The sequence below is a fragment of the Abramis brama genome, assembly GCF_963993115.1.
Source record: "Abramis brama genome assembly, chromosome: 11".
Classification (NCBI taxonomy): domain Eukaryota; kingdom Metazoa; phylum Chordata; class Actinopteri; order Cypriniformes; family Leuciscidae; genus Abramis; species Abramis brama.
Window position 1 is genome coordinate 2,137,711 of NC_139973.1, and position 144,179 is coordinate 2,281,889.

The 144,179-nt window shown below is 36.4% G+C and overlaps 3 protein-coding genes and 2 long non-coding RNA genes across 6 annotated transcripts; 4 read left to right on the plus strand and 1 right to left on the minus strand.

Moving 5' to 3' along the window:
- Positions 1–1,547: 1,547 nt before the first annotated feature.
- Positions 1,548–46,206, minus strand: necab3 (N-terminal EF-hand calcium binding protein 3). Its single transcript, XM_084128354.1, has 13 exons — positions 45,929–46,206; positions 38,184–38,208; positions 23,513–23,621; positions 17,080–17,105; positions 15,436–15,533; positions 13,412–13,548; positions 9,348–9,469; positions 7,993–8,072; positions 7,841–7,894; positions 6,480–6,592; positions 3,970–4,047; positions 1,817–1,908; positions 1,548–1,676 (listed from the first exon to the last, which is right to left on the minus strand). Exons 1-13 carry the CDS (start codon positions 46,049–46,051, stop codon positions 1,648–1,650), a joined length of 1,086 nt encoding a protein of 361 aa, XP_083984480.1. The 5' UTR covers positions 46,052–46,206; the 3' UTR covers positions 1,548–1,647.
- Positions 46,207–47,858: 1,652 nt separating this feature from the next.
- Positions 47,859–71,913, plus strand: itcha (itchy E3 ubiquitin protein ligase a). 2 transcript variants are annotated; one of them, XM_084128995.1, is made up of 24 exons: positions 47,859–48,020; positions 50,399–50,459; positions 50,625–50,766; positions 51,742–51,866; positions 52,697–52,828; positions 53,637–53,685; positions 54,444–54,616; positions 56,045–56,234; positions 56,473–56,568; positions 57,626–57,800; positions 57,922–57,991; positions 58,116–58,200; positions 59,945–60,073; positions 60,341–60,413; positions 62,066–62,137; positions 62,239–62,327; positions 62,411–62,570; positions 62,686–62,819; positions 63,035–63,175; positions 64,077–64,197; positions 64,785–64,889; positions 65,001–65,097; positions 69,338–69,410; positions 70,226–71,913. In XM_084128995.1, exons 2-24 carry the CDS (start codon positions 50,435–50,437, stop codon positions 70,323–70,325), a joined length of 2,556 nt encoding a protein of 851 aa, XP_083985121.1. In that variant the 5' UTR covers positions 47,859–48,020; positions 50,399–50,434; the 3' UTR covers positions 70,326–71,913. The 2 variants fall into 2 exon arrangements, with proteins under 2 accessions (XP_083985121.1, XP_083985122.1); XM_084128996.1 differs by having other exon boundaries at positions 57,925–57,991.
- Positions 71,914–87,017: 15,104 nt separating this feature from the next.
- On the plus strand, positions 87,018–87,611 carry LOC311092782. The gene is made up of 3 exons (XR_014608293.1): positions 87,018–87,111; positions 87,280–87,374; positions 87,532–87,611. It is a non-coding gene; the product is annotated as an uncharacterized lncRNA (long non-coding RNA).
- Positions 87,612–97,617: 10,006 nt separating this feature from the next.
- On the plus strand, positions 97,618–99,462 carry LOC311092783. Its single transcript, XR_014608294.1, has 3 exons — positions 97,618–97,758; positions 98,272–98,396; positions 98,629–99,462. It is a non-coding gene; the product is annotated as an uncharacterized lncRNA (long non-coding RNA).
- A 6,700-nt stretch (positions 99,463–106,162) lies between these two features.
- On the plus strand, positions 106,163–129,709 carry LOC311092396 (tubulin polyglutamylase TTLL7-like). The gene is made up of 12 exons (XM_084129091.1): positions 106,163–106,385; positions 107,785–107,852; positions 107,972–108,130; positions 110,849–111,065; positions 112,185–112,349; positions 113,836–113,994; positions 117,661–117,755; positions 118,744–118,891; positions 119,896–119,960; positions 127,016–127,127; positions 127,863–127,949; positions 129,168–129,709. The coding sequence occupies exons 1-12, from the start codon at positions 106,284–106,286 to the stop codon at positions 129,213–129,215; spliced, it is 1,425 nt and encodes a 474-aa protein (XP_083985217.1). The 5' UTR covers positions 106,163–106,283; the 3' UTR covers positions 129,216–129,709.
- Positions 129,710–144,179: the final 14,470 nt, after the last annotated feature.

Consider the following 144,179-nt stretch of genomic DNA (forward strand, 5'->3'; position numbering starts at 1 on the left):
GATCGTACAGTGTCTATATGCAGTAAACTAAAGATAGATCACCCAGAATCATCATTCACTCACTCAAACACCAACGAATCAGAGTCGTTTTGTGTTTATCCAGGTTTAGAAGGACTCGAGCGAGTAAATGAGGCCAGAACGGGTGAAATAATTACAGTAACATCTCCAGGAAAGCTCTATTCTATTCACAGTCTGACTCCTATACTTCAAACTTCTCTTCAGAAATAAGTGTTTGTCTCAAATCAACTGACAAAACATCTCCTAATCTGCATGCGGTTTCATCATGTTTCAGAGAAGTAAAAGTGACTTTAAAGGTGTTCGACTCGAGCAGCAGATCATTTTGCGATAGTTATCGTAATTATTTATTTATTTATTTACAAGAACACGTGACTTCTTGCGTTTCTTCTTGTTAGTTAGCTCTGAGAGTCGCTGTATCTGCATCAAAGCTACTGGCTTGAAAAGCTTCATCACGGAATGGAGCAAAACACGCTTTGATTTTCTATACATGCGATTAGAGCATCACAGCGATGTCTGATAGCGGCGGGTTGAGCACTCATTCACAACCGAAGATTCGAGAATCGGTTCCTTTGAATCTGAATCAAACTGGTCAAGTGAGGCTGAATTGGGAATTCCAAAGAAATTCAAAACAGTCACACAGAGGAACTCCATTAGTCAACACAAGCTCTAAAACATAAATATTTACATCATTATTATTTTTGACTAATTATGCTTATTCATTCCCTGACACATAGATGCATTTTCTTCTCAGCTGAGCAGACATTTATCTAAACTAAGATAAATTGTCAAAACAATTAAAAGCCATCAAAACGGCCAAACAAAAAACTGTCCACCATTCAACTTAAAGATAAATACTACAATCAAAATATGAATCTAATATTAAATAATAATATATTAAGTAAATTCTAGGAAATATTCTTTCATGTGTTCAATAAAAAAATGAGCTTATTAAATATAATGTTATTTAAAATACTTTAGCATTTATATTAATTTCTTTGAATTTTTCAAATCAGGGTTATTGTCGTCAACTAAAACTATTAAAAAATGTTTGTTTTTTTTGTTAATTGAAATACCGCTAAAAAGACTTTGAACAAAAAATTGAAATGTTGACTTGGCAAGAAACTTTAAGTTTAAAGTTTAAGTTGAAGCACTAAAATTATTAACTTAGAAAGTAAAACTTAAACTGAAAAAAATAAAAATAAAAATAATTAAACCTCAACACCAATATTACAAAACGAAATGACAAAAAAATTACTAAATTTAACACGAAAACAAAACTAATTAAACATATTAATAAATATAATAAAAATAAAATAAAAACTAAACGCAGATTCAAATTCAATATTTCTGCATCCAATTTCCAACCTCAATTCAAATTCATCAATTAAACTTGAATGAGAAAAGCATCGGAATCCACTTCTGAATGATGCACAACCCTGATCGTTAACTATCAGACAGACATTATCTATAAAATGCAACACAAAAAAGGTGTGTGTGTGTGTGTCTGTGTCACAGGTACAGATGATTCATCTGATTTTTTTTTTTTTTTTTTTAGAGCTAGTCATTAATTCAAAGACACAATGGGGTCAATCTTTTCGGACGGGGGTTCAGTGGTGTTTCGGGTTGCTGTTAGTTGTTCGTCATGATCCACCAGGACGCTGTGAGAAACAAACAGGCAGATATTAAAGAGATGAAGCATCATAACTCCTCATTAAAGACTGTTTCATTTCTTTTTTCTTCCAGGCTGAGACAGATGCTTTGAGAAAGGGCTGATAAATGATGTGGCGCTCTCTCTCACCTGGCATGAGCATCGTGGACACGATCTCTGGGTCCTCCAGCATGTCTATGATGCAACGCTGGAACATCTTACTGGCGTCAGACTGCAAATAACTGCAGACAAACAAGCTCATGTTAGCAGAGGATATAATGAACAACATCCTCCAGATGAAAACGCTCAGGACACTAAACTGAGTTTTGAGTTACATTTCATTGACGTCTCTGTCATGCTTGGAAACCTGTTTGGAAATTAACATTATTTTTGCAGTCCCATTAGTTGCCACTAGTGGTGCAAGAGCGACACATTTCAGCTTTAAATGAGCCAATGAGTAATCGCTATTCGTCAAACAATCATGAAAAAAATATGTATCACGGTTTCCACAAAATCTGAAGCAGCACAACTGTTTTCAACATTGATAATAATCAGAAATGTTTCAGCAAATCATCATATTAGAATGATTTCTGAAGGATCATGTGACACTGAAGACTGGAGTAATGATGCTGAAAATTCAGGTTTGATCACAGAAATAAATTACATTTTTCTATATATTCACATAGAATACAGATATTTTGAATCATAATAATATATCACAATTTTTATTCTATTTTTGATTAAATAAATTTAGCCTTGGCATTAAAACATGAAATGTCAGAGCTTTTTATCTTTTTATTTCTCTGAAGGTGAAACGACATCTACAAACTTCCTCCACAGAAGATAATTACACTGTAGTATTATTCACTGCAAGTTAAAATTGATTTCTGAAATGATTTATCTCTTAAATTAGATCACTGTGTCTTTGAGGAGAAGATGAGATCCACGCGTGAGGTGTGTGTTCTTCACAACTCTGTCATGAGAAGCATCACACATGAGATTAGGTAACATGAGCCGTCACGTGTGAATCCTCTGGATCAGTGTGATCGTGACATTTGTGTTACTAGACGAGCCATCTGCAAATCTGGACCCTCGACAATCTGGCTGGAAAGCATTAGAGGAGCACACACACACACACACACACACACACACACACAAAATACACATACACACACACACACACACAAAATACACATACACACACACACACACACACACACAAAATACACATACACACACAAAATAAACACAGACACAAAATACACAAACACACACACACAAACACACACACATAATACACAGACACAAAATACACACACACTCACATACACACACACACACTCACATGCACACAAACACACACACACACAAAATACACACTCACATGCACACAAACACACACACACACACACACAAACACACACACTCACATACACACGCACACACACACACAAAATACACACACACACTCACATGCACACAAACACACATACACACTCACACACAAAATACACACACACAAAATACACACTCACATACACACACAAACAAACACACACACACTCACATGTGTGTGTGCACACTCACAACATACACAAACACACACACATAAACACACACACACTTACAGCATACACACATACACACACACACACATACACACACACACACACACTCACATACACACACATACACACACACTCACTCACAACACACACACACACACACACACACTCACAACATACACAAACACACCCACATAAACACACACACACTTACAGCATACACACACGCACACACACACACACACTTACAGCATACACACACACAACACACACACACACACACTCACATACACATACACACATAAACACACACACACACACACTCACAACAAACACACACACACACACATATTCAGGCATGAAAAGTAATTTGAGTCAAGCCCAAAAAAATCACATAGACTTTGTAACAAGGGCATAATCTGGCCTTAAATGGGAACGTTAGCAAAAGTGTTCTTAGAACATAATTTAGTTAGCAGGGAAATCGATGTTTTAGTGTGTAACTGTTGTGGACAGAGCAGAATCGTGGCGGATCACGTTCCCTGTCGGATGTAAGAGCCAGCGGGAGCTTCGGCACACGGAGGAGGACAGCAGGAGGCTGAGCAAACCAGACCAGAGCGTGCTCCACTCCAGCGCGCAAGAACACACTCCATTAGGATCTGATTTACAAAAACCCTTGAACCGACTCTCTAAATCATCACGCTGCTCAACACACACACACACACACACACACACACACACCTCATCCAGGAAATACGGTCCTCCCAGAACTCATAGATGATGTAGCAGCTCTTCTCAGGAAGCTTCTGGATGGACACACTGAACGAGAGACACAGAGAGACGACCAGTCAGTGCGAGCATCTTCTGGAGACACATTTCATCATCAGCACTAAAACTAGAATTAACTCTAAATGATCAAAACTCTGCTGATGAACCTGTCACACTCAATCTCCTCCAGTCCTTCTGTCTCTGATCGACTTAGAAATATATTTCAAAGACAATAGAAGTAAATATGAAATTAAATATAAAGATGTACTTAAGTGGGTCAAAAAAAGCACAACAAAGTTCAGCTAAATTCAAACTATAATACACTTTCATTTCATTCCAATTAACATGCAAATTAAGTGTCTGAAAAGTTTGCACTCATGTATATTCTCTCACAGTATATTATGTCCATAAGTAAGTACTCTTATTTTAAAGGATGCTAAAGTGTGCTTCTTTTCCACAAGGGGTCGAGCTCAAAAAAGGCAGACGAAAGATGCATAAACGCACATATATGACTTATATGTGCTTAATTCTGAAATTTAGGAACAGACTGGAAATGAAACTGTTATTCACTGATAATGTTCTGAGAGTGGAGCAACGAGAACCGAATCAACTCGTTCATTGAAAAGACTCAAAAGAACAAACATTTTTTTTAATTGGACTTTGCTACTTCATTACTTCATTATATACTTTCTCCGTTCACTCATTGCCTTCATCCATCACTGACTTTCATTAAACATATTGTATCGTTCATCATTGTGTTCTTCCAATCTGACTGCCGTTTAACGTGGGTAATTCTTGTATTATGATGGAGAATCTTGGAGCGTAAATTGACATAAAATACGGTCGCACTCAGTCTCCTCCAGTGCTTCTGTCTCTGATCGACACTTTAGACTGTTTTAGCGAGTAAAAGTCTTTAAGTTTAATGACCTCCTTCAGCTCGAGCTTCACAAGTCTTTATGATCTGAAATCTGCACTGATTTTTATCAAGTAAATGTGAGAATAACTATTATATTAATATTAATAATATTTCAAGATGAACGCTTACTGGACTGAAGCAACTTGGTTTACTTGAATATCCATACATAATTAAAATATATATATATATTCTGTATCAAATATGATCATGAGGCTTCTGAGGAAGGTTTATTTGTTCATCTCTCAATCATCATTGCATTACATTATATATTTTAAAACTACAGAGCTTTGATCATAAACTAAGCATTTAAATATCATCTTACTATGACATATTATTGGCAGATATTTATATTTATATGCTATTTGTGTAATGATCTGCTATACTATAAAGATTTCATTGATTTACATAACAAGCTTTCAGAATTTCATCTTACTTTTTGTCCATATAAATATCAGCTTCTGCACCAAATTGCATATTTTAAGCCCCTGAATAAAATCAAGCTGTTTTTCCTCCTCCATATTCTCACTATATCAGACTATATGAGCCATAAAAGCCTGATGTATCAAATATGAGTCTTTTTTTGTTGTGGTCTTTTTATCTAAAGGTTCAATTTAAAGGATTTCAGGCTTTACAGGGTTAATATTCTCTTGGAGCATTACGGTTCATACAGTATCTTGATAGTAACTTCATAATATGTGACCCTGGACCACAAAACCAGTCACATGTCGCACGGGTATATTTGTGGCAATAGCCAACAATACATTGTATGGGTCAAAATTATCGATTTTTCTTTTATGCCAAAAATCATTAGGATATTAAGTAAAGATCATGTTCCATGAAGATATTTTGTCAATTTCCTACCGTAAATATATAAAACATTTATTTTTGTGAGTGAATGCAGCACAATCGCCAACATAAATGCACAAGTTTAAAGGAGATTTTCTCAATGTTTTGATTTTTTTGCACCCTCAGATTCCAGATTTACAATAGTTGTATCTCGACCAAATATTGTCATATCTTAACATACCATACATGAATTGAAAGCTCATTTATTCAGCTTTCAGATGATCAATTAATCTCAATTTCATAAAATTGACCCATGTGACTGGTTTTGTGGTCCAGGGTCACATATGTGTCACATGGAGCAATTTTATGAAATTGAGATTTATGCATCAATGAATAAATAAGCTTTCCATTGATGTGTGGTTTGTTAGGATATGACAATATTTGGTCGAGATACAACTATTGTAAATCTGGAATCTGAGGGTGCAAAAAAATCAAAACATTGAGAAAATCTCCTTTAAACTTGTGCATTTATGTTGGCGATTGTGCTGCATTCACTCACAGAAATAAATGTTTTATATATTTACGGTAGGAAATTTACAAAATATCTTCATGGAACATGATCTTTACTTAATATCCTAATGATTTTTGGCATTAAAGAAAAATCAATCATTTTGACCCATGCAATGTATTGTTGGCTATAGCTACAAATATACCAGTGCGACTCGAGACTGGTTCTGTGATCCAGGGTCACAGATGGTGTGTGTGAGTGTGTTTTCCTCACTGAAGGTTGTCGTTCTGATTGGCAGTGGTGTCGGCGTACGTCTTCAGAGCCTTCTGGAACTCCTCGACATCACTCTCCGTCACGCTCATCTGTCTCTGCACCAGCAGAATGTTCTGGAGAAGGAAACACACACATCATAACACACACACACGGAGAAAGAAAACTAATGCTAGCTTCTGGTTTCATGCCGAACATCTGATCATAATGCAGAATCTGTGTATCATTACTCATTCACCCTCATGTCCTTGTGTATAATATAATATTTTATAATACACTGAAAGTGCTGGCACTGTCCCTTGTGAAAAAGAAGAGTGCTTAATTATACAGAATGTGCATATTTCTGCAGATAATATAATATTAATGAAATAAAAGTACTTGGAGAGTTCTCTTTCATGACTGTGGATCTTATCTCATTTTAATAACTTTGTGATAATGTCAAAAAGCCTTATCTTTGGCATGGCACAGAAGTACACTTAATTTAACATACGAAAGCACATCAAGTACTTGATTATAATTTTAACTGTAGTGTGTTATCTGATATTACATCTACAGTAAATATATTTTAAATTTATTTAAACTTCAACTTCATCACAAACATGTAATTACAAATATATATAATTACATGACATACAAGTTTCAAAAGAAATTACATTAAAGTATATTTTAGTTCACCATAAGTGCTTGTCAGAACATTCAGCAGTGCTTGATATTTCAAAGACAAAAGAAGTAAATATGAAATTAAATATAAAGATGTAATTAGGTCTTACTTAGGTGGGTCAACAAAAGCACAATAAAGTTCAGCTAAATGCAAACTCTAATGCATTTTCATTTAATTCAAGTGTCTGAAAAGTTTGCACTCATGTATATTCTCTCACAGTATATTATGTCCATAAGTAAGTACTCTTTTTTTAAAGGATGCTAAAGTGTGCTTCTTTTCCACAAGGGGTCGAGCTCAAAAAAGGCAGACGAAAGATGCATAAACGCACATATATGACTTATATGTGCTTAATTCTGAAATTTAGGAACAGACTGGAAATGAAACTGTTATTCACTGATAATGTTCTGAGAGTGGAGCAACGAGAACCGAATCAACTCGTTCATTGAAAAGACTCAAAAGAACAAAACATTTTTTTTAATTGGACTTCGCTACTTCATTACTTCATTATATACTTTCTCCGTTCACTCATTGCCTTCATCCATCACTGACTTTCATTAAACATATTGTATCGTTCATCATTGTGTTCTTCCAATCTGACTGCCGTTTAACGTGGGTAATTCTTGTATTATGATGGAGAATCTTGGAGCGTAAACTGACATAAAATCTGGACTGGACTTCTGAAGCGGTGGATCGGAGAACTCACTGATTTGTACGTGCTAGCCAGTGTATCTTCTTTCAGTGGCTCCAACTTTGGACTCTAGAAATGAAAAGCAAAACACATCTTGGTTTGTAAGACATGCAATCTCAATACAAAAGCTCAGATTAACGTGTGAATGGATATTTGGACTTATTCACCTGACACTCCAGTTTGTCGATGAGCTGCTGCAGTCTGTTGATCTGAGAGCACCAGTTTTCATCTGTATCTACGGTAACGCCTGAGACGCAACACACACCAACACTCAGTACACAACTCCACTCATCAGCAGCATTACTGTTAAAACTATTAAAAATGTTTTTGCTTATGAGACATTTAAAAGACACTTTAGATTTAGTAATATCAGTTTGACTGCACTTACACTATTGGGTGAGAACAAAACTTAAAATCAATTCTGTCGGATAATAACACTATTGCTGCTTTATCTGAACCGAATTCATTTAATAATGAATAAACTTTGCAACATCAACACTAATTGAACTGAATCGAATCAACACTGAACTGAATTGAGCTGAATAATGATACTATTGTCTTCTGTAGAGCTGCTTTGTATTTTAATAACTGAGTTTGCTTCATAATTAATAAACTTTGCAACATTTACACTGTTTCTGAACTACATTGAAATAATATTGAACACAATTACAAAATGTATGACTCTCATTATTTAAACATAAAAACATTTCTACAAAACAAATTATATAACTTATGAATTTTACATAATTTTAAACTAGCTTTAGACATCGGACTGGACGAAAGGCCTGATATAGAGCTGGCTGCAGTTACACAGTTACACCAGTAGGCGATACGTGACTGCATTACTGAATGTTGAATTAATAGTCTAATTCATTCTACCGATTCGCTTAACAACACTAAAACATTCAGTAACGAATGAACAAGCCTTTATGAGTGAGTCTTTGAATCATTCATTCAACCAATTCTTTCAACAACAAATTAATCATTCAGAAATGAAACAAGTCTTTATGAGTGAGTCATTGAATCATTCATTCAACCAATTCTTTCAACAACAATTGAATCATTCAGAAATGAAACAAGTCTTTATGAGTGAGTCATTGAATCATTCATTCAACCAATTCTTTCAACAACAAATTAATCATTCAGAAATGAAACAAGTCTTTATGAGTGAGTCATTGAATCATTCATTCAACCAATTCTTTCAACAACAATTGAATCATTCAGAAATTAAACAAGTCTTTATGAGTGAGTCACTGAATGGAAAAAACTGTATGGTTCAGGTGTGGTTTCGTTTGGAACTTTAGTCGCTAGTGGAGCAAAAACAGACATAACTTGTAATATTATGTCTAAAATGTAAGTCACTTCAAAATTAATAACCTTTACACTGTTCACACTGTTAATGAACTAAATAATATTGAACTAAATTGAGCTGAATAATAACACTATTGTCTTTTAAAAGCTGTGTGTGTGTGGGTGTGTGGGTGTGTGTGTGTGTGTGTGTGTGTGTGCGCGTGTGTGTTACCGGTAGTGAGAATGCCCGAGTACGGATCAGTAGGCGACAAGCACATGTTCTTCTGCACTCGACGGCCACATCTTCTGTTGTTCTTCTGTATGATAAGATGCTCCGGGACTTTAACTTCAACCCTACAGAGAAAAAGAGCCCAGATCCTCTGTTAATGTTCTGCATCATAGGAACATATAAATATATTTTGTGCTTACGTAAAATGATAATAGCGTGCTTAAAGTCCCCCTGTAGTCAAATCATCTTTGGTCACCAAAATGACACATTTAAAAAAAAATTCCTTTAAGAAAAATTCTTCATGGCTTAAAATATCTTGAATGTAACTCGACACCCTTGCCTCATTTAGTATTCGCGGTTCTATGAATATGCAAATGAGCCCCGCCTCCACTCACTCACTCAGCTCAGAGATCCACTGGTTGACGATCACACGTTGATCTGATTGGTTACAAGGTAGTTTGTGACGTCAGAAACACCAGCGATTTCAAAGCGTGTTTTTGAGACTGTCTTTGGTTCACTGCAGTTTTAAGGAGAAAATACTCAGCAATGGTGTCGACTTATGAATTTGCACATGGTTTGTCTTAAAGCATATTAAAAACACCACATAGACGGCATTAAAAGCTTGGTTTTCACCACAGAGGGACTTTAAAACTAGATGCATCCAGATGGTGTTGTTTTCAGTGAATATCCAGCAGAAAATGGCAGATTTGACAAAGCACAGCTGCAAGAACACAGCATCTGTGCATCTGCGTTCACTGCCAATAGTTGATGAGCATAAGCGAATAACATTGAATGTGAATAACCTCGTCAATGTTGTAACCCTGCTGATGTCACCCACATATGTTCACATGAGTCAGAAGTCTCTCTCAAGGCTGTTGTTGACCCACTTCTGCTATTATCATTGGATACACATATATCTGATGTAACAGACCACAGACTCAAAAACGTGTGGAAAATGCTAGAGATTTCTGAACGGGCTGTGTGTTTAGCTGGAGATCATCTGCATGTGTATTGATTCTCAGTATGAAACTGAAGCTTTGAGAACTCTTGAGCAGAACTGATTAATTCATGAGATCAGCTGCGTATCGAGAACCAAACAGCGCCAAACACAATTACAAAATGTATTACTCGTATTATTTAAACATAACGAAAAACATTTCTACAAAACAAATTATACAACTTACGAATATTACATAACTTTAGACTATCTTTACATCGGACTGGACGAAAGGCCTGATATAGGGCTGGCTGTAGTTACACAAGTGACTGCATTACTGAATGTTCAATTAATAGTCTGATTCATTCAACCGATTCGCTCAGCAACACTGAGACATTGTCTTTATGAGTGAGTCACTGAGTAATTCATTCAACCAATTATTTGAACAACGATTGAATCATTCCGAAACTAAACAAGTCTTGATGAGTGAGTCATTGAATCATTCACTCAACCAATTATTTCAACAATGACTGAATCATTCAGAAATGAAACAAGTCTTGATGAGTGAGTCATTGAATCATTCATTCAACCAATTATTTCAAAAATGACTGAATCATTCAGAAATGAAACGAGTCTTGATGAGTGAGTCATTGAAACATTTATTCAACCAATTATTTCAACAATGACTGAATCATTCAGAAACTAAACAAGTCTTGATGAGTAAGTCATTGAATCATTCACTCAACCAATTCTTTCAACAACGATTGAATCATTCAGAAATGAAACAAGTCTTAATGAGTGAGTCATTGAATCATTCACTCAACCAATTATTTCAACAATGACTGAATCATTCAGAAATGAAACAAGTCTTGATGAGTGAGTCATTGAATCATTCACTCAACCAATTATTTCAATAATGACTGAATCATTCAGAAACTAAACAAGTCTTGATGAGTGAGTCATTGAATCATTCACTCAACCAATTCTTTCAACAATGATTGAATCATTCAGAAATTAAACAAGTCTTAATGAGTGAGTCATTGAATCATTCACTCAACCAATTATTTCAATAATGACTGAATCATTCAGAAACTAAACAAGTCTTGATGAGTGAGTCATTGAATCATTCACTCAACCAATTATTTCAACAATGACTGAATCATTCAGAAATGAAACAAGTCTTGATGAGTGAGTCATTGAATCATTCACTCAACCAATTATTTCAACAATGACTGAATCATTCAGAAATGAAACAAGTCTTGATGAGTGAGTCATTGAATTATTCACTCAACCAATTCTTTCAACAATGACTGAATCATTCAGAATGAAACAAGTCTTGATGAGTGAGTCATTGAATCATTCACTCAACCAATTCTTTCAACAACGATTGAATCATTCAGAAATTAAACAAGTCTTAATGAGTGAGTCATTGAATTATTCATTCAACCAAATTTTTCAACAATGACTGAATCATTCAGAAATGAAACAAGTCTTTACGAGCGAGTCACTGAATTGTTCACTCAGACGAATCATTCAAAAACGCTTATTGAAAAACGTTAAAAATGGTTTCGTTTGGAACTATTGTCATTAGTGGAGCAAAAACAGATATAACTTGTAATATTATATCTAAAATGTAAGTCACTTTATATTAACTTCTTGCTTATTGAACTGCAGTATAAGCAATACCACACTCGCAATAAATAACATTTTACAACATAAATGTGTTTGTAAAAATGACACAATGAATCAGTCACCATTATTGATTGCAATTGTGCAATCCTGAAGCTATAACATCCAGAAACGAGTCTGACGTTCACCAGGACTAAACACATGCGCTCTCATTGTGTTTATGAGCATCTGCTGAACTGTACAGTTATGAAATGGTCCTAATGGGGCTTTTCTGTTCGACAAATGGGAATTACAGTCAGAGAGAAATAACAGCAGAAATGTTCTTTGACTTACTGAGCGATTATAGCGAACAAAAACATATGCAAACATGTTCCTGTTGTTTCCGTCGCATTACGAGCTCTTCTGAGAATACTGGCATGTTTCTGTGACATCTGCTTTGTGAGGAAGAAAACACCCCACGGATAAACAAGACAAATGTGCTTCATCATGAAGAATACATTACAATTACTTCTGCTGCACTCTGTTTATCGGTTTCTCCCTCTTTCTCTTGTCTCGTTTATGAAATGCTGAGACGAGCAGAGGCTTCATCCTAATAATACAAAGCATCTTCAGTGATTCTGTGCCTCACCTCAGGCTCACAGATCCATCTTCATATCAAACTATTTATGGGTTTCTAGAGGTTTCAGAAGAACTCTTTTAAGGTTCCTATAATGCCACCCTTCTTATGATGTCTAAACACATACAAGGTTCTTCTAAAACATCATAGGAATATAAAAATAGGTTCTTATAAGCAAATCAAGTACTACATTTAGGCTAATTGGGGTGGAATTTGTATGTAAGAAAGTAGAATTATATTGAACTGACATTTATTAAAAATCATATAACCTTTAGAGTTGATTCAGTAATTAGATTAGATTAAGGGATGGATGGATAGATAGTTATTCTCTATATCAGTGTCAGTGTTTCTGAACTCCCTGAAACGCATCCATTGTAGTCTTGAGTTTTCTTTCGTGAATGAACACGCCACAATATTCCTCATTTACATAATTCATTCGCAGAATAAAGGGGCGGGGCCTGGTTGAGTGAGTTAGTAGTGTGTTAAACTGGCGGTAATGGTAAGGGGCGGGACATTTCCCAAACACACTCGAAGCGCTTGACCAATCACAACACACTGCTCCAGCCGACCAATCAGAGCACAGTGTGCTTTTCAGAAGGAGGGGCTTCATAGAGACAGGAAGTAAACAGAGCGTTACTGACAGACTGGGAAGAGAGGAGCCGCAACAATGGAGAATATGAGGAAAATAATCAACATTCAAGCAGGAAAACCTGCTCTAGTCGAGCCTGAAACAACATCAAGACTTTAAAAGGCTCTCTCGAAGAGGTTTTCCTCTCTGAACTGTAAAAGTGTCAGGAACTCCTTTAATTTTAGGAGTGCAAGACAGAAAAAAAAGTGTTGCGTTTACAGTGTGTGTGTGTGTGTGTGTGTGTGTGTGTAACTCACGGAGCGGTGCTACTTTGCGCCTCCACGGCCTCCATCGCACACTGGAGAGACATCTGGAGCGACAGCAGCTGGCTGGACGTCTCCCTCAACATGAAGCGGGTCACAAACTGACCCAGAACCGATGAACCCTGGTACTCCTGCAGAAGAAGATGCTTACTGTATTACCTCACACGCAGCGTTTTCTTTACCTGCTGCATTAGTCGTCATTTACGACATTGGGCCCTATTTTAACGATCTGAAACGCAAGTATCAAACGTGAAACGCAAGTAACTTTGTGGGCGGATCTCGGGTGCTGTTGCTATTATACCGGCGGGATAAATGACTCTTGCGCCCGACGCAAATCTAAAATGTGTTGGTCTGAAGGAGCTTCATTACTCATTAGTAGTGTGTTAAACTGCCGGTTATGGTAAGGGGCGGGACATTTCCCACTACTCATTATAGGTGTGGTTTGGGCGTAACGTGAAATAAACCAATCAGAGCGTCATCTCACATTCCCTTTAAGAGCAGGCGCGCATATAATGGCGGATTGCTATTATAACGGCGGATTTGCCAGGAGCGGTTCACAGCCGAGGAGACCGACGTTCTCGTCAGGGCCGTAGAACACAGAGAAGTGACATTGGGGATGGAGAAACACACCCAAATTAGCTTCAGTTAAACAGGCGTATAATAATTTGGGTAAATGTGTAAGCTAGATTTATGCCTATTTTTTCACATCTTCATGGACACAACAATAATTTCCCTTGTGTGTTAATATTTTTCCTTGTAATAATGTATGATTTTCTAAAAATGAGAACTGCTGCGTCTGTGTAGATGAGAGAAGCAAAGTGTATGTGCGTTGTGCACACGCTACATTGATTATGGCCAAGCATGCGCCCTTAAAATAGCATCTGAATAACATGCGCAACGCGCCGCTGACTTTAGACGAGGTTTCTCCTGGTCTGTGGTGGAATTGTTTTCTGAAACTGCAAAATAGCACCAGGGAACGTTTGCGCCGGAACACGCCTCCTCTTTTCACTGAACCGCCCCCGGGAGCGCAAGTTAATTTCCTAATTTACCGACGTGCGTCTGTGGAGGGAAGAGTCCGCTGTGCGTCGGGTGCAAAATAGGAATGATACATGCGTTGGTGTACAAAGTCAATTGCGCTGGGTGCAAGATAGGGCCCATTCAGTGTTTAACATCCTGCAGTGGTTCCGTCATCAATGCAGAAATATCCTGATGAAGCGGCTCCTGCACGGAGGAAACCCTCCGCTGAGTTTACTGAGCATCCAGGACACATCTAGACAAGTAATGAGCGGTCTGAAAACAAAATTAAGGCCCACTTTCTCCTGCACTGACAGAGATCAGATACAATTACTGCCCTTGACACAGAACAGATCAGCGCTGGCGGACAGAAATAGTAGAGTGGATCATTTCTGAGTGTTTGCATTTATAGTTGCCCTCCTGAAAAATTCATTCCTAAAAATGTCTGATTGTCTTTGCATAAACAAAATATTAAAGCAATTGTCAATGTGATGCAGTGCAACAAAACAGATGTGCTGTTATTGTTATTTTAGCATTATTTGTTTGCTATTGTAGTTTTTATTAATATTTTGAATTTTGAATTTAATTTATATTAAATTTTTAGTATTTTTGTTATATGCTTTTGTCATTTTAATTTGTTGTTTTATATATATATATATATATATATTTTTTTTTTTTACAGGTTTGTTTCAATTTTAGTTTTTATTTATTTCCAGTTAGTCATTTTAGTGCTTCAATGTATTTCAGTTAGTTGCAAATGCAATACTTTTAATTTTCATTTAGTTTACGTTTTTCATCTAATATTAGATTTTATTTTACTGTAGTGCAGCTTTATTTTAGTTAACAAAATATTTTTAATAGTTTTAGTTACCAATAATAACCCTGGATATGATGTGACCTCATTTGAATCCTACGAATGTTTTGCTAATGTTCCCATTAAGTTATTTCTGAATGTTTTCTGAATATTCAAAGCGAAGGTTTTCAGTTTTAGTTAGGTAGTTTACCTCCTTCGTCTTGTCCATCGCCTTCAGGACGGCGACATTGAGTTTCTCTAACGCTGACAGAACATCCAGATATTCTCCAAGATGCTGAGAAAAGTAATCTGGAAAGAGAAAGAGGATGAATTATAGGGCAGAAACAAAATATGAGTCATATTCTTTCTCCGGTGGATTTTTTAGCCGTGCATTTATGCATGTTTACTGAGATAATATTAACCTCTTGCACACACTTTTTTAGTTATAAAAATGGTCAGTTTAAACTGAAAACAGTGAGGGAGAGAGAGAGAGAGAGAGAGAGAGAGAGAGAGAGAGAGAGAGGGAGAGGGAGAGGGAGAGGGAGAGGGAGAAGGAGAGGGAGAGGGAGAGAGGGGGAGAGGGAGAGAGGGGGAGGGGGAGAGGGAGAGAGAGAGAGAGAGAGAGAGGGAGAGGGAGAGAGAGAGAGAGAGAGAGAGAGGGAGAGGGAGAGGGAGAGGGAGAGAGGAGGAGAGGGAAAGAGGGAGAGAGAGAGGGAGAGAGAGAGAGAGAGGGAGAGGGAGAGGGAGAGGGAGAGAGGGGGAGAGGGAGAGAGGGGGAGGGGGAGAGGGAGAGAGAGAGAGAGGGAGAGAGAGAGAGAGAGAGAGAGAGAATTATAGGCCAAAATACAAAATTTGTTATGCTACAAAGTCATTTACTACATATGAAATGGAGAAGTTCAGGGTGATGATGTCAGAAACAATCAAGCTTTACAATCTGTTTTTATCACCAATCGTCCTCCATCACACACACACACACACGCACACACACACACAGGCGACTGTGGCTCTTCAGCGTTGCTGTCAATATCTATATCTGAGTATATGAGTCAGTGAATTATGTAGCTGCGCTGTTCTGAGGACGAGGTTTTCAGATTATTATTTGTCGTCTAATATGACCATCTTTACTCTTCTAACACAGAAGACTCAGGCTGCGTTTCAATTCATAGATTCATATTTTGTGTACTAAATGTACAATCAGCACACAGTTTTATAGCGGCCTTGGTGCTTTTTCCTAATCAGTTTCTCCACGGGGATCTCAGAAAATTCTATAATAAACAGTTTTGAGCCTTAAAACCGTAAATCCGGCAGCAAAAAACAACTCTTTTTAATATATAAAAATAATATCTCTGTAGAGACAATGCAATGAAGTAAACATTTTTTTTGCCATGTCATAATCTTATGCATTGATCTTACAGACCGCTTGGTTGCGTAATGTTTTGCATCAGAAACTAGCTTAACTAATTAACTTAAAATGTATTACTCTCAAAACATGCATGGATGCACACTTCAAAAATCCACCAGAAAATGTTTAACACCTTTGAAATAATATACCAGCTTTAGTACACAAATCAGGATGCATTAATCTTGCACACTATTCAAGACGGATAATATTCAAAACGTTCGGATTCTCAATATAGTTGAGATGCTATATAACTCAAAGGAGATATTAACAGATTATGACCTTGCAAAGTAATAACAAACACTTAAGATGCATTCTTACAGAGAATGTCAAATGTGTGAAGCTGTTTCCAACAGGTACATTTCTTTTTTAATTACTGCCACTTGAAGAAACACTTCTTCCATCTTTATTTTCTCTCCAGTAAGAGGATAATTTAAAGGAATTGTCCACACCTACCTGATAGCTTGTCTGTATCGAGGTTACTGGAAAAGGAAGAGGAGAGAGAATAAAATGAGTCATAAGATGAAAAGCCTTAATTGAATTGGAGAAGGGTCAAGGATTTGAGAGCGGTGTCATTAGAGGAAGATGTGTGGGCCGTCCACAGTTTTTTACAGTGTAAACAGTCCAATTATGCTTGGTTCTGCGAACATCGCAGGGCTGAGCTGATATTTCTCAGCAGATGGTAACTCGCAGAGATAATGATCTCGCTAATATAACCAGTACAACAAAAAATATCCTATACTTAAATGCCTTATGACTTTTACAAACTCAGATCTGCACTAAAATGATTTAAACCAATTTAAAATATCATGTGCAAACAGCGAGTCTCTATACCACTGACCCACAAAGATAAATATAGAAATAAATAAAACAAAGAACAACCACAATATTTTTTTCACACTCAAAATTGTCAGTATAATATTTATATTATGTGCATATTGTGTAAAGTTGATTGTATAGTGTCTATTTTCTCATTTTTATTTTAAAAATAAATAAAATAAAAACACATTACTTTTCTAACTCTAATGTGTTTTGCAAACTGTTGATTTGTTGCTATGAAAAATTCTATAATATAATATAATATAATATAATATAATATAATATAATATAATATAATATAATATAATATAATATAATATACAGTAATGTAATGTAATGTAATAAAATATAATATAAGTTCCAGCATCCCAGTGACCTTGTAGAGGATAGAGCAATTTTTTATTATTATTATTATTATTATTATATATTTATTTATTTATTTATAAAGGGACCATGTACAAATTTTAACAAAAATGTTTCCATTTCATGCATTGTACCGGATTTAGCCAAAGGCTAATTTTCATCTGTAGTCCCCAGGCAACTAACATAACATATAAAAACATACATACACACACATACTATATCAGGGCCACAAAAAATTAAAAAAATAAATAAATAAACAAAATTCTCAATGTTTACAGAGTTGGTTTGATTTAAAAAAAGATTTTAACTTCAATTTAAAAAGACCAAGAGCTTTACACCCTTTTATATCCTCTGGTAGAGCATTCCACTGATCACAGCTTTCACTGCGAAAGACGATAGTCCAAATGCAGAACGACGAAAGGGAAGCAGACAATTACTCATGGATGATAATCTGATAGATCTCTGATAGTTTTCAGAGCGAAAATCAACAAAGTCACATAATACAGAAGGAGCCAAGCCATTTAAGATTTTATAAACCATACACAAACTTGAAAAAAGTCTAAAATTGTCAAAGTTAAAAAAATTATGTTTCTCTATGATCCTACAATAATGAAAATGGTTAGGTTTTTTAACTTTATATAGATTTTAAGGGTTTAATCACAGTTTCACCAGCTTGACCCCAACATGTCAGACAGTAAGACGTGAGAAAGGATTGTAATATGAGACATTGTCTAATTTGTCTAAAATTTGCCAAGTTATATTTAATATTTTTTTTAAACTGAGATTTGAGTCCAATATTATGCCAAGATAATTGAACTCATTAACTATTTCTATCTTTTCACCATTAATAAACATATCAGGAGATTTAACATTTGTTTTTGAGAAAAAAATTCCTTTTGTTTTACTAATGTTCAAGCTAAGACATGATTGTTCCGGCCACTGTGTAATCCTTTCTGTAGCAGCTTTAACTTCTCAGCTGCTATAACTCTGCTGTTCTCGCATGTGTAAAACTACCAATATCATCAGCAAACATTTGCACTTGTATCCCGTCACACTGTTGCGGGAGATCATTAATATACAGACTAAATAATAAGGGACCTAACACTGATCCTTGGGGTACACCCATCGTATAATGTAAATTGCAGGACTTAACCCCTTTAATTTTTACACATTGTTCTCCATTTAATAAATATGAGGATACCCATGCCAAAGCTTCAGAAGAAAACTGAAATGTAGACAGTTTAGAAAGGAGAACTTCATGATTAACTGTATCAAAGGCTTTACGTAAATCTAAAAATATGCCACCAACAAATCCTCCTTTGTCAACTTTAAATTGTATTTGCTCTATTAAATGTAAAGTAGCTACAGTAGAATGACTCTGAAACCAAACTGCATACAATGTAAGACAGACTTAACTGTGTTAAGATGGGATGCCAGTTGTTCAAAAACAATCTTCTCTGCAACCTTTGAGAATTCTGGCAGTATGCTTATGGGTCTGCAATTACTAGCTTCATAACAATCTCCAGATTTAAAAATAGGAGTAATATTGGCTTGTTTCCACGCAGTAGGAAAAACACTAAATTCAAATGACAAGTTAATTAAATGAGTGATGACAGGGGTTAAAATATCTTTGTGAGTTTTAACAAACATAGTATCCAATTGATGAGCATCTCTACATGTAGCATTTTTCAACGAGCTAATAACTTTGTTGACTTGCATTTCATTTGTCTTGGTTCGATTAAAACCTTTACTTGCATAATCAATCGGACTAATATTTATTTCCCTTCTCGAAACATTTTCCCCTAATTCTTTCACTGAGTTAAATTAATAAAAAAACTATTAAAAGTAGTAGCAATGGCACAATCATCTTCAATTTGCTTTCTCTGAACTATAATATAATATAATATAATATAATATAATATAATATAATATAATATAATATAATATAATATAATATAATATAAATTACAGAAACGTCTGTCTGTCTGTGTGTGTGTGTGTCTGTTATTCGCATATCTCTCGAACCGTTAGTCAGATGGATTTCAAACTTGACAGGTGTCTTGCTACGGGCACGAGTAAGTGCAGTGCCAAGTTTGACGTTGTTTGGATGAGAAATGAAAAAGATACCATTAAAAATACCAGTAAAAGAAGCACTTAGAAGGTTGTGGTTTAAAAATAAACATTCTGACATAAACACTCAGTCAGCTGCACTGTTTACTTCTGAATATTATATTTTATTCACGGCCATCATTTGTAGTAACCTAGCCTGCTCCCTGAATTCAATGCGTTCACATTCTCTTTCACGGGCACCAAACCAACAATTACTAAAAACACACACAAAAACTGATTTTGCACGGGCATTTTGCACTAGTATAATATAATATTAGGTTCCAACATCCCAGTGACACTGCAGAGGATGAAGCAGTTAATATAATATAATATAAAATAATATAATATAATATAATATAATATAATATAATATAATATAATATAATATAATATAATATAATATAATATAATATAATATAATATTAGGTTCCAACATCCCAGTGACACTGCAGAGGATGAAGCGATTTATAATATAATATAATTAATATAATAAGTATTATATTATATTATATTATATTATATACTTTTATAATATATAATATAACATAAAATTTTGAATTTGAAAAATACATGCATTTATTTGGAAGTTATCACATAAGAATACTGTGAAGTACTGCATTCACATTATAAAATGAGATGACCCTAAAACCGAAGATGCAGATAATCTCCATGAGTTACTGGTATGGAGGAAACATGGCAAAGAATAAAGCCTCGCACAGTCACACCATCCCACACCTCTCGGATTGTGCATTTCATGCTGAACTCCACATTCATATTCTTATGCAGATGAAAACAAATCTACAAATACCCCAGTATGTGTTGTGTTGTGTTGTCACGTTAAATCACCATCGCAGCCAAAACACAATTATGTGTGAGGTGAAATAATTGGCTGAATTTGCTTTGAGTGGTCCCTGATAGCATTAATGGACTTTTAATATTTCGCTGAGACTGAGGGACGGAAAAAGCAAAAGGAGAAAAGGGACTAGTTGAATGAATTGGATAATTGAATTGCATTGTGTCCAAACTGGTGTCTATTAGCACACTACCATCCACAGACTAACGCTCTGACTACATGATATCAGCCGTATCCGTCTGGCATACGGTGTTGTGGTGATTCGTAAGCGACAATGGGCGTCAAGATGCAAGAATCTATGGAAAGCCATTAGGCCCAACATTTTGGCCCTGTTGGCCTTCCATAAGAATCGATCGTTTAATTTCGTATAGTGGACGACAACCAACGTGACGTCATGACAGAAAGGCTAGCATGTTGATTTATTTATTTTGGTCCCCCAAGACGGGTTCTGACACATCTGGGATGTCAAAATAAATAAAATCTGAGCTTTCCAAATACATTTCCATTTAAATTTCCAAATAAATGCATGTATTTTTCAAATTCTAAATTTAATATTATATATCATAAAAGTACAGAATATAATAAATATAATATACTTCTATTCTATTCTATTCTATTCTATTCTATTCTATTCTATTCTATTCTATTCTATTATAAACCGCTTCATCCTCTGCAGTGTCACTGGGATGTTGGAACCTAATATTATATTATATTATATTATATTATATTCATTATATTATATTATATTATATTATATTATATTATATTATATTATATTATATTATATTATTACATGCCGAAACGAAAGAGAGATGATGATATAGGTGGAATTATGCAATGAAAGACAGCCAGTGCAAAACACGTTGAAGACGGCATGTGATGATTGGGTGGGCATCGCATAATCTGGCACAGTGACTATCGTAAAAATATTCTGTAAACTGAACCCAGCATAAAACATTTGATCATATTTAATAAATGCCTATGGAATAGGGTCACTTTACTAATGCAAACTGGTGCATTTGGATGGATTTTATCCATCTGGAAATTGGCTGGATGGTGAAAAGTGTCTCTATATGACAGAAGGGTTTGGTTAATGAGAAGTCAGCTGAATCATTCATAACAAGACTTGCAATAATAATGTAAAAAGTGTCACATAAAAAAAAAAAAATCACATAATCTTTAAAGTTTCTGAAAGTTTGCATATGTGGCCGTACAGTACGACCGATTCAACAAATTCCAGCAGGTACATTTATCCATGCAATAAAGAAAAAAATAAGGTCATTTTCGCATCGAATATTTCCCAGGGGTCTGTAAATCAACGGACTGGTTTAACGGCGTAATGAGGACGGGAGCTGTTTAAAATGAACTGAGATGCACGCTTTGCATGAAGCGGACCTATTTTAGACTCTAACTTGACTAGACTAATTTACTACGGGCTTCTGAATACAGTAATTACCCAGCGACCATTCTGACTGATTGCAGAAATATGCTTCACTTTCAGAGGAAAATTTGAGCTTTGAACTTTGTGGCCCTGTGTGTATGTGTGTGTGTGTGTGTGTGTATGTATGTATGTGTGTGTGTGTGTGGCAGCTCTGCAATGCGGTTCTTTGTGAAATCAAATTTGCTCCTTTGTTCTGTCGATTCCTTGGCTTCCTGGCACACAATTCTCCAAGCTTTGATTCATACACGCCACCTCCGGAAATACTTTGATCCTCCTGCGCGTGAACGTTCGATTGCTTGTTCGTTTTCGTTCCAGATGCTTCAAAAAAAGCTATGGCATGCGGCGCAACATAATCACGCCTCTCTGAAAGGCAACTAATTAGGGAACGAAAATGTAAGGTTGCTAAGGATACAGGTCACCTAAACTCACAGATAAGCAGTGGTGGGAGTTCACTACGCATGAACTGCGCCTACTGATGCACGCTCTGTTTGTGTTGTTTTGATTCACTAATGGAATCATGCAAATCAGATAACGATGCAAAACGGCACTAATAATTAGTGCAGGTCGGGTGTGGAGGAAGCAACAATCATGTGACTTTAATGTGGCTGTACAGCATCACAAAAACACCTGAATAGATCTTAAATTCAATGGCATTACTGTATTATGGACTCACAGAGATTAATTATTTCCCTAAAAATCTTCATTTGTGTTTTTCTGAAGAAAGAAAGTAAAATACATCAGGAATGGCATTAGGGTGAGTAAATGATGAGAGAATTTAATTGTTGGGTGAACTATCTCTTTAAACTTGAGCAACACCATCTGAATAGATACAGATGTATTCTCCACTGTATATTGCAAACTGTTGATTTATTGCAATAAACATAATTAAACAATATAATATTTAATATTACATGTAAAGTAATATTACTTCTCACTTCAAAAGCACCCAAATCGATCTTAAACAGCAGAAAGTGTTCTCGAACACACCGTGCATCGGGAGAGATATGATCATAGCGCTCTTCTCTATCATTTAATCATCATTTCATGATTTACTGCTGCCATGATTAATTAAAAACTCAGACGAAGGTCTATTTAAAATAATATTCAGCCAGCCAATTCATTATTAATTGCATTAATTGCACTAGAAAAATAGCACTGAGTTTTGTAAATATGTTGCAATATATAATAAGCCTAAATCCTTTAAATAAAACTTTGAAATGAGACTTTTTGCACTCTTGTACTGTGCGCAGTGTGGCAACTGAAGTGAGTTGGCTGTGCGTGTTAGTGATGGTTGAAGTGTATACTTCGTTTGCCGTCCGTCGATGGAGTAGAACAGCTCCCGCAGCTCGTCGGTGGTGAGGATCCCGTCTGCAAAATAGGCTTTGAACTCCTCGAAGGACAGCTTGCCGTCGTCTGCAAGAAGACACACGAGAGAATCAGCAAACACAGCTGTTGCCAAGATTTATTTTTGATTTTTTTTGTGCGAAATAGGTTTAGTGCATTAAAAATGTATCTGATAGGAATGCTAATTATCAAGAAAAAATGGAAAGTGTCCTCAAAACCTTTTTCCATTTAATTTAGTAGTGCATAAATTCTATGTCAATGCTTGGAATCAATTTTCATCTAGAAAGGCTTTAAAGCAATACATCCATTTAGACAGAAAGAGACCGGCTGATGGACATGCAAAGCGACCAATAACCACAATCTCTGCTTTTATGTGGTATTTAGGGGCAGATTTAACAAAAAACAACAACTTTGTGTACATTAAAGGGTTAGCTCACCTAAAAATGAAAATGATGTCATTAATTACCCTCGTGTCGTTCCAAACTCGTAAGACTTTTATTCATCTTCTGAACACAAATGAAGATATTTAATGAAATCTGAGAGATTTCTGTCCCTCCATTGAAAGTCTATACATCCAAAACTCTGACGATACAAAACATTCATAAAATAAATCCAGATTTCATTAAAAATATCTTAATTTGGGTTCCAAAGATGAGCGAAAGTCTTATAGATTTGACATAAGAACTAACCATTGGAACTAACAGTTTTATATATATATATGTATATATACACACATATGTATGTATTTATATTTTATATTGCGTTGTATTGATGCCCCAAACCATGCAAACTTTGGAAATGAGTTATCGTTCACTTATCGTTCGTAATATCAACCTAGAAAATTTGATGTCCTGATGCAAAACTGTGCACTTCGACTCCTAGAAATTGAGACGTAGCTTGCAGTGTTGGCACGATCTTGCCAGTTTTGTGTGCAATACACATCACACAGTTAGTGAATGGACCAGAAACGCTGGCTGGAATATATGTATTCTCCTCAGCCCACAGTGACTGTCTTTCTCAGGTCAGATAAACACCTGGCAATGCTTTTCACTGACGGCAGATGTCGTAGATCAACCCTGATCCGTGAACTACCATCTGTGCATCTGCTCTTATTATTAGGTAAAGTGCAGAACGTGTCATCCATCAAGAGCCCAAAGAGAAGAAAGGGGAATACATGCCAATATGTGACACAGCACTCACTGATTCACGGCTGACAGATCGTCTACATCACTTCCTCTCTGAACATTCGGCTCTCTGACATTTATCAGCCTCCCGGAAGACACCGGACTCTTTTAGCCCTTCACTTGTGCATTTGGGGTTTGATGACACTTGAGCTCCACGTCAATCGTGACAGAACGTGGAAAACTCTAGATCTAATATCTAAAAATCATATAAAGCCAATATTAACTAGAAAATGATGTGCAAAAAGGATTTAGGAGAAATACTTGCTGTATTGCCGTTGCTAAATCTCTGTGATATAACCCTGTCTGACATGTGAAATAACAAAATCGGTAACTTTATTTTACAGTGTCCTTGTTACATAGGTTACATCTACTTACCATAGTAATAACAGTAAATGATGCATAATTACATGCAATTACACCCTTAACCTAATCCTAATCCTATAGTACATGTAGTTAATTAATATTACTCAGAACTTAATACACTGTAACATTGACACCTTAAAATAAAGTGTAACCAAAAAATCTATCATTTTCTTTAAATGAAACAGGTTTGCATGTTTTTATATTGTTGTTGAGTATCATATTTGATACGTCAGGCTTTTATGGGTCACATCGTAAGATGAAGTTTACTAAGTAAAGTACTAAATAACTTGTTAAATTTAGTGTATTAAGTCTTTTTATTATTATTACGCTGCTGGACCTGAGTATATATTTCGTTCTCATGTGTCAACGTGTACAGAATGACAATAAAATACTTGGACTTGAACCTTGGCCAAAAAGCAAGATGATATTCTGATGCTTGTAAATGAGATCTTTATAACAGTATAGCAGATACTTATGCACATAAATATCAATATCTGCCAATATCTCATATTTAAATGCTTAGTTTATGATCAAAGCACTGTAGTTTTAAAACGTATAATGCAATGCAATACAATGATGATTGAGAGATGAACAAATAAACCTTCATCAAAATCCTGATGAGCATATTTGAGTGTTCATCTTCAAATATTACTAACAATATCAAAGTTATCCTTACGTTTACTTTATAAAAATCAGGTTTCAGATCAAAAAAGACACGTGAAGCACGAGCTGAAGGTGGACGTTTGTACAGTTATACTAAAACTCTTTTACTTGCAAAGTTTTGATCATGTTCATCATGCTTTTTAGGGTTAAATAAGATTAGACTGAGATTCTGAGAAAATGATTAATATTACATAGTGAAATATAAAGTAGCCTGCATGTGAGCCTCTGATAACTTTTATAAAAGATGGAGCATAAAGTCAAAGTCTCCAGAGCCAGAGATCAGACCATCAGTTTCTTTCAGAAAGAAGTAAAATACTCATCATTTACAAAGCACACATCATTCTGATCTAGACATCAACTCCTGACGAGTCAAACAGAGCAATCTTTAGACTGATGCTGTCAAAATTATGATCAGACTTACAATTCATTAAAAATCACACAGAGGTTTATATTTATACTTGAAAAAGAAAACCATGCACCCATAAGCAGCGAGACTTCTTCAAATAACTGTGTGATCCACAAATGTGCAATTTCACTGCAATGCATGAACAAGCTTTGAATGTTTTTAAGTTAAAAACCACATTTTTGAGGCCAAATGGACACTTAATTACACAGGGACTGAACATATTCAGAGCATTAGAAAACTCTCCAGCATCTCCAGTTAATTCAAGAGCAAATTTAATGGCCATCTGCGTTCAGTCTCTTCACAACAGACGGCAGGACCAGAATCAGAGCCGTCTTTGGATAATAAAAATACACACTAGCCAGCCAAAGATGCACTTAAGAAGAAACACAAGATCATTTACATCTTGACCAGAAATGTAATTAGGTTGGAAGAAACCTCAGCAAGAATGAGTCCAGTTACAGTATCAGCGGGTTTGTTTTCTCTCAGAGAACTTCTGTAATCTCCAAGGCATATTTGGATTAGCATTTGGATCCTAGAAATTTAGTGTGTCACTGAATTGGGTTATATATCAGACACAAGAGTAAATGTGATATATTTGTTTTTGTATAACAGAGAAAAAACTGTTCGCTGATCTCGACTGAATTTTCAATACCAATCCGGGTCACTTGCATTCATTCCTGAAGTTAAATATGTATATCTGAAATATTACACAAAAGTGAATAAAGTGATATGCTACTGTTAAAGTGTTTAGGATCTGTAAGAAAAAAAAACTAAATAATTTAATACTTTTATTTACCAAGGATGCATTGGTGGAAAAAAGTGACAGTAAAATATTTAAAATGTTACAAAAGATTCTATTTCAAATAAATTCTGTTCTTTTGAAAATTACATTAATCAAATAATCCTGAAAATAATTATATTAATATAACAGTAGTATATAAAATTCCACAAAAAAACTTTTTCAACACTGATAATAATCAGAAATGATTTCTGAAGGATCATGTGACACTGAAGACTGGAGTAATGATGCTGAAAATTCAGCTTTGATCACAGGAATAAATTACATTTCACTATATATTCACATAGAAAACACTTATTTTTAAATTGTAATAATATTTGATAATTTTTACTGTATTTTTTATCAAATAAATGTAGCTTGATAAGCTACTTTTTGATTCAAAAATATATTTAATTATACAAATCAAAAAAATATATTATATTTTCAAAAACGAATTAATCATTTGTATATACAATATATCATATGGACATTACATCTCAAATGTTGTGACACATGATTTGGATAGTAAAAGTATGTTAAAATGTTAATACTAATGCATACATAAAGTAAAAAATATACAAAATATAGCTGCAAGCAGCAATTATCGGGGCCAAGCAGAATAAGACGACAAGACATGCCAACATTTCTGAAAGTGTCAGACCAACTGCAACAATGAGCAATTTAAGACATTTAAAGGGGATTTTAGGCAAAATGCCTGAAAAATCATAGAAACAGTAATTAAAATATGATTTAATGGATTATCACTTTCGACCAATAGGTGGCGCAGTTACAAAATTGATGTGATGTGGTCAGAGTGAAGTGACAATGACACATACAAAGTTTGGTGTCAATATGTCAAGGCATTGCAGAGATAAAGCCTGAATAGTGCTTTTAGCATCATGCCTCAAATTTGCTGCTGCGCTATACGAAAACGGTTTCGTCTATCGACACGAAATCCATAAATTTTAGTCGGCACGGTCTGGAGATGATACGATTCGATTTTGGTGGAAATCGGACAAACGGTCTAGGGGGAGTTCGAAAAAGTAGGTTTTGACTGAAAAACAAGATGGCGGACAGGAAGTTCGGCCAAATAAAGAAAACTTGGTATCTATGTTCTCGGCTTGACCCAAGGAATCTATTAAGACCAGTGGCATTTCAATAGCCAGATTTATTCAAAAGTTATTAGCCTTTTTGGAAATTATGTTATAACTTTTGACCACTAGGTGGCGCTGTCTCAAAATATTTTGGGCACCTTCGGGGGATGGTGCTGAAGGCACATTCTGAGTTTCGTAATATTACATCTATGCATTTGTTTAGTATAGCATTTTATTTCACAAAACTGTATTGAAGTCCAGGGGAATTTCATGGTTTGTTCTATTATAGCGCCACCAAGAGGCTCAGTCCCACCATTTTTTTCATTTGTCCTCAGAGTGAGCCCATACATATGTGTGTCAATTTTGGTGAAAATATCTCAATTCACATCGGAGTTATAGACATTTATATGAAAAAATATGTAAAAAATGACTGACACATGACTTTGATTGGATTTTACTACCCCTTACTATCAATATTTTGGGCAGTGGTGTATAGCTATCGACCTATGTTTCCAGACTTCTGACGGTGGTTTCATCGGACTAGCGGTTTCGAAGATATCGGCAAATGTTTTTTAAGCGCTAAATCACAACGCTACACAAACCGTAAGGCGAAACCTAGCATGTTTGGTATCGTAGGACTCGGCAAGGATTCAGGAGTCTAAAGAGATGAGTCTCTTGAAAATAAGTCAACCACACACAAAGTTATAAGCATTTGGGGAAAAAAATTCACCACTAGGTGGCGCTGTTTCGAAACTTCTCACGCTCCTTCAGGGCATCGTGCTGATGACCCATACCAAGTTTCGTAACAATCCGTTCATACGTTCATAAAATACAGCATTTTAGCACAAAATTCAAAATGGCCGACAGCCAAAATGGCCGATATGGTAAAATTGGATATCAGTCGACTCAGCATGTTGGCCTGAATCTAACGAGACCAATTTTATGATTTTTGGGCAAACTGTTCAGAAGTTATAAGCAAAAATAGCCATTTTTCATATCTCCGGACCAGTAGGTGGTGCTGCGCCGAAACGCAGCATGTAGCCTCAGGTCATGGTTGGGATGACATGTACCAAGTTTGGTCTGAATCCAATAAAGCGTTGCGGAGATACAGCCTTACGTCTGTTTTCGCAAGCGCTACGTAAAATTTGTTTGTGTTTTTTTTTGAAAATTGTTAAGCGAATCAACTTGAATTCCATAAGTTTTTGTCGGCATGGTCTGTAGATGATCTGGTTCAATTTTCGTGAAAATCGGAGCAACGGCCTAGGAGGAGTTCGAAAAAGTAGCTTTTTTTGAAAATTCAAAATGGCGGCCATATTTTTATGACGGAAATCGAAATCGAGCAATCGTAATCGAATCGGCATGAGCTCAGGAATCAGAGGAAAAAAGAATTTTGTTGATTGGCCTTACGGTTCAAAAGTTATTAGCAAAATATTAGTGAAACTTTGGACAGGTGGTGGCGCTAGAAGGAATGACTTAGACACACCAAAATTGGTGTACTTAATGTTGGGACTGTCCTCTATCAGAATGTCAAACCATTACAACTTTCCCGCAATCGGTTCTATGGGCTGCCATAGACTCCCATGGCGGAAGAAGAATAATAAGAACGGGAACAGATACAATAGGTGCCTCCGCACCTTCGGTGCTTGGCCCCTAAATATGCAATGTACACAAAAATGCAATATATGAAATGTTATTAAAAACATTTGTCAATGATCTTATGATGAACATGCCAGGGTCAAGTGTGCTTGTTTAGACTGGTAATTCAAATATCCACTTTAAAAAAAAAGAAGTAATCATGACATTGAGCCTGAACGTATAGTTTGCATCATTGATTTGGATTGTGAACATTTGCTTTGTTTTTTTTGCCAAACATCGCCTGACGTTTCTAGGTCAAAGTTTAATTGTGAGTGATCTCTGAAGTCCAGTAAGAGCTCAATCTGCAGTCAGATAGATCGCGGCTCTCGAGGATAATGGAGGCACTGGAGAAAACAGTGCGGCTCTCAGGAGACTTTTATCTACTCCGCTGCTCTGCCTTATAGTCTCAAACTAATGTGCCATTCTGCGCTGTTGTCTGGGGATCAACATTCTCTAATGCATCTTCCTAAGCGTTCCCCACCCATTCCATGCTGTGCTTCAAACACATCTCCTCTAGCAAGGATGAAGCAATGTGACACAGCCTCGTCTGCTACAGTCACTTCAGGAATTTGTTCTGTTAAAGCCTGATTTGTTTCACGCATCTGCGCTTCAGAAATGCACGGTTTAGGCATTTAAAAACATTTAATGACACTAACGGTGCAGTTTTTTTTAGGGCTGTTTCAGATGCACAAAATTAGTTCTGATTGCATGAGAAAATTATGCAGATGCAATAGTGAATTCGCCCTCAATATCTTTACACACAAGCACATCAAACCAGTTCTAAATTAACCAACAAAAATGCTGTGCATCTGGCTCATCGCTTAATTTAAATTACACTTGAGTTTTACTTCTTTTTTATTTTATTTTGATGGTGCAACAAAATTACCAGGTATTTTTTGTACTGCACCATAATTAAATATATTCACACTGCATGCAAATTAGCTCTCCACGGCCTGGAGGTGTTCAGTGGATAAACCTTAACAAGAGTCCATGAGTGATTCTGTCAAATGTCAGCAGGTGTTCACCAGGAGAGACCCAGCAGTCCATCCAGAACCTTTAGCGCTTCAATAGCACACACACATCTCTTTTCTCGTGCCCACGTTTGTCCCTCGCTGGAAGGGTCCAAAATAATGGCCAAGGGTTTCTTTGAGGCTTAAACATACATCACATCTCACCGCTGTCACAATGGGAGAAATGGCTGAGTGCCAGTGTGAAGAAGACTTTCTGAGTCATTCATTTTCTATATGATGGAGGTCTAACAAAAAAAAAAAAAAAACACCTGAGAAAATGATGATTCATACATCTCTGCATGAACAAGAGCATGCTCAAATATGCCACAGGTGGTCAAACTTCTTTAAATGCATTCATTGCAAATGTAAAAAAAAACATATTGAAGTACAAGAAGAAGAAATTGAAATAGTTTATGAGCATTTTGGATGCAGAATTATTCATTTATGTATGAGTGACACAATTGCCCTGCAGTAACGAGACGCTGCAAACACCGAACCAGTGATAATTCTCTGTATTAATATTTTATGCTTAAAGTAGCTTTATTTCCACATAAGGCAAGAAAATACAGTATCATCTGAATATTTAAAAGCACATTTTAAAAGAGGCAGTATCTTTCCTTTGATCAAAGAAAACATTTTTTTTTCTTTTTTTTTTCTGAAGACGTGGTTTAAAAGGAAATTCTTTTCAAATGAATTCACAGGACAGTCTCTGGCTTCTGCCAAGACGATGCTTTATTTCTGCACAAAACCTCCAGTCATCTGCTTCTTTAAGCTATTTCTCATTCGGTGGCTCTCGCTGGAGAATTGAAGTCTTCACATGTAATTTTTCATCTCAGTATGAAACTTTACTACTCAGAACAGATCTCAAAAAAGTGCAATTTTCACAGATAATTCAACTCGGGTAAGATAAGAGAAGCAGTGCCTCGGATGAAACAAAAATCAATAGTGGAAAAATAAAATAAAAATACAGCGCACAGTGAAAATGACATGGGCAACCGGATATGCGTTTAAAATCTAGGGTTTAAAGTTTATATAACACTTTTCGCATACTGTTTACTTGCTTTGTTTGTGTATTCTTTGTAAGACCGTAAACTAATATAGATGGAGAATGGGAGTTCTTTGCTCAGGCGCTGGCGTTCTCAGCGCTGGGAAAATACATTATGCCATCATAATAAAAGTCCCGCTTCCGACACATCATTCACATATCAACCACTAGTTTCTAGGGTCTTCTGGACGGTTGCTAGAACGTTGCAAGAGTTTTTCTGGGTCTGCGTTTCCCGAAAGCATCGTTAGCCAACTATAGTTGCAAGTTCTGTTGTTATCAACATAGTTCAATGAGTCGGTGTTTCCCGAAACTATAGTTCTAACGAACATTCGCAAACAGCCTCGCACAGTTGTGTGGTATGGGTTGGAACGACAGATCTCGACCTGTGGTTGGAAGCTTAGAGTTACTGGTTTGCATGACATGTGGACTCAATAAATCCTTATCTTGCGTGAAATAAGCAAGCTGACATTCAGTACAATCTATAACTTTTATTTAAAATACATACAAATGTCATTTACGTCTTTTAGTTTGTCAAGAGATTTAAAGCACCGTTTTTTTTTTTAAAGTGCATGTGCGAACGAGCTCTAGTACGTAAGATTGAATCTGGAAATAAAGCAAAATAACTGAGAAAAATTAGAAGATGCATGTCTGTAATTTATAGCAAAACATCTAGCATTAATTCGATCTCAAACAGATCCATTAAGAGAAGTTATTACTCCACCACGTGCGTGACGTCATCAACCAACGTGGTTGAACGACCAATTTGCAACAACACGGTTTCGGGAAATAGTCGTGACTAGCTAGTTAATTTCTTCAACGATGAACTATACGTACTATAGTAGTTAAGCCGCTGCTACGCCTACGGGAAACGCACCCCAGGACGGTTTCTAGAATGTTGTGAATTGTTGCTAGAATGTTCTAGAATGTTCTGAATGGGTGCGAGAATGTTCTGAATGGGTGCTAGAATGTTCTGAATGGTTGCTAGAATGTTCTAGAATGTTCTGAATGGTTGCTAGAATGTTCTAGAATGTTCTGAATTGTTGCTAGAATGTTCTAGAATGTTCTGAATGGTTGCTAGAATGTTCTGAATGGGTGCTAGAATGTTCTGAATGGTTGCTAGAATGTTCTGAATGGTTGCTAGAATGTTCTAGAATGTTCTGAATGGTTGCTAGAATGTTCTGAATGTTCTGTATGGTTGCTAGAATGTTCTAGAATGTTCTGTATAGTTGCAAGAATGTTCTAGAATGTTCTGAATGGTTGCTAGAATGTTCTGAATTGTTGCTAGGATTTTACTGGTCCCTACTCTCATCAGCCAATTATATTCTGGTCTCTAGATACTGTATGTCTTGGAAGTCTGATCACATAATAAAGTAAGAGCACACCTCTCCTCAACAAATCATTGAGGAATCATTCATGACTGGCTTAAAAACACCACTCAGAGAAGCCTCAAAGAAACGTATGACCAATTCATTTGAATAGCACAATGTTCTCTATTTGTGACATGATTCACTTTTAACAATTGTCTCCTTTCTCCTCTTTCCTGATTCTTTCAGCTCCTGCATTCTCATTATCACACTCATCTTTCCTCATCTTTCCTCATCTTGAGTTCTGAGGTTTGCTCTCGACCAGCAGTGCTGTCAGATTGAGTCAACAGATGCAACGTGAGCAGAGAAACACTCTGAAGCCCCAGCCAATCTGTCTGTTTCTCTGAGCGCTGAAAGAAACAGGAACACGCAGAGAGAGAGAGAGAGAGGAATAAAGAGGGGATTTAGGGGGAGAGGACGAGGGTTTAAAGGACAGAAAAATGATGAATATGCAGACAGAAAGCTAGAACATTTCCAAACGGGCTAATTTGTGCAAGGAAGATGCAGAAGAGCAGAAGGGAAAGTGCTGGTTGTAAGTGAAGAGACAGTCGCAGTGGGCGTTCACAGCCTGTTTTGTCTCTCGTAGGCCTTTTTCATTACATTCCCTCTCATTCGCTCTCTGTGTGTCTGTGCTGACAGCTCCAGTATTTCAGGCCCTGCCGAAGGGGCCGTAGACATGCTTGATGTGCCGTTTGTCATCCGATTGGCAGCAGCGACGGGCTCAGGCAGATGCTGAAACTGACCTTCTTTCAGGCAATATGATTCAGTTACGCAATGCACACGACTGTGGGGTGACACAGTTAGTAGAAGAACAAACTACAACCAGAATATTCAGGCAGTTACTTGAATTTAAAGAAGCAGCATGTCATTTTAAAGTTGGAGCAAAGAAAACTGCAAAATAATGGGCCCTATTTAACGATCTAAGCGCATGGTCTAAAGCGCAGGGCACAAGTGCACATAGGTTGTGTCCGAATCTCCTTTTGCTAGTTTAATAATGGGACAAATGGTCGGCGCTCCCGGCGCATGGTCTAAAAGGGTTGTCTGTATTCTCTTAATGAGTAATGGGTGTGTTTTGTGCGTAACGTGCAATAAACCAATCAGAGTCTCATCTCCCATTCCCTTTAAAAGCCGGTCGTGCTCGAGCCATGGCGGATTCGCTATTTACATGACGGAATTTGCACGCGGAAAAACTGGACGCTTCTCCAGAGCGCGCACGGATCTGCTCGTGCGCGAGGTTAAAGCTTTAGACCAGGGATGGGCAACTTGTGGCTGAAGGGCCTTGTCCGGCTTGTCCGGCTTGTCCCATAGATGGTCTAAAGCAGGGATGGGCAACTTCGGTCCTGGAGGGCCACTGTCCTACAGAGTTTAGCTTCAACCCTAATCAAACACACCTGAACAAGCTAATCAAGGTCCTCAGGATTACTAGAAAATTACAGGCAGGTGATTTTTTCAGGGTTGGAGCTAAACTCTGTAGGACAGTGGCCCTCCAGGACCGAAGTTGCCCATCCCTGCATTAGACCATCTATGGGACAAGCCGGATTCAACCTTATCTTTATGTAAACAATATTAATCTTTTATATTGTAATCCTTTTATTTTTATATTTGGCATGTTTGTGTGCTGCTGTGCGTCCGTGTGTTTAATTAGCAGTGAGTGTACGCACGTTGTGGACCCGCGTATAGGCGCACATTACTAATGCACTCTTTAAATAACAAGCGTGCCAATAATGCGCCTGAACACACACCTCGTTTTCAGACCAGCAGCCCATGGGCGCAAATGTGAAAATGATAATTGCGTCAGGCTGGAACTAGCAAAACAAACTTGCAAACCCAAGTTTTTGGGTCGCAGATGAACGTCCAACTTTTGATGAAGATAAACAACCAATAACGTGTCTCTGAACACACCAGAAACTATTTGAACATTCATACAATTACACATCACCATTAATTACTAACCATTAGAGCATTGAAATCAACAAGCAATGGCCTAAATCTGCCACTGATGGATGCTTTGACATTTAAATAACCCAACTAACCCTTAACATGCACTAATTTGTTTTCCTAATACAATTTCACCATATTTCCAAACATTTTTCACACAAACATTAGACTATTAATTATTATTAGGGTTGTCATTTGATCAAAAATAATTAATTGTGCATATTGTTAACTAAAACTAAAACATAAGTTTCATCAATTGAAATAAAGCTGAAATAAAATAAAATAAAATATAAACCTTAGATTAAAAACTTAAACTTTAAAAAACCTAAACAATTTTTTTTTAAATGTTGCCTTGGCAACTAACTGAAATTTTATTTTTTAGATAGAATTGAAGTTAAAGTTATAACTGAAAATATAAATTAAAATGATTACTAAATACTATATTAGTGCTGTCAAATCGATTAATCACGATTAATCGCATCTAACATAAAAGTTTTGTATAACTTATAAAATATATTTAAAAAAAAAAAATTGTAAATATATGTGTGTGTATATACATATTATATTAACAAACTTAGATGCGATTAATCACGATTAATCAATTTGACAGCACTAAATATTATATAAATAATACTAAAATAACAAAATAACAGATTTTTATTGTAGATTTAAAATAAAGCATTGACTATAAAGCAAAACAAATGCTTAGGTGATATTTCACATTCACATACAAATTGAATGCCTTTAAAAATACCGAATTAATAAAAAACCCTTTTTGCATTTATACTCAAGAGTTAATTAGCAGGCCTAATCAGTCTAATCTCTTCCTCAAAGTGTAACAGACACAACCCAGATAAGTTGGATAAGTTGACCAGCACAAATCCACTCATCAAACACAGGCCTGTGGGAGAGAGTTTGGTTAGTGTGAAGCAGGACGGGCTGCTTTTAACTCTTCTTCTAATCTTTAAATAATCTTCCTTCAAGTCACTGAGCTCAAAATCCACACATGAGAGCTGAAACTCGACTAAAAGCTTGATATACTCTCAAGAGGAGAATACCAGCCAAACTCTGTTTTTATTTCCCAAAACTCGTCTAACTCAATGTTCTACTTAGCAGCCGTGCTCTAGTTTGACACCAAAAGCTCACTGAGATGCTTTAAGACAGTGGTTCTCAACTCCAGTCCTCGGGACCCACTGCTCTGCACATTTTGTATGTCTCCCTTATTTAACACACCTGAATCAGATCATCAGCTCGTTAGGAGAGATTCCATGAACTGAACTGAGTGTGTCAGATAAGAGAGACATACAAAATGTGCAGAGGAGCGGGTCCCGAGGACTGGAGTTGAGAACCACTGCTTTAAGATGTATTATGACGATTTATGAATATATTGAGAAGCTTCACATGTGCAAAACTGACCCCAATGCATTATATCCCTCATTTAAAGTCCCCCTGTGGTGAAAATCCAGCTTTTCATGTTGTTTATGTGTCTATGTGGTGTTTTTAATATGCTTTAAGACAAACCATGTGTAAATTCATAAGTCGACACCATTGCTGAGTATTTCCTCCTTAAAACTGCAGTGAACCAAAGACAGTCTCAAAAACACGCTTTGAAATCGCTGGTGTTTCTGACGTCACAAACTACCTTGTAACCAATAAGATCAACGTGTGATCGTCAACCAGTGGATCTCTGAGCTGAGTGAGTGAGTGGAGGCGGGGCTCATTTGCATATTCATAGAGCCGCGCATACTAAATGAGCCAAGGGTGTCGAGTTACATTCAAGATATTTTAAGGCATGAAGAATTTTTTTCAAGGAAAAACGTTTAAACGTCATTTCGGTGATCAAAGATGAGTTTGAAGGGATACAATTATTGAATTTAATGCAGACAAACAAGTTAAATGGCAAATATACACGTAATGTCAGGGGTTTGTTCAAATCACTGACACTAACTCACTATGAGCAATAGTAATATTGATGCTGCCTTATCAAAGCCCACTAATTATGGTTTCACAGCACATACACAGGCTCCTATTCTCTCTGACGCTCTTATATTCTCCCACTCCACTTCTCTTTCTATTTCTCTCTCTGTCCATGGCAATGATGATTTAAGAGGCAAGAAGGTAATTGGCATTCTGGAACAATGGTAATGACCTCTGAAAGGACTCGTGCTGTCCCAGTGACAGCCACTCATTTCTGATTTGTTTGGACAGCGCATCATTCTGTTCATTTCGCCCTCTCTCTCCACATGCATTAAAGTCCTTTTGAAGAATAAACAGGGTTTCGTGACACTGGCTCCGGCACAGAGGAACCAGCGGGACTCTAAGGCTTCAAACTCTCAAAGATATTATGCATTCAGCATGAAATGAAAAGTTTTGTTTTTTTGCAACTGGCTATAATAGCATTTCCAGAAACGACGCTGAAAGATGTTTGTCTTAGAAATTGCTAGTCAATTTCACAAACAATTACAAAGAAATGGCAAGTAACACATTGAGTTGAACATGAAGTTTTGAAGTAGAAAACTGTAAAATCTAGTAAAATCATATTCACACAACTTCCATTCAGTGGTGGATTCCACAAATTCCATTAATAAATTTCATATTAAAATAAGATATGAAATATTGCATACCTATAATATCACAATTATATCCCTTAGATAGCAATGAAAAGGCAAATAAAGATCAATTAAAAGATCAAGGCAAATCAAGTCTGAGATCAGAAGGTTTGATTCAGGAAATGCATGAATTTGATCAAATGTAAATATTAAATGCAATGTGAGTTGCTCTGAATAAAAGCTCAGCCTAATGCATAAATGTTGAGATCTTAATATGAAATAATTACTTACATGATTGATCTGAGCTGCAGTTCACATTAATTTTATTGATTCATTAGTGTCTTTTTTATTTCTCTTTTTAAGGAATGTTGATATTTGAACTCGTGAGCTATATAGAGCAATAAAATCTTCTATTGTTTTATTACTTTTCTTTCAAATGCATGCATGCCCAGAGAGATTGTTAAGCAATGCATCAGGTTATTTTAGCAAAATAACTATGCAAAGGTTTTATTTACAGAGAAATAAATTGCTTTTTGACTTGTGGTTAAACCGCTGTGTAAAAGTAACAATGTGATGCAGCAAAAGGTCAGATTCACACTCACCGTTTTTGTCAGCTCTGCGGAAAATCTGTGGAGAGATAAAGATGAAAAAAAACAGTAAATGGCAGTTGCATTGAGGATTGATGGAAATGCACAGTGATGATCAATAATTTGGCCTTTAATAAACTTCCCCTTTAGAGCTATATGGTGTTCTCTCTTTAACACTGATGGAACGTGACATTATAACTGAGATTCCTTCGTAAAGCCTGTTAGTCACATAAACAAACTACACATCATCTCAAAAACCATCTCTCTCCCCCTCTCTCTCTCTCTCTCTCTCTCTCTCTCTCTCTCTCTACTTTCATAGACTTTCACTAGGAGGGAGCTGAGGTGCATCCTGGGATGCTTTTTAATAATATTTAATTTAATTTAATAATGGAGGAACACGCATGCTGCACACTTGATGATGCTTTTACTTCACTTTTGGTCGGTGAGATCTTAAAAATGCTTTGGAAAGAAGTCTCTTCTGCTTCTCAAGGCTGCATTTCTTTGAATAAAAATACAGTAAAAACAGTAATATTGTGAAATAATATTACAATTTAAAATAGCTGTTTTCTATGTGAATATATTGCAAACTGTAATTTATTCCTGTGTTCAAAGCTACATTTTCAGCATCATTACTCCAGTCTTCAGTGTCACATGATCCTTCAGATCAAACATTTATGATTATTATCAATGTCGAAAACAGTTGTGCTGCTTAATATTTCTGTGGAAACATTATAAATGTCTTTACTTGGTCAGTTTAATGCATCCTTGCTGTATAAAAGCATTCATTTCTTTCAAAAAACAAATCTGAGCTTAAACATTTGAACGCTAGTGTTTTGTCAATAATTGCACAATTTATTATGCATTTCAGCAGAATCCTTTAGATCAAAACATTTTTAAGAGAATGTGAAACCCATAAATTATGGTCCTCTGGATCATCATAACAGAGAAAATGGTTGCTATATTCTCAAGGGCAACTAATCCTTTCATCCGTCAAAGTCTCTAAAGTGTTTTCACACTCTTCTTCCTCCACTGGCTCTTCAGACCCAAACATATCACATTGTGAAGGCTTGAGACTCATCTGAGAGGATTTCTGATCAGTTTGCCTTTGAGGATTATGTAGGTGTCGACAGTACAATCATCCGGTGGCTAAACACGGCTCATTCACAGCTGGACGGGGTCGGCACCCTGTTATAGTTTTTATTTGACTCCTCAAGTGCTTTTAACACCATCTGGCCTTCACTTCTGATAGGCAAAAGTTACTGTCAGTTCAAGTCGAAGCCCACAAGAGTCTATTTACGATCCTCAGTCTTCGCTTATGACATGTTCCTCCCGGTCTCTGATTATTGGGTGATTATAGGGTGTATGAGTGAACATAAAGAGGCGGCGTACTGTACATGTGTCTGATATATTTCCACAACACAGATCCATGTGTTTTTACAGAATAAAAGGTTCTGGGCCAGAGAAACTCGCTTTGCCCTTGAGCCTGAATCATTTCTTGTTGCTACTTTACATTTATCTCAGCTGTCCATTTAAAAAAAAATAAAAGATCATATGTGTGTAAGAATTGAGAAATTAGGAGATGCCGGACAGTCTGGTTGAAGAAGCGACCAGACCCTGAGAGAACAAAGGACCTCTCTGGAAATGAACATTTGAACTAGCCCTCGTGCACTATCGAGACGAAAGTCTCACCTCCGAGTCATCCTAATCTACATATCATTCCCCCTTCCCTCACCCCCTCTCATGCTCAGATCACCTGAATTCACCCAAGAAAATGTATAGTTTAATGTGAATGATTAACATTGAGTATTATACATATTTAGTATCATTTGAAATGTCTCATTGCGACTGGTACAAATGTCTCATTTCCAAATAAGTAAAATAAGGTTTTTAAGAGTTTAGGGATAACTGACACACAAAGGAAGGTGGTCTCTAGACAAATGGTCTCCTACCCCCCCAAAAGGTGTAACTTCTGAATGCAAATTTCCATTGTTAAAAGATGTTTCCAAGTGAAAGAGGTCCTGACTATATAATGAAATGCAGCCGGTGATTCGGGGCCTTTCTGTACCTCAGATTAGAGAGAGATCTCTCAGCCTCATGTATTTTGTTTGCATCTTCTCTTTATTCCAGAGCATTTGATGTTTTGTATCGATTATCTTTGAATTGATTATGAAATTGGCATGATACATTTACCTGAAATAATAAATTGTTACATTTGATTATTCTAACTGACTTTGACATTATTTTCATTAAAGAGTTAAAAGGAATAGTCAAACATTCGCTCACATTTAATGATGCACAGATATCATTAAAACCTTTTCATTTATGGAGTCAGATGAATTAACGAGAGAATACATATTCAAATGTATTGCATTTAATCAAAAAATACTTTGCCTCGAGAAAAGGACAGTAACACGTAAAGACCTTCCGCGCTGGTCGGATGCCGGGTTTGGGCCGATGTGACATGTGACACTCTTGGCATATATGGATCCATAAAGAGCCTTTAACATCCATGGAACCTTTCCAAACGCAAAAGATTCTTTATAGTGGAAAAAGGTTCTTCACACTCTTTTCAGAACTGAAAGGTTCTTCTTTGGGCAACTAAAATGATTCTTCTATGGCATCTACCATTAAGTTGTACAACAACACAGCTAAATATGAATAATATCTAAAGCCAGACTGTGTTTGTTTTCAAATACAGATTGAAAAGCAAAGATTTAAAAGAAAAAAATTCAAACCTTTTCAGCAAGTATAGAAAACGTTTCTAAGATTTGTGATTAATATTCCTCATTCTTTTTTTCCTCATTAGCAGGTTTTTATGCTTATTTGTTATTTAATAGCTTATTTTTACAAAGTCATTCCTCTGCTATTTACTCCTTTTATGTAGCTCTGGTCTATAAGTGCCACTGTGAGAGCTGAATTTCTCCTCTGGGATCGTCAGGTGGCTAATTTATTATATCTTATAAAACACAGCTGTAAGTGTTCAAAATATACAGCTAAACAACAGAGAATTAAGAGTGTAACCTTCAGACGAACTACTTTTTTATGTCTAGGCCTCAGTATTGACAACATTTATACAAGCAGTTTCTGTGCAAGTGGATGTATTTTAGATCTTTAGATACTCTTTTTTAATTTAAAGGGAAAAGTTCATGCGAAGCTTCGAAATTCAAGTTCATGTACAGACTAAAAAAGTGCTTTTTTGCTCTAAACTGTTTACAATGAACTATTGGAAAAATATGGAAGCTTTTTTCCGCCACTGGATAAAAAATAAAACAGGTAATTGTGACTTTTTATCTCACAATTTTTACATTTTTCCTCGCAATTGTGAGTTTACATCTCGCAATTCTGCCTTGTTTCCTCAGAATTGCATGGTATAAACTCGTAATTGTGAGTTATAAAGTAAGTATTGCAAATAATAGTCTCAATTGCGTTGTTATAAAGTCAGAACTGAGATAAAAAGTCAATTACTTTTTTAAATGTTTTATTCTGTGGCATAAACAAGCATCCATAGAAAACCTTCCTGATGATCCTAATTATCTTTTTCTTTTGTGAAAATGAGAAAATAAAATGATCACTACTGGATAAACTATTCCTTTAACATTTCTGAAGCAAATGTGCATTTTCACAATCTTATTAAAATACGAACAACTTTAAAACACAGCTGACTGGCTTGCACAATTAAAATGTCATTCAGACAAAAGGAATTAAATAAAACCAATAGTAGGATTTGCATTTGGCTGAGAGCCACGCATTCAAACCAGCACTGACTGATCTCTCCAGAGCAGATTAATCTAAGCAAAACGACACCCAGATGGAGATTAAAAGGTGAAATATACTCGCTTTATGAAGAGCAGGCTGCATGTCTGTTGATTCTTCAGCTTTATATTACGCAATAAGGTTTGTAAAAGCCAGATGTGCAACAGTGCATTGCCAAAAGATAAGTGCAGGATAATGCATCATTAACAATGTCCTTTAAAGGTCATCTGAGCTTCATGCCGAGAGATCGTTTCCAATGGCTCTCTGGCAGGTGTTGAGTCAGTGGGGAGACACGAGTCCTACCGACTCCGTTCACTAGAAAGAGAACAAACGACTCACAAAGCACAATATCAGTTGAGTCACGCTTTATAAATAGGCCTGACAGCATCTTAGTTAATCCAAATCTCTTTTTCCTTCAGAACCCACGGTTCAGGATCAGCGCACAAGAGCTTCAAACGCGGGCCGAGGGAATTATAAGGAGCTGTTCGCTCTTCTCCTGAAGATGCTGATTCGGGAAAGATGATTAGAAATGATCGCCTCGGGGAGCGAATGAATACCTCCCACAAACACAACCTCTGCCCGTCGTGTTGCGAGAAGAGATTTTTTAACACGAGTCGCACTGTCTGTTTTAATGACAAAAGCAACTATTAATCTAATTTAATGTTTTCATTAGTACCTCATTTATTTCAATATGTGTCAGTGATCATTAAAGGAAGTATTTTTCTGTTATTCATTTCTATTTGACTTGTAATCTACACTAGTGTTTGATAAGTCAAGCATCACTTTTACTACTCCTATAAAAACAGTCTAGAATTGTTTTTTGCACAGACAAGCACCAAAATCTCATCATAAAATGTAAAACTCAATTTTGGTGATGCCGTACGGATTTGAGAAGGCTCATATTTAATTTCATGCATAATTCTACATCCTGAAGATAGATGTTTTAACATGATCTGAAATGCAAGGCAAAAAGACAGCAACATTAGCAATCGTCTCTTCAATTAAACGTCGAAAAAGAATGTAAATTTGACTGAATCACATGCTGAGAAAAGATTAAATCCTTCAACATTAATCATGACGTCCATCAGAACTGTCAGAAAACGTCTCTGTTATTTCTGTGATGATCAAAGACACACAAGATCCCGCTGAAGGATGAAAGCTTAAGACACAAACACAATATTTTGACTTTTTTGTATATCTCCCACTGGCACACACCGAGCTCTTAATTAAGAGTGCTTGAAAAGCTGGAGCTGCATGTAAAGTCAACATGAAGTGTCTGCAACCCATAATGTGACGTGCAAGAGCATTTTAAAGAAAAATGTAGGACAGGACTTGATTTAATCCTTCTGGAATTGATTGGATCAAGAAAAGTGGGCATTTTATACTGAATGCGGTTTGCAATGGAAGATCAATTCTACCTTGCAGAGCATCTCATATATCATCCCAATGGTGATGCTTCTTTTTCAAATCAATTATTATATGATATCATTAGCCGCGTTTCCATTACCCTTCAAATGGCGCAAACTGAAATTGCGAATTGAAAATACGCCCAATGGAAACACGTCAATTTCGCAAAAACTCCCATTTATCGCAAAAAAGTTTTTACGCTCGCATGAGGTGGTTTTTCAGGCAATTCGAAAAAGAAATATTTTGCAAAACTGCAATGGAAACAGTTTTTGCGCATTTACAGGTCACCTGACGTAGATGACATGGTGTGTTTGGACAGAATACGAGACAGAGTTCTTTATTAAATTAATATAAGACAAAATAATTACAGTAATACTGGATTCTAAACCTCAAAGAAATGCCACAATCAAGACCTCGAAGCAGAGACGAGGGAGAAACACCCAGAAACTCCTCATATGAGCCGCTCCCAGTATAATAAGGGTCGTTCCTACCATTAATGCTTGTAAAACACTCATACATCTCCTTCCATTAATAATAATGGCTACTGCAATGGCTGGGATATAGTACATAATCCTACCAACGTCCATTGCCATGGTTTTTGGAATGATTTAACTTATCGCAAGAGGAAAAAATGTAGTTTTAGTCGCATAACATCGGTTAATGGAAACGCCTTCATTTCGCAATAGTTTTTTGTCGACGTTTAGAAAAAATCGCAAAAGTTTTGCACAAATCTGTAATGGAAACGCGCCTATTGTCTATATTATTATTAATCTATATTATTTCTGTTAACTGTTGTCAAAGATTTTAGAAACCCTTCATCAACTAACAGCAGCCTAAAACAATTAATAGTACTTGGCTACTGGTTAACATTCACCAAATGTGACATCAACCAAAAAGAGGCAGAGCAAATTGAAGTGCTTTTTAGAATATTACTAAGTGAGTGAGTAATATAGCTGTTTGTGAAGATCAAAGTGCACGACAAATAAGTTATTGTCTCCGAATCAATTCCGAAGTGCTGAAACGAGTCGTCAGCATTTCCAGTCTCATTTCCGTAACACACCAGGTTTGTAACGAATTTGCATAATGCCAGTCTATGGTTTTCATTGGCTGCCCTACTTTGCCCCGCCCTCAAACACAGTAGTTGTAGCTGAGACTGGAAGAGTTTGGTTCGTGTTGTCGAGAAGATGCCGTTTTCTGTGCTGGGAATGAAAAGAATGAGGAATTGATACGGTAAAACCAATGCCATCGTTTCCGACTCACATTTTAAGCGGTAGACCAATCACAACAGACTAGGCCATCTGACCAATCAGAGCAGAGCAGGCTCTCGGAAAGAAGGGGTTTCGAGAGACTGAATCTTCGAACGAACCGTTTCAGACTCTTTGAGAGATGAGGTGATGTGTAATGGGTTTTATGAGAAAAAGAGTGTTTTTTGACCTTTAATGCATGGAAATCTATAGTAGGAAATAACATTTGCAACTTTTAAAATAGCATAAAAGGGGCACTTTAATTCTTTTAGATTAAAGATTGCACTAATGAATCAAGCAAAATAAGACCAGTAACGTGCTAAATGGTCAATTTTGATTTCAGGTTGAGTTTAAAGACATAGAAAAGACTACACAAACACACACTTCACCTCTGCTGTCAGACCCCCTGTATGTCAGCTTACTTAACCCTGCTGAGAGAACATCTGCAACTTTTTATCTGTCACCAACAGCCCTAAACGAATGTATGTTCCTGAATATACCGTCACGTTGACTCTACATAAAACATCCACAATACAATAAACATTAAAGACAGATGAAATACAGGAGAATTATTTATAAGAATCAATGCAATGCAATATTAACGATACCCTTGATTATATTTTAACCAGAATCAGATTTCTAAACAAAAAAAATCTATTTGATTATGATTACAAATTCTGATCAAATTCCAGGTTTGTGCTTAAAATGTATATGGGCACAAAAAGCAAACATGCAAACAATCTAGCTGTCCATTTTAAGAGAATATATCACATTGCATTATAGAAATCGTGACAATCAATTCCCTCAAATATGATTCACCAGCGGCTGCTGCAGTTGTTTTAATTGTAAGGCATAAATGCATAAAAGCATCATAATCATTAAGCATAAATGACAATTACGGGGAGTCACAAAGAATAAATTAATTAATAAATTAAAACAGATGACATGTTATGTTCATTTGTAGCCACATGCTATATGTTACATATGTATTAGGCCTATTTAAATATGCAAATGAGCTATATATACAGTAGTACATCTCATGTTCAAGGGAAGAGTGAAAATAAGACATCATAATGCAAGTGGATTATTTTTTTTGTTAATGATTGCGCTTCACAATAAGCACATAAGCTTATGCATCCACTGCATTATTCACTCCCTAAACTGCCTAACAATCAATGCTTTATAGCATAATCTATAAGACTATACATTTTCACATGTGCATCACCAATCAACCTTCTCTCTCTCTCTTTCTCTCTGTCCTAGAAGTGACACAATGACTTGTGTTCTTGGGTTCAAGGTGAATGTTTGCATGGTGACCTATCGGTGGGCTCATTGACCGAATATTTGGCTACTTACATCGTGAAAGATGGACAGTCCGTGGACCGAATCCTGCATCTGATGCTGCTGCAGTTTGGAGCGGAGATGCTCGCGCTTCGCAGACTGGAGACACATCGTGATCATTTCGGTGCACGCCAACATCTTTAAACGAGCTGAGCAAGAATTTAGAAAGCAAATATTCACTTAATGACACCGATAAATATGCAGATCCCCGAGTAAATGAGATCGGAACTGGTGTGTGAGTAATCTTCTGGACGAATGCTGCTGCTGATGCTGAGGATGGAATACTAGTGAACGCCAAAGAATCGTTCTCTTGATCGAATCAGTTCGTTTGAATGATTCGAACGAATCGATTCGAAAAGCGCTTGTGAATAACTGGTCTGTAAGGGAACATTGGCTGTTTTATTTTTTTATTTTTTTATTTTTAATGTTATGTAAATTACATAAAGCAAGATGGAAAGGATTTCACATCTATTCTGTACCTGTCATTTGGATTTCGGATCATTTTGCTTAAAGTCTTCTTTCATAATAGTGGGAAGAAAACATCCGAAATAGACATTTAAATGTTCATTTTATTACACTTTATCTATTTGCATCTGTAGACTTCAATTAGGCTACAATACATATAGGGTAGATTGGGGCAAGATGAACATTGACATTGTATTATGTTGAATATTAACGCTTTTTGTGTCTATTTGTTAATGGAGGATTTGTGGACACATCAATGTTTTTGGATTTGTGGGGTAAAAGTTATAGTTTTTATTTAGAAGTAAAAAGATCAAATTAGACCCTTGGGGTAAGATTGGCCACCCAGATTATGCACAGAAGGCAAGTTGTTACTAGTGGTATTATTTTGAAATGTAATATTTATTGTAATTAATGGGGTTATTATTCAGTATTTCCATGAATAAGATGCACATTTCAGACATCTTCGCTTTCATTAAAACCTATAAGTTAGTCGAGTGAAACCATTAAATGTGCATTCTTGCTATTATGACATATCTTCAATTAAAAGGGCAATTAAATAAGTAAATATTCATGTCTGTATAATTTTACCTTTCAGATGAATCTCTTTTACTGCGATTCTGCTTTGTCTGTCATCGGTTATTCAATTATTATCAACTAAAGTGTCAAAATAAAATGTTAAATACAACAGTTTCTTTAGTATTTTACATTACACTTATTTAAATATTTAATTTTAACAAGAATGATATCAAAAGTAATTTATACATTATGTAAAAGTTTATCCAATAGGGGCATCTAACCCCTCTTTTTGACATTTTGTACTATAACAACTACAGTAAATTAGCAAATGTTTCTATTTATTTCCTAAAAACACATTTAGCAGCACTTGGGCTACATGCACACAACTTTACAATTATATTCCTATTTATAATCTTCTGAAGGTTTGTATTGATGGGTTTGTTCATATATATTTCAGCTAATATATATATATACAAATACTAAAAACATGGTGGATCCCCTTATGGGAACATGACTGGTAGACAAAACAAGAAGAAAATAATCTATGAACAATTTTCATTGTAACGAACCGTTCAAACGAACCGATTCAGAGGAAGTTCTTCGCGCTCTGTTGCTCCACCTCCTCGGATGCTGATTGGTCCAGCAGTGGACATCACTGCTTTGACTTACTTTTGACTCTAATCTATTTATATTATTTATATCTATCATATTATATTATATATATATTTTTTTAATATGAACAAAGTAATAAATAAAATGTCTTTAATGTAATCGAAACAGTATTTTAAATCACCACATATTTAAAGGGCCGCCATTCATTTGGACTTGTCCTGGCAAACAGCGCCATCTCGTGAAAGTACAGCCTTTGAATCATATTAATAAATCCATTACCTGCTCAGTGCTTCAGTCTTTATGGGTAATAGTACAGTACATTTTCCAAACGGACGCGCGCGTCGCGTCACGTGACGGGGTTGCGCAGTGACGTCAATCTGACATGGAGCCAGTGCTGGTGGCGGACGTTTGTTCAACCGGTTGAGATGGAGCAAAGTTTATTTTAACGACGGGAATATGACCTCAGATCCCGTTAAAACTGAGATCTAGAAACATTTCACGTGATCATAAGACGGTAAGATGTAAGCGACACTCACGTATAGACGATAATGTGGAAGAAAAACAGCCTTGTTTTGATAACGCGCTAGCTTGTTTGACTGGTGACTGACTGACCGTTAGACTGTGTGGCTGATGATGGTTTTGACAGCTGTTTGATTAGTGTACGTAATTAATAATGTGAAACGAATAAAAAGTGTCCATTATCGGTTTCAAAAAGATATATGCATTTAATGAACGTTTTTGTTGCTGCGACACCGTCAGTCAGAAACACCACGTGACGTCACTTCTGTAATGCGCTCGTTAGTTCTGTGACAGTATCATCATAATAACACAGTATAAAAGTACCATCTGATACCATGGTACTGGTATTTACGTACCACGATATTTGTTTGCTACACAAAGCTAAGGTTACTTCCAGGAATACAATGGAACTGTTATATAATTTATGTGGTATAACGTTATGTCAAAGTAGTAAAATATTACCATGAGATATCATCTCTGTAAGTTACCGTGGTAAAACCACAGTGCTTTTGTTAGTGTATGAAATGTATTTTTATACAAAACTGTTAAGGCAAGACACCACAGGGTATAATGGTAACGGATAGCACCATACTTCTCCAGTTAATTATTCACGGTAACTTACATTAAAACTATTGTTTTATGTTACAAGTGTTATGTTTAAATATGCATATTATACATTATCTAATTAAATGTGCACTAATGTATACATTTCCAGAGTACTGGATAAAGCCATGTTCAAAATTCGTTTCATTTTGTTGATATATTAGAGGGTTTTCTCTCTGTTTTTATCACTCAATAAAATGCAGTCAACACTAAGAAAAAAAATACATTTTCACCTTGTTCTATGAATAAAATGTCATATAAATCAGTTGAATGATACAAACGCAAATGGATAATGTGTAATAAAATAAATACTTAAAGGTGTATATTGGATGGAAGCAAAATAGCCCAAAATCTCAAAATTGACCCGTGCATGAAAAAAACATTGTAGTGTCTTACCTTAAAAGTAAAACCACAGTATGTGCTTAAAAATCTTCATAACTTTTAATGTGGCTAACTAATCTCTGACAGTGTGCAGATGTGAGCTTTTAATGCGCTTGGAGGCATTAAAGATGGTTTAGACTGAGGAATATCAAACCTGTTATAATGAGTAATAGGAATGGACGACTTTTTATGTTCTTATCGGTGTTTGACAGCCTCAGTACCCATTAACATTCACTGTATCGGAAAGAGCTGAAAGAACATTTTCCTTTTGTGTTAAATGGATTAAAGAAGGTCATACAGGTTTGGATTTGAAAACGATGTGTGGATGAGTAAATAATGACAGGCCAGTGAAAATCTAGCCTTAATCTCGGGTTTATCAGGACTTTCTCTCAGTGGAGAGACTGATTCCCTGTAGTGGAGAGACTGATTCCCTGTAGTGACTGAGAAACAGGGTCTGTCCTTGGAGTTGCATCATCTGTAATCTGCCAAGGATTACCGGAGACTTCTGGAGGCTTCGGTTGTGAGATTAGCTGTTACCGCATGGAGGTGTTGAAGACACAGCTACGACATACATCACACACCATTACTAAACGACATGCAGCACTGATCAGGGGTCAGGTGTGTCTATACTGTGCATTTAGTGACAGATCAGCCAGAAAAAAAGAAAAAAAACATTTTAGAAAGAGAGTGGGTGTTTTGTTGAGATAGTCAACATGAAAGCATATCCGGTTTCGCTTAGAAATGTGACACATTACAGAAGGAAACCGGCTTGCGAATGTTGTATTATGACCTTTTCCCACTATTTACTACCGTCTCAGTTGACATGTTTTTGTTATAACCGAATTAATTAATCGATTTACAGTCAAACCAAACATTATTCAGACACCAGATATCATTTTTGATATTTTTTTACTAGTGTGTGCAGGACACTATAGTTTATTAATGTAAGTGAGGAGAGCAAAATAAAGTAAACTGTGACATATTATACCCAAATATTCTTCATACAGCGACTACCAGTAAAATTTATTAAAAAAAAAATTTCAGACAATTTGAGCTGATCATGTTTTGCTGAAGTGTGTTTTCTTTAATTGCTAATGCTCTTTTTACACACAGACTAAACAAAATGAAGCATTGCTTGGTGATTGGTTGAGCTAAACTGGTATTATCTAATTGTGCAGTTAAATTTAACAGCTGACAGATATTCAACATAATTCATGTGTGAGACAGTCTAACAGAAGGATGGACAAAACCAGTCAAATATCAACTGAGTTTGTCATATTTTATTACCATTTTCTAAACTATAGCGAATAAACTGTGATAATGTGAGAAATCTTGAAGGTGTCTGAGTAAATGTTGGTTTGACTGTATATGCTTATTTGTTTATTTCAGATTTGAGCCGCAATAAGTGCTTTTAATGGCCGCGTCATGAAGTCTCAACTTCAGATAACAGGTGAGCTAAAGTGATAATCTCTATTTTGTAATTGCAAGACTTCATTTGGGTTGTACACATTGCAATGTAGTGCTTTCATATTGTTTTAAGATTGGATATTTGTTGTCATGTCTTCAGATGAATACTTTGAATAGATCTGTGATTACATTTGTTGTCTTTGGTTAGTTCTGTCCGCTAAGCTGCGGGACAGTAAGAAGAATTGGTTTGGGCCGAGTCCTTACGTGGAGGTGTGTGTGGACGGCCAGTCCAAGAAGACGGAGAAATGCACCAACACTCACAGTCCCAAATGGAAACAGTCTCTCACTGTGTAAGAGAGACATATGTACTAAAACGAGTGACTGTTGCGTTACAGAGCTGATCCAGAATCAGTATTTATTATTGTCATATTGTTTGGTTACACTTTACAATTCCGTTTGTTAACATTAGTTAAATACATTAGTTAACATGAACTAACAATGAAAAATAATGTTGATTTCAACATTATACAAAATATCAGTTAAAAATATAAGCTAAAGTGAACTAAGAATGAATAGTTATATTTTTTATTAACTAACATAAACAAAGAGTACTAAATACTGTAACAAATGCATTGCTCATTGTTAGTTAATATTAGTTAATGCATAAACTAACGTGAACTAATGGGACCGTGTTTTAAAGTGTTGCCTATTGTTCTGATCTCTCTCTCCAGACTAAAAGTGTATGTTGTTATTCACATAACTACATTATTAAAGTGTAATGACTATTGCAGTCAGTGTTATTCTAGTATTTTTGATATACCATTATAGTATTTATTCATAATTTTATAAGTTAATAATAAGTTTTAGTAATTTTTATATACTTTTTGTCATTTTTATTTTTTCGTGTTTTTTAACAAAATTCAATTTAGCTTTAGATTTATTAGATTGTATTTGTTTTTATTTTAGTTTGAGTAATTTTAGTACTTAAACTTTTTTTTCAGTTAGTAGCCAATAGTTTATCATCTAATATTTATATATTATTTATATCTTGACTGCTTGCTCAGTGCACTTGAGATTTTATAGATCATATAATGCATGATTTATTGATACATAAAAGTGTAGTGATTTTTTTTCTTCTTCTTTGGTATGTCTTTTATATTCTCATTATTTTATTTTAAATAAAATGCATACAAATATGGCCAGATTATTGAATGTTAGCAGTTGGATTATGGAGTATAACAGTTTTAAGTCAGCTTTATTTCAATAATTTGTAATAGATTTAGTTAACTGTAACATCACTGCTCTGTTGATCATATTCCCTGCAGGATCGTCAGCCCTTTCAGCAAGTTAATCTTCCGAGTTTGGAGTCACCAGACACTTAAAGCCGACATTTTGCTGGGCTTGGCCACTCTGGAGGTCAGCGAGACCTTAAAAGCCAACAATATGAAGAGTGAGTTTCCATGTTCTTCACTTTGTGAATCTCATTATTCAGAGTCAGGCCTGTTTAGTGTGTCTGTGTGTCTCTGTGTCTCTGTGTGTGTGTGCACTCAAGAGTTTGATAAAGAGAGAAGCAGGTGAACTAACTCATAGTATCAAACAAAGGGTTATTTCAGAGACTTTGGTCATGTGGGCGTCATGTGACCGCTCACCGCTGATGTGAATTATAGAACTGAAGATTGAGTTGAGGGTGTTGATTATCCAGGCTAACATTTTCTTTTCCTGTGACCTGAAGTGATGCTGTGTGAATCTGAAGCCAATTTACCTTTCCTGGTCATCTGTGAACATGACTTACCCGGTTTTAAGCTCTAAAAGCTTATATTTAATCTGCTTGATATTGCACTTTTGGTAAAACATGCTACCAAGCCGTAATGATGTTGGTTTATTTGATAAATCATTTCAATCAATTCATGACTCGGTCTGAACAAGTCATTTGTGAAACAAGATTATTTAAAAAAAATTCGGTTACACTTTATTTTAAGATGTCCGTGTTACAGTGTAATTATATATTTAAGTATTGAGTAATATTAAGCAACTACATGTACTTACTATAGGGTTAGGGTAGGATTAGGATTTGGTTGAGGGTGTAATTATGCATAATTGACTGTTATTACTATGGTAAGTACATTTAACATATGTAACAAGGACACTGTAAAATAAAGTGTTTAATAAGCAATGAAAAAGTCATGGTCAAAAAGTGTTGGCATCACGGTTCTGCTTTTATGGGCTGTTAATATACATTTTTCAGTTCTGTAAGCAGTGTTATGTGTGTGTCTGTCTCAGTTTGTGAGGTTGTGCAGACGTTGCAGTTGAGTTCAGACAGAGTTCGATCGGAGGTGGTCGGAGAGATCTCGGTGTGTCTGGATGGACTGCAGATGGACCCCGAGACTTTTGCTTCAGAGGAACAAAAGCACAGTGAGACTTTCTTTTTCTCTGATGTTTTTCAGCAACGGTTGAGAGATTTAGATTCGTTGTAGAGCTGCACGATTAAGCGTTAAAAGATGGCGATCTCGATTTAAACACCCACGAGACCTCATTCCTAAATGGCAACTATTCGCTTGTTTCTAATAAACCTTTGACAAAATCACACCGGAACATTCAGATCTAATAATAATAATAATTCATTACATTTATATAGCGCTTTTCTCGGCACTCAGATCTGCGTTGGTGCTGCCACTGATCCAAAGAGCAGTTTTCCATGAATAGGTACGGTTATTTCTGTGTTACAAATATTCATATTATCATCGAAGTACTGGGATAAGTTTATAGTTCGGATATAAACACTGATGTCGACGGAAGCAATCAAAATAGAATAAATCACCTTTTGAAAGTAACATGGCACTTCAAATAAGGTGGTGATAAGCGACTGTTTAAAATATATTTGTCATTTAATCAAGAGATTCGTTAAAAAAAACGCTGATTCATCCAGTAATGAAAAAGATGAAATCTTTATGAGTGAGTCATTTAATAATTTATTCAAAATGATTTTTTTAAAAATAATTCATTCAGATTAAATAAACATTTTAAGTAGACTGCAGCAATTAACATTTTGTCAGAACCTCTGACAAAAAATTACGTTATTTCGTTTAGTTGTCTGCTCAGAATCGTGGGAGAATCGTGATCTCTGTTTGAAACACACACAAAAAAGTGACTCGTGCAGCTCTAATTCTTTGCTGTTTAAAATGTAGATTTGTGTAATGTTGTTGTTTCTCTGCAATCACAGATTCGGCTGTAAATGGAGAATCCATACAGAACGGGGATGTAGCAGGGAGGTAAAATAAAGATTACTCGACTCTACTGTGCAGTTTATGAAGGAATATAACCACACTATGTGCAGAAAGAGCGTGTATCTTTCTTTGCTTTTGTTTGAATTCTTGATTAAATTAGTTCTCGAGGGAAATATCTTGATTGCTCACTCTGTGCACTTGGCATTTTATAGATCATCATAATACAGGATTTATTAATACATAACAGTAGTGTAAAATATTTTCCTTCTTTAGTTTATATACTCATTTATATAAACTCATTATTTTGGTTTAAATAATATGCATTAAAATAAAAATATTATTGAATGTTAGCGGTTGATTTGTGGAATATAAAAAATAAAATAAAAAATGTAATGTACTTTTAGCCAATTTCCTTTATATTATGAATGACACCTATTGATGTTAAACAGATATTGTATAAGTTGAAAATCACACTTTGCAATAAGGTTTCATTTGTTAACATTAGTTAACATGAACTAACAATAGCATTTATCTTAGCTAATGTTAATATCAACATTTAATAATACATTTTTAAGATCAAAAGTTGTATCTGCTAACATTAGCTAATGCACAGTGAGCTAACGTGAATATGAACATTTTATTAAGTAACATAAACAAAGGTTAATAAATGCCGTCATGGTTAGTTTGTGTTAGTTAATGCATTAATTAAAGTTAACAAATGAGACCTTATTGTAAAGTGTTATTTGCTATTTATTTTGCACTAATTGAATTTTGATCATTGTCTCTGTTTGTTGTTGGTCTAGTCGAGATTCTTCCCCATCCAGTGACATCACTGATGAAGCGCCACTGCCCAATGGTCATGCAGTGGGAAGTACTGAGTCTTCCTCTCCATCCGCAGGGGCTCTGAGACCACCGCGTCCATCTCGACCTCAGCGACCGCCTCCTGCCTCGACACACAAACACACTTCCTCCACAGGTAGAGAACCTCATCAATAGGGGTGTGACAATATAGTGTCACATGTGTGATGCTATTTTAAAGGTTCCTAATTTTGTTTTGGAGTCTCCTACAATATGTTTACATACATGCATCCAAGGTCAAAAAAACACATTCATTTTCTCATAATATACACTGCAGCATCAGCTTTTTTATCACAGTGTCTGAAACGGTTGGATAAAGGATCCAGTCTCTCTAAACCCCACCTTTCCGTGAGCGGACTCTGCTCTGATTGGTCAGATGGCCCAGTTTGTTATGATTGGTTGATTGCTTACAGCGCGGGTCAGCGTAGACATTGTTCACGGGCATTGTTCAATGAAGACCACATTTGTTTCAAACCTTACCTAAGTTTGTAACAGGAAGTGACACTGTAATTATTATCGACTCGTTTCATTCCGTTCAGAATTAAAAAAAAATGTTGGACAGTAACTCCATTTATCTGCACTTTGATCTTTAAGGGTGCTTTCACATCTGTAGTTCGGTTCATTTGGTCCGGACCAAGGGCGAAAAATGATACTTTGTAGCATTTTTCAGGCGTTTTGGTTCCTTTTCACACCACACTGATCGCTCTGGTCCGAATCAGTTTAATAAAACGAACCAAAATGCAGTCACGTGATAACATCCACATCACTCGTTGGCCAGATGTGTCTTGAACGCATTTCCATAACTGCACTTCGATTGGTCAGAATTAACGTGCGGGAAAATTCCAACAGAACTCCCGGAAGTAAACAAAGAGGTGGAAAATCCGGCAGACAACACGCCGCTGTTTACTATGGAGAGACGACTGCTTGGGCTGATTGTATCCCTGGTCATATTTATTATATAGTTTGTCTACACCACTTTAGACAAACAATAATATTTGAGAATGAAGCGAGGATGCGGCTCGAAAATAACGTTAATAATTTCTATCAGGCTCCGCACCTCCTCACAACTCCAAGTTTGTCCGCGAGCTGCCATGCCTAAAGTGCAAACTGTCAACAAACATTTCTCCTCATCCCATAATGCACAGCGCAGCTGACTACGGCAACTGGTTTAGTCCAAAAATGCGCAGTTGGTTCTGTTCGAGGTCGGATCACGTTCTCACCACAAACGAACCGCTCCAGAGTTCGTTTGAAAGCGTACCGAGACCTCCTCATGCTTGTTTGGTCCGCTTTTGGTGCGCACCCGAGTGCGATTGCCGCATTCACACCTGCCCAAACGAACCGCACCAATGGGGAAAACAAACTCTAGTACGATTCAACTGAACTAAATGAGGCAGGTGTGAAAGCACCCTAAAACTTTGCAGACCTGTTACATTCACAAACAACTGTATTACACACTACATGAAAAGTCCTATCTGAAAAAACATACCTATTAGTTTTTTTACCTACCTATAATTTTTTTTTTTTATACCTATTGTTTTTTTTTTAGCATCCTCTGCTGGCTCTACTCCCACACACGGCAGCAGAGCTCCCAGCCCGGAGGCGTCTCCCCGAGTGTGTGTGAATGGAGAAACGGAGAGTCAGGGGTCAAGCTCAGGTTCAGGGTCAAATCAGGCCCCCAGTGCCAGTCCAACACCACCCGTAGCTTCGCTAATCAATAGCACCCCTCTTCCTCCTGGGTGTGTGATATCAAAAACCTTTCTACTTTTTTAGTTTACATTTTCTAATTGACTTACTATGTTAAGCTCACAGTGACAGAAAATGTTCTCATATGATGCCACTAATAAGAGCTTATGCTCCTGTTGCATGTCAGAATGAATAAATTAATGTAAATAAAGACACTTTATAATAATAATAATAAGCCTGTTCTTTATTTAGTCTGATATGTTTAATGGAATTTCTTTTTGTATGGTGTAGCTGGGAGCAGAGAATCGATCAGAACGGCCGCGTTTACTATGTGGATCATATTGAGAAAAGAACCACATGGGAAAGACCAGAACCGCTACCACCGGGGTAACCATTGATGCAGAGATGCTTTTATGTAAAGCAGAAAATGTCAGGAAAAGCTCACTGATTTTAGTCATTATGCTAAAATTTCAAGAGCATCTGAAAACGACATTTAAGCTGGTTTTCTATTCATATATATTTTTTTGGTAACACTTTACAATAAGGTTCATTAGTTAACATTAGTTAATGTATTAACTAACATGAGCTAACAATGAGCAATACATTTGTTACTACAGGTGAAACTCGAAAAATTAGAATATCGTGCAAAAGTTCATTTATTTCAGTAATTCAACTTAAAAGGTGAAACTAATATATTATATAGACTCATTACATGCAAAGTGAGATATTTCAAGCCTTTATTTGTTATAATTTTGATGATTATGGCTTATAGCTTATGAAAACCCCAAATTCAAAATTTCAGAATTTTTTTAAATATTCATAATCTGTAAGCCATAATCATCAAAATTATAACAAATAAAGGCTTGAAATATCTCACTTTGCATGTAATTTTCTATATAATATATTAGTTTCACCTTTTAAGTTGAATTACTCAAATAAATGAACTTTTGCACTATATTCAAATTTTTCGAGTTTCACCTGTATATTAGTTAATCTTTGTTAATGTTAGTTAATAAAAATACAGCTGTTCATTGTTTGTTCATGCTAGTTCACAGTGCATTAACTAATGGTAACAAACACAACCTTTGATTTTAATAATGTATTAGTTAATATTAATTTCAACATTTACTTAGATTACTATTACTATTCTTAGTTCATGTTAACTAAGGTTTATTGTATTGACTTTATTGTAAAGTGTTACTGACTTTTTTTAATAAAATGCCATTTTTTTAATGCTTTTTTATTTTCTGACCTGTGAAACCCTTTTAGCTGCATTTTATGTATGAAAGATTAATTCTACTACCACTACTTCTAGTACTACTACTAATAATAATAATACTTATTATTTGTTTGTTGTTGTTGGTATCAGAAATCATCCAAGGTCAAATGTGTAAATGTCCTTAATGAGCAGTTGTTTAGAGAATTGTGTGTGTTTGTGTGGTAGTTGGGAGCGTCGCTTGGACCCGATGGGCCGTGTGTACTATGTGGATCATATAATCAGAACCACTACATGGCAAAGACCCACACTAGAGTCGGTCCGAAACTACGAGGAGTGGCAGAACCAGCGCAGTCAGCTGCAGGGAGCCATGCACCGCTTCAACCAGAGATTCATCTATGGGGTGAGTAAACATGTCAAAGATAATGTACTTCAACTTTTTTCAAGCAATTTTTAATGAAAAAAAGATGCCAGGATTTCCTCTTTCATCTGTCCTTATTCCTCCTGTGTGCTTATCTCTTCAGCAGCAGGAACAGCTTGTGCCTGCAGCTAATAAAGAGTTTGACCCTCTGGGTCCTCTGCCGGCGGGATGGGGTGAGTCATTTTTATACTGCAGAAAGAAGAAATCACATTTTCCTCTCATAATAGAGTGGCTCACACTGTCTTTTCTTGAGCACATCATCCTTGACTTTCTGCTTGTGTGTTGTTTGGCTCACAGAGAAACGGACAGACAGTAATAGGAGGATGTATTTTGTTCATCATCCTACAAGATCCACACAATGGGAGGATCCTCGCACACAAGGGTGGGACAAAATCACAATCACAGCCACTGTTATTTTAGTATTTTTTTATTAGAGCCGCACGATTAGTCGTTAAAAGAATGACAGTGATTCGCCTGTCTATTAAAGGTGCAATGTGTAATATTTCTGAGGATCTATTGACAGAAATGCAATATAAGATCCATAACTATGTTTTCAGTGGTGTATAAAGACTTACTTAATGAACCGTTATGTTTTTATTACCTTAGAATGAGTCATTTATATCTACATAACCACAGGCACCTCCTTCTATGGCGGTCGACATATTGTGATGTCATGTTTCTACCGTAGCCGACAGCGAACAAACAGCGCTACAGAGCGCGTTTCGTCACTAACTTGAATGAGAAGCAGCAGAAAAAGACGCAGCAGAATACTCAGGTTGTCCCTGACTCTGCAAACGTGGAGAAAAACATGCTGTCTGAACGACGCCTCGGACATCGTAACGTTAGCTATTTCCCCTTACCTAGCTGCTTTGATGCTCTTATCCATAGCTCTTATCTTATACTAACTAGCATGGAAACAAGCTATGGTAAAGTCAGTGAATAAAAGACTAACACAATGATGAACAAGTAAAAATAACAATCGCAATAACGTGGTTTTACTGAATAATAAGTAAATATAATTTAATATAAAATATAAAGAAACCTCATTGCTTGACTTGCTACTCTCTGCTGACTCAGACTCAGACGATGACATCTTCCGATCCTATGTCGGCCACCGTAGCTTCTCCTTCGAGTTTGCAATTTGAGGCATAGGCCGTGAGTGACTGACTGTTTGCAATTCGCAACCCTCACCACTAGATGCCGCTAAAAATTACACACTGCACCTTTAAACCTTTGACAAAATCATACCGGAGCATGTTTAGGTATGAAACAGCTTAACAAACTGTCTTTCCAATCACACAGTATAATTATTTTTGTCTTACAATTATTTTAATTATCACAGAAGTACTGGGATAAAAGTTTATATTTCATATATAAATAGAACAGATAAACATATATAAATAGAGCAAATCGCCTTTTGAAAGTAACATGACGCTTCAAAAAATTACGCCAGTAGGTGGCGGCAAGTGACTGTAAAAAATGTATTTGTCATTGAATCATTCACTCAAACATATTTAAAAAATGTAATTTAATTACATTAAATAGACTGCAGCAATTCATATTTTGTAAGAACCTCTAGTAATTTACATGTTATTTTATTTAGTTGTCTGTTCAGAATCGTGGGAGAATCAAGATCTCTATTTGAAACAAAAAAATTGTGATTCTCAATTCATCCACAATCGTGAAGCTCTATTTTTTATTCATATTTCGGTTTAGCTGTTATTTTTATGTTTTCCGTTTTTAATTTTAGTATTTTTGTTTTTGATATTTTTTATATCACTATTTTCTGTTTTAATTAATTTTTATTTCAGTTTTATTTAGTTTAGTTATTTTATTTAGTTTTTATCAGTTGGTAATTTTAGTTCCTCATCTTAAAACTATTTCAGTTAGTTGCCAAGGCAACATTTCTAATTTTCATTCAGTTTAAGTTTTTCATCTAATATTTATATTTAATTTTTTATTTCAGCTTTTTTTTTTATTAACAAAAATGTTTTTAATAGTTTTGGTTAACGACAATAACCCTGAACACAGCTAAATTGCCTCCCTTCTATAAGATTTTATTATTTGATGTAAAACAGATTAAGCAAGCAGCATTATTGCTTGAATGAAATGTTTTTGTTTGTCAGGTTGTTGAATGAGAAGCCTTTGCCGGAGGGTTGGGAGATGAGGTTTACGGTGGACGGGATTCCCTATTTTGTCGATCACAACAGGAAAACGACGACATATATCGACCCTCGTACAGGAAAATCCTCCCTGTAAGCCCTTTTAAAAGCTTAATATATGAAGAGAAGGTCTTCTTGACCTCCTCTGTCCCTGTGTTTGCAGATGTTCATAATGAAAGCATAGACAGTGTTGTTCCTGTCTTAGGATACAAATATGTTCACTTTGAAATTGAAATGTTACATAAGTCAAATGCGGTTTAATGCAATTAAAAGTTAAATGATGTTTCATGTTGTTTTTAAACGATATCGTCTGGTTTTGGTGTAGTTTTACAGTCTGTTTCTGTCTTTGTGAACCTGCAGTGAGAACGGCCCTCAGATCACATACGTACGAGACTTTAAAGCCAAAGTGCACTATTTCCGCTTCTGGTGTCAGGTAAGACTGAGTGACTTCAGTGACAAACTCTATTTTTTAGTCGCTTTGACACTAAATCTTCAGAAAATGATCTGGATTTTGTTAAAAACCTGCTACTGTTTCATTAGGGTTATAAATGTTTCATTCATTTTCTGTATTACTTCGGTTTAATCAGCAAAACACACCATAATGATCGAACACAACAGAATAAAAGTTGTCATTTTAATTATTGGTAATTCAGTAGCAGACAATGCAAGAAACTTGTTGCAGTAATGTCAGTGAAGATTGTTTAAAAATGTGATTTGTTTTTAAATAATGTAATATATATACAATTAATTTTCATGTACAGTACAGGTCAAAAGTTTGGAAACATTACGATTTTTTAATATTTTTGAAAGAAGTCTCTAATGCTTATCAAGGCTGCGTTTATTTGATCAAAAATACAGAAAAAAAACAGTAATATTGTGAAATAATATTACAACTTAAAATAATAGTTTTCTATTTGAATATACTTTAAAAAAAAATTTATTCCTGTGATGCAAAGCTGAATTTTCAGCATCATTACTCCAGTCTTCAGTGTCACATGTGACATCCAGTCTATCACATGATCCTTTAGAAATCATTCTAATATTCTGATTTATTATGAGTGTTGGAAACATTTCTGCTGCCTAATATATTTGAGGAATAAAAGGTTAAAAAGAACTGCATTTATTCAAAATAAAAAAAAATATTTTCTAATAATATAAATCTTCTTTACTATCACTTTTTATCAATTTAACACATCCTTGCTGAATAAAAGTATTGATTTATTTCAAAAAAAGAAAGAAAAAAATTACTGACCCCAAATTACTGACCCGTAGTGTATATTGTTGTTACAAAAGATTTCTATTTTTAAAAAATTTGCTTTTTTTTTTTTTTATTATTCTTTTTTTTTTTTTTTTTTATTCATCAAAGTATCCTAAAAAAGTATCACAGGTTATGAATAAAGATTAAGCAGCAGAACTGGTTCCTACTTTGATAATGAAACATCATATTAGAATAATTTCTAAAGGATCATGTGATGGACTGGAGTAATGATCCTGAAAATTCAGCTTTGCATCACAGAAATAAATGATAATTTAAAGTATAATAAATTGAAAACCAATTATTTTAAATTGTAATAATATATCACAATATTACTTTTGATCAAATAAATGCAGGCTTGATGAGCAGAAAAAACTTCTTTCAAAAACATTAAAAATAGTAATGTTTCCAAACTTTTGACCTGTACTGTGTATATATATATATATTGGTAACACTTTACAATAAGGTTCCTTTATTAAACATTAGTAAATGTATTAACTAACATGAACTAACAATGAGCAATACATTTACTACTGTTTTTGTTAATCTTTGTTAATGTTAGTTAATGAAAATAAAGCTGTTAATTGTTTGTTCATGTTAGTTCACAGTGCATTACCTAATGTTAACAAGATTTTAATAAAGTATTAGTAAATGTTGAAATTAACATTAACAAAGATGAACAAATGCTGTATAAGTGCAGTTCATTATTAGTTAATGTTAACTAATGTAGTTAACTAATGAACCTTATTGTAAAGTGTTACCTATATATTTTGTACAGGGCAATATTTGCACATGTGATTGATTGATTTAAATGATCCTTTTATCCATAGCAACTAGCAATGCCTCAGCACATTAAGATCCACGTCAGTCGCAAAACACTGTTCGAGGACTCATTTCAACAGGTGAATTACATTTTTTATATTTGACAAGTCAATTCTGGTTTACGTGTGTCATCATGTGGCATGTAGAAGGAAGTTAAATATTTGTAATTTTATCTGTTTAGATTATGAGTTGCCATCCGCAAGATCTGAGACGGAGATTGTGGATTATTTTCCCAGGGGAGGAAGGTCTTGATTATGGAGGCGTGGCGAGGTATATTACATAAATTACAGGAAGTGATGACTTGAGTTGATATATGCGCACACGCACAGTAATGTTGTGTGTTTCTGTCATAGGGAATGGTTCTTCCTGCTCTCCCACGAGGTCTTGAACCCCATGTACTGTCTGTTCGAATATGCCGGCAAAGACAACTACTGCCTGCAGATTAACCCCGCGTCCTCCATCAACCCCGACCACCTCAAGTACTTCAAGTTCATTGGCCGGTTCATTGCAATGGTATGACGCTTGGGTCATGTTGATGACCAAATATCTAATGCCTGTACTGGACAGACTGACGGATTAATTAAAATTTCTGAATATTATTTGTGCGTTCTGTCTCTCTCTCTCATAGGCTCTCTTTCATGGAAAGTTCATAGACACAGGCTTCTCTTTGCCCTTTTATAAGCGCATCCTGAATAAACCTCTGGCTCTGAAAGACCTGGAGTCCATCGACCCGGAGTTTTACAACTCGCTCATCTGGATCAAGTGAGTGAGGATGAGTTGAATGAGTTACAGAGATGATGAGAAACATGAGTAAGGGCTTGGGGGTTAAAACTGTGAAAATAAGGGATAGGAGTGATAAGAAAATTAACAATCCCAGTGACTGCTCTTAATTACGAAACAAAAACAGTGCTATTTGTGATGATGTGTTTTTGTATGTAATTTGACAATGGTTGGAGATAATGATGTTTTTTCTATAGGGATAATAATATAGAGGAATGTTGCTTGGAGATGTTTTTCTCGGTGGATAAGGAGATTCTGGGAGAGGTCACCACTCATGAACTCAAACCTGATGGAGGAAACATTCAGGTGACCGAGGAAAATAAAGAGGAGTATATCAGGTAGGAAATATCATTCATAGTGCACAGATGAATTATATATATATATATATATATATATATATATACACTATATATTCGATTATGTAAATATATAAATCATAATTTAATATATATCATACCTCGAATCTCCAAAAACTTTTCAGAAAATGGAAAAAAATATATCTTTTTTTAAATAATTAAACTGCATTGTCAAAGTTGATATTGTGGCTTTATATATGGTCAGACATTTGCATGAGTCCTTATATTATTAACATTTTACCAGCGAATTTCTGAGAATTTTAGGACGTGTTTCGTCAATCATTAGAACAGCCGCATCTGAGTTAGTAAGTGCATTGTGTTACGTTTTCATCTGTAATTTGTCCAAAATCTCATGTTATTAAAGATGAAGTGCTACACACAGGCTATTTAAGGCAGTATTGGAAATGACTCAACGACAGTCTTCTCCGCTCCTCAAATACATAAAACATTAGGCTTTATATATGTATATTAGTGTTTCTTGAGTAAAAAAATGCTGTACTTGTTCAAAGTACCAGTTCTTTATTCACCCCTTGCACTGCAAACAAACTCCAAACTGCGTGCATAGTAATGATTTTGGAGATACGACCCAACAGTGACTATATATATAAAAATATTGTTAGCCACTAGGACTGTAAAAATATCTAATGAAAATTCAAAGTATTGATGTGGTATTGATTAATTTTCTCTCTTCAGCATATTTTGAAAATTATTTTCAAATAAGTAACTATTTTGCACCAAAGTAATCAAAATAATTCCAAATTTCAGATTGCATTGCATCATTTTGTAAAGAATCTTTTCGCAGAGCAAATAGTTACACCCATATTAGCGCTAATATCAGTGACTTCAATATTAATTAATAATGATGAAATCAATCGTGTGGCAGGTTGGTTGCTGAGTGGAGGTTGTCCAGAGGGGTTGAGGAACAAACTCAGGCGTTCCTCGAGGGCTTTAATGAGGTCTTGCCACAGCAGTACCTGCAATACTTTGATGCCAAGGAACTGGAGGTACAAACTACAACTCATAATGTTCAATGGCTTTTTTTGTGAATCATAGATAGTCGATATGCACATTTAATCATTTAGCAGACGCTTTTATCCAAAGCGATTTCCAAATGATGAGAGCAATAGAAGCAATTAAACTAACAATAGGACAACAATATGCTGCTGTGACCCTTCCCAGTTTAGTCTAACGCAGTATATGTAATTTAAAATACATAGAAAGAAAAGAGAGTGTTTGTATTAATGGATCAAGTCTTGCCAAAAAAAGATGCGTCTTCAGCCATTTCTTGAAAATGGCACAGGATGATAGATCAGGAATTTGTTACTTTTTTTTAACTGGAAGTTAAAACTTTGAAACAACGTTTAAAACCCTTGACTACACGTTGGGTGAGCTTTTGTTTGGGACGTCATGGTGCATTATAGTTTACACTACAGATGTGATTTGACCATATGCATCTCTGACCTCCAAATGGCACAAGAAAGATGCATTCGACTGTTTTTAGCGCTGAGACTCGTGTTATTATCAGGTCTAAATAAGGCCACAGTTTCTCTACATGTCTTCTGTATATTCTGATCCTGCAATTGTGGTGTAGGTGATGCTGTGTGGGATGCAGGAGATTGATCTGGGTGACTGGCAGAGGAACACCATCTACAGACACTACGCTCGCAGCAGCAAACAGATCGTCTGGTTCTGGCAGGTTAGATCTCACACTATAACACAAATCAAATCAAACCCACATGATCATAAATGTGGAGATGCTGCCATATTGGTGTCGGTGTTCCATCGCATGTTGTCTGTCTGTGTTTAGTTTGTGAAGGAGATCGACAATGAGAAGCGTATGCGACTCCTGCAGTTTGTAACCGGCACATGCCGACTACCTGTCGGAGGATTCGCTGATCTAATGGGTAAGGGTCAAAGTTTGACAGTGCCATGCCAAACTATAGATGATATGTGACCCTGGATCACAAAACCAGTCACGAGTCACACGGGTATATTTGTAGCAATAGCCAACAATACACATTGTATGGGTCCAAATTATAGATTTTTCTTTTATGCCAAAAATCATTAGGATATTGAGTAAAGATCATGTTCCGTGAAGATATTTAGTAAATTTCCTACCGTAAATATATAAAACATTTATTTTTGTGAGTGAATGCAGCACAATCACAAACATGAATGGAAAACTTTAAAGGAGATTTTCTCAATGTTTCTAATTTTTTGCACCCTCAGATTCCAGATTTTCATTAGTTGTATATCGGCCACATATTGTCCTATCATAACAAACCATAAATCAATGGAAAGCTTATTTATTCAGCTTTCATGTGATGTATAAATCTCAATTTCAAAAATTGACCCATGTGACTGGTTTCGTGGTCCAGGATCACATATATTAAAATATTAATAGTTTAATATTAATTAAATTTATTTTAGTTTTTATTATATACTAATTAGTAAAGTACTAAATTATAGTACTAAATCTAAAAACATAAAAATACATGTTCATTACAAACATTATAGACACATACCATGGTTTTAATTTGTGTACAATTTTCTGAAAACTCAGATCATGTTTAATTAATAAAAAATGAGAATGAGGGTGAGTAAATGATGATGAAATGTTTTTTTTAATTTTTTTATCTTTTGTATAATCTGAATTTGAATACATAGTGTAATATATGAAGATTTCAGATGCAAACACCATGTCCGTCTGACATTTTTTCTTTAATAAATAATACATTTTCTTTAATTTTTATCTTTTTTTTATTTTATGTTTAGGTTCAGTAATTTTAATTTAATGGCAATTGAAAGGTTATTAGGCAGTTATTGAAACGCCTTGTTTTCAAAAATGTCACTGGTCAATTCATTGGTATTTAACAAAATTGATTGTCCATGTGAAAACCTCAGAGTCCGTCTGGTTTCGCTTGTCGTGGGTGGAATAGAGCTGTTCTTTCTGTCAGGGTTACAGCAGCACACAAAACACTGTTGTGTTCACATGCTACTTGCGAAATCCTGTCATTGCCACTGCAACTATAGGGGCTTTCGACACCGGGTAGTTCTAGGAACTCAGTTCTGGGATCTAGCCACCAGGGTGTTTCCCCGAGAACTAATGGTTCCCTCAGGAACATTTTCCTGGTTGCATTCGCACCGCCAATAGGAACTGTGAAGTGACGTAAGCCGTGCTTGTTGTTGTGACTTTCATTTCTCCGTGTTCATTATTTTACAATCCGTCTTATACGTTATTAGATAGAACTGTTATACATAGAAAGTAGACAGTATATGAGTAGATGTGGCTTTCCTGTAGCTCAAACAGTGGATTGTTGGTGCTTGCAACGCCAAGGTCATGGGTACGATTCCCAGGGAGAGCAAGAACTGACAAGAATGCAAATGTGTACCTTGAAATGCAATGTAAGTCGCTTTGGATAAAAGCGTCTGCCAAATGCATAAATGTAAATATAAACGTAAATATGAAAAAGTATTAGTGTTCGCTGTATTGTTGATGTCCAGTGTTGCTGAGCACAAATATATAATCATGTTTCTCTTGGTCCCCTCAAAGTGCCGTTGGATTTTCTCCTTAGCGTAAAGGTTGAGAGGTCCATCTATCACTGTTTTCCATGTTCATAGAGTTAGTTTGTGGAGTAAAAATATGATTTAAAAAAAAAAAATTTAAATGGCGGGTGCTGGTGTTTCGAGTACGTTTCGAGGCAATCAGCGTTCACTAACGTCACTGGTAGTTCCTATAGTGCTGGTTTAGACCCGACTCTAAAGTAGGAGCTAAATTAGTTCCTCTAAAAGGAGTTCCTAGAACTAAAATCATTCCTAGTTCCTGTGGTGCAAACACACCAAAATCCAGGAACTTCCACCAATAGTTCTAGGAACTATGAAAAGGTTCAAGGTCTTAGAATGGTCTTACACCGTGTCCTAACCAGACGTGATGCGATAAGATTCCAGCGACAAATAATTTGTCTGTCCACACTAGACGCGACTGCGAGATGCGTCAAAATCAATCAAAACCCACAGCCAATCAGAACAGCGTGTGGGCGGAGTCAGCCAATCAGAACAGCGTGTGGGCGGAGTCTCGTGGCACCAGAGAGTAATCTTGGCGGCACTCGCAAGAAAATGGATAAGCAGCTACATTCACAAATATTACACCATTTAAACATTATTCAAACACATAAGCTACTGAGTTACTAAAACAATCTTTCTCAAAGAATACACACGTTTCCATTTGTTTAATTTCAAGATCTGAGGTGAATTATCCATTGTTGCTTTTACAGCTACAAAGCTGGAGCACTAAATGATATTCAAAGTCACATTACACGCTTTTAACATTAAATAAAGCACCTGAGATTATCATCGCCACACTTTGTGTTTGTTGTTCCAGCGCAACGTCGCAGAAAAATAGAAACCTTTTATCGCACGTCACGTGTAGTTAGGACACGGTGTTAGAAAGGTTGACTACGTTTCCTTTTGCCACTGAAACTACTACAGATTCATCCATTTCATTATAATCCTCCATCTTGTTTAAAAATCTCTTTAAACAGGATAAAAAACTTGCAACTCGACAACTGAAAGCCGGATCATACGCACTGTGTCATTCATCTTGAGATCATGTGATTTGATTCGTGTCTTCTGATTGGTTCTGTGAATTTAGAGGCTTTTGGTGGCAAAGGGAAGTGGCATTTAGAGGTTTCTGCCAACAAACCTGTTTTTCTGAATGGGCCGAGGCTGGGATTTAGCAAGTTTAAAGCGAAAGTATTTGATGAGTGAATACTATGTGCGGAAAGCATTCGCTCAATATCATCTCATTTTTGACGGAGGTGGTGTTTAGTGGCTTTTGCATTTGAAGTCTTCATATACAGTCATTTGAAAAACATCAGTCAGTTAACAGACCTGTGTGAAGTTGGCAAAACAGTCTTAATCGTTTGTGCTGGTTTGTACAATTTTTTGCTTGTGCTGCTTCAGTTTTTTAGATATTAAAGGAACACGCCGACTTTTTGGGACTTTAGCTTGTTCACTGTATCCCCCAGAGTTAGATAAGTCCATACATACCCTTCTCATCTCCGTGTGTGCTGTAACTCTGCCTGACCGCTAGCCTAGCTTAGCACAAAGACTGGAGGTAAATGGCTCCAGCTAGCATACTGCTCCCAATAAGTGACAAAATAACGCCAACATTTTCCTATTTACATGTTGTGATTTGTATAGTCACAGCGTGTACAAATAACAAGGTCACATGAGACACAGTCATCTTCTAACCGTCTACATACTGGGAACTATATTCTCAGAAGGCGAAGCACTGCTACTTCTGCGGAGTGATTTACTCCAACGGGGCTCACCACGGGGCTTCTCAGGTGCTGCGAGCAAATCACTCCACCCAAGTAGCAGTGCTTCACCTTCTGAGAAGGCGATAAACAGTTAATATTCTCTACTGCATGCTTATGCTTCTCTGTAATGGACAGTCTGTATTATTATTTGTGGGCATAATTGTCGGTGGTGGTAGTTATGTTTGAGGCCTATAATAAAATTCTACCTAGCAGAGACAGCGTCTAGCAGAGACAGCGCACATCAGAGAGAGCTTAAAGTGATATTGATGTTGGTCTCAGGTCGGGTTCGGGCTGAAAAATTGCAGACGTTTTCGGGCTGGGGCCGGATTAGGGCTTGAACACCACGGGCCAGGTCTCGGTTAGGGCTGGATGTTTTGCCCAGTGCAGGGCTCTAAGCAGTATGCAAGCTGGAGCCGTTTACCTCCAGTCTTTGTGCTAAGCTAGGCTAGCGGTGGGTGCGTCAGACAGAGTTACGGCACGCACGGAGATGAGAAGGGTGTGTATGGACTTATCTAACTCTGGGGGATACAGTGAATAAGCTAAAGTCCCAAAAAGTCGGCGTGTTCCTTTAAGAGAATATGTATAGTTCATTCTTAGGTCACTCAGCTTCTCATATGCTCCAAATTCACCCAAAATAGGCTCAATCTTTCGTGCCTTTATTTGTGATTGTTTAGACCAGGGTTTCCCAAATTGGGTTTTTGAGGAAACTGCAGAGGGTTTGTGATTGAAATGCCTTAACATCTTGGTTTAAATGCAATTCCAGTCCTTTCTATTGCACTTTAAAGAATGATTATTGATCATAATGAATGTTTGATTCCTGTAGGGAGCAATGGGCCGCAGAAGTTCTGTATTGAGAAAGTGGGAAAAGAAAACTGGCTGCCGAGGAGCCACACATGGTAAGATCAGAAATCAAATTTCATATATCAAAACTGTTCTCACTAATTGGTTTTGTGCAATAAAGCAGCAGATGCACATACATGATCAGTGTGCAGTTCATTCACTTCACAATCACGATCAAATCATTTACTATCTTCAAGCTAAAAATATAGCATTCTTATAGTTAATAATATAGTCAAACCAAACTTTATTCAGACACCTTCAACATTTCTCACATTATCACAGTTTATTCGCTATAGTTTAGAAAATGGTAATAAAATATGAGCAGAACTCAGTTGATATTTGACTGGTTTTGTCCGTCCTTCTGTTAGACTGTCTCACACATGAATTATGTTGAATATCTGTCAGCTGTTAAATTTAACTACACAATTACATAATACCAGTTTAGCTCAACCAATCACCAAGCAATGCTTCATTTTGTTCAGTCTGTGTGTAAAAAGAGCATTAGCAATGAAAGAAAAAACACTTCAGCAAAACATGATCAGCTCAAAGTGTCTGAGTAATATTTGGTCCCAAATGTGTATAAATTTTATTGGTAGTCACTGTATGAAGACTTTTTGAGTATAATATGTCACAGTTTACTTTATTTTGCTCTCCTCACTTACATTAATGAACTATAGTGTCCTGCACACACTAGTAAAAACATATCAAAAATGATATTTCAATTTTGAATAATTTTTGGTCCGACTGTAAATGACCAGTGTGCAATTCATTCACTTCACGATCAAGATTAAATCTTCAAGCTAAAAATAGCGTTCTTATAACATATAAAACACAAGTTTGACAGTGTTTGTTTTATTGCTCCCCCCCCCAGCTTCAACCGTCTGGATCTGCCGCCCTATAAGAGCTACGAGCAGTTGAAGGAGAAGCTGCTGTTCGCCATCGAGGAAACTGAAGGCTTCGGCCAAGAGTGATGCATGCGCACGACATCGCCTTCACGACACCTGACCATGACGACACACATCAGCTTTCTCCATCATATCAAGAGCTGCCGCCGCTGCTGCTACTTTAAAACCAGGAATGAGTGATAAACAGTGTTTGGTTGAAAGGAAATCTGCTTCCATTTCCCGTTTTCTGATTTATGCTGCCTTACTCAATGATCATTGGCCAGACATCGGCTCACTCTATGCACACTGTGATCCTCCACCGAATAACGACCGCCGCGCGTCTCGACTCTAGCAATGCACATGCAACAGACTCTGATGTTTATCTTTTCCTCTGCGACTTGAAGTGTGAGTTTGCATGGTGTGTGTCTGAGTGAGTCTCTTCTGTTGTGTGTGCATGCGAGGAGGAGTTTGTGGAGTTGCACTTTCATTACTTTTTTATTGCCAGTGCACAGTTGCACCTGAATCCTTTTTTAGACATGGTAAACACCAGTTAAAAAGAAAGGTTTGCACTTTATTAGTGGAAAAAATTAGTTATATTTCATCTCAGAATCAAAAGAAATTAGAAATATTGCATGAAGAAAAAGTAAAGCGTGCAATTTTTTTAGTTTTTACACCTCAAAGTTGACTTGTAATGCAGGAAAATCTCATTCTTATTGCTGTAACACTTGCTGTAAAGGATAGGCTTCATGTTTTTTTTATGCAAAATATAATTTTGAAGTGAGCTGTGACCTGGAAATGCCTACATTGAGAGTATGTATATGCATGTGTGGTTGGGTTCACATACAGCAATAGTCCCATATAATTTCATCTTCATACGCCACTATTAAATATTCACTTTCCTACCAATCATGAGTTCACAATCCACACGACTAATGTCATATAATGTTAGCTGATTTTAGTGAGGTCAAATTCACAGCCAGAAGTCTTTTATATCTTAAAAAAAAAATAATGACGTTGTTCACCAAAATCACTAATTTCGTGCAAAAATGTGCTTTATTTTGGAAAAGAATAAAGTGTGTTTGTGTCGTAGAGACGTTATGCTGAAGATTTAGTCCCTGACCTCATGGATATTCTGTGTGTTTCAAAGACTTTTCTTCTTATTCATATGCAAAACACAAAACCAGGACTGTAAATACTAATGTACAAAGAATAACTTAGGATCATAACAGATTTAGAGGGAGGATTTGAACAAAGCAAAGCAGTTTTTTTTGTGTTCACTTCAGCACAGATTCATCTTTTCTTTTCCAGAACATGATTTTGATTTATTTACACAGTCGTTCTCCTCAGTAAATCATCAGAAACACACTCTTCTATACAGGGCACTTTATACCACATCGTTTGGGTTACAATTAACTGACAAATAAAGGTCAAGGTTCATGTTTCATGTCTTAAAGCATTTTGTAGCTCTGAATATGTAAAGGCTGACCTCTTTATTTTCTTAACACTGTACATCATGTATTGATTAGCCTGCTATCTATAACACATTAACATTGAGTCAAGCTGTGTTTAATGATTTGGATTATATTTATTTTTCTTAAGTGAATGTGTACAGTTGAATGATTAATATAAAGATACCAATTTATTCTCAGCTGAAGAAATAAAAAATTAAAAAAGGCATTGCTTCTTTTCTTCTTATTTAATCTATACGTTTAACAGTTTGCTAAAGTACATTTCTAAATAAAAAAACGAGACATGCTTTTGAACATTTCTCAGTTTGTTCTGTGTGGCATTTCTGCATTTCATTATTGTATTATAAATACGACAAAAATATAACATAATTGATTTTTTTATTAAATTGTTTCATTGGTTTTAGTTCTACAAAATGTAGAGTTAAAACACAGTTCACACAAACACAGTTTAAAAGATTAAAAGGCTATAAAATAATAATAATAAAAAAGACCTAAAAGATAAATACTTCAGATCTTGAGCTACAAATAATAACTTGTGACATCCAATGACATGTGATTCATCTAAATTCATTTTTTAATGAGTCCACACACACACACACACCACATATATTATGATCAAAATTGTTTTCTCGACACCTGCTTTGGTCCCAATATCCTTATCCTTGATATTTAGATTTTTTTTTCTTTTTCTTTTACAAAGTATTACTGCTGGAAATGTATAACTATTCCAAAAAGTAATGTCTGGACCTCAGATGGAAATGAAATATGGAGGCTGGACTTTAATTGAATACTCCTCCTGATATACAGTGAAACACTGTGAACGGTTTATGCGTAAAAGCAATGCATTGCCATATAATTCACAATGAAAAACAGTAAAAAGACATTTGATCACAAAATTATTATATTATATAATATATATGTTGTTAAATAAATAAATAACTATAAAGTTGTGACGTAGATAATCTGGTTCATTTGCTTTTTTTTTTTTTTTTTGGCTAGTAGAAGTTCTGAATGGCCGGTAACTTAAAAATGTAGTGAAAAAGTTCATTTCAAACCCTGCATGCATCAATATGTCATCCTGTAATACCTCAAACAATGTACATTTTTGGCAACCACCAAAGCTGCTAGATGAGGACTAAAAACATTTCATTTTTACAGTCACATGATCAAGCGCATGTTTGTTCTACTACGCGAAGGGATATGGAACTGTAATGCGGTCAAGACCTGCCTGGAACTACTTTAGCCGTGCGTTACCCTGAAAATAATTGCACACCTTAGAACGTTCGTCAACCAATCAGATTCAAGCATTCAACGGCCCTGTAGTATAATTAAAATAATATATATATGCTGTATATAAAAATGGTTTGTAACACTGGCTCCAGCTGTATCACAACTATATTCTGTGTTCTGTTGTGGGCAATTCACCTTGTTAATTTTGAAGAAAGATGAAACAATTTAATTAATATAATAAACCTTAGCCTACTACAGTCATTTTTTAAAGTAAAATATAGAACTAAATAAAAGAAATCTAAATAAAAGTTTTTAAATTAGGATAAATTCTTCAATTATATTGTTATTGTTATTTTTATTTCCTTATTGTGTCATATTTTGTATGCTACTGTTCCTTTATTTTTTTAAATTTTTGAAGACAGAGCTGCGTGACAACGCTGCCACAAATCACGTGAGTCGCAAGCTCGCAACTGTGTGGGCGTATAAGTGGGTGTTGTAAACTCAGCTCTGAAAAAATAGTCTGCAATAGGAGTGCTAATGTAATGTAATGTTATAAGTTTCGTCCTTTCGAACCTCAGTTTTCAGAGTTTCAAAACTTTTTTTCACCTATTCGCACACCAGTTTTCAGATCACCATTTACAAGGTTTCAAATCTGGAAAACAAACTGTAACGGTGGTAGCCGCCCTAACTTAAATAATTATTTTAAAGAAAAAAACCTTCGGGCGCTAGACAGGATTAAACCTGTCACAAATTAACTTAACCCAGGATAGCAGAAAAGGTAACCACCTGTTACACAACAAATTATTATAATAATCCCAGAAAAAAGGTAATTTCACAAGGGATATTTATTCTTCCATATGTTCAGAATCATAATCATACAGAAAAAACGAAAAGGACAAAAAAATAAATAAACATAAAATAAATTAAAGCTGCAAGCAGCATTTATCGGGGTTCAAGCAGTTAAGGCCTTTAAGCACACAAGCATCAAAAGACATTAAGTTTTATTTAGCAAGCATTTAACAACTGCCATCATAGATGAAAAAGTCAATTTACAGCCTATACAGGCAGTTTACCATATGAAATATATGGTTTTAAAGCTTTTTTACAGTTATAGCACATTTTGCCTGAGTCTTCTTAAAGTCTTGCCTGATCTCCACCACTTTTATTAGTAGTACTCAAAGTGTGCCCATATATATGTGTCAGATTTGTTGTAAATATGTAATTTTGATAAGGAGTTTAGACAATTATATTCAGTGGCGTAACAAGCCAACACCGGGCCCTTAAATTCCAGCTTGATTCATCATCGATCCCCCCATCAAGGTCGGTCAAAAATCTGGGAGTAATGTTTGATGACCAGCTGACCTTCACAGATCACATTTCAAAGACAGCTCGATCATGCAGGTTTGCGCTGCACAACATCAGGAAGATCAGGCCTTTCCTAACTGAGCACGCAACACAACTTCTCGTCCAGGCCCTGGTCATTTCTAGGCTTGACTACTGCAATGCTCTTCTGGCCGGACTTCCAGCATGTGCAACCAAACCTCTACAGATGATCCAGAATGCTGCAGCTCGTCTTGTCTTCAACGAGCCCAAGAGGGCCCACGTCACTCCTCTGTTCATCTCTCTGCACTGGCTACCTCTCGCTGCTCGCATCAAGCTCAAGGCATTGACGCTTGCTTACAGATCTATCACAGGCTCAGCTCCCTCCTACTTTCACTCACTCCTACGAGTCTACATCCCTACCAGACACCTACGATCGATCAACGAGCGACGTCTCGTGGTTCCATCACAGAAAGCCACAAAATCACTTTCCAGAACATTCTCATTCACAGTTCCATGCTGGTGGAACGCTCTCCCCGGCCTCATCCGGAATGCAGAATCCCTGACAACCTTCAAAAAACAGCTGAAAACCCATCTCTTCCGTGAGCACTTAACTTCATAAAAAAAAAAAAAAAAAAAAAAAAATTTCCTTTAAACCTCACTTATCGGGCTTATGCTACTCTGAATAATGCCTGAACCTCGTATTCTGAGCACTTCTTGCGTTGTTATTGTTTTTTGCCTCTTCATGATGACTCGCTTAATTTTAGTCCTAATTTGTAAGTCGCTTTGGATAAAAGCGTCTGCTAAATGACTAAATGTAAATGTAAATGTAAGTAGGATTATCAAGGCGGGCCCCTTGATGACGCAATAGACTCCGTGCACAAGACGGCGCCTATCAGCTTCCGGTATATGAGTGTGCGCGTCAGTACTTCCGGTTCTAGCTATCCCGCAGTGCTGTGCTAAGAGTTTTGACATCGACAATAAGATCAAACTAGAAGTAATAATGAGTGGATTCAAGATTAAAGAAAGGCAATTGACCTTCCAACGGGTGAAAAAGGCGGCATTACATTGTTGTGTACTGCTACCTCTTTGTAATAATTCGTCACGCTATAACTCAGAGATAAGTTTTCACTCGTTTCCCGTAGATACTGCGGTACGGGCTCAGTGGCTAATCAAGATCCGTAGGGACAGCTTCAGCCCTACGAAAACCAGTCGTGTGTGTAGCAGGCATTTTCAGCCGGGAGACTTAGTAGTGACTGTTGGGGGGTTACCGATCTAAAGTTGGTTTGACGTTTGACATTAGACAGATATTCATCCGCTAAAAACTTCAATAGATCCTGATTGGGTGAGTATAATGTATACAATTTGGTTTACCTGCAAGGTATTAGGACGTAGAACTGAACACAGATGACAGTTTTTTTGGTTTTAATCCTACTCAATGTTTTCAACACAGAAACGCTCCGGAAATGACTCGCATGTGCTTAGGCCCGGTAGAGACCGTCTACAAAGTACGTGTATTTGGAAGCGGAGGAAACTGTCAATGGTTCCCCATCAAAAATTATTGTTATTTTTTTTTGTTTGTTTTTTTTGTGAGAGCAACTATGAAACATACTAACACATAACGCTCACTGGCAGATTAATTATATTATTATTATTTTTATTATTATTGTTGTTGTTATTATTGACTAGGCTATATGTTATTACTACGATCTTAAAATTACTATAGCCTAAATAAAATAATGAAACTAAAGCATTTGTATTTTGCCTTATTTAATTTTTTTTTTTTTTTTTTTTTTTTTTTTTAAATTGCATTTATTGGCAATTTACTGCAATCGGTTCATCTGCTTATCAGTGTTGGCTGTTTATTGATATCAGTGCATCCATAAAAATACAGTAATAAAAACTAAATTACAAGAGACACTACCTTTACAAAAATTATCAAATATATTCAGTCTCTTTAAGCAAAAAATCATCCTTATCTTGACATGTTTTCCAATCATGTTCATCAATCGGGCCATGCCTTTTCCATTTGTTCATGATTTACTGGACAAGGATTAAGGATTTTTTTTTTTTTTTGAATTTACATTAAATTTACATTTATTAAAAATACATTCAAACTTTTAATGTAGATAATATAGATGATGTAAAATAATAACTACATCAAAAGTATGGTGTTACCATAAAAATTGTATGGTTAGCCTCTTATTCAAAGGTAAAAAAAGCATTGTGATGGTGAATTAAAATAAGAAATATCATGATTGTAATGGTTTTCTTTTACTTTATGCTTATTTTAATACTTGTTTTAGGCCCACTGGTTGAGAACAACTGATCTAACACACTGCTTTCCATTTTCATTATTTAATTTTTCTTATGATTTATTTAACACATTTAATTATTAAATACTGCAGTCACCTCATAAAGCTGTTAAACCATTAAAGGTGATTTACTCAGAAATAACTCAGAATAAATAAAAAAGTAAACAAAACAAAGAAAGTATATTGATTATATCTTTTGAATACTATCATACCATGGTATTACTATAAATGTAATAATTAAAGTAAAAGTCCTGAATCCGAAGCATTTGCAATTTGGCTTATTCCAGGAACTTATTTTGTGTTACAAACCTTTGGCAAAAGACATGCCATTGAATGACAATTTATGACAATGTTATGACAATTTACATGTATTAATCAATTTAAAAGTGTCTTACAAGGGTCTTATAACAATAATTTTTTATGCTGGTTGTCACAGAGCTATACCAAAAGATTGTATTGAAATGTATAACAATGAATAAAAGCTTTTTTCACTTGTTTTAAATAAAGATGCTAATCTGAATAAAGTTCACATGTTACAGGCTACTACATTACTTCATTGAAGCACAAGGATATTGTTAGATTTTTGGTGTATTTGGCCGAGCAGTCGTTTGGGTGGCTCGCCAATGTATTAGACTTCTCCAATACATAAAATAAGTAAGCTTGACCAGAGTTCTTGTGGGGAGAAGAATTTATTGAAGGTTTGTAGTGTAGCAGTCCTTCAGCAGCGATGTTAGCATGTCGCCCTTCAACAATCTTAACCCAAAGTTCTGTCTGTATGACTGAACTTTATACATGAAGACATAAGGGCTACAAACAAAGGAAAACTGTTAGGACCTCCCATATGAGATTGATCTAACATGCTAATCCACTCTGAGCAATGCTGATTCTTTTTATTCATTCACACCAATCAGTTTCTATGGGCCATACATCTGAATGGGCCATTTGGCACACACCTTTGCAGACACAGACAGAGTGGATTACATCTGATACACAGTCACAATGTAAATTAATCTGATGACTGAAAATACAAAATCTTTCAATATGAAACCAAATACAATGTATACTAATATACAAATACACATAAGATGGTGGGGTGGAGGAGCGGGCAGTTAGGCATAAAACATTCTTACACTTACATGAAATGTGAAGTATATAGTTTATACATTAAATGCATTAAATCCTAATTGTACATCCATTCTTCTGTTAAAAACCATGGATTATGTTGGAAGGAAATGGCTGAGTAAATCCTGAAGACATTGTTACTGTTTTCTGTCACCCCATGTTGATATTTTGATAAACACTTTTAAGTGTTCAGAAAGGGCTACTATGCTCTTTGGGCTTTCACAAAAAACCTTGGAGGTGCTTTGACAACTAACTGGGTAATTACTTTCTACATAAATGTTACTGAGAGAAGAGTTGAACACAAATTAGCATTTTTTTCCCAACGATATATGCCAATGGGAGACATTAAGGGCCCTTGGCAAAAATTACATCATACCAGGTACATCAAGTGATGACTAGCATAGAAATACTTTTGAGTGTCATTCTTGCATTTAATAAAAACAACATTTAAACTTTTCATAGAATTACATCTTTGCTCCTCATATATTGGGTAAAGGCAGTGTGCCAGTTTTTTTTTTTTTTAAAGACCGAAAGCAACACTTTACAGGAGTATGCAACTTACTGCTTTGCTTTGTTAAACAGCGCCCATCTTGGTGATGCAATGTGGTGAGTGCTGCCAGAGGTACTTTAGATCTAAAAAAAAAAAATCACCACAGCCAAACTAATAAAATGGAAACATACCAGAGGCCATTAAAATTTCCGAAACTGCAACAACAATGTGGAAGCTCACCATCCACTCCAGCTTTAGTGTCCACTTCAGTGGCAAGGCAGGGAGGAAATCATATATTTTTCTGTCCATAGCTCATTGATGTCATCATGGACACACCAGTTTCTTGAAGAGCTAAGCCGGTTTTCTGAAGTCAGCACAAAAGGAAGATTTCAACATGGTACCACATCATGAATCAGTCTGTTTCTGTGTTACTGTGATCCATGCCCCAACAAAAGTCATCATAAATCAAGCAAAGAAATGGGGGGAAAATGAAGAGGCAAAGACAAATAGATAATATTTTGATCCGCCTCATACCCACCTCATATACCACTGCGATTGCAGAAACACCAATGAACCTGTCAACAATTGGTCAATCTCAAAAGTGGATCTGAAACAAAAACAAACATTTCTGTACACAGCAGATCAGATATTACTTTGTATAGGCTAATCATATGCTTTAAACTAATTGCTAATTATTTTCAATCTGTCTAGAAAATAAGTAGTATTTGCAGATCAAATACCATTAGTCCAAAAATGAATGTGATGTGGTGGTTGTTGTGCAGTCGAAAAAAAACAAAAAAAACAATTACAACCTCCATCACTCAGAGTTCAAAACTCTGCAACCTCAAGTGGCTCATGATATTCATAACCTATGAATTTGTCCATTTTAATTTCACGGTAATTTTAAAATACACCATAAAATTTGTGCGCATTTAAAAAGCTGGAAGTTATCTTTGTTTAATTTGCATGTTACACTTCTTATACCATTTGCTCTTTTGCTTAAGACACAAGAAAGTAATACTTATCTACTGAAGCGGTATTTCGCTGGTGTGATAATGGCTGGAGATTGAGGTGCAGTACGCAGACAGACTCTGCAAAAGGTGTCAATGTACTGTTATACATTGAAAATATGGAAACATATTTTTAAATACTAAAGTGAAAATATCAAACCTTTATTTCAGGTGGACTTTGGAAACTACCATGCCATTACCAGTTTCCTAAGTGTAAATGGAAACCACTGGAAGTTTCTGGTGAAAGCTTTCAAAATAACAATAAGTCCAGCTGTAATTTAAAATGTTGAAAGTGAAAACACATAGATACACAAGACCTCATTAAAATCTCATTAATTAAATATGTGTATGTAGGCTACAAATATGTATTAGGGTGTATTTTCATCCACATGGTAATTAAAGTGTGTGTTGAGAGAAATGTGTGTAGCCTCCAACCAATGGTTTTACAATCCTGGTGCTGGGGAACTCTGCTCTACACATTTTGAATGTCCTATAAGAGGAGGATATTTCTAGGGACAGCTTATCCTAAAAGCATCTCAGGACAGAACACACTGTAAAAAACACAACTTGAAAAAAGTTGAAATGACTGATTTTGTTGTGTTGGCTCACCAAAAATCCACATTGTAAAAATGTCGTACAATAACAAAATTTTTTTTTTACTAATTTACAATGGTGACATGCTTCATGCCGCAATGCATGCTGGGAGTCCCGATTTTAATACTATAGTGGCTCCCAGCATGCATTGCGGCATGAAGCATGTCACCATTGTAAATTAGTTAAAAAGTAAAAAAAACAAAAACATTTTTAAATATTAAAATTTAAATAGCAAAATTAAATATGCTGATTATTGATGTCTCTGTGTGTGTCAAAGTAAAATTTTCCCTTTTAAGGTATTTTAAAATCAGAATTCAGAATCTCTAATCTGCTGCAAGTAAGTTTTGCTGGTAAAATATTAATAATAAAAAAATATTCAATTTTGGTCAGAAATAAGATTAATGATTTAGTTTATGAGGATGAAATCTTGATAATCTTTGTTTCTTCTTCTTAGCAACAAATTATGTGTTTAGGTAAACACTGTTACAAAGACCACAAACTCACACATATACCCAAGAGTAAAACTGCCCAACCAAAGGAAACGCTCATTACCAAATTGGTGATGACCAAATGATTTCCAATAGACAAAAAAATGTTGAATTGGCTCAACTACAAAAGACTTGTTACAGAATAGTTGCACCTCTCCAGGAAACAAATTGTGCCAAGTTGACTCAAAGGTTTTTTTTTTTTATTATTATTATTATTTTTTTATGACAGACAACTTGTTGAAAAAAGTTGAGTCAACAAGAAAAAGCTAGGGTAAATTAGTTCTAAGATTTTTAATGTTTTTTGTTCAAGCTTAATATAATTTACAGTGCAGCTTATGCATAAAGTACTTACCTATTTCTTCACCATTTTTTTCAGATCCAAAGCCTTACTCCAAAAAGGTATATGAGGTGGTGGTATTTGCTGTTGTAAAAGCACAAGCTTAGCACCTCCTACACCTTCCCTCACTATTGAATTCAAATTGATGTAAGTCGGTCCATGGGGTAGCCAAGGGACAAACACAACCAATCATTTTTAAAAATCATAAGATACTGTTATTAAAAATGAAAGTAATCATTTGAAAAATTGTTCGCAGAATACCTGTTTTGGCAGTCTGGGCAAAGACATGATTTGACAGCTGGAATTAACCCCCAATTGTTGGGGGTGGGGTGGGTTGCATTATCCATTGGTAATACACAACAGAGGCTGTTTAAAAAGTCGGAGTGGGTGACACTTCACCCCAGCTGGTTTCAAATTCCATGCAAGTTATGGGAAATTTTTCCCGGAATCCTCGGCCATCGTCTGCCACAGCCAAAGAATATCCAAATAACAACGCAGGAATCCCTGGTTGTTAATTTTATGCACCTGATAAGTCATGCTCCCACGGAAAAGAGAACGGACAAAAGTAAAGACAGAAGAAAATGACCTGCACTTGAAGTCCTAAACAGTTCAGTAGGGCTACATGCTATTCCTACATGCCTGCTCCATAGGCGCTTCCATTCCATTCTCGAGGCTCTCCAACTGAGTAACCTCTTATATCGAAACCTGGCAGGTTATAGAATAATAATAATAACAATAATAATAATAATAAATAAATAAAACAGCCAGTCCGCGCCTCCTGGATTACGGTCTATTAACTTCAGGTGCGCTATTTCACACTCTGCCTTATGATGATAATTATTATAATTATTATTATGTAGTTCATTAAAAACATAATTAAAACATTATATGTATCATTTAATATTATCTCAACAATCAGGACGATCATTTTTAATGTGACATTGCTCAACAACATTCATCAATGCTATTTTGGTTAATGAAACAATATGCTTTAGAATTAGAATTAAACAGTTAAGAAAAATGCATCATTAAATAGAAACTAATCGTCTTTGGACTTACTGATAGACTGGCATTTTGACTCCACGACTTTGTTTGATAACCCTGTCCACCTCATTCATTCATTCATTCATTCATTCATTCATTCATTCATTCATTCATTCATTCATTCATTCGTTCATTGATTTAGTTTTTTTTTTTTTTTTTTTTTTTTTCTTGTAGGCCTATGTACTCTGCTCATTGTGAAAGTAAAATACAGTAGACTAATTTTGTGACCTCAAAGACACAGTAGCCTACACCAACCAATCGTGATGTGTAGCCTACTGAACACTACTGGGCCACCGTAGATTTTACACCAGAATTGCATTGCTTAAAACATCTGATGCTAATTAACAAAGCACTCCGAAAAACCACATGCACCAGAGGTAAATGGTTATGGTAAGTAGTTTTTATTTTATTTTAAATAAAGTATTTACTATTTGATGAAACTATCTAGCTAGTTGAAGTCAAATTAAATGCCCTATAGCTTACTTAAACTTATTGTCTCAGCTGTCTGACATCAAGTAGCCTATCCATAAAACTTCAACTTTTCATCATTCTTTTTAATAGGCCTAGTTTTGTTTTAAAAACGAATATCATTATCTAAATATATGAATACCTTAAACCTTAAGGTAAACATAGCCTATAAGTAACGTTAGTCAGGCAATAAACCTGTGCAGACATGATCGAGGTGACCTGAAAAATAGGTTACCCATTTAGGTTATCGAAGATACGGACCATTTATTATCAAATGAAAAGTTTTGTAGTTAAATCATGGATGTTAATTAAAATACTGCTGATTAAAAGGTAAATGTAATGGTTTGTTCTCTATTTTCTGGTTTATTGATTGTGCTCTCATTGGGTTCGGGGATAATTAACATGGCAGGAGATAATTATTACCAGACTTATCGGAGTCAAACCAACATTTTAAATCAATCTTTACTGAATTTATGAACATATTCATGCTCATATATTCAGTCAAGATTTATTTGAAATGTTTGTAAAATAATCTAAGGATAGGCCTTACTAGATGTAGCCTAGATTTTTATTAAAGCATTGAAAAGTCCTTTAAGTTCCACTTGCAAAAGGTGTCTAAATTAGATGCAGCATTCTACTTTCGGCCTCCGGTGTATTGGCTACACGAGTCTCTGTTAATTACCTCCATCAATAGCGCATTATGATTTCACGTGTTGGTTTTAGATTTTGGCTTCAGGAGAAAACAGTCCATGCTAGAATGTTTTTCGCAAAAAAAAAATCAAACCTTCGATATTACTGCCACGCGGAGACTGACTTTGAACGAAATTTGCTCTAATAGTTCTTACACTGGACTGACATTTTTTGCTAGCCTTCGATCCAGCGATATCATGGCAGTTTACCCAGTGTGGACATATGTGTTCCAAATTATTATGCAAGTGACATTATCAATAGGATTTCTGTATAGGCTACAAATTGAAGTGTTTGTTTAATTTCTCCTATATTTTTAGATAACTGGTCTAAATCTGAGACAGGTTTGTTCAGTAGTTTGTCAGGTATTTTAGGGAAAATGGAAAACCTACTTAAAGAGGTTGTTCCACATTGTTAAGGACATCACATTTATCATGCACCATGGAGGAAGAAACATCTTTCTGAAGATGGAAAGCATGAAACTTGCAAAAGGCATGAGAATGGCTAATAATTTGTGATAACTGAACAAAGATAATTTAACTGTTTTCTTCTGTGCTCCAAGTCCATCACAAATCTTTTGACAGTTCAATAATCTCTGTTCAGCAGGCACGTGCACAGGTATGGCTCAACTTGTGCAGAGCACATGTCCTTTTTGCCCTTACACTCCGAAGTGGCCTTTTTTTTTTTGTGGTGTTTTTTTTTAATCAATGCTATTGGTCACCCTTTACGCCTGTCTGTCTGTTTTACAAATATTTATCAAATGGAAGTTCTTAAAACGAGCTTGTGTAAATCTTATTCGATCCTCAAGCTGTCAGTAAGCTGATAACTCCACCCCCTCTATATTCACTGAATCCTGAAGTTCCACAGCAGCCGCACAGCAGACAGCAGCTGAACGAAGTTTTGCGAAGGGTAAATAAAATAAGTACTAATAATGACTAATAATACTACTAAACACTATGTCTATAAAGGCTCATATTTTATTTATTTGATGTCTGACTCACTGACTGAGACATGTGGGACGTCGCCTGAGACTGAGAAAGAGGTCTAGCATTTGCCATCTAACGTTAACGTTAGTCATAGCCTGTATAGCCTACAGTCAAATAGCCTGTGCATACAGTAGCATTTCATCTTTTATAAAATGCGATTTTGGCCAAATGTATTTTACAACCGGAAAAACTGAGCGCCCCCCGCCTATAGCCCTACGTTAGCTACAACAAACTAGTTTGTAACCTGTTGATGAAAATGTAATGTGATGCCGCCGGCGCCGTTTTAATGACGGACAAAAAAAAAAAGCACATTTGCACACATTCGCTGGTCAAAAACTATATATTGATAAGTAATACAACAACAATTTGTTTTTACCATCGGAAAATCATAACTGGTGCGCCCCCGCGCTGTTTCGTACTGGAACTTACACAAAGCGACGAGTGATCCTCGTAGTAGTAACTAAAAAACAAAACATTACAGACTGTGTAATGTTCACATCACTGTGAAAAAATCTTTATATGTTATCATGCAGAATGTAATTCATGATTTAATTCATTCCAAGGCTTCGTTTATTTGATCCAAAATACAGCAAAAACAGTAATATTGTGAAATATTGTTTCAATTTAAAATAACTGTTTTCTATTTTAATATATTTTAAAATGTAATTGATTTATTTGATCAAAGCTGCATTTTCAGCATCCCTACTCCAGTTCAGTACTCTTCAGTGTCACGTGATCCTTCAGAAATGCTTTTCACTGCAACTGTACTTTTCACACTTTGTTTTTTTTTTTTCATTGCTGGCTTATTTTAGGGAAAGTGTAGTGAATAAAGACACTTTCAAGAGACCAACATCCCTGGCTCACAGAAGGTTGCTGTTGTATTTAGGTTTAAAGAAGCCCTTAAAACCCTGTTTATCTATATTATCTATATTATTATTATTATTATTATTATGGTTGTTATTAATCATGAATAAATCTAAAGCTTTTGAGACTATTATTTTGTGTTATTGAAAATGGGAGGGGGGTGCCCTTTTTCAGTTTCAGCACATGCCCCTCAAAAGGTCTGTGCATGATCCTGCTGTTCAGTTTTCACAAAGTATTAGTTGTTGTCATACCTTTTGCAAGACATTGCACTGATTCATGCTTTTCATCTTCAGAAAGATATTTCTTCCTCCCCATGTTGCATGAAAAGTTTAACTTGCTTAACAATGTGGAATAACCTCTTTAAGTAGGTTTTCTATTATTTACCTAAGAAGACCTGGTAAATTACTGAACAAACCTGTCAGAGACTGATAGGTTTCTAAAAAGAAATGAGAAAGAAAAAATAGCTTTATTTTAAAAACTAAAATCATAATTTGTATTTTCCTGAAATCCTACTTATGTCACTTGCATAATAATTTGTAACACAGTGTATATAGACATGCAGTGGTACAGATAAAAGATTCAGAAACATAAAACATTTTTTTTTTTCATATTTTCATATTTAGTTGTATCAAGTCGAAAAGAAAGTAACCAATCAGGTATTATTAAAGAAAGTAAAAGAAAAAAATGGTGTTATAACTACATTAATTACTTGCAAAGATCGCAAGCCCAGTTTGAGTGTTTTGCCTTCTCAAAGTCAGGTGGAGTCATGTTAAGGCATTTCACATGAAACCAGCGTTGGCATGCATGGCATTCAATCTAAAAAAAAAAAAAAAATTATATATATATATATTATTTATTTTTCTTCTGCTGAACACAAAAGAACATATTTTGAAGAATGTCAGTAAACAAACAGTTAACTGGTCTCATTGACTTCCATGGTATTTTTTTTCCTACTATGAAAGTCAATGGGAGCAGTTAACTGGTTACTGACATTCTTCAGAATATCTTCCTTTGTGTTCATACAGGTTTGAAACAACTTGAGGGTGGGTATATGATGACAGAATGTTAAATTTGAAGTGAACTATCTCTTAAAGTTGAAAGTACTTACCCAGTCAGTTGTTGGGCCACCTCCAAGGGGTTGTGTCAAACCACAAAAAGCACAACACTCATCCTTTCTGAACACTAAAAAGTGTATAAATAGTAAAATAGTAACAGGGTTACAGAAGACAATAACAGTTTCATGGTGTCTTTTTTTTCCCCCATTCATGTCCATCACCTGATGCTGTCAGGATTTCCCCAGCCATCTTCTGACGCAGCTTCTCCATGTTGGACATAGATGAATTGATGTCCATGTGGGAGGGAACTTCAGGGAAACTACTGACAATCTCCCATGCCATCTTTGAACAATAGTTGTAAGTGTAAGAATGAATGGTATTTAGTGTCTCAACTATAAGGTTGATTTTCGCAAAACATTTTACAAAAAAAAATACCTGCATAACAAACACACCACAGCTGTATCCATCGTGCTGGATTGTGTGCTTAATTGTGGCCCCTCTCCACTCAATCTCCACCCACTCTTTTTTTCCTTGCCTCATTTTGAAGTATTGACTTGATAAATATATGACACAGTCACAGTTAGAGGTAATACAGTTAACGTGTTTGGAAGTAATTAGAGCTGGGCTTAATCCTTTTTTTTAAGCATTGTGTTTTTACCTAAATCTGATTGCAGCATGCTCAGAGTCCTTCTCTTCATCAGTTCCTTGTGGGTTGATAAGAAAAATCTGACTGGAAGATGCATGTAGATACTGGAAAAAAGAGAGAAACCCATTTAAAATTTCAGTTCAGCTTTGACTACATAAAGAAGGACTTATTGGTATTTTGAAAGTTTTCACCAAAAACTTCCAGTGGTTATCATCCACATTCAGGAAACTGATAACTGCATCATACTTTCCAAAGTCCACCTGAAATGTTTGATAATTTCACATTAGTAAATCTTTATAAACGTGTGTTTTCAAATCGTCAATGTTTAACTATACAATGATACCTTCCGCAGACTCTGTCTACACACTGCATCTCTCTCTTTGGTCATGATGACTTGAGCAGTGTAATGGTTGAGGAGGTAAATGCTACTGTCCTTTCCCATTTTGTTCAGTGTGGTTTGGAAGTAGCATTCAATTATCTTGATGAAAAGAGCAAATGTACAAAACATGCATATTAGACAAAGGTCACTGACAGCTTTTCAGATGTGCACAATATTTATGGTGTACTTTGGTAATTTAAATCATGGCGATTTTAAATAATAATAACTCATGAATATTCTTGCCTCTCCCACAAGCCACTGGTGAGGTTGCAGAGTTTTGAACTCTGCGTGATGGACAGTGTATGTGGTGTTCTTTTCTGCCGACGACACAACAGCAACCACCAGTTCAGTGTCTTTTTTGGACCAAAGGTATTCAATCTGCAAATTAGATTTTTATTGTAAGAAAGATGTTAAATTCATTGCAATTATTTAACAAAATATAATATGAAGTAATACCTCAGTAGTTATGTCCTTAGATGTTTGTTCCGGTTCAGTATTGTCCTTGTATTTTGGCTCATGTTTTCCTTTGGTTGACAGGTCCATTGGTGTATCTGGAGTGTTTTCCATCTCACTGGTATTGATGCTGATGTGTTTGTTTTTTGGACTTTGTGATGGCTTTGGCAGTATATAAGGTGGGTCAAAGTATTTCGTCCTACGTTTGGGATGTTTTCGAGATGTTTTCTTTGCCCATTCTTCTTTCTGGCAGAAGAAGTTGTCTTTTGGTTGTGGATCATGGCAAGGCAGTGACAGATTATTGTTCATTATGTGTTCTCTGTATCTGGCTTGTAGGGATCCATACATTTTGTGGATAAAGTCAGCAGGACGCAGGAACTTTTTAGTTTGAAGGATGCTCTGTTTGACAATCCAAAACCACTCTTCCACATGGCAGTTTGTTTCTCTGGTTTTGGATTGTTGGCTGACTGTGGTGATTTTAGAAAACCTGCTAAGATCCCCAAGAAGCACTCCACTCCAGAGGGGGAAAATGCTCATGTAGGTGTTCATGAGGACGTCGATAAGTCCTGGACAGAAAAAGGAATTTTTTTCCCCTGTGTTGCTACCAAGGGTTAGGCTCTTGACCCTTTCCAAAATGGCACTAAACACTGTTTTGAATGGTGATGTATCACACACAGGGGTTGCGATTTGTGGTGTTTCTGTGGCCTCTTGCATTGTTTCTGACTCGTTGATTTTGATTGTTGTCTTCATTATTCTCAGGTCCAGTGAAGCTTTGGCTGCATTCACCAGATCTGTTTCCTCTGGCGATGTTAACAGCACACACATATCCTCGAATACAGCCGTTGCCTCCTCTAGATGTGTGCTGTTTAACAACAAGGCGAAGCAATAGGTAGCGTACTCCTTTACAGCCTTGCTGTCGGTCTTTTTTGAAAATGCCTGGCTCACTGCCTTTATAATATGTGAAGAGCAAAGATGTAAAACACTGAATTGATGATCACCACTGTTTACTGTGTTTGAAACAATTCGATGTGCTCTCTGGAGATAAGTCGAAATGTTTTCTTTGTTGAATGCCAGAAGGACACTTGACATTAATCCCCAGCTGAAGTCAGTCTCGACTTGATGTACCTGGCATGATGTTATCTGACCAAGGGCCCTTAATGTTTCCATTAGCCAATATGTCAAGGTAGGAATTGAGTGCTGATTTGTTAGGAGCTCACTCACAGGAAGTGGTGGCATGTTTTTTCCCATTCCCGGTAGTACAAGAGCATAGTAGAGCACTTTCTTGGGCTGACCGGGAATGCGTGAGGTGACACTACCAGTGGCATCCAAGTGAAGTGTTACTGTTTTTCTTTTTTTCAGATGCTGGGCTAAAATGTGCAAACCGCATTGTGTGTACATGTGTACAACAAATGGGTCCACCTGCAGTTGTTGTAGGTAACCAGCAGTCTCAGCACCTTCAGATGTAGCACATTCTCTCATTATTTTTTGTGTAAGCACCAGCTCCATGATTATGTCATCATGTAGCCTGGTGCTTTTTTTCACTTCACTGGATATGACCCTTAACACGTCTTTAGTTAAGCATCGTGATATATTGCCTGCCACAATCTCTTCTGATGGTGATTTTGCTAGGGCTTGATAATAATAATTGCTCACACCATGTTGTATGCTTTTAGCAATTTTTCCCCTTCGGAAATATTTGGCCTGTCTGAATTTTTTTTCACTTTTTTTGTGTGTTATGTTTCCTTTACGGGCTACAAAGACAGTAATTTTCTTTTTTGATTTTGTTGGAGGGGTTTTTATTGTAAAGGTAAAGACTGCTGCACAGCCTTTAAAAGAGCAGGTGGCACGTGCTGTAAAGAAAGGTAGGGATCGTTTCCGACTATTTTTGCATTTAACATGTTGGTACTTAAAGCACAGCACACAACAAGGACTGATCTTTGTAAATTCTTTGTACAGGACATCTGTCCATGGTCTCTGGAGTTGGTTTGCACCATGCAGTGGCTTTATTTTTTCCCACCCCTCCCATTTTATTTCAAAACTGAATTTTTTTGGCCCTGGTGTTGTGGCCCTCCACTCTTTGTTGTTTTTGTCATGTTCATGTTCATTTTCATTTTCATTTTCATTCTCATTCTCATGTTCATTTTCATTTTCAAGTTCATTTTCATGTTCATTTTCATTCTCATGTTCATGTTCATGTTCATTTTTATTTTCATGTTCCGGTTCCTGTTTTTGTTCTTCTTCATTTTCAGAATATGTGGACAATGAACTCTCCTTACTTTCTGTCTTCAAATCCACACTATTTGTATTTATTTCTGAGTTACATGTATGTTCATCATTGTTTTCAGTACACTTTTGTTCTTCTAAAACAATGTGTTCTGTCTGGTCATTTTGTCGTTGTGTGGTCTCATCCTGGTGATGGCGTTCTTGTCCATCTAAAAAATTAATTATTATTATTATTATTAGCAGAAGTAGTAGTATTTCAGTATACTTTTACCAATTGTAATGTTTTAAACCTACACTACCATTCAAAAGTTTGTGGTTAGTAAGATTTTTTTTTTTTTTTACACAACTGTTTTCAACCTAGATATTAATAATAAATGTTTCTTGAGCTGTATATTAGAATGAATTCCTGAAGGATCATGTGACACTGAAGACTGATGCTCAAAATTCAGATTTGATCATTTAAATCAAATAAATGCAGCCTTAGTGAGCATAAGAGACTTAAGAGACAGGAAAAAAATTTGGAAGTCATTGGCTACCAACAACTGTGTGGTTGCCAACATTCTTCAAAATATTTTACAGTGAAATAAACTCATACAGGTTACAACTAGGAACAACTTAAGGTTGAGTAAATGATGACAGTCATTTTTAGCAGAACTAACCCTTTAACATTGGATAAATAAAGGGCATTTCTGAGTTGGTAAATTTATACAAGATGTGAGCAGTGATAGAGTGGATCTATGTTGGTCAATCCATCTGAAGTGCCCCAACTGGGGTCAGTCCTATGTTCTCTCATTTAACTATGTCCCCTATGAAGGGTAGGTTTTAGTGCTTGTGCTGGTACAGGGATAGCCTAATTACATCCCAGACAAGTCTCCCTCCTGTGAGGGGTAGGTTTAGGTATGTTAGGGTTAGGGCTGTGGGAACATAGACATGTTCAACCAAGATTGCTGTTTTTTTTATTCAATTTTAACATCCATTTGTGTTGGAAATGCAAAACCACCAGTTTATTTATATTTGGCTTGGTGTAACCACAGTGGCCATGTTTGTGTCATGATGCACAACACATTTTAGTTACAAAGACATTTATGGAAACCACAGTATCTTACAAAAACAGATCTCTACAGCAGTTGCGTGCACAGACTTCCGCTGGGGCAGGGCTGAAATCGTGGGTTTCCCGCCCAGTGGAAATTGCTGGAAGTTTACAGCAAATTGGTTCACCTGCAGTTGTTGCAGATAGCCAGCAGTCTCTGGACAATCAGTAGTTGTACATTTTTTACCTTCCCCCTAGGTTTAAATTGAGTACGGCATTGTGACTGAAAGGGCACTTTTTACTATTAGTGATTAAAGGAGTACTTCACTTTTAAAATGAAAATTCTGTCATCATATACTCACCCTCATGTTGTTTCAAAACTGTATGAATTTCTTTCTTCTGCTGAACAGAAAGGAAGATATTTAGAAGAATGTCAGTAACCAGACAGTTTTTGGGGCCCATTGACTTCCATAGTATATTTTTTTCCTACTATGGAAGTCAATGGGACCCAAAAACTGCCTGGTTACTGACATTCTTCTAAATATCTTCCTTTCTGTTCAGCAGAAGAAAGAAATTCATACAGGTTTGAAACAACATGAGGGTGAGTATATGATGACAGAATTTTCATTTTAAAAGTGAACTACTCCTTTAAAGGGGGGATTAAAGTTTCTGTCCTGAAATGGTCTGCTTGCACACTATATACTTTAGTATGCTTACTCATCCTTAAAACATAGACACCCTCACATTATAAATTGACATTAAAAGTCACTCTTGATCTATTAATTAAGTTGGCTTGAGAAAGCCAACTTACTGAAATCCTATTTAAACATTATTATTATTCTTCTGACCTAACATTTTTCAACTCTAACTCCTCCTAGAGCTTTAACTCTACAAACTCCAAACTCAGGTCAGACCTTAAGACTATTCTGACTTGGTGTGCTATATCTTTTCAGACTTATTTGACTTTCAGTTTTCTTAAAAATTATTATTAAAAATCCTCAAAATCCCATAGACTTACATTGCAGAGTGCTCAAATTGAGCCAGGGCTACGGTGGCCCATTAGTGCACAAGCCAAAAACTCAAATCTAAACTCTCTGAAGCCGTAGACTCAATTAAACTACCATTCTAAATCTATCTATCTATCTATCTATCTATCTATCTATCTATCTATCTATCTATCTATCTATCTATCTATCTATCTATCTTTTTAACTAATCTATTTTTCTAACTAATTTATCTTCTTTCTTACTAATCTCTTTATCTATCTTTCTTTCTTTTAAACTAATATATCTATCTTTCTAACTAACTTATCTATCTTTCTTTCTAACGAATCTATCTTTCTAACTTAGATCTTTCTTTTGTACTAATCTATCTTTCTAACTAACTAACTTAGCTATCTTTCTTTATTTCTTATTAATCTATCTATCTATCTTTCTAACTTATCTATCTTTCTTTCTTTCAAACTAATCTATCTATCTCTCTAACTAACTTATCTTTCTTTCTTTCTAACTTATCAATCTTTCTTTTTTTCCAAAACTTTTCCATCCATCCATCCATCCATCCATCCATCCATCCATCCATCCATCCATCCATCCATCCATCCATCCATCCATCCATCCATCCATCCATCCATCCATCCATCCATCCATCCATCCATCCATCCTTTCTTTTTCTTTCTAACTAATGTTTCTTTTTTTCTAACTATTCTTTCTTTCTTTCGAACTATCCATCTATAAAACTTTAACCTACTTTAAACATCAAACTACTTTTAACTTCTTCAAACTCTCTGGTCCGACTTTCTCAAGGCAACTTAAAGTTTGTCTCAACAAACTTTTTTTTCTAGTTTCGATATAATGTCTAAGTAACAACACTGCAAGTTCTTGTACCATTATGCTGTATTTTTTTAAGAGCGTTTGGACTATCCTGAGCTGAGGTTTACCTTACATTGAGGTATACCTAAAATGTGTTGTGTGTCATGACACAAAGTCAGCCACTGTGGTTAAACAAAGTAAAACACTGGTGGTTCTGCAATACCAAATACATAGAGGTAATTGTGCAACACACTTTACAATTTTGGACCTCTTGATTTACAATGACCCATATACAAGTATGTGCCAATAAAATAGCCTCAAGCTCACCACTCCTGTAATACCCCTAGTCATTCTTTCAAAACTTGCTTTCATTATTTATTTATTTTACACATACTCATTGTTTCTCAACACAAGAATATTGTAACTTATAATGAGAGAACTTGATTTAATCACACACGATCATGGTTAAATTTAATGTATTTGTAGTAACTTTACAAGACAATGATCCACTTGTAACATTTGATTATGAAAACTATCAGTAAAGCAAAGCAATTTAACACTCTCCCTTACCTTTACAAAGGACTTCAGTTTGTATACCTCGCCTGTTGTTGTTCCATACCATGCTCAACCATTTGCATAGTTTGTCATCTGTCTTTTTAAAAATATCCATTGCCAGGTTTGACCATGTTTGTGAACAGATTTTTTGTTTTTTGCTGATATTTTTCAAGATAAATGCTTTTATAACAGCATCCCTCCCACCAGCATCTGTCCATAGATCTTTGTTTTTTAATTTGTGTCCTTTTTTATATCTACCCATTTTTCTTGAACATGTGTGAAACAAAAGATTATCCTTTTAAAATTTCAATTTATATGTGCCATTATGACATACTGCCTCCTACAGGTGTGGGGAACAATGTAATTCGATTTTGAGAGTGTATATATATATATATATATATATATATATATATATACTGTTACTAAAAACAATATGCAGATATTCTTCTATTAACCAGTAACAACACACACCCTTTGAAGTTGAAATAAAGAACTTTATTTATTATCAATGAGCTTATGTCTTTTTTAAATATCAATATCATACCTTGTGCTGTGATTCTGTGAATAAATACAACATCAAAATGTTCTTCTATTAACCAGTAACAACACACACCCTTTAAAGTTGAGATGGAACACTGTCTGAATTTTAAAATAATTTATTATCAGGTTTGAATTTAATTCAATAGAATTTCAATAGAATTACAAATGAAAAAGTCGCCTGCGTGTAAATAATCTTTTAGGTCCAAGCAACAACACACACCCTTTGAAGTTGAGATGGAAAACTGTCTGAATTTTTAAAAGAATTTTTTAAAAATTTGAATATCAAACTCGGTCCAAACAACTGCAACATGTTCCTCTAGGGGGCAGTAATACCGCACACTCTTTAGGAGGCTTTGCGAGATTTTGTACCATTTTTGCTTTCAATAACACGTGTTGTGCTGTAGTTTTATGAATAACAAAAACACACATTTGTTATTCTATTAACCAGTAACAACACACACCCTTTGAAGTTGAAATAAAGAACTTTATTTATTATCAATGAGCTTATGTCTTTTTTAAATATCAATATCATACCTTGTGCTGTGATTCTGTGAATAAATACAACATCAAAATGTTCTTCTTTTAACCAGAAACAACACACACCCTTTGAAGTTGAGATGGAAAACTGTCTGAATTTTTAAAAGAATTTTTTAAAAATTTGAATATCAAACTCGGTCCAAACAACTGCAACATGTTCCTCTAGGGGGCAGTAATACCGCACACTCTTTAGGAGGCTTTGCGAGATTTTGTACCAGTTTTGCTTTCAATAACACGTGTTGTGCTTTAGTTTTATGAATAACAAAAACACACATTTGTTCTTCTATTAACCAGTAACAACACACACCCCTTTGAAGTTGAAATAAAGAACTTTATTTATTATCAATGAGATTATGTCTTTTTTAAATATCAATATCATACCTTGTGCTGTGATTCTGTGAATAAATACAACATCAAAATGTTCTTCTATTAACCAGTAACAACACACACCCTTTGAAGTTGAGATGGAAAACTGTCTGAATTTTAAAATAATTTATTATCAGGTTTGAATTTAATTCAATAGAATTTCAATAGAATTACAAATGAAAAAGTCGCCTGCGTGTAAATAATCTTTTAGGTCCAAGCAACAACACACACCCTTTGAAGTTGAGATGGAAAACTGTCTGAATTTTTAAAAGAATTTTTAAAAAATTTGAATATCAAACTCGGTCCAAACAACTGCAACATGTTCCTCTAGGGGGCAGTAATACCGCACACTCTTTAGGAGGCTTTGCGAGATTTTGTACCATTTTTGCTTTCAATAACGCGTGTTGTGCTTTAGTTTTATGAATAACAAAAACACACATTTGTTCTTCTATTAACCAGTAACAACACACACCCTTTGAAGTTGAGATAGATAACTTTATTTATTATCAATGAGCTTATGTCTTTTTTAAATATCAATATCATACCTTGTGCTGTGATTCTGTGAATAAATACAACATCAAAATGTTCTTCTATTAACCAGTAACAACACACACCCTTTGAAGTTGAGATGGAAAACTGTCTGAATTTTAAAATCATTTATTATCAGGTTTGAATTTAATTCAATAGAATTTCAATAGAATTACAAATGAAAAAGTCGCCTGCGTGTAAATAATCTTTTAGGTCCAAGCAACAACACACACCCTTTGAAGTTGAGATGGAACACTGTCTGAATTTTTAAAAGAATTTTTTAAAAATTTGAATATCAAACTCGGTCCAAACAACTGCAACATGTTCCTCTAGGGGGCAGTAATACCGCACACTCTTTAGGAGGCTTTGCGAGATTTTGTACCATTTTTGCTTTCAATAACACGTGTTGTGCTGTAGTTTTATGAATAACAAAAACACACATTTGTTATTCTATTAACCAGTAACAACACACACCCTTTGAAGTTGAAATAAAGAACTTTATTTATTATCAATGAGCTTATGTCTTTTTTAAATATCAATATCATACCTTGTGCTGCGATTCTGTGAATAAATACAACATCAAAATGTTCTTCTTTTAACCAGAAACAACACACACCCTTTGAAGTTGAGATGGAAAACTGTCTGAATTTTTAAAAGAATTTTTTAAAAATTTGAATATCAAACTCGGTCCAAACAACTGCAACATGTTCCTCTAGGGGGCAGTAATACCGCACACTCTTTAGGAGGCTTTGCGAGATTTTGTACCAGTTTTGCTTTCAATAACACGTGTTGTGCTGTAGTTTTATGAATAACAAAAACATACATTTGTTCTTCTATTAACCAGTAACAACACACACCCCTTTGAAGTTGAAATAAAGAACTTTATTTATTATCAATGAGATTATGTCTTTTTTAAATATCAATATCATACCTTGTGCTGTGATTCTGTGAATAAATACAACATCAAAATGTTCTTCTATTAACCAGTAACAACACACACCCTTTGAAGTTGAGATGGAAAACTGTCTGAATTTTAAAATAATTTATTATCAGGTTTGAATTTAATTCAATAGAATTTCAATAGAATTACAAATGAAAAAGTCGCCTGCGTGTAAATAATCTTTTAGGTCCAAGCAACAACACACACCATTTGAAGTTGAGATGGAACACTGTCTGAATTTTTAAAAGAATTTTTAAAAAATTTGAATATCAAACTCGGTCCAAACAACTGCAACATGTTCCTCTAGGGGGCAGTAATACCGCACACTCTTTAGGAGGCTTTGCGAGATTTTGTACCATTTTTGCTTTCAATAACACGTGTTGTGCTGTAGTTTTATGAATAACAAAAACACACATTTGTTATTCTATTAACCAGTAACAACACACACCCTTTGAAGTTGAAATAAAGAACTTTATTTATTATCAGTGAGCTTATGTCTTTTTTAAATATCAATATCATACCTTGTGCTGCGATTCTGTGAATAAATACAACATCAAAATGTTCTTCTTTTAACCAGAAACAACACACACCCTTTGAAGTTGAGATGGAAAACTGTCTGAATTTTTAAAAGAATTTTTAAAAAATTTGAATATCAAACTCGGTCCAAACAACTGCAACATGTTCCTCTAGGGGGCAGTAATACCGCACACTCTTTAGGAGGCTTTGCGAGATTTTGTACCATTTTTGCTTTCAATAACACGTGTTGTGCTGTAGTTTTATGAATAACAAAAACACACATTTGTTATTCTATTAACCAGTAACAACACACACCCTTTGAAGTTGAAATAAAGAACTTTATTTATTATCAGTGAGCTTATGTCTTTTTTAAATATCAATATCATACCTTGTGCTGCGATTCTGTGAATAAATACAACATCAAAATGTTCTTCTTTTAACCAGAAACAACACACACCCTTTGAAGTTGAGATGGAAAACTGTCTGAATTTTTAAAAGAATTTTTAAAAAATTTGAATATCAAACTCGGTCCAAACAACTGCAACATGTTCCTCTAGGGGGCAGTAATACCGCACACTCTTTAGGAGGCTTTGCGAGATTTTGTACCATTTTTGCTTTCAATAACACGTGTTGTGCTGTAGTTTTATGAATAACAAAAACACACATTTGTTATTCTATTAACCAGTAACAACACACACCCTTTGAAGTTGAAATAAAGAACTTTATTTATTATCAGTGAGCTTATGTCTTTTTTAAATATCAATATCATACCTTGTGCTGTGATTCTGTGAATAAATACAACATCAAAATGTTCTTCTATTAACCAGAAACAACACACACCCTTTGAAGTTGAGATGGAACACTGTCTGACTCTCATTTTGTAAGAGTAAAGCATATATGGATGGAACAATTGAGCGTTTTCCTCTTCGTTTTGTACTTTTTAGACTGTCCCTATCTGCTGTTTTACATTACAAAATGTATAGGTTGTGATACAGTAAAGCCGATTAAAACGCATAAACTACACTGCGTGTTCTCATCTACGTTTTAAAACAGTTCCAACACAACCTGTTTTTCGTTCTAATGTCAAATCGTTATTGATGTATTGAAAGTGTTTCGGAGCTGAATCTCTGACAAATGTCAAACGTCAAACCAACTTTAGATCGGTTGGGGGGTTAAGGAGATTACAAAAAAGGCGCTACACCGGTTCTCTTTTCTTGGAATGAGTACGCTCTACCCACACCAAGACCTAGTGTTTGGGAGCGTAAGCCGAGGGCAGAGAGCCCTACCCTGTTCTTGACTGCAGACTCAGAGTCCGAGATGGAAACAGCAACTCCTGATCATGATTACTGTGTGACTCCAGCGACGGCAGTGATGGCAAATGAGATGACCAGCGAGAATGAAGCCTTGCATCAAAAAATTAGGTATCTCCAACACCAACTGGAAGTGTTACAGCTGCGAACCCGTTTCGGCATTCAACGCTTCGCAGGGTCGGACGAGCGCATTCGTTTTTACACCAGGTTGGTTTATAACTTGTTAATCAATGTGTTATGTGGGTCAAAGACGTATAATGTTTTCAAAGCAGCAAAAAATAAACCGGCAATTAATGTCCCTAAAAGGATTTTTTATGTTCATTGGAGTGTCACTTATGCTCATATATTAGTTATAATATATTATATAATATTATAATATAATATATTATATATTAGTCATATATTTATATTCGAGAATAAAACCAATTATATTTTTATATTTTTTATAATGATTTGATATGACAACAAGTTGTCACTTTTGAGCTCAGTAACTCCCTTAATTTAATAGTTTGCAACACATATTTCTGGTTCAAAAGAAGGATAAGAGTTAAGTGATTTAATATTATATTTACACATTTATCTTTTTATGTTAAAAGAATGGCCTTTGGACACCAAATTTACATGTCTCGTCTTTGACCCATGTATGAGTTCTGTTTAATTTTGAGGAATCTAATTTAAAAAATAAAACAAAACCTAACATGAACAACATTACATTCTTAGATTTGCCTCATACAAACATTTCCAATTGGAAACTAGTGGAGCCTGCAGTCAACACCAAGATGGTGCGGATCACCAATGCCAAGGCTGCATCTGCCAGAAGCTCTGAGTTCTCTCTATCAACAACGGTATGCATGTGTACAATACTTATAATGTAGATCTTTTACTTTTACTTTAATAAAAGTAGTAATACTAGAGTGTAGAAACATCAGTGGTGGAGGGAAGTATTCAGATCCTTTATTTAAGTAAAAGTAATAATACTACACTGTAAAATAGTTAACCATGAAATTGTACTTGAATAAATGTACCGAGTTACATTCCACCACAGTATCTAGGATTAACACTTGTTTATTTTCACAGAAACTTCAGCCCATTGATGAGCTGCTGCTGTTCCTCATGCATCTGTCAGTGGGCCTGCCTCTCATGGATCTAGCAGAACGGTTTGACATTCACCGCACCACAGCCAGCAGGATTATTGCCACCTGGACGCACTTCCTTTACTACCTGCTTGGAAGCCAACGTCTGTGGATACCACGTGAAACTGTCAGAGCTCATATCCGCCAGAGTTTTCAGCTTTCCCTGACACACAAGTGGTGCTTGACTGCACTGAAATATATTGTCAGACTCCATCATCTCTCCTGTTGCAAAGTGAGTTGTTTTCCACGTACAAATCGCATGCTACTTTCAAGGCCATGATCGGCATGGCGCCCCATGGTGCCATTACATTCGTGTCTGGTCTGTATGCAGGATCCATGAGTGACCGTGAGATCTTCAAGTTGTCTGGCATTGCAAACCTACTCACACCAGACATGGCAATTATGGTTGACAAAGGGTTCCTTGTGGACAATCTGGCACCGTGCAAGGTTTACCGGCCTGCCTTTCTCTCAAGAAACACCCAAATGAGTAGAGAGGATGTCATGCAGACTCAATCCATTGCACGTCTGAGGGTCCATGTGGAGAGGTGCATCAGGAGGGTTAAAGAGAACAAACTTTTTGACAGAGAAATACCCCTTTCTGTGTGTGGAAGCATTGAGGAGTTATTCAGTGTGGCTTGCTTCCTGGTCAACTACCAGTATGGACCACTGGTAAAGGCATGGGCAACTCAATGAATCACTCTGGACTCATGTATTAAAGGGATACTCCACTTTAAAATGAAAATTCTGTCATCATATACTCACCCTCATGTTGTTTTAAACCTGTATGAATTTCTTTCTTCTGCTGAACAGAAAGGAAGATATTTAGAAGAATGTCAGTAACCAGGCAGTTTATGGTCTCATTGACTTCCATAGTATATATTTTTTCCTACTAAAAACTATTTTTGTGTTCAGCAGAAGAAAGTAATTCATACAGGTTTGAAACAACATGAGGGTGAGTATATGATGACAGAATTTTCATTTTAAAGTGGAGTATCCCTTTAATGACACTTCACTTTTTGCTTATTAATAGTTTTCTAATGAATGTATTTCTAATGTATGTATTTCTAATCCTAAAGTAATTCTAATTTTAGTTTCTTGTAAAGTTTCTAATGAATGTTCTATAGTTTTGTTAAACATTTACTTACCAGAACACAGCTTTTACATTATTAAAAAGATAATTAAAAATAATTGTATACACGTATATTTATGAACTCTTTAAACCCCCTCTTCTACAACTGGTGATGAGATGGGCAGTTACAGGTTACAACTAAGGAAAGTTTAGAGTTCTGTATCGTTTTACACACCTAGCTCAAAGTAAGATTATAGCATTAAGAGGAGACCACACATAGAAGCATATTTAAAGTAATATTTATTATACATAACAGCAGTGATTCTTAAATAATGTTTTACAAAAAAAAAAAGTGCATATCAATCAAAGGCAACTCTAAATGCAAAAAAAGTGGTAGAGAACCCTGTTCAAACTACCATGTAAAAATAAAAATAAAAATAATCTCCCTTCTCCCTGATGGTTTTAGCCACCTCGCCGTCTCTGTAGATGCGTTGTATTAGAATATCCTCCTCTGCAAACACTACAAAAATCACACCACTCCATCCCTGTAAGTAGGAGCTGGCCTTGCACCTGCCAGTAGTAGCTGTGAGTCTGCTTCAATTTCAATGTGCCACTCTGCATTTTCAAGTAGTAACAGTCCACATAACTCTTAGCGTTGGGACATTTAATTTCCAGCAGTCCGAAGGGTGGGCTCTCAGTTGGGTCAAACACCAGACCGTCAGGAGATGACCCTAACCAAGGGGGCGTCTGGGTGGATGATGAACCCACAAGGCCAGTAATTAGTGTTTTTTACTCTGCAGTACTCCTGGATGGCAACCGGTTCCAGTGCCAGTCCCCTCTTCATTGCAGCCGTTTGAGCCACTCCCTTTTTAATTCTTTGTGCCAAGTTTTCAGCAGAACTCTGACCTCTGACATGGCATATTTCCCTGAATCGTGAAGAAGTTATTCTTGGCCTCCTGACACGGTGCCACTCCACAGTGTTGCTCTGCTCCCTGGTGGCAACCTCTATTTTCCTTGCCATGTCTACTGTAACGACAAGTGACTGTAGATGGAGGTGTTGTTGGTGACTGCAGACAAACTGGCAGCTGGTAGGCTCCAGCCTATAGCCATCTACAGGTAGAGGTGGTGGTGGAGGGGCATCTGGGTGGCGTACTATTACCCGGCTCACTGGCAATGGATGCTGGTAGGATATGGGACTACCTTCCTGGACTTTTCCCAAAGCGGAGTCAACCAGTGAGACGTCCGCATTTATCGCCATGGTGGTGATGAGTGGAGCAATGTCTGGCAAGAAGTCATCGTACACCTCGTCAACTTTGAGGACATCTGGATCTGGCAGCTCCCCTCGCACTGCCTTGTAACGTGTACTCCTTTGAATAATTTCATTTAACAATTAGGACTTTAAGAACAATTTTACACTCAAATCACAAAGTTATACTGTATAGTAGGCTGTACAATTGCATAGGACAATAGATATTACCTAACACCATCAGCAATTGTGAACTGCTTCGGCTTAGTGGAAATGAACTCCATGTCACTCACTCTGCCTGGTTTCACACCCTATTAAAGGTGCCTTGTGTAAAAATAAATAAATTCATACTCCACGTTCCATACCAGATGGGGGCAGTATACCTCCAGAAAGTGAGTTGTCTACTCTAGAGTATGAATATCTTCAAGCTACTCCCCTTCACCTTTACCAGTGAATATGTTCATATTCGTTTTGTTCATATTACATTTTTATTGTTAGTTTGAATTACATTAATTTGACAGACAGCATTCGCTGATGTTGACCAAGCTAGCGCCAACGTAACCAGAGCTTCCAACTCTCACGCATTAACCGTGAGACACGCAAACACTTTTCACACACTCTCACCCCACACATCCATTTTCTCACGCACAGAAAAATCGCGAAGCAAAGAGGACACGGATACCGACAGACTAGACAGAGCAGGTTAGTTATGATATAAAAAAAAATCTCAGCTCTCAGATTCTGTCAATTTTATCACGCAATTCAAACAATAAATACCGTTTTGGCGCTTGTAAATGTTACACGACAGATCCCTAGCGCACGTAAACCGAACATCTCTACTAGCTAATAATAGTAAAAAAACACGAACACTGAAAGATACAGTAACGTTAGGCTACAACTTACCAAAATGTATTCCTCATACATAATATCGACCAATCAGTGTTTTTTATCAGCGTGAAGAGGTCAATAACACAGCTGGAGAACAATTATGTCAGATTTACCTCAGGAAAGCCATTTAATATACATAATATAGGTCACGTAGTTGGCAAGAAAAAAAGAGCAATAGAGATTGTGCTATGTGTAGCCTACTATATTAGAATACTGTATTTATGAACGTTATATACGTTTATCGAACAGCCTTCGATACATTTCTCTGTTATAACTTCCCGAAAATCTACACAAACATATAAAACAAACTTCTAACGAAATACTAACAGCATCTTACTTACCAATCCAAAAGAAATGTTGCAAGTTCGGAGTCAAACCTCATTTTTTTCATGTCCATTAGTTGTCTCCAGCGATGGAAAGCAGTGCCAATGTTTACTCTGGTTCTGTTCCTTTTTTTATCAGATTTTATTTGAATGTAGTAGTGGGCTGTAGGCTACTTTCCACACGATTAACATCAGGTTCAAGTACGCCCACAAGCCGTGCGAGTTATTCGTGTATCGCATGTTTGGCTGGTGGTTATGTTGCCCGCATACCGCCTCCCATGGCCGAAACTGGTATTACGACACCTGTCGGGCCGTGGCTAGTAATGCTAATGCTAATTCAGGTTGATATCTCTGCAGCACTATAACTTGACATTTTTTTAATGACATCATCGCCCTTATTTCTTCTCATTCTTTTGATGCGTGTAGCTCATTTTTTGGATATTTTTACCTCAATTTTTACACATGGCACCTTTAAGTACACAAAAGAATTACCAAATTGATTTGAATTGTTGTTGATGCAATATACTAGATCAGCTTTTCACACATGAAAAACTACAATAGTAAAGTACTTGAATTAATTTGTTGTAGTAATATAACAAATATAGTAATATAAACAATTTACTTTACCCACAGTTTAGTTTTCTACAGCTATAGGGTATATTTATACTACAATACACTAAAGTTTACTGTAGTAAAAACTAAAGTATAATACAGTATTTATTAGTTTATCAATTCACTATAATTAACACTACAGTATGTTGTAGCATTCATTAACAAAGTGTTGTAAAAACTAATATATACAGTATAATACAATTTACTATAGTAAATACTATAGTATTTTTTCATGTGGTTGTGAATGCATACTTACCATGGTTCTTGGCTTGTGCCAGCGCTGCTCTGTTTCAGTGCAGCTGAGGACCCCCTGCTGAGCAGGGCAACATTGTGGTTGCAGAGTGCTGTTCCAGCTACACAGGAACACTCTGCCAATGAAATGTCCACTGGCGAGCAGTCCTCAAAGACAATCTACACATTAAAACAAATGCATGTCAAGTCATTTCACATTTAGGACACTACTTCAGAACAACACAGAAAATGAGAAAACTGAGAGCAGGCTGATCAGGTAAGCAGTAGGTATGGGAATAGGCTCAATCATGTCAGGTTATCAATGGCATATCATATACAATTCTGTAATCTAAGGACATCCAAATAGATAAGCCTTTATCACTATTCTCAATTTACTCACTTTCATATAGTGTTATTAAAACAGTAAACATTGAACATACAGTAAAGAACCGCAGCCCTCAAAACCAGTTTCTGTGGTTTCCATGAAAGCTATAACACAGGGTTGCAAAACGAAAAGAAAGATTTAACTCAGCCTTTCACGTCAGCTAGCTAGACTTATTTGAATCCTAAAATCACAGGTTACCTCCATTAGCCACATCAAAACCACAGAACATTAACCTGATTGAGGCTTTGAACTGATAAACATTTCTTATTTCTACTCCCTACTCTGAGGTCGTGAGGCTTCTCGCTCTTTCTCATCGACCTGTAACAGGCAGCCCTGACGCTCACTCTCCCTGACGAATCTTTGTTTGAAACTGTGGGGAATTGAACATCATTCATGTTATGCATTAATCGTACATCATCAAAACACTACACTGTATCAAATAGCCTGTCAAGTTTAGTTGTCAAAGTTACACACTAACGTTAACTAACTGAGCTAACGTTAGCTAGCTTGCCAGTCTGTTAGCTAGCTGTTGTATAACTTACCTTCGTAGTTGTCGATGTAACTCGATATATACATTTTGAATCCCTTTTCCCGTTTGCTCCTCGGGGCTGAACTTGCCGCTTGTAGGCTACTAGCCGGTGTACATCGCTGATGGTAATCTTCGGTAGGTCTTGAAGGCATCTTAAGTAAAACAGCGCCATCCTGCTGTTATATCTCGGGACCGGAAGTTTACATGCGTACACTCAGTAAAGCGGAAATAGAATTACGTCAACCCGTGCAACTAGTCCATTGCTACGCAACAGCATCAATCGAACAACAAAACAAAACAAAACACTCTACCGCGAGAAAGGACACTTAGATCCCAGACGAGACTAACGTTACAGGTTAGTTAAATTAGCTGGCTAAAAAAAATGTGTGTGTGTGTGTGTGTGTGTGTGTGGGAACAAGCTTGTTCGATGTTGCATAATTATGTGACATTTTTCAGATTTATGCCAGTTTAGTTGATTTTATTTGCCAATTTCTATAAAAATGCTATCTGTTGCAGTGACATACGTGTGTGTGTGTTTGTGTTTGAGATAGAAAGTTCGTTCCACTTTGGGTTTATGCTCATTTAAATGTAATTTTTTTTAGATTTATGCCAGTTTTGTTTATTTTAATTGCCAATTTCTGTGAAAATGCTCTCTGTTGCAGTCACATCCATCTGTGTGTTTGATGAAATGAAGGAAAAGTCCATTGGGGTCAGATTGACTAAGAGTGAGGTTAGGGTTAGGGTTAGGGTTAGGGTTACCCTGAGGTTAGGGTTAGGGTTAAACATAGAAACGCCCCAAATAAAAATGTCACTAAGCATTTGCTGCGCAATTGTAACAATTCCAGATTCTGACTCCTCTTGCGGGACACTAGCCGCCATAGATATACACTATGACTAGCTGCGGCGGCCGTTCTTAATGTTCTTCTTCATGTTCCACAGACGATCAAGGAACGTTTCCCATGAACATGTCACCGTTACGAAATAGAGTACAGCAGAAGAAGCAGGTTCACCGCAAGAAAAAGCCTGTCGTCACAGCCAACGTTGCAGGAACAAAATATGAGATCGGTAGGAAAACCGATTTGTCCAGTATGTCAAACTTGTTGATCAAAGGGGACATTCACACAAAGCATTTTGGTATTTAAAAATACAGTTTCAATACTACTATTTGAGTAGAATTGAAACCATGTATTTTTTACGTAAATGTATCTGCCAAAAACATACATACAATTGTTAAGGATAGTATCATACTTTATATCTTTACTCTTTACAAAGTAGTTTTTTTTTACTATTACTTACTATTAACTACTATTTCTTACTATTAATTCAGAGTACTAAATGAAGTATTTAGAACTGTATTAAATCCAGTTAAAACAAAGCTTAAACAACTTGCTATACCTGTTTAAAACAACCATTGCGTTCAAATTCAAATTGCCTTAGGGATAGTAAGTGGGTTAGGAATAGGATTTGAAATGATTTTGAAAAAATGGCCAAAAAAGAGAATTACATACCCCACCTTTAAAGCGTGAGTTTTTATTTAAAGTAAAGAACAATATTTCTGTGGATGAATTCTTCTAATGAAGTCAGTTGTTTGTTCCCATTGAAAAAGTACAGTATTGACAGAGTTAATGCATATCAGAGGAATCTAATTTGATTTATTTGCAGTTCATACTGTCATTGAGGAGATGAACTTTCAGAAAGCCAAAAAAAAGGATAAGATGGCCAATCTCATTTGGAGTGACGCTCCCGTGCAAAGCAAGAGAATCTCTGGGCTCCTGAACTACCAGGTACAGTATATATACAGTATATATAGTATAATGGTATTATACAGTATTATAGCATAACTTTATTCTTGTACGAACAGACGCTGTATTTAGCAGTACATAAAGTATTAAATGGAAACGTATCTGAAACGTCTGTGTATTTGACAAATGTTGCATTTATTTCACTCCAGCTGTGGTAAAATATGCAAACACACTGGCCCTCATTTATCATTCTTGCGTAGAAACGGGCGTATATGTTGGCGTAAGATTATGCTTACACTCTTCTCACCGCCTGATTTATGAAGCTGTGCGTACCTTTGAAATCCAGGTGTACGCAATACCTGCGCTTGATAAATGCCGCGGCTGAAAACGAGCGTCATTTGAATAACACGCCCCTATATATTCAAGTCTCCGCTCCCCCCACGCCCTCATTTTACGCCATGGACACACGGAAGACGGCAAAGAAGAGAAACTTCTTTGAGAAAGAGAAAGAGAAACCAGGGAAGTGGAAAGAAACAAAATTGAAAGAAACAAAAATTCTAGATTTTTATTATTAATGACGCTTATTGCTTATTGTATAAACGCCTCGTCCGTTTGGGGAGGTGCGCGCGCAGTCTGCGGAGCCAGGCGAAAGTATAAACAAGGCTTGAAACGTCAGGTAAAGCGCACAGGCTCGCAACTGAAGGAATACATATGCCTATAAATCAAATGCTTTGGTAAAGTCACACAAATTAAACATTGAAGTCCATGTTGCACAAAAATAAACACTGAAGTTTATAATTGCTATGTTGTTGTTTTTTTACAGTGGGTCATAATATATCATATCTTTTAGTTTGTCAGTGCGTTTTGTGGTGTTAGGAATAGTTTTTCTGCGCATTTCCACACTAACTCAAAACGTGCGTACATGTACACCACCTCCTGAGCTGGCGTAGGATTTGAGCGTGCCGTACGCCAACGTCCATATTGATAAATCTCAAAGTCACCGTGGTTTTGGGTGTACGCCAGGTGTACGCTGGAAATTTGGTGTACGCACTTTTGATAAATGAGGGCCAGTGTGAGCTGTCACTATGGGATGCAGAAAGTGTCCGTCGTCACGCCTCCGTTTCCCCCTCTGCACACGGCAACTGTCGCCGATCAGTTACATACAGCCGCAGCCGATGTCTAACACACCTAATGTCACGCAGGCAAACCAGAACAAAGAACAATGAAAACTAAATCAAAACAGAGCACACACGTTACACCTGTCCAAATGCTATGAGTTGTCCACTTGTTCTCATTATAAATTTTTGTCCAATCAAAAAAACATTGCAGCCTGGCAGAAAGTTATAGGATTGGGTCTCTGTTTATGTGGTCAGTACTTCTACTAGCATCAGATTCAAAGCTGTCAGAGGTCAAAGCAGTTTGACGTTAACATTTTGATAAGCTAAAAGCACAATACTCTAATATGTGTTTTTAGCCATATCACACAAACAATAATTGGTATTCTGTTTTAAATGACACTGATATATTTGTACTAATCCATTTCAGAAGTGAAACATGTTAACAATCAGTCATTCTCTCACATTTTATTTAGTTTCTCACTGAACTTACATTGCATTCTGGAATTGTCTTCTGTGTAAAGAATATATGCTTTCCGTCTTAAATGTTTGCAAAAATAAGGTATCTTTCTGGGAATGTTTTATGTTTTCTTGACTTTCATATTGAAACAAATGACTTTTACACCCAATTCATATGGCACAAACGGTCTGTCTGAAACAATAGTGTATTGTGTTAGTGTGAAAAAATCAATTCTGCTTGTCGGTCTAATATTATATATACACAATATAAATAATTGGCTTTGATGCTTTGATCCATGAAACACTTTTCATACAGTTGTGTTCTGTGTTATTTTCTTTTTTGGGAAAAGCATGTTGTGCTTTCATACTTACTAAAAGGTTTGTTCTTTAGTTATAGTCTTATTTTATAGTTTCAGTTCAAGACTTGGGCTCTAATGTTGTGTTTTTCCTCTAAGAGGTGAATAACCGAGTGTCCTCTAACAGTGTGATTATTTTCCGCAGAGAATAAACCATTTCCCTGGAATGAAAGAGATCTGTCGGAAAGACTGCTTGGCAAGGAACATGGCCAAGTGAGTTGAAAACATGATACCATATCAGATACATGACTGATTACATCTGCCTTCCAGCCAAGGAACATTGACTTTACTCTTCGTTTTTATTCATTTTAATACCCTCTTCTTTTCCTTAGAATGATTAAAAGTCATCCTCAGGAGTATAATTTCATCCCCAAAACCTGGATCCTCCCAGCCAAGCGCAGACAGTTCCAGAACTATGTAAAGAATTTGAAAAAAAAACACATGCAGAAAACATTTATTGTTAAGCCTGCAAATGGAGCCATGGGCCATGGGTAAGTTACAACAGACTGGAAGTTTTACATCCTGTGGAGTATATATATTTTTTTAAATATATCGATTATTTGTCATTTTCCCTACAAAAGTGGCAAACATTTTACAGTAACATTTTGTTCAACTTAGCATTCTCCGCGAACCTTAACATGCAGTAGAACAGTTTGTGGGATGTAGTAATATTTCATTTTTAATTATAAATTACATTTTTATTTATTAAACAAAACACCTTTCAACGATAAGCAGCTATGGATGTGGCATTTCTTATTGAAAACAGAATGCATTTGAAGTGTAATAAATCCTAGAAATCCCTCAAGAGCCACTTATTACGCTATAGACTCAATCGCAGTAAATCATTCTTAATTGTTTTAATTGAGAGAATGGAGCGTCTCAATGTTATGCAGGTCTTTTTGCGGCCCATGTTCTTGTTTGGTCATTTTCTGCAATGCTATGCTTATATTAAAGCCACACTAAGTAGAATTTGTGTTTTTGTCAAACAGCGACCCCTAGAGTCGCTGTGGAGTACTTGCACTGTCGTAAATATATTAGCCTATATTATAAAGTTTTTACATGATTGCAGCTAAATCACAAGTAAATAGTCTATAGTCTAGGCCTACTGTATAATTTAATTTCTGTTGTTTTTACTGGAATGTAAACATTACAAAATGCCAGATAACATCAATTAAGTTAAATGTACGTCGCATTATTTCATAACATTGGCCGTTATGATGTTTAGACATTAGACATGATTATTGCAATTTATCATAATAGTTTCCAAATTGTGCTCGTTCATACTATTTACAACCTCTACGTTAGGCTTATTTATGTCCTGATAATTATGTGAGATATTGAAAGCTGTTCTCATGATAATCGCAGAAATTATGTCAACAGCGTCGTCTGATATCCCTCAGGACTACGTGATAAATACACCTCACAACACCTGTTCAGCTGGCAAACTAATTTGTGAGGCATAGCTATCTGATTTATCAAAACGATTCCATTTACACCTGGTCACATAAATGTATTTTTGCGAAACGGATTTAAATCTGATCTTCAATTCTCGCGCTATATGCAGATTGAATGGAGTGCACGTCACCGAAAGCAACAGATATGAGCTGCATTTCATAGATCATCAGCTAAAATTTCAAAATCAAAGACCGCAATAGCCTAAGAGAGAGCAGTAAGCCTGGTAAGATAATTTCGTTTCTTTACTTTTAATGATGAAGATTGTGTGTTAAGCGTCTGCGACTTACTTTCACTTTGATTTGCGATAGTTTGCACGTTGGCTTGATGCAGTTGCTCATCTGCGGTGATGCGTGTTCCAGCGCGTCGTCATATCTGGATATAACATATAGCCTATAACACGCTCTCACTAGTGATGGCAAAATCGAGGCCTCGTGAACCAATGAAACAGTTGAACCAAATGTGCCATATTGTTTCGAGGCTTCGAATCAATCCGACACCCGTCTCAACGGTGACACCTAGTGGTCACTTGCAGGTGTTGATCTGAAACAACCTTGACGAGCCATTAAAAAAATGTGTTGTTTTTTTATTATTATAATGTTCTAATATGTGAAGCTTGTAACCTATAGGCTCCTCACTGTGCATGTTATTTTGGTCATGAAAAATGAATATTAATAAAAGAAATCAAGCCACAATGTCTCACTTTTTTAGAGATTTTTATTCAAAAATATTAATTTATCTGCTGTGGAAGGACTTAGCCTACTTCTTTTTTTACAGATAATTTCTCCAGCCTTTGAAAAAATCCTCTCACAAAAACCCACGAGGTCAAAATGCGTTTATTTCACTTTTATACAGATGTGCGATTGTGTGGTCTGTTCCCGACCGTTCCAATCAAACGCTGATTCGGCGGACCACAGCTGATGAAACACTTAGTGAAACACTTCGAGGCTTCGTTTGGTCATAGTCACGTGACATGGGTGTTTCGAATCACGCTTCGGATCAGTGTTTCGACACATCTGCGCTTCGGGATCTCGCAAAGCTTCGGAACGACTGTTTCGCTTCAGCCATCCTTAGCTCTCACACGTTTTTATTTATTTATTTATTTTAGTATTTTTGGGAGGAGTACAATTTGGTTTCTTTCAACAACCATATGCATTTACACTTGTCCAGTTTCATCTGGAATGCGTCTCAGATCTCCTCCTGAAGTGGTTTGAGGGATCGGATTCAAATCCGTCTCGAATGCATTTCGGAGGGCATTTACACCTGGACTTTTCACGATCGGATAGCTATCAGATCTGAGAAAACGCATTAAGTGGCATAAACAGCCCCCATGACAAAAACATACGCACGAAAGCCGAAAACAAACACTGATTGACCGCTCACGTCCAAATTTGACGAAATGGTGGGGGAAGTGACGTATGCCGTAAAGCAGTCAAATTTTGTAAATTTTGTAGGGTCGTGGTCGAGGCCAGCATTTACCCGCTATAAAGTTACCATAAACTTCGCAGCTTTAAAAAACAATCATCATTCCTAATGCCGAAACATGACAGCCAATACGAGTCAGAGTAACGTTAGGGCAGAAATGTTTTCAAAGTCTTTTACACCGCGAGTCTGACAACTGGACACACTGCCGAACATAGATTTATCAGCTGACATAGCTAACAAATGAACTGTGGTGATCAATCCCTCCTTCAGCAGCTTGTGGTCCTTGGAAAGTTGACGTCTCAGATCTTAGAATCTTATCCATTTTCTCCCAGAATTTTTCTGATTCAAGACTACAAAAAGATCCCGGTCCGGGGCCACTTCGTTGTGCAGGAATACTTGGACAATCCTTTACTCTTGGAGGGCTACAAGTTTGACCTGAGAACATACGCTCTTGTTACTTCCTGTGATCCACCGTGTTACTTCCTCTACAAGAACGGCCTGGTTCGACTGTCTACAGAGAAGTACCACACGCCAAACAAGTCGAACCTGGTAAGTTGGCTTATGACATCATTAAAGCGATGTGAACATTTTAATTCTATGTAGTAAATGAACTAATAAAAAGTCATCAAATCTTACTTCATTAATGGTCAAAACCCTCTACTCCATATAGAGCTGGTAAGTCCCGCCCCTTCCGTAAAACCCCCCTGGACCTCTAGGTTGAAAAATCGTCAATGCAAGTGAATGTGAGAAGATAATTATTTTCTGGTCCCGTTTGAATTGTGCCATGAATGTGAACATATGTTGTCTGTGAATTTTTTATATAATCTTTCATGTTACGAGTTTGACAGTATATGGTATGATTCTTCGGCTAGCAGTTGTGGAAAAGACATAACGAGAAAGACTACATGTCGCCTATGTGACGTCACCCCATAAAGTTGACTTACCCGTGGTTTTCGCCAACCTCAACGATTTTGTCCTCTCCCTGAAAGAAGGCGGTGAAGTGCACCAAAGACACAGCCATGTTTAGCGGGATCCGTGAGCTAGTGTCCGTGTGTGCGAATGGTGGTGACGTTTCAAACGCGTCGAAAGCAGCGAAGAGTTGTAGTCCACAAAGTGCTCTCACACAAAGTCTAACCGTATCAAACTTCTACCCGCTAAATTGTAGCATTCTTCACACGAAAGATTATATAAAAAATTCACAGACAACATATGTTCACATTCATGGCACAATTCAAACGGGACTAGAAAATAATGATTTTCTCCCATTCACTTGCATTGACGATTTTTCAACCTAGAGGTCCAGCGGGGTTAGCGAAGGGGGCGGGACTTACCAGCTCTATACTACTCAAATAGACACTTTTCACAATCAGGCCAATCCTGATAGATAAAAGCAATTCTTCATAGCTAAGCTAAGTGTACAGTATGCTGCAAATGCCGTTTCATATTGACTTAACACTCTTATACATAAAGGTAACAGATTCATTAGAGTAAACACCATATTTAATGTGATGACAATGAGATTTCTGCTATTCTTGCAGTCATTTTTAAACAAGTTCACACATTGTAAAGTATGTGCAAATGACAAATTGAAAATCTTCCTAAAACTATTCTAATGTAAATGGTTGAAATGTAACCATCTGTAAAACCTTTATTTTTTAATACCCTCAGGATCAGCAATACATGCACTTGACCAACTACTCTGTAAACAAAGACAATGAGAACTTTGAGCGAGACGAAACGGTGGACAAAGGCAGCAAGCGGTCTATTGAGTGGTTCACAGAGTTCCTTCGAACCAACGGTTACGACGTGGACAAATTCTGGGGCGATGTATCAGTGAGTTGTTTTTATTTTATTGCTTCTCTTTGTTATCTTTTAAATGTAGGGCTGCATGATACAATGGAGAAATGTGATGTATAATATAGCTTGTTTGATAATAGAGTGGTGGTGCAGGAATGATGTCAGAACCCGGATGTCTAATTCGCCGCCGGTTATTTCGAGATTTTCTTATTGGGTTTTATAATGGGGTTTTTCAATTAATAAGTAAAATAAAGCCTGTGGTAAATATGTAAAAATGTTTTGTTCTACAACATACACTGTACACACTCTCACCCCAAACTGTCTAATCTATTTGCGTGTTAAAAACGTACATTTTCAGAAATGAACATAACTACTTCAAAATTTGTGTTTTCACTATGGGTGTGTGTGTCATTTACATTGTTGAATAAAACATAAAATCATCATCAGGTTATGTTTATCAAAGGCTTTATTTGACGTATAAATTGAAAAAAAAAGAAAACCCCATTATAAAACCCCATAGGAAAATCTTGAAGGAACCAGCTGCGATTTAGTCTTCCAGGTTCTGACGTCATACCTGCACCACTCTACAGTATATGACACGGTGAAAGATTATTCAATTGAATTGATTTTTAAGTACAGTACGTTTAACCATCACTAGAAATGGGCTTTTTTACACTGTCAGAAATAAAATGTTCTCGAATTGTACTTTTAGCTTCTCACTGGGACAGTTACCTCAAAGGTCTCTAAAAGGATGCATATTAGTAGCATGGTTGTTAGTGAGAGAGGATCCAAATGCAGAAATGAGCGATGACAAGATTTATTGACACATTACGGTAGACAAGGCACAAGATGTAACTGAGGAATGAAACAGTCCAAACAGTAGGGACAGCGCACACACTGGGGAAACAGGCTGGTCGGGGGTGAGACTAAATCAGACACGATGACCAGTGACGGAGACTAGGCAGCGGCTGAGAGAACCGGAGGCTTGACACTTGGTGATGAGAACACCAGGACTAACTGCCAGGCCGGGAGAATCAGCGACCATGGAGGAAGCAGGGCAGGAATCAACATGAGACACACATGCTGTTCTCTGTGGAGGATGCATGCTGGGATCTAACCTGCTTCTCCGGAACTTCACGTTTGGGGTCCCCGTGGGACCTGCCCCTCATACTTCAACACAAGCTCTGTTTAATCATGCAGACCTCTGATAAGCGAGTAGAGGAGCTGATACAGGCCGTCTGTTCCTGTCTTCCTACGATCTGCCCCTCCCTGTCTTCCCGTAGCGTGCTGTCAGTCTTTGACCTATCATGTCTCTTCAGGGAGCTGGGATGTTAATGAGTCCCTCATACGGGCTGTTTGCACATGCAATGAGATTTCACAAGCATGTCCTCACTGAAAGATGTCACAATGTAGTGCAGTTCAATTCACAAACGTCAACCTTTGAATGTACTCTTTGGAGTTGTTTAAGTTTGTTGTGTGTCGTCTTTTATAAAGAAAGCATGTTTTGTGCATGTGTTCGCAGGAGCTGGTGGCGAAGACCCTGATAGTGGCCGAGCCACACGTCCTCCAGGACTACCGTGCACTCCGTCCCAGACAGCCACCACAGAGCCCCAGCGTCTGCTTCGAGGTGCTGGGTTTTGACATCATCCTCGACCGCGACCTCAAGCCCTGGCTGCTAGAGGTCTGTTCTCACCTTCTCTCCTCAATCAGTACACTTTTTGATCCCAATTATGCTGATATACAGTACACACTCCACGTTTGAGTGCCCTCACCTGTTAGAAGCCAACATGATGGAGAAAAAAACCACCATAAGACTTTTTTTTTTTACCTCTTGACCATGTAAAGGCTTTTTTAAATTTGATTCTTATTTTATTCTTATTATTACTTTATTATTATTATTACTACATTTATAGGGTTATCTAACAGTGCTGTAATTTTTCACATCATGTCTTTAGTAAATCCTGACAGTAGTTTAACACCAACAAAAATGTGCATTTAACAGTATTTTACTGTAAAATTACACAAAATGTCTATTTGAGTTTTTCCTCCATATATAGTTCAGCTCCGTAGACAGGTTTTTTCTGTCACATTTTTACAGTTTTTACATTTTCTTAAATGAAAATAAAATGTTTACAATTTTTACAGTGATAGTTTTACGTTAGTGGGTTAGTGGGAATCTCGCAGAGACGGAGAGTGTGAGTAGGAGCTGTCCATGGGCTAGGAGCAGGAGAAACTTTTGCTAAGTATTCTGATGAATTATTTTGTCATTTTGCCTCCACGTCCCCCCGATTGCCCGCGAGCTTCTCCTCCTGTCCATACGGTAATCTCTCTACTGTGCGAAGAGAGATTCAAGTTACTCGCCCTCATGTGGTCCCTTTCGAAGATAATTGCAAGTTTTTTAAGTGCTAAATGACAATGATACACAAACTATAAGGAGAAACCTGGCATATTTGGTATTGTTGGACTCGGGAAGGATTCAGGATTTCAAAGGACTAACGTTTGGGTGCGTTTATAGCCATTTTCATGACTTTTTTCCATGTTGTAGCGCCACCAAGTGGCCAATCGTCGCGATTTTTTTCAAGTAACCTCAGATTGAGCTCATGAACATGTTTCCCGAGTTTAGCGAAAATATCTCTTTCCGTTCACGAGTTATAATTGTTTTAGTAAAAGTGGCCCTGGTGCCATCAAAATTAGGTTTCCCTTAGCGACCGTGAATTTAAATTAATAATTTTTTTGATGATTATTGATAGTCACTGTCCAGAGAATATTTCTGCTTTGGTTTGGTTCCGATCAGGCGAAAAATCTAGGAGTAGTTCGCAAAAGTAGTTTTTTCAAAAAACCTCAATTTACTCAATATTGGAGCCTGAATTTGGAGCGCCACCAATGGGCCGACGTCCATGAAAGTTTTCAAGCTTCTTTAGGATCACGTGACGCATGCGCATGCCCGATTTTGTGAGGCTGTGTGCAAATCAGACAGCAAGATGGCCGCTTTCAGCCATTTCATGGGATTTGCCATAGAAATGCATCATTGACACCCTTTTAACAGTTATAGCGCCACCAAGTGGCCAGTCGCCGCGTCCTTTTTCACGCGACCACAGAATGAGCTCGTACATACGTGTGCTGAGTTTGGTGCAAAAAATCTCGTTCCGTTCACGAGTTATAGCCAATTTAGTATATGGGGCCCCTCCCACTGGGAACGTTTTGGCGGCCCTTAGGAACCGTGAGCCAAAATTTTCACTTTTTTTTGATAATTATTGACAGTCGGACTCCAGAGAATCTTGCTGCACTGGTTTGGTTCCGGTCGGGCCAAAAACCTAGGACTAGTTCGCGAATGTAGGTTTTTGGAAAAAAACCAAATACCCGAAAATGTTCCCAGGGTGACGAGCAAATCCGAGGCATGCATCTTGTCTGCCTTGAGCCAAGGATTCCAGCGATATAAGACACTTGAGCCTACGCCTCACGGTTGATGAGTTATGAGCCGTTTCGTACTTTTGACCGCTGTAGCGCCCCCGTCCGGCCGATCGGGGCGGGCCTTGGTGACGCTGTAGGCGCTGTGAGTACTACCAGCCCCCGAAGTTTCAAGTCTCCACGCCTTATGGTTTGGTCTGCCCGATCAGTTTTATGTCTGAATGTTGCATCATGGGAAAATTAACAATAACAATAGGGTTTCAGCACTTCGAGCTTGAACCCCTAATAAATTAATACAGCTCTATCTACATAGAAAGTATATAAACGTCTGTCTCCCTGCAGCATATGTTTTCTGGTTCTGTAGCCATCTTCTCACATTTGCACATTTCACATTTGCCTGTACAAGTAATAGCAAACGTTATCACAGTATTTGTGTGTGTGTAGTTTCAAAAAATTGCGTGAAAGTTATCATAGTGTGTGTGTGTGTGTGTGTGTGTGTGTGTGTGTGTGTTGCACATCCATAATTACAAAGCGGACGCGATTAAAACTTTGTAAGTACATAAATGTATCAAATAACCTTTCCGAGACGTCCTGGTCCATTCTCATTCGTGTTTCTTCTGCCGGACTCTCTTCATCATCTGGGTCCAGCAGGGCGGGGATATGCAGCTCATTTACATTTAAGGTGGTACACACCAAAACAGCTCTTTTTAAAACAGACCCCAAAAATGACATTTTCAAATGGTTATAATAAATTAACTGTGGGGTATTTTGTGCTGAAACTTCACAAATACATTCTGGGGACACCCAAGACCAATATTACATCTTGTAAAAAGGGGCATAATAGGTGCCCTTTAATATTATTTGTGTGAAACCATTATAAAACTATACCATTCTAAATTAATTAATAATTTTATTCAGCAAGGATGCATTAGGATTGATTAAACATGACGGTAAAGACATTTATAATATTTCAAACGATTTCTACTTCAATTAATGCTGTAAATTGAAAATCTTTAAAATATTTGAATACAAAACTGCAATTATATTTAAACTAATAATATTTCTTTTTTACTGTATTTTTGATCAAATAGATTAAGCCAAGCTAAGCACAAGAGACTTCCTTGAAAAACAAATCAAACTTTTGATCAGAAGCGTATGTTTCTTAAACTAAAATATGGTACGTTATTCATTAAGATTATTCATACCCAGATTTATTTTAATTTTTTTTTTATGATAAATAAAAATATCATTAAAATGGTTAATAGAATTTGTGTGTTCCCTGAAGATTTTTAGTTATTCAGTTTAAGGTACCAGACAAAATGCATTTTTTTAAACCTGATTTTGGATATCAGACAAAACTGCAGACAGTTTTGATACCAAACAAAATGGATGTCTTCACACAGGATTTGGTAAAGAGGCTGGATCCAATATGGACCTGGATGTGGAGATTGTATCTAATATTTTTGCTGAGCAATGCCTGATTTGTGACCAAAATTGTTCTTTTGAGTCTAACCTTTTCAATTAATGAATTTCTTGAGCTTTTGTACAATGACCATTCACAAATCAGACTGACCTGGTTCTTGAGTCCAGTAATCTGGTCTTAGCAGTTAAGAAGTCATTGGAAGGGACGTAACTTTGAAAGGTTTTGATCCACTTTAAATGTTGACTGCTGTAGTACATGAGGCACTCTATATTCTCAACATCAGTGCCAGTTGCGGACTAAGAGAGAACTTGTTTTAAATGAGAGCTGATGCCTCTGATTTCACTAATGGGTAATAGTGACCGTTTCTACTGTGGCTTCTCATTCCCCTTTAAAAGTTTGTGATTGCTTCAGGTTTTGATTTTGAAATTGAAGAAAACAATATGAAAGAAGATAACATCTCTCTCTCTCTCTCTCTCTCTCTCTCTCTCTCTCTCTCTCTCTTTTTCCCCTCTACAGATCAATCGTGCTCCGAGTTTTGGGACAGATGAAAAGATTGATTACGATGTGAAGAAGGGGGCTTTATTCGATGCCCTGAAACTGCTCAACATCAGGTATGAAGCATTGCTCTCTCCAGAGTCCCATTAGAAAGAGAAGCGAATGAGTTAATCAGGAAACTCACTCTCAATTGTCGGCTGTCCACAGTCTTTTTTGTTTTCAAAAATATTGATTCCTTGATCTCAACTAAAAAGTTGTCTGAAACTCTTTGATGGGTCCTCATGCATTTGTTATAGCTACTGTTTGATTTAAGATACAGTAAGAATGAAAAATAATTTTGGAGTTTTAGCTTATTGTGAGCACATTGCATGCAGCACCTGTGGTACCAGTGTGAAGGCCCCAAAAAGTATTTGGACACTTGAGCTATACTTAAAAATATCTGAAATTCACTGCTTTGCATAACAAAATATTTAAACAAGTGGCATTTGCAAACAAATGGTGATAGGCCAACCTTTTTTCAGGGCTATCTATCTTTTTTCACAGAACTAACTGAGCCATTTTGCCGTGACCCTTATGCAACTGAAATCAAGATGATATTTAGTAGATGTGTGGAGTTCATGTAGGTTTAAAGACAAACTCAACTCAAGATTGATAACCACAAAATGTCACAATATTTCTTGTCTTCATTTTGAACAAGATATCTTTTGCCATCAGAATTTATATAATGTGAATTACCAGGTTTACTGAATTTAAATGGTTATGAAATAAGTTATACAAAGTGGAATGGATATAACAAGGTGAGCAAATTATTTTATCCCACTCATCTCAGACATATTTTTATAGTTATAATTTTAAAATAGGGTTAGGAGTGTGGAAGTCGTATCAATAAAACGAGAGGGTTCCCCATGTGGTTCAGGAGCCCACTGATCCTGAGTGGTCACTTTCAACAGCAAATTTGAAGGCCCAGTGAGCAATGAAATCTTGAAGTGCTGAATGCTGTCAAGTCGGAGTCTCGGAGTCTGTCAGGATTTCGGCTGGGAGTTTAGGCTACTTTGAGTGCTATTACTTGAGCATTTCCTGTTTTTTTTTATTGCTTTTACCCAGCGCGAGTGATAAACGACAGTGTCTGGCCCAGCAGGACGCGAAAGTCAAGCAACGGCTGTATAGACAGCGAACCACGCAGAAACCGACGGCCGGACCATCGGACTTGGAGAAACAACTTAAAGTACTCGAGTGCAGGAGAGAGGAACTGGTATGACCCATTCAGCTGTTACAGAGCAACATTTTATTAGGTCATGTTTAATTTAAGAAGCAAAATAATGTTTTGATGTCAAAGCCATGGCTCCAGACTTGAGTCTTTGTGCTTATGTGGAAAATGCAAGTTGAAATCTAGTCTGTGTTTTGTCTAAAAACCTCCAAAACTAAAAAAAGGTATTTAAAGGAATAGTTCACTTCAAAATGAAAATTCTGTCATTATTTAGGCCTACTCACCGTCAAGTTTCAAACCTGTATGAATTTCTTTCTTCTGCTGAACACAAAAGAAGATATTTAGAAGAATGTCGGTATGGACCCCATTGACTTCCATGGTATTTTAAAAGTCAATGGGGACAGTCAACTGTCTAGTTACCGACATTCTTCAAAATATCTTCCTTTGTGTTCAGCAGAAGAGAGAAATTCATACAGTTTTGAAGTAACTTGAGGGTGAGTAAATGATTGTAAGTAAATGAGATGCAAGTAAACTATTCTTATAAGTATTCATATTTCAAAATGCATACGTACAGACAAAGCATGTTTTCAGAGTAAGTTCTTGTATGGAGTATGTATGGAGCTTTGTGCACCAGTTCTTGATTGGTCTTTCGATCTTTTTATTAAATGAAGAGATGAATGAGATTGAGATGACTGCAGGTAGGTGGTATTTTCAAAGGGCAAAGCTAGATGCAAAAGAGGAGTGAGATTTGGGGATTGGGGGCTGAGCGAATATGCCTGTACCAGCATTTAAGAGATCAGTGACTATTATAGAAGACACCCTGCTGCGCCAACTCAAATTGGCCAGCTGACCTTTCCGCAATTATAGTTTTTGATGTATTAAAATGGTACAGTGGGAGTTAAATCTATATGAATTATGAATAAGCCCCTGTATTAACAAGTGTAGAGGAGAGACTGTTATAACTCTGCTAACACCAGCAGGAACAGGGCATTATGTCTTTGTCATTCTTCCTACTTCTCACCACTTACTCACTTGTGTTGTGCTTTCAGAAAAAAGAACTGGCCCAACACCGCAAGCAGGAAGTGTACACAAAGTGCAACCTGGGGAACTACAGGTAGGGAAGCCGCTTTGATGATTGTTATCCTGTAAGAATGCCCGCTTACTCATGTGGGGTCTCTTGTGGCTTGGTTTGTGATATGCGATGGTGTGAAACAATTTCTTGGGCTATCATGTGAGGACAAAGCAAGGACAAAGGTTGTTTCTAAGACTTAAACAATTCTGCCTTCGTAGGCAGAAGAATTAAATAGTAAGGCACCAAGGCATGTCTGAATCCAGTGTTTAGGCAACATTTTGTTTATGAACACGCCCTCATTCGTGTTGTTCAGTGATTGGAACGAAAATAATATATATCTCTGTCTCTCTCTCTCTCTCTCTCTCTCTCTATATATATATATATATATATATATATATATATATCTCTATATCTCTCTCTCTATATATCTCTCTCTCTATATATCTCTCTCTCTATATCTCTCTCTCTATATCTCTCTCTCTATATATCTCTCTCTCTATATATCTCTCTCTATATATCTCTCTCTCTCTATATCTCTCTCTCTATATCTCTCTCTATCTCTCTCTCTCTCTCTCTCTCTCTCTCTCTCTCTCTCTCTCTCTCTCTCTCTCTCTATATATATATATATATATATATATATATATATATATAGACTCTGCCAGTCGGAGATCACAAAAATTAACATTAAAGAGGTGTGTGAACTTGCAAGTACGATGTCAGGCACTGTAATTTGCTCTGGCCCCCTTCCTGTTCATTGGAGTGATGAGATAGTTAGTAGATTGTAGATTGTAGTAGATAAGTCGACTCCGTGTTACAAATATGTTAGACCTATCACTTCTGCCACTAAAGATTGCTTTATTAATAATCTTCCTGATCAGTTTCATCATCTCAGCATCCCCGATAGCTTAGAAGAACTAGATATTGCGATAGAAATTTTTAACTCTCTCTTTTCCAGCACTTTAGACACAGTTGCTCCGTTGCGCTTAAAGAAGATTAAAGAAAATAGTCCAACGCCGTGGTACAGCGAGCACACTCGGGCCCTTAAGAGAGCAGCCAGAAAAATGGAGCGCAAACTGGAAGAAAATTAGAAAAGAAAAGTTATTTCGCATTTCATGGAAAGAGAGCTCCATTACTTACAGACAGGCCTTAAAAGCTGCTAGATCTGCTTATTTTTCAACCCTATTAGAAGAAAATAAACATAATCCTAGGTATTTATTTGAAACAGTGGCTAAACTAAAAACGAAAAATAAAGCTTCAAGCCCAGAAGTTTCCAAGCAACACAGCAGTAATGACTTTATGAACTTCTTCACTTATAAGATTGATAATATCAGGGACAAAATTATAACTATGCAACCCTCTACTACAGTATCGCATCAGGCAGAGCATTGTAGTCTCCTTGAAGAAAAATTTGATTCATTCATTGCTATAGGAGAGGAAGAATTTACTAAACTCGTTAAATCATCTAAATCGACAACATGTATGTTAGACCCTATACCGACTAAGCTACTGAAAGAGATGCTTCCAGAGGTCATAGATCCTCTTCTCAATATCATTAATTCATCTTTGTCACCAGAGATGGGAAGTAACGAAATACAAATACTTCGTTACTGTACTCAAGTAGATTTTTCAGATATATTTACTTTACTTAACTATTTATTTTTGTGCCGACTTTACTTACTCCTTACATTTTAACAGGAATATCGGTACTTTCTACTCCTTACATTTTACAAAGCTCGTTACTTTAGTTTCAAATAATTTCAGTGGAGTGACCGAGTTAATTTTCGCGTCATCAACCCTTCGCAGGGTGTTTGATTGACAGGCGATCTGACTAATCATAATCCGCCATTTTGTCCGACAAAGCAGTCAGGAGAGTTAGTATATTAACATTGGAGGATTTAAACTTGAAAAACGAAGTAAAATGTTCGTAAATTATAAAATAAATTTAATAATTTATATAAAACTATAAATTAACTAGAGGGAAGAGATAATCGGTTCACGAGCAGCTTTAACTGAGGCTCGATCTGTCACGACACATTAAAGAGCCACAAAACTGTATTTATTGTTTAAATTTCTTTAAAAAATGACCAAATTTGAAAGGTGAGTCTTTGTTTCATATAAAAAATAATCTGGTCTGTCAGCGCCTTGTTAGTGGCGTGAGAGAGGCGTCGCTTGTCGGACATAGCAACAGTAACTAAAGGGAACGGAAGGGAATGGTTTGGGGCCGTTCGCAAAGACCAGAGTTAATTTGATGGGAATATACGTTGCACTTGACCCATCACTACAAGACGACTCGACAGATTAGGCGACATTCATTCACAGAAAAATCATTACCCTAGATTCCTTTAAATGTTAAGGGGAAGATTAAAAAAGAGAACTGGGTCTGTGAATTCTCACAGAATCAAAATTGAATTCACAATTGAATTCATATCTTGCTACTCTCTCAGAATCTCATTAACCTGGAGTCCCAGTCTCTGTCACAATAATCATATCAGGCAATGTGATGGTTTAGGCCTTAAAATGTAGGCAATGACAGATAAAGAACCTTTTTTTTCCATATCCAAGTTTCTCAGCTTGCACTCCAGTAACATTAGTGTGGTCTAGGTAGCTTTGCATAAAAAAAATGGTTATCATTCGCAAGGCTACTTTTACTTTAAGTACATTTCCAAGCCTGTACTTTGTTACTTTTTTTTCTTGAGTAAAGAAGTTAAATTACCAGAGTATTTTTTTAACACAAGTATCTGTACTTCTACTTGAGTACGGGAAGTGAGTACTTTTGCCATCTGTTTGTCACTAGGATACGTACCAAAAACTTTGAGCTGGCTATGATTAAACCATTTGTTAAATAACGCAACTTGATCCTACAGAATTAGTCAATTACAGGCTGATCTCGAATCTTCCTTTTCTGTCAAAGTTACTAGAAAAGGCGGTATCCTCACAACTATGTTCCTTTTTAGAAAGAAATTATATCTGCGAGGATTTCCAGTCAGGATTTAGACTATACCATAGTACTGAGAAAGCTCTCATTAGATCTTAGTTACTCAATCTTAGTGCTGCATTTTATACTATTGACCACAACATTCTTTTAAATAGACTCAAATTATGTTGGCATTAGTGGAATTGCACTAGCATGGTTTAAATCATACTTATCTGACCGTTATCATTTTGTAGCAGTAAATTAAGAGATGTCTTATCGATTGCAAGTTAAGTATGGCGTACCACAAGGCTCAGTACTAGGACCGCTGCTGTTCACTCTGTACATGCTACCCTTGGGAGATATCATTAGGAAGCATGGAATTAGCTTTCACTGTTATGCTGACGATACTCGGCTCTATATTTCTTCACGCCCTGACGAAACTTACCAATACACAAAATTAACGGAATGTATAGCTGATATAAAAAACTGGATGACTAGTAATTTCCTACTACTTAATTCTGAAAAAACAGAGATTCTAATTATTCAACAAAAAACTTCCTCAAGTAATAACCTAGAATACTGTCTAACACTTGATGGCTGCTCTGTCACGTCTTCGTCGTCGGTTAGGAACCTGGGTGGGTGTGTGTCTGTGTGTGTGTGGGTGTGCTCTTTGATACCAACCTTTCATTTGAAAGTCACGCATTTTCCATCTTAAAAATATATCTAAATTACGCCATATACTCTCATTGACAAATGCAGAATAATTAGTTCATGCGTTCATGACCTCAAGGCTAGATTACTGTAATGCTCTACTGGGTGGTTGCCCTGCACGCTTAATAAACAAACTACAGCTAGTCCAAAACGCAGCAGCTCGAGTTCTTACCAGAACCAGGAAGTATTGACCATATTAGCCCGGTTCTGTCAACACTGCATTGGCTCCCTATTAAACATCGCATACATTTAAAAATGTTGCTGATTACTTACAAAGCACTAAATGGTTTAGCTCCGCAGTGCTTGAGCGAGCTCTTAACGCATTATAGTCCTTCACGTCTACTGTGATCTCAAAACTCCGGCCAGTTGATAATACCTAGAATTTCAAAATCGACTGCTGGCGGTAGATCCTTCTCCTATTTAGCACCAAAACTCTGGAACAGTCTTCCTACCATTGTCCGGGAAGCAGACACACTCTGTCAGTTCAAAGCTAGACTAAAAACACATCTCTTTGAGCTAGCATTCACATAACACATTACAGACTTCTATAGTTCAATGTTAGGCTGCATAGATCAGGTCAGCCGGAACCGGGAACATTTTCCATTAAACCTGATGTACTCGTTACATCATAAGAAGAATGGCATCTACGCTAATATTAGTGTCTCCCTATGGAGGATCCCTTTACCACTCTACAGATAAAGCGTTGTTGGGAAATTCATTTCGCGTAGTGACAAAATAAAATAAAATTCTGTATCAAAATGTATAAGGAAAGACCAGTACTTTGTTTAGGCTTGGTCTGTAGGGAATTACAAACCTGCGCACATATATTCAAACGCACATAACTATAGAACCAATTCTTAATGCGCATGTGAACACCATCAGCGTCTACACAGGTACGTGTTTAAAGTCTGTATAGAGAGAATGGTGTCGTCTTAGCGGCCCCTAATTTAATAACAAATGTAAATCAAAGTAAAAAGCTGCTTTGGAACAATCTACATTGTTAAAAGCGCTGTATAAATGAGGATGACTTGACTTGACTATAGAATTTAAATTGTTTTCTAATTTCTATTGGTCTAATTCGTGGTTAGGCCTATATGGTAACACTTTACAATAAAGTTTAATTAGATTAATATGTAATGTGTTGTTTCACTACATTAGTTAATATGAACTAACAATGAAAAATACTTTAATAATCTTTATTTATTAATCTTAGTTAATGTTAATTTAAACATTTATTAATATGACCTAACAATACACAGTTGTATTTTTATCATCTATCAAAGTTTAAAAGATCAATAAATACTAGGGCTGTTTTCGACTAAGGATTTTCATAGTCGAATCTGATTCGTTAGATTTTGCCATAGTCGACTGATAGTCGAACCTTTTTTTTTTTTTAAAAGATAGCAGCTAGATTTTTTCCATTTCAAACAAAAGAGCTAAAAAAAAACTAAAAGAAAAACATGGTGTGTAACAAATACCTTTTATTCATTTAAAGCCAGATGAACAAAACATATCACACATATATCAAACATCAGAAAAGTTCACATAAAATAGGAACAAATTGACTTCAAAAACAACAACGTGCCAAAACATGCCTTTATCTCTCACTTAGGAACCTATTTCTTGGCTTTTAATTCACAGTTCACACTCGGGAATCGGGATAAAATAAATAAAATTAAACTTAGCGCAACAGCCTGGCACTAGTCCAAAATGTCATAAACATTTTTCAAAATACAATAAGCCTGCCTGAATAAATAAAAACAATTACACAACAACAAAAATAAACATAGGCCTAATATAAGTCATAATCGAATGGGCTTCAGAAAGTGCACATGCAGCAAAAAGAAAAAGAAAAGGAAAGGATGTCTTCATTGCTGAGACGCTTCGCGCGCAGCCTTCAGCTTAAGTTCACATTGTCCCAAAAGAAAAAGAAAAAAAATCACTTCTTCACATATGAATAGTGTTCCACTGCACCTGTGGTTGTCTGATTCTTCTGAAGTTATTATCAATCTAAATTAATCTCGTTTTTAATTTAACTTAATTTCGTTTTTCTTTATTTAAATTTCGTTTTTCTTTATTTAAATTTCATTTTGTCTTTACTTAAATTTCGTTTTTTCTTTATTTAAATTTTTTTCTTTATTTAAATTTCGTTTTTTCTTTATTTAAATTTAAAATTTCGTTTTTTCTTTATTTAAATTAAAAATTTCGTTTTTTCTTTATTTAAATTTCGTTTTTTCTTTATTTAAATTTAAAATTTAAAAAAATTCTGTATTTAAATAGTTTTTCTTTATTTAATTTTTTTTTCTTAATTTAAATCTACCCTTTACTGTGTCAGTAATTTGTTAGTCAGAAAAATATAGACTACCTTAAAGTATTGCTTAATTTAACAGACCTGTGTGTGTGCGTTTTATATCACTAGTGCAGCGTGCGTTAATAAGCCCTGCCCGCGTGAGGCGCACCGCTTCCTGCTCGCGTTGTTCTGTAGTTTACTAAAAGTTTATTAATTCTGAACGTGTCGCGTCTCGCGAGTCCATCTATATTGCACCAAATGCGACACTGCACTCCCTTGTGAAGTCAATTGGATGAACGGTTCTCGAAATAATCAAAATGCAAACGGACATACAGACACTTATAGAGATTCCTGCCTTTATTAGAGAGAAGTATATGTTCAGCACCCTCTCGAAGCTTTGAATATTCGATGTTCATTACTACCGAAGCTTCGAAGCTCAAAAAATGGTATTCGGACCAGCCCTAGGGGCGGCACAATTGTTTTTCGCCTAGAGCGGCAGAAGTGCACTCGCCGGCCCTGGCTGCTGCTCATTGGTTACATAACACTTCCCTACTATTCGACTATGAGGTTCATTGTCGAATCAGACCTCTCCGAATCGAATCGTTGAATCCTCGACTATTAGAAGTCAGCCCTAATAAATACTGCATTAATAAATACTGAATTAACTTACTTTAACTACATGTACTTTTTGTAAAGTGTTACGAGTAATATACAGTAAATGCATTTAAAGGTTTTTTTAAAAGCATTTAGGTTTTAATATATATATATATATATATATATATATATATATATATATATATATATATATATATATATATATATTTATATTTTTTTTTTTTTGCACAGTTTTGGTACTGTAGAGTGTTGCCGTTTGATGTCTAATTTAAAATCTGGGTCCCGAAGCAAAGCCAGTTGCTGGCTTTGATTATATACACAACCCAATATGGCGCTGATCTGAAGATCCATCACACAGATATAGACAAAAGTTTACACGTCTCTGGCTTTTGTTTAGTCTTAACGTCTAATAAACAAGCAAGTTTATTAATCATTAGTATATACACATCATTAATGGACAAATGCATGTGTGAAAAGAACGATTGAGGTTTGTTTAAGTGATTAGAAAAGCAGGCAGACCAGGCTGCTAAATCAGATAAAGCTTTTTCTCTCCCTCTCTCTGCACAGATGGATTTACCCCCCAGATGACAAACTGCTCTTTGAGAAATATGCGAGTCTCCGTTCAACTGCCTTTCACGCATCCTGCGTTGAGCTACAAGCTTCATCTCAAAAGAAAAAGGCATGTACCTGAGACGCAATCCAACAGTTATTTGCTCTTTTCTTTCTCTTCCCTCCTACAACTACTACTTCCTACTACTCACCTTTTGGATTTAAAATAAGATGAGGAAAAGTATTTTACTTCTTAACTCTTTTTGTGGCCATCTGTTTTTCATTACTGGAGTTTAAGGCAACCATCAGTACTATTGCTCATTCTTATGGTTAGGGATTTAAACAATCCATTTGTGCTACAGACATGAATGAATCCTCAAATCATGTGGCTAGTTGAGGAGAGGTGTGCTAATACATATTATATATATATATATATATATATATATATATATATATATATATATATATATATATATATATATATATATATATATATATATATATATATATTATTCTAAACCAAAAAAATTAGTTGGCATATATATTTTTGTATTTTTATTGTTTTAGATTGGTATTTGATCTGGATCTTTATGTATTTAATATAGTATCGCTTCATAAGGGTCAGTTAGAGTGTCCATTATTTCATCCAAATAATGTGATTTAAAAATATACATTTTACAGTAAATATTTGGTTACAAATAAACAATATATGATCAATGTGCAAATGGATTGATTTTGATTGCTAAAAGTAATCACCAATATATAATGAATATACAACCAATAAATCAACACATAGTAATATACAATTTATATTATGTGAAAAACAAAGACAATCTTATGCATTTGTTTGTGACTTGTTCTGCAGGAGGAAGAAATCCAAGACCAACTGAAGCAGTGTGAAAACGATTATGAGAAACTGTCGGACCAATTCTCTAAACAGAAAGGTTCTGAGGTACGTAGTCACAAATGTAGATAAACTCACTTTTTTTAATCTAAAGAAATTTAAAGTAATTACGTTTGCCAACTATATTCACTATGTACGTTTTATTTCTTTTTTTACATGGCAAATGCTTTTATCCTAAGCAAGTTGCATTGCATTCAAGGTAGTTTGAGCATGTTGGGAGACTAATTCGATTATGTGATTCGCAATGAGTCGTGATCCCCATTGATCTCTTTTACCACAGTTCTTATTACTCTTATGGTTCTCTGATTGGTGAAATCACACTGGCTTCTGATTTTTACAAAAGTGCACCGTCCAGCAAAGGCAATGACTACACCAACACTGGAACTGAAAATTGTTTTGATGCTCAGAGTTTGATGCTTGAGTTTTCATGCTCAGTTTTCTCTTAATCTGACTGCAGTTGAGCACTGTCTGTCACTGGACAGATTATTTTCTATATATAGATGGAGAAAATGTATGGGGTTATTACTTGTGGTACCTGACTATAAAAAAATGTCACAGTGCAACATATAATTCCCCCCTTTTTTAGTTTGAGTTGAAATAGAGTTATGACATTTGCTAATAGAGATGTTACAGACAGTTAAATACACTGTTTGGCATGATTTGGAGTTGGTTCACTTTTGACTAGCAGAATGTAGGTTTCATTTTGGCAGTATCCGCTCTGATGGATTGGAACGCTCTTAACAGTGCCATTACAGGGCCATTTGGAATAATCTGACAAGGCAGAAATTAAGATATTTAAATAGTCCCAAGCATGTTCTCTTAAAAAGCAGGAACTCTCTGCTTTCTTTCAAAACTCTGTTGGAGATTACATTCAAAGTGTTAATTTAGACCATTGAGCCAAATTGAAGTTGAAAAGGTGAAATTAGTGCATTCAGAAAGCTAATAGTCAGTGCATCCCAAGTGTTGGACAGATATTCAATTTGTTGTTCAATACTTCTTGATGGTGATAATAGATTAGTTCACCTGACATACAGTACATGTGTTTCAGACCAAATGAACATGTTTCTGCTGTGACATTAATCAAGACTTCAATAAAATCAAGACCGGGTTCTCCACACATGCATCATTGCCGCCCTTACATTCTTTCTGAGTTCAATAGTGGCAAGTGTTAATTGGTTTCAGGCTGAAAGCTGCAGAACTGACATTTTTCTAGGGTCTTCTCTCATCTCTCCCTGCGGATGTGTTTATGTGATTGTTTGCCTGTAGGTCCAGTCACCCATGCCTGAGAGCAGCCCGACACCCAGATGGCACTGAGACCCTGAAGACTCTTCGGCCAGCTGCAGCGACAGCATCTCTGGTTCCTATGGGATGAACATGGTATCAAAATGATTAGCACGTGCAAGCACACTTATCAATGAACTTGATACATGTTGCAGAAATGTTTTGTTCATGCCTTTCAACTTGCGTGTGCAAAATTTTAAATTGAACTAGAAAAAAAAGTTTGTTGAGACAAACTTTAAGTTGGCTTGAGAAAGCCGGACCAGCGAGTTTGAAGAAGTTAAAAGTAGTTTGAAGTTTAAAGTAGTTAGAAGTTTTAAGTAGTTTAAATTTTGATTGATAAATTAGTTAGAAAGAAAGAAATATTAGAAAGAAAGAAAAAAAGAAAGAAAGAAAGAAAGAAAGATTAGGTAGAAAGAAAGAAAGAAGGAAAGAAAGATTAGTTAAAAAGATTAGTTAGAAAGAAAAAAGATTAGTTAGAAAAAAGAGAAAAGATTAGTTAGAAAAAGAGAGAAAGAAAGATTAGTTAGAAAGAAAGAAAAAAGAAAAATTAGTTAGAAAGAAAGAAAGATTAGGTAGAAAGAAAGATAGATTAGTTAGAAAGGAAGAAAGAAAGATGGATTAGTTAGAAAAGTTAATTATTAATGTGTGGGTTAGGGTTAGACTACCCATCCATTTGACTAATTCACAATTGTGCGTCACTACATTTAAACTAATACAATGCAACTTGTGTGTGCAAAATCCAAAACCACATTAAAGCTGCAAGCAGCGATGAAAGGGCCCTCGCACCCGTGCCATCAACACTCGGTGGCTTTAGGAAGACAGAGCATGGTTGGGCAATGTACATTTAAGGAGGTATATACAGTAAGAGTATGTCAAAGTCAGTTACAAAATATTTTGTATAATGGTGTTAATAGCATGCTTCATGACTCAGCTAAGTGTTGCTAGCATGTTTAGTATGTTTCTAGCATGCTTAGTACACAATAATTATGTGGTTAGTACTGCATTACTGTGTTAACCATGTCAGTTTCTGTTGCCAGTAGTTGGGGCTATGTCTATATCTGAATATCGCTATGTAGATGTGTTCAGTGCAGGACTTTTATCAAACATGTGAAGTTTGGGGCAGATTGGACATTGCCTTCTTGAGTAACAACAAAGTCATGTTTCATTGAATTAGCATTCTTTAGCATTTAACTAAGCATTGTTAGCATGTTTTAACATGTTTCTAGCATGTTTAGAACTCAATGGCATTTTTAACATGTTGCTAGAACGGCATCAACGTGTTAAACATGTCACTTCCTGTTGCCAGTAGGTGGCGCTATTACTATAACTGAACATTCTCATGTAGATGTGTTCAGGCCATGACTCTTATCAAAAGTGTGAAGTTTGTGGCAGATTGGACATTCCATGCCTGAGTTACAGCAAATTCCTATTTAATTGCAATAATAGCATGCTTTAGCACTTAGCTAAGAGTTTGCTAGCATGTTTTAGCATGTTTCTAGTATGTTGTTAGCATGTTTAACACTTGCTGGCACTTTTTTATATGTTATTAGGAGTCCATAACAGTGTTAAACATGTCACTTCCTGTTGCCAGCAGGTGGCGCTATGACTGTAACTGAATATAAGCATGGTCATGTGTTCAGGACAGAACGCTTATCAAAAGTGTGAAGTTTGGGGCAGATTGGACATTCCATGCCTGAGTTACAGCAAATTCATATTTAATTGCAGTAATATCATTCTTTAGCACTTAGCTAATTGTTTGCTAGTATGTTTTAGCATGTCTCTAGTATGTTGGTAGGATGTTTAGCACCTACTGGCATTTTTTTATATGTTATTAGGAGTCAAGAACAGTGTTAAACGTCACTTCCTGTTGCCAGCAGGTGGCGCTATGACTATAACTAAATATGAGCATGGACATGTGTTCAAGAGATAACTCTTATCAAACGTGTGAAGTTTGGGGTAGATTGTACATTGCCTTCTTGAGTAACAACAAAGTCCTGTTTCATTGAATTGGCATGCTTTAGCACTTAGCTAAGTATTGCTAGCATGTTTTAACATGTTTCTAGCATGTTTAGAACTCAATGGCATTTTTAACATGTTACTAGAACGGCATCAACGTGTTAAACATGTCACTTCCTGTTGCCAGTAGGTGGCGCTGTGTTCAGGCCATGATTCTTATCAAACGTGTGAAGTTTGGGGCAGATTGGACATTCCATGCCTGAGTTACAGCAAATTCCTATTTAATTGCAGTAATAGCTTGCTTTAGCACTAAGCTAAGTGTTTGCTAGCATGTTTCTAGTATGTTGCTAACCTGTTTAGCACTTTTTTATATGTTATTAGGAGACCACAACAGTGTTAAACATGTCACTTCCTGTTGACAGCAGGTGGCGCTATTACTATAACTGAATATTCTCATGTAGATGTGTTCAGGCCATGACTCTTATCAAATGTATGAAGTTTGGGGCAGATTGGACATTCCATGCCTGTGTTACAGCAAATTCCTATTTAATTACAGCAATAGCATGCTTTAGCACTTAGCTAAGTGTTTGCTAGCATGTTTTAGCATGTTTCTAGTATGTTGTTAGCATGTTTAGCACTTGCTGGCACTTTTTTTATATGTTTTTATATGTCCACAACAGTGTTTAACATGTCACTTCCTGTTGCCAGCAGGTGGCACTATGACTGTAACTGAATATGAGCATGGTCATGTGTTCAGGACAGAACGTTTATTAAAAGTGTGAAGATATAGTCATAGCGCCGCCTGCTGGCAACAGGAAGTGACGTTTAACACTGTTCTGGACTCCTATTAACATATAAAAAAAGTGCCACCAACTGTAAAACATGTTAGCAACATACTAGAAACATGCTATCAAATACTTAGCTAAGTGTTAAAGGGATAGTTCACTTTGAAAATAAATGTTGGTATGTTTTAGCTTACCTCAAGGGCATCCAAGATGTAGGTGTCTTTTTTTCCGCAGTAGTTTCAATTTTGATATTTTTAGGTCAAACCGTTCTTGTCTGTCAGTCATATAATGCAGGTCTACGGTCACTGTCTCAAAGAGCATGCACAAAGTCCAAATGAAAACAATTCCCCATCGTCCAAATTAAACAATTCCCCATCGTAAGTACACATTGATGGCCTAAGACACGAAACGAGCGGTTTGTGTGAGAAAACGAACAGTATTTATATCGTTGTTAGCTCTTGAACACAGCCGCGTCCGAATGATCTGAGGGCGCGGGCTGGTATATATACACTAGACGTCGCCTTAGCTACTGCAGTTCATTGGAACGAATCCGTAGCCAAGGCGACATCTAGTGTGTATATCTATACCCGCCCGCGCCCTCAGATCATTCGGACGCGGCTGTGTTCAAGAGCTAACAACGATATAAATACTGTTTGTTTTCTCACACAAACCGCTCGTTTCGTGTCTTAGGCCATCAATGTGTACTTACGATGGGGAATTGTTTAATTTGGACGATGGGGAATTGTTTTAATTTGGACTTTGTGCATGCTCTTTGAGACAGTGACCGTAGACCTGCATTATATGACTGACAGACAAGAACGGTTTGACCTAAAAATATCAAAATTGAAACTACTGCGGAAAAAAAGACACCTACATCTTGGATGCCCTTGAGGTAAGCTAAAACATACCAAAATTTTATTTCAAAGTGAACTATCCCTTTAAAGCATGCTATTACTGCAATTAAATATGAATTTGCTGTAACTGAGGCATGCAATGTCCAATCTACCCCAAAATTAATATGTCATATGCTAGAAACATCATAAAACATGCTAGAAATGCTATAGGAAGTTGTTGTAACTTAAAGGAACACTCCACCGTTTTTTGAAATAGGGCTTATTCACCTTCTTTCCTACATTTAGATAGGTGGGCAAATGCATTTTTGTCTCAGTGCATGCATTGTTTTAGTTTGACAGGGTCGGCCCTAGCTTAGCTTAGCATAATGAATGGAATCCTTTGTTGCCAGCTAGCATGTCATGAGTAAAAGTAATATATAAAATAAAAAAACCCCACCTAATTATTTCTTGTGGCCTGCGTTTTCACAACAAGTACAAATAGTGATGCAGATTAACACTAGGCGATTTCCTATGCAGATATTGACTTGGGACTATATTAGGGGGAAGCACAGGCGAAGCACTGCTACTTGGGTGCAGAGATATCACGCCCAAGTAGCAGTGCTTCGCCTGTGCTTCCCCCTAATATAGTCCTTAATATATAAGTCAATATCTGCCTAGGAAATCGCCTAGTGTTAATCTGCATCACTATTTGTACTCGTTGTGAATACGCAGGCCACAAGAAGTAATTAGTTTTTTTTATTTTTTTATATATCACTTTTACTCAGGACATGCTAGCTGGCAACAAAGGATTCCATTCATTATGCTAAGCTAAGCTAGCGCTGACCCTGTCAAAATAAAACAATGCATGCACTGAGACAAAAATGCATTTGCCCACCTATCTAAATGTAGGAAAGAAGGTGAATAAGCCCTATTTCAAAAAACGGTGGAGTGTTCCTTTAAGCATACAATGTCCAATCTGCCCCAAACTTCACATGTTTGATAAAAGTCCTGCACTGAACACATCTACATAGCGATATTCAGATATAGACATAGCCCCACCTACTGTCAACAGAAACTGACATGGTTAACACAGTACAGTACTAACCACATAACTATTGTGTACTAAGCATGCTAGAAACATACTAAACATGCTAGCAACTACTACATATACCTCCTTAAATGCACATTGCCCAACCATGCTCTGTCTTCCTAAAGCCACCGAGTGACGATGGCACGAGTGCGAGGGCCCTTTCATTGCTGCTTGCAGCTTTAATTATTAGGGCCCGAGCACCGATGGTGTGAGGACCCTCTTGGAATTGCTCTGTTTATTATTATTAGGGCCCGAGCACCGATGGTGTGAGGACCCTCTTGGAATTGCTCTGTTTATTAGGGCCCGAGCACCGATGGTGAGAGGACCCTATTGTTTTTGCTCCGTTTATTAGGGCCCGAGCACCGATGGTGTGAGGACCCTCTTGGAATTGCTCCGTTTATTATTATTATTATTAGGGCCCGAGCACCGATGGTGTGAGGACCCTCTTGGAATTGCTCTGTTTATTATTATTATTATTATTATTCTTCTCCGCATTAAATTGCATTTTTGAGGGCCTAAACATGCTCGAAAACTCACGAAACTTTGCACACGCGTCAGAACTGGCGAAAATGTACATCTGATATAGGTTTCAGAATTGGACAGGGCAAAATGGCTCGATAGCGCCACCTATAAAAGTTCAACGGAGTGCGCCTCCCGCAACGTTCCACGTATGTGCACGAAATTCGGTACATACATGTAATGACCTAATACCTACCAAAAAGTCTCTTGGAGCGTAGCCCTAAACACAACAGGAAGTCAGCCATTTTGAACTTCCTCTCAGATTTTTGTGCAGTTTTTGCCATTTTCAGGCCTCATACTTTAACGAACTCCTCCTACAGTTTTAATCTGATCATCTTCAAATTTGGTGAGTGTAATCTTAAGGCCTTTGCGACGTTAAATTGCGAAGATCTTGAGTTTTCGTCGAAGGGCGGGTCCTCGGCGGCCTGACAAATTTCGATGTTTCGCCATGAAACAGGAAGTTGCTGTAACTCAGGCATGGAATGTCCAATCTGCCCCAAACTTCACACGTTTGATAAGAGTTCTGTCCTGAACACATGACCATGCTCATATTCAGTTATAGTCATAGCGCCACCTGCTGGCAACAGGAAGTGACATGTTTAACACTGTTATGGACTCCTAATAACATATAAAAAAGTGCCAGCAAGTGCTAAACATGCTAACAACATACTAGAAGCATGCTAAAACATGCTAGCAAACTCTTAGCTAAGTGCTAAAGCATGCTATTATTGCAATTAAATAGGAATTTGCTGTAACTCAGGCATGGAATGTCCAATCTGCCCCAAACTTCACACTTTTGATAAGCGTTCTGTCCTGAACACATCTACATGAGAATATTCAGTTATAGTAATAGCGCCACCTACTGGTAACAGGAAGTGTCATGTTTAACACGTTGATGCCGTTCTAGCAACATGTTAAAAATGCCATTGACTTCTAAACATGCTAGAAACATGTTAAAACATGCTAGCAATACTTAGCTAAGTGCTAAAGCATGCTAATTCAATGAAACAGGATGTTGTTGTTACTCAAGAAGGCAATGTCCAATCTGCGCCAAACTTCACACTTTTAATAAACATTCTGTCCTGAACACATGACCATGCTCATATTCAGTTACAGTCATAGTGCCACCTGCTGGCAACAGGAAGTGACATGTTAAACACTGTTGTGGACATATAAAAACATATAAAAAAGTGCCAGCAAGTGCTAAACATGCTAACAACATACTAGAAACATGCTAAAACATGCTAGCAAACACTTAGCTAAGTGCTAAAGCATGCTATTGCTGCAATTTAATAGGAATTTGCTGTAACACAGGCATGGAATGTCCAATCTGCCCCAAACTTCACACGTTTGATAAGAGTCATGGCCTGAACACATCTACATGAGAATATTCAGTTATAGTAATAGCGCCACCTGCTGTCAACAGGAAGTGACATGTTTAACAGTGTTGTGGTCTCCTAATAACATATAAAAAAGAGCCAGCAAGTGCTAAACAGGTTATCAACATACTAGAAACATGCTAGCAAACACTTAGCTAAGTGCTAAAGCATGCTATTACTGCAATTAAATAGGAATTTGCTGTAACTCAGGCACGGAATGTCCAATCTGCCCCAAACTTCACACGTTTGATAAGAATCATGGCCTGAACACATGTCTATGCTCAAATTCAGTTACAGTAATAGCGCCACCTACTGGCAACAGGAAGTGACATGTTTAACACGTTGATGCCGTTCTAGCAACATGTTAAAAATGCCATTGAGTTCTAAACATGCTAGAAACATGTTAAAACATGCTAGCAATACTTAGCTAAGTGCTAAAGCATGCTAATTCAATGAAACAGGACTTTGTTGTTACTCAAGAAGGCAATGTACAATCTACCCCAAACTTCACACGTTTGATAAGAGTTATCTCTTGAACACATGTCCATGCTCATATTTAGTTATAGTCATAGCGCCACCTGCTGGCAACAGGAAGTGACGTTTAACACTGTTCTTGACTCCTAATAACATATAAAAAAATGCCAGTAGGTGCTAAACATCCTACCAACATACTAGAGACATGCTAAAACATACTAGCAAACACTTAGCTAAGTGCTAAAGAATGATATTACTGCAATTAAATATGAATTTGCTGTAACTCAGGCATGGAATGTCCAATCTGCCCCAAACTTCACACTTTTGATAAGAATCATGGCCTGAACACATCTACATGAGAATGTTCAGTTATAGTAATAGCGCCACCTACTGGCAACAGGAAGTGACATGTTTAACACGTTGATGCCGTTCTAGCAACATGTTAAAAATGCCATTGAGTTCTAAACATGCTAGAAACATGTTAAAACATGCTAACAATGCTTAGCTAAGTGCTAAAGAATGCTAATTCAATGAAACATGACTTTGTTGTTACTCAAGAAGGCAATGTCCAATTTGCACCAAACTTCACACGTTTGATAAGAGTTCTGTCCTGAACACACATCCATGCTCATATTCAGTTATAGTCATAACGCCACCTACTGGCAACAGAAACTGACATGGTTAACACAGTAATGCAGTACTAACCACATAATTATTGTGTACTAAGCATGCTAGAAACAGACTAAACATGCTAGCAACACTTAGCTGAGTCATGAAGCATGCTATTATCACCATTATACAAAACATTTTGTAACTGACTTTGACATACTCTTACTATATATACCTCCTTAAATGTACATTTCCCAACCATGCTCTGTCTTCCTAAAGCCACCGAGTGTTGATGGCACGGGTGCGAGGGCCCTTTCATCGCTGCTTGCAGCTTTAATTATTATTATTATTCTTCTCCGCATTTAATCGCATTTTTGAGGGCCTAAACATGCTCGAAAACTCACGAAACTTTGCACACGTGTCAGAACTGGCGAAAATTTACATCTGATATAGGTTTCAGAATTGGGCGGGGCAAAATGGTTTGATAGCGCCACCTATAAAAGTTCAACGGAGTGCGCCTCCCGCTGTGTTCCACGTACGTGTACGAAATTCGGTACATATATGTAATGACCTAATACCTACAAAAAAGTCTCTTGGAGCGTAGCCCTAAACCCAACAGGAAGTCAGCCATTTTGAACTTCCTCTCAGATTTTTGTGCAGTTTTTGCCATTTTCAGGCCTCGTACTTTAACGAACTCCTCCTACAGTTTTAATCTGATCATCTTCAAATTTGGTGAGTGTAATCTTAAGGCCTTTGCGACGTTAAATTGCGAAGATCTTGAGTTTTCGTCGAAGGGCGGGTCCTCGGCGGCCTGACAAATTTCGATGTTTCGCCATGAAACAGGAAGTTGCTGTAACTCAGGCATGGAATGTCCAATCTGCCCCAAACTTCACACGTTTGATAAGCGTTCTGTCCTGAACACATGACCATGCTCATATTCAGTTACAGTCATAGCGCCACCTGCTGGCAACAGGAAGTGACATGTTTAACACTGTTGTGGACTCCTAATAACATATAAAAAAGTGCCAGCAAGTGCTAAACATGCTAACAACATACTATAAAAATGCTAAAACATGCTAGCAAACACTTAGCTAAGTGCTAAAGCATGCTATTACTGCAATTGAATAGGAATTTGCTGTAACTCAGGCATGGAATGTCCAATCTGCCCCAAACTTCACACGTTTGATAAGAATCATGGCCTGAACACATGTCCATGCTCAAATTCAGTTATAGTAATAGCGCCACCTACTGGCAACAGGAAGTGACATGTTTAACACGTTGATGCTGTTCTAGCAACATGTTAAAAATGCCACTGAGTTCTAAACATGCTAGAAACATGTTAAAACATGCTAGCAATACTTAGCTAAGTGCTAAAGCATGCTAATTCAATGAAACAGGATGTTGTTGTTACTCAAGAAGGCAATGTCCAATCTGCGTCAAACTTCACACTTTTGATAAGCGTTCTGTCCTGAACACATGACCATGCTCATATTCAGTTACATTTATAGCGCCACCTGCTGGCAACAGGAAGTGACATGTTAACACTGTTGTGGACTCCTGATAACATATAAAAAAGTGCCAGCAAGTGCTAAACATGCTAACAACATACTAGAAGCTAAAACATGCTAGCAAACACTTAACTAAGTGCTAAAGCATGCTATTACTGCAATTAAATAGGAATTTGCTGTAACTCAGGCACGGAATGTCCAATCTGCCCCAAACTTCACACGTTTGATAAGAGTCATGGCCTGAACACATCTACATGAGAATATTCAGTTATAGTAATAGCGCCACCTACTGGTAACAGGAAGTGTCATGTTTAACACGTTTCCAAACTGCATCAAACTTCACACTTTTGATAAGCGTTCTGTCCTGAACACATGACCATGCTCATATTCAGTTACATTTATAGCGCCACCTGCTGGCAACAGGAAGTGACATGTTAAACACTGTTGTGGACTCCTGATAACATATATAAAAGTGCCAGCAAGTGCTAAACATGCTAACAACATACTAGAAGCTAAAACATGCTAGCAAACACTTAACTAAGTGCTAAAGCATGCTATTACTGCAATTAAATAGGAATTTGCTGTAACTCAGGCACGGAATGTCCAATCTGCCCCAAACTTCACACGTTTGATAAGAGTCATGGCCTGAACACATCTACATGAGAATATTCAGTTATAGTAATAGCGCCACCTACTGGTAACAGGAAGTGTCATGTTTAACACGTTTCCAAACTGCATCAAACTTCACACTTTTGATAAGCGTTCTGTCCTGAACACATGACCATGCTCATATTCAGTTACATTTATAGCGCCACCTGCTGGCAACAGGAAGTGACATGTTAAACACTGTTGTGGACTCCTGATAACATATATAAAAGTGCCAGCAAGTGCTAAACATGCTAACAACATACTAGAAGCTAAAACATGCTAGCAAACACTTAACTAAGTGCTAAAGCATGCTATTACTGCAATTAAATAGGAATTTGCTGTAACTCAGGCACGGAATGTCCAGTCTGCCCCAAACTTCACACGTTTGATAAGAGTCATGGCCTGAACACATCTACATGAGAATATTCAGTTATAGTAATAGCGCCACCTACTGGCAACAAAAACTGACATGGTTAACACAGTAATGCAGAACTAACCACATAACTATTGTGTACTAAGCATGCTAGAAACATACTAAACATGCTAGCAACTACTATACCTCCTTAAATGCACACTTTAATTGACTCTGTTTCTGAGTCGATCCTATTTGATTCATTTGGATTTTGAGACTTTCATTTCGCGGGTTTAGCCTTGCACGATCCACACACAGCTGTCTGAGAAAACCTGCTACCACTAGATGGCAGTATTACATCAGATTATGAACAACACCCATAGAAAACCATTATAAAATGCTTAACGTGCAATAGCGCGTTGCATGTTCAATAAGGTGTATTGGCTACTGAGTTTAAATATCACCGTCTTACTGCATTGACGTTAAGCTTTTTCTTTATAATATGCTCTATGGGAGGAAAACTATATAGCCTACAGACAAGAGCCTATATGAACGCGACGCGCGGCGTTTCACGTTATGGCATGTTTTCCTTCCTGTTAAAAAAAACGTTGCGTTCATATTATAAGCATATTTTTATCTGACTACACATTGTATACAGTATACAAGCTTTAGAATTTGAAAATGTCTTTTTAAATGTTAAAAGATGATTTTCGCAGGACATATGTTTTCCCTTGACCCTTACACTGTTATATTCTTACTATAGCATAAGTATATTAGTATATAGAGTTTTAACAATATGCAACCATTGTATATCGACATGAAATATTAATTGAAAATCATCTAGGCCCTACTTGTGTTTAGCTGCATATTTATACATGAGAATGCTTTGACACGCTAACCACAGCTCGTGATGCACAAGGGAACATCTGCCAATTCCACTAACTGCGTTAAAACGTATAATTTCTTTTAATTCAAATTCCTTTTAATATTTAAAAACAGACATTTTCTAATTCCAAAGCTCGTAGAAGGTTCCTGTAAGACTGACTTACAAGTAAAATTTGGACAATACTTCCCTTCATGTATGTAGCCTGTATTCTGCAGAAAAATACTGTAATTCACCAAAAGGGTTTTTTCATGTTCAAAATGGTTGTAGTATGTTTCTAGTGACTAGACTGGCTTTACTACAGGTGAAATTGTCCCAATACCTCCCTTCATGTAGCCTATTTACAGTAAACAATTATTTTTTTAATACAAAAATTGCTGTAATTAACCAAACAGGTTTTTGGTGACTTACTACAGGTGAATAATGCAAAATATCACCTCACTATCACTAGGAACATACTACAACCTTTGGAACATGAATAGAATTTTTTTTTACAGTAATTACATTTTTTTTACTGTTCAATCGAGATATTGGCTGGACATACAGTAGGCTAAGTCAGTCTGCCCACTACGCATTTACTATAACCTTGGAAGTATGTTCATTTGAATGAATGACTGGACGTTTATATATTTTTTTGACTGTGAGTAGAATTTATAGATGGTCCCTTTAGAAAATGCGGCGAATATCAAACCTAAAACTTACTTCACTGCGCTCTCAGACCGGTTGCTCTCCCATACACATGCAAAGTTAAACGCAACTGCAGAATTTTATGTTAAGCTTTTTCTTTTTAACAGGCTCATGAAGGAAAATGCCATTGCCCATTAACGTGAAACGCCGCGCGTCGCGTTCATGTAGGCTCTTGTCTGTAGGCTATATAGTTTTTCTCCCATAGAGCCATATTATAAAGAAAAAGCTTAACGTCAATGCAGTAAGACGGTGATATTTAAACTCAGTAGCCAGTACACCTTATTGAACATGCAACGCGCTATTGCACGTTAAACGTTTAATAATGGTTTTCTGTGGGTGTTGTTCATAATCTGATGTAATCTGTTTGCCTCTATAAAGTATGCTTTATTAATAAGGTAGGCCTATATTGTGTACTAAATTTGGTGCTTCAATATTACTCACATTAAGTGTCTTAAATGGGGAAGAACGCTTGATTACGCTGCCATTGTCTGTTTTAGCAGAATACTGCCATCTAGTGGTAGCAAGGCGAAACCCGCGAAATGGAAGTCTCAAAATTCAAATGAATCAAATAGGATCGACTCAGAAACGAGTCAATGAATGCACGCTTGCACCTCATCCACAAATGCACATCTTACTTGTTGCATGCACAATGCACAAATTCTGGCTTACATTAATACAAAATCGAGGTTTTGTATTAACAACTATGTCACTATTTGTACAAAATGCTGCACATTCATGTGGTTTTGGATTTTGCACAGACAAGTTGTAGTGTATTAGTTTAAATGTAGTGACGCACATTTGTGAATTTGTCAAATAGATGGGTAGTTGTGCACACATTAATAATTAGCACCAGGCCTATTCATTTGTAGTTGTTTGCGTGTGGGTTGTGAAATGCTTAAAAACAGCGAAAAGAAAGTCTCAAAATCCAAATGAATCAAATGAGATCGACGTCAATGAATGCACGCGTCACCTGATCCACACATGCACATCTTCTTTGTTGCATGCGCAAATTATGATAAACCAATACAAAGGAAAACATTTGTATTCACAAAAATGTCTCTATTTGTACAAATTGCTACACATTCATTCAATTTTGAATTTTGCAAACGCAAGTTGTAAGGCATGGATAAAACATTTCTGCAACATGTATCAAGTTCATTGATAAGTGTGCTTGCACGTGCTAATCATTTTGATACTATGTTCATCCCATATGGTTCTGACGCTGTTGGAGAAGATGAGAGTAGCAGCATCACGCAGGAGAAACTTAATCGCCCTGAACGCTCCAGTGAGTACCTCCTCTTGGGCCTGTGAAAGAAAGTGCTCTGGGAACCTCTATGAGGTCCTTTCCACAGAAATGGTGCTGGTTGTCTTTTTCTCGAGATGGTTCCAGTGCAATCAATATGGTTCCATAAGTCAGGGTAATGTAATGTTTAAAATTCACGCATGATATAAAGTTCTCAGCAGACAACAACAACAGTTCTGATGGAAATGTGAAACAAAACTAGATTGTTGTCATTATAATCAAGAAATCTGGTAAAAATATGAATGTGCCTAAGACTTTTGCACAGTATTGTATTGTTTAGGATTCTTTGATGAATAGAAAGTTCAAAAGAACAGCATTTAATTTATTTGAAATACAACTTTTTTCCAATAATAAAAAAGTCTGTACTGTCACACTTTTGATCAATTTAATGCATCCCTGCTGAATAAAAGTATTACATTCTTACAAAAAATATCTTACCGACCGTCGCTAAATTTATTTGTTATGGCTTTTGACTTTAGCATCAAAAGCAGCAAAACAATCAAATTGTACTAATACATTTACAAGAATTAATTAATTACAAAATCAATCTACAAATCTTTTTGTTTTGATAACATAAAATGTAACATCCCCAAAAAGCGTAATTCTCTATATTTTTCCATCACACGCTGTGTTTGATGCAGCTGTTAGAAGTTAATTAATTTGATTGCAGTCAATTTACAAATGATTGCAAATAAAATAATTTCATTTTAGCATAATTTGAACGGGTTTCACAGTTGCATCAAACGTTTCCAGTGTAGAAAACTTTATTGATTGTAATGGGAGTGATCTTGTTTTGTTTTGCATCAGCCTTGCCAGAATGAGTTGTTTTGAGAATGAGTCTTTACTTGATCTCACTAAGGCCCCATTTACACTGCATGGTTCAAGTGACCCAATTCCGATATGACCGGTGAACGTGTAAGCAGGAAAAAAAACGCATGGATTCCGATTTTCTCAGATCGGATTCAGGCCTCATTCATATGTGGTAATAAATCGGATATGAATCGGATATGTGCAGTTGCGTGTGCCATGTAAGCAGACAAATCGGATGTTCCCCAGTAAATGCGAGTCGTACGCCATTAAAAAAGTGTTGTCAACTCAGGTGGACACCACCAACTGAGAACACATGACTTATTAATGGCGCGATGGAGGTCGAAGGCTCAACACAGTGGAGTAATTTTTTCCACCTTAGAAACATTGCTAAGCTACGTAACATGCTATCTGTTTCTGATGCAGAAAAGTTAGTTCATGCATTCATGACCTCGAGACTAGATTACTGTAATGCTTTATTAGCAGGTTGTCCTGCATCCTCAATAAACAAGCTACAGTTAGTCCAAAATGCAGCTGCTAGAGTTCTTACTAGATCAAGAAAATATGATCATATAACACCAATTCTGTCGTCTCTACATTGGTTACCTATAAAGTTCCGTATCAATTACAAAGTATTACTACTGACCTATAAAGCCCTAAATGGTTTAGCTCCCGTGTATTTAACGGAACTTCTATCGCCCTACAATCCATCGCGCTCTTTAAGATCACTAAATTCGAGGCTTCTGGTCATTCCTAGGATATCTAAGTCCACTAAAGGAGGGAGGGCGTTTTCACATTTAGCTCCTAAACTGTGGAATGGCCTTCCTGATATTGTTCGAGGCTCAGACTCGCTGTCCAAGTTTAAAACTAGATTAAAGACGCATCTCTTTAGCCAAGCATTCACATAATACCTACCTTTTATACTACAGTTGAATCAGATTGAATGCATTAATATTACGAACAGCAGCTACGCTAATTATTTCCCATCTGCTTTTCTGTTGTTATCTCGGGACGCCAGTCCCGAGGTAAATACAGATCGTCAGCTCCAGTTTGTATCCAGCCTCTCATGGAAACTACAGATTCTCCAACACCCGTGCAGAGACGACTCGGCGCCTGTGAAGAGACGACTCGACGCTGGCGATATGTTTATGCCCTAAATCAATA

Excerpts from the sequence above, each read along its gene's own strand:
- necab3 (XM_084128354.1), bottom strand. The coding sequence starts at position 46,051 with ATGTTGGCGTGCACCGAAATGATCACGATGTGTCTCCAGTCTGCGAAG. Across the intron at positions 6,593-7,840 it reads TGGCTAGCACGTACAAATCA|AACATTCTGCTGGTGCAGAG; the intron begins GTGAGTTCTCCG and ends TTCCTTCTCCAG. Across the intron at positions 1,677-1,816 it reads GTCCACGATGCTCATGCCAG|CGTCCTGGTGGATCATGACG; the intron begins GTGAGAGAGAGC and ends TGTTTCTCACAG.
- itcha (XM_084128995.1), top strand. The coding sequence starts at position 50,435 with ATGAAGTCTCAACTTCAGATAACAG. Across the intron at positions 58,201-59,944 it reads GAGGATCCTCGCACACAAGG|GTTGTTGAATGAGAAGCCTT; the intron begins GTGGGACAAAAT and ends TTTGTTTGTCAG. Across the intron at positions 64,198-64,784 it reads TTGATGCCAAGGAACTGGAG|GTGATGCTGTGTGGGATGCA; the intron begins GTACAAACTACA and ends ATTGTGGTGTAG.
- LOC311092396 (XM_084129091.1), top strand. The coding sequence starts at position 106,284 with ATGACGCTTATTGCTTATTGTATAAACGCCTCGTCCGTTTGGGGAGGT. Across the intron at positions 111,066-112,184 it reads CGCCAAACAAGTCGAACCTG|GATCAGCAATACATGCACTT; the intron begins GTAAGTTGGCTT and ends TAATACCCTCAG. Across the intron at positions 119,961-127,015 it reads TGCAACCTGGGGAACTACAG|ATGGATTTACCCCCCAGATG; the intron begins GTAGGGAAGCCG and ends CTCTCTGCACAG.